Source organism: Balaenoptera acutorostrata, chromosome 7 (assembly GCF_949987535.1).
Source record: "Balaenoptera acutorostrata chromosome 7, mBalAcu1.1, whole genome shotgun sequence".
In the NCBI taxonomy this organism is placed as follows: Eukaryota; Metazoa; Chordata; class Mammalia; order Artiodactyla; family Balaenopteridae; genus Balaenoptera; species Balaenoptera acutorostrata.
The window spans coordinates 75,276,950-75,421,128 of record NC_080070.1 but is presented as its reverse complement, the minus strand read 5'-3'; the positions used below and the strand labels follow the sequence as shown (position 1 = coordinate 75,421,128).

The 144,179-nt window shown below is 37.0% G+C and overlaps 2 protein-coding genes across 3 annotated transcripts; one reads left to right on the top strand and one right to left on the bottom strand.

The window, feature by feature from the left end:
* Positions 1-1,195: 1,195 nt before the first annotated feature.
* Positions 1,196-3,714, top strand: SP8 (Sp8 transcription factor). 2 transcript variants are annotated; one of them, XM_057550428.1, is made up of 2 exons: positions 1,196-1,216; positions 2,218-3,714. In XM_057550428.1, the coding sequence occupies exons 1-2, from the start codon at positions 1,196-1,198 to the stop codon at positions 3,712-3,714; spliced, it is 1,518 nt and encodes a 505-aa protein (XP_057406411.1). The 2 variants fall into 2 exon arrangements, with proteins under 2 accessions (XP_057406411.1, XP_057406412.1); XM_057550429.1 differs by lacking the exon at positions 1,196-1,216 and adding an exon at positions 1,517-1,600.
* Positions 3,715-26,096: 22,382 nt separating this feature from the next.
* On the bottom strand, positions 26,097-133,971 carry ABCB5 (ATP binding cassette subfamily B member 5). The gene is given in 29 exon segments (XM_028166952.2): positions 26,097-26,294; positions 27,962-28,108; positions 33,509-33,715; positions 35,519-35,719; positions 38,829-38,985; positions 50,008-50,148; positions 51,413-51,455; positions 51,458-51,512; positions 54,756-54,959; positions 65,085-65,168; positions 69,390-69,467; positions 69,662-69,766; positions 70,723-70,866; positions 74,965-75,105; positions 79,010-79,115; positions 80,538-80,592; positions 93,861-94,035; positions 109,964-110,098; positions 111,387-111,512; positions 113,592-113,706; positions 114,018-114,128; positions 115,447-115,647; positions 115,728-115,852; positions 118,816-118,987; positions 119,073-119,264; positions 126,971-127,025; positions 129,496-129,646; positions 131,678-131,732; positions 133,919-133,971. Coding segments are annotated over 29 exon segments (3,732 nt in total).
* Between the last annotated feature and the right edge of the window lie 10,208 nt (positions 133,972-144,179).

Below are 144,179 nucleotides of genomic sequence, written 5' to 3'. Positions count from 1 at the left end.
CGAATCCCACCTCAGAAGAAAAAAAAAAAAAAAGCTACCGCAGCAAAGTAACAACTCTTTGACGTAGGCGCACACACGCCCTGACTCTCTGAAAAATACCCCTCAGCCTCCCTAAATTCCTACCCTTCGGCTGTAGAGCCAGGAAAGGAGAGGAAGGTATTAATACGATTTTCTTTTAAAATGTAGTGATAGTATCCATGAAATTAAGAAAAAAAAATCACTCAAGATTTGAGCTCCAGGAAACCAGAGGAAGTTGGCGACAGTGATAGCGTTTGTGAATATTTATTTATTCAGCCTCACTCAACTTCGCAGTTTCACTCTTCAAATCGCCATGTCTCTTTTACGTATGTGCACTTTACTGCACTGTTCCCGTTCTCCACCCCCAGTTCTGTGGCACAGACACACACAAGCACACACGATTCCCCCCTTCTCTCTCACACATTCACACAGCCTTCGTCTCTCCCACATCAAGCGGACACACACTCATCCGCCCTCCCCCCCTTTTCACACAAACACCCATATTCACACTCCTTCCTCTCCCCCCACACCAAACACACTCAGACACCACCTCCCCCGCCCACGCACACTTTACTGCACTGTCCCTCTTCTCTCCCGAGGTTTGTCACTCACAGTTACACTACACTCACACCCTTCTCCTCAACACTTTACTGGTCCGTCCCTCTTACCCCCCTTTGTCACACATGCAGCTAAACTGTCACTCACAACCCCCTCTCCCTCTCTGCACTGTCCCTCCCCTCCCCCCGTCACTGTTACACTGCCATACTCTTGCCCCCAACCTCCCCCCATCCCATCCCTCAGTCTGCACTGTCTTCTTCTCAGCTTGGTCACACTCGTACACAGTTACACTGTTATACACACACACAACCTCTTTGCAACACACACGCAGTCACCCGCGCCGCTCCCGCTCCAAACACCCCCCCACCCCCCCCCACCCCCCCCCCCCGAGGCGGCCGGCGGCGGCGCCGATGACCTCACGGCGCGCGCGCGGCGCGGCCCGGCGAGGCCGCAGATTGGCTGGCCGCGCCTCCGCGGCACTTCAAAGCCGGAGAGGGAGCTACAATTGTGGTGGAATGGGCGGAACTGATCATTGTATTGCACACCTCTAAAAAAAACACTGCCTCTGATTTATCAATATAAAAAAGATCCTCTGAGAGGAGGAGGGCACTTTTGTGTGATGGCAACTTCACTTCTAGGGGTGAGTCTCAGGATTTTCTCTTGCTGGTTTAATTAGTTTCCTTTTATTGCCGATCGGAGGGGGTTAAAGTCGCCCCGGCCAGGCCACGGGCTATCAGTCTCTATTGAGAGCTTTTTTTCCCCCCTTTAAATACAAGTGAGTTTGGAGAAAAGAAAGAGGGGGAGAGGGGGGCAGAGTCACTTTTTTCAGAGCAGGAAAAGGTTCGAAGGGCATTTAGACAAGCCACCTCGCAGCGCCCGGCCTCTCCCCGCCCGGGAGACGTGCGCCCAGCCCATTTTACGTGCGACGATTTCGGGGGTAAAGAGAGCAAGTTTTTCCTCCTGGGCAAACTGCAGATCTTCCCTCTTCCCCTTAGAAAATTCCGCAGCCCGCCTTGTCTTGCAGGTACGTTGAACCCGTCTCTCCCTCTCTTTCTCTTTTTTACTATTGTAGACTTTTTTTTTTTTTTTTTTTTTAAGAAAATCAGGAAGAGCGAGCCAGCCCTATAGTTTGACGTCTTTTGGCCTGGGAGAAACAACCCAGGATGGGTTTCTGGGGACCGGAACAGGATTTTCAAAGCTCTTCTGTGGATTACAGGGGTAGCGCTCTTAAAAGCAATCCAATGGTTTTTCCCCAGGCTTCTCCGCAAAGGAATCTTCCTTCCTCCCCAATCTGGACTTTTTGCTTGCTTGTTTGTTTCGAAGTGCCTGGGGCCTTGTGTGCACAAGAGTGTTGTTTTAGCTGAGAATACTTGTCAAACTCTTCTTTAGCATGGCGCTTTGCTCCCGAATCAGACGCCGGCAGCCAAACTTGTCCCCTCCCGTAGAGTAGGAAGCAGCCGGGCGCCGGGGCTGTTGGGGGAGCCAGGTGAGTTGGTGGCGCCGCGCCGCAGCGAGAAATGGGGTGCAGTGGGGCGTTTTGGAGGCTACCGGAGGACTGATGCACATTTCCTTCCTCCCTCCCCCACCGGCCCTTTGCCCACCTCCCCTCCCCCACCCCTTCTCCTCTCCTCCTTCTCTCAGGAAGAACCAAGGTTGGGATCGACTCCTTTGGCCATGCTTGCTGCTACCTGTAATAAGATCGGCAGCCCCAGCCCGTCTCCCTCCTCCCTCTCGGACAGCTCATCTTCCTTCGGCAAAGGCTTCCACCCCTGGAAACGTTCCTCGTCCTCCTCCTCCGGCAGCTGCAACGTAGTGGGCTCCAGTCTCTCGAGCTTCGGCGTGTCGGGCCCCTCCAGGAACGGCGGCTCTTCCTCGGCCGCGGCGGCTGCCGCGGCGGCTGCGGCTGCGGCTGCGGCCCTGGTGACCGACTCGTTCAGCTGCGGCGGCTCGCCGGGCTCTAGCGCCTTCTCCCTAACCTCCAGCAGCGCCGCCGCCGCCGCCGCGGCAGCCGCCGCCGCCGCCTCGAGCTCTCCCTTCGCAAACGACTACTCGGTGTTCCAGGCCCCTGGCGTGTCGGGGGGCGGCGGCGGCGGGGGCGGTGGCGGCGGCGGCGCCTCGGCGCACTCGCAGGACGGCTCCCACCAGCCAGTGTTCATCTCCAAGGTGCACACCTCTGTGGACGGACTGCAGGGCATCTACCCGCGCGTGGGCATGACGCACCCATACGAGTCGTGGTTCAAGCCCTCGCACCCCGGCCTGGGCGCCGCCGGCGACGTGGGCTCGGCCGGCGCCTCCAGCTGGTGGGACGTGGGCGCGGGCTGGATCGACGTGCAGAACCCGAACGGCGCGGCGGCGCTGCCCGGCTCGCTGCACCCCGCCGCCGGGGGGCTCCAAACCTCGCTGCACTCGCCGCTCGGAGGCTACAACTCGGATTACTCAGGCCTGAGCCACTCAGCCTTCAGCAGCGGCGCTTCTTCACACCTGCTCAGCCCCGCCGGGCAGCACCTCATGGACGGCTTCAAGCCGGTGCTGCCCGGCTCCTACCCGGACTCGGCCCCGTCGCCGCTGGCCGGAGCTGGGGGCTCCATGCTGAGCGCGGGGCCGTCTGCGCCCCTGGGGGGCTCCCCGCGCTCTTCCGCCCGCCGCTACTCCGGCCGTGCCACCTGCGACTGCCCCAACTGCCAGGAGGCGGAGCGGCTGGGCCCGGCCGGGGCGAGCCTGCGGCGCAAGGGCCTGCACAGCTGCCACATCCCGGGCTGCGGCAAGGTGTACGGCAAGACGTCGCACCTCAAGGCGCACCTGCGCTGGCACACGGGCGAGCGGCCCTTCGTGTGCAACTGGCTCTTCTGCGGCAAGCGCTTCACGCGCTCCGACGAGCTGCAGCGGCACCTGCGGACCCACACCGGCGAGAAGCGCTTCGCCTGTCCGGTCTGCAACAAGCGCTTCATGCGCAGCGACCACCTCAGCAAGCACGTGAAGACGCACAGCGGCGGCGGCGGCGGCTCGGCGGGGTCAGGCAGCGGCGGCAAGAAGGGCAGCGACACCGACAGCGAGCACAGCGCCGCGGGCAGCCCGCCCTGCCACTCCCCGGAGCTGCTGCAGCCCCCCGAGCCCGGGCACCGCAACGGCCTGGAGTGACGCGCACCCCGCCCCTGCCCCTCTCGCCTTCCCCCTCCCACCTTGGTCCGCTTGGGCCCTGTGGGTCCTGGCCTCAGTTCCAGCCTCTCTACACTGCACCCTGCTCACTCTCTCTGTCTCTTTCTGTCCGTGTCCCTCTCTCTTTTAACTCCCTCTGTGACAACTTTGTAAAGGGAATGTGGACATGTAAGTAACACGCGTTGCTTTCCTGGGCCCTGGCTGTCTCTCTCCACCGGGTGACACTGTCGAAGCCCAGTACAGCCCGAGCCAGCGCCTCGCCGGGCCTTTAATTCTGGTCCTCTCCTCCTCGTCCTCCCTCCGCCATCCCCAGCTTTGACGGGCACATCTTTTAGAGGAAAGCGGCCACTGGAGGTAGAGCTGGACCGATCCAGTGCCTGGGAGACCGGGGGCCTCCGCACGGGCGGTAACAACTAGGCTGAGCAAGGTTGAGCGGCGCCGTGGGGAGGGCGAGGCAGTAGGCCCACCCATGGCCGCCCCCCGCCCCCCCGGGCTAGCCGCCGACTTGGTACCAGAACCTCAGTCTCGGGCGTCTAGGCTGCGGAGCGCCCTGCCGCGCCGCTGCCTGTCCTGCGCAGAGCCGTCGGGAGCCCATCTGGCGGCACCGAGACCAGAGTTTCCTAGTTTAGCTCTCCGACGTCAGCTCTGCCTCCTTTTCTTTGTTCCCTGGGGTGGAACCGAAGCAAGTTTCAGCTAAGGGCAGTCTTGGTGAATCGATGCAGCAGCCTTCTTTTATCTTTATAACTTTTTTTTTAAACAAACAAACAAACAAAAAACTAAAGAAAAAAAAACAGCCTCCTTCCATTTGGTTTCCCTTCTAGATAGCTTTTCCTCTAGCAGTGAGCAAGTCTTTCTCTCGAAACTTTGCTAATATTGATCCCAAAGTTATTTTGATCGCATTAACTTAACTTATGGTTTGGGGGTGGGGGTGAGGGTAGGTGTCTTTTTCTTATGCAAAAATACCCCTTTCCGGTGAGACCAGATTAACTATCTCCGTGTTTGTCCTTTTCTACCTCGTTTTCACCACTCCCGAGCAGAATCTTTTTTTTTTTTTTTTTTGGTAGTCTAGCCGTCTAGCCGTCAATTTGTATAGTAACCATTTCTGTAAATTTTTGCAATTCGTTGAAGATTCTTAGTGTTAAACTTTTTTTGTGTGTGTGATTCAAACTTATAAAGAAGTGAAGAAGCTGTCGTTTATTTCAGACGAGGCTGTAGTTTAAATGCCAAAAGGGAAAATAGAAAAAAAGAAATTGTAAGATATATCTGAACCTAATGGTTTGTACAACTGGAGAATCGTTCTAGATTAGGTATCAATTAACTATAACTCCACCAGTGTATGGGTGTGAGGTGCAGTTGTCCAGGAGACGATTTTGTATAGTATTTTTCTTGTACATTACTTCCAGTAAATATTTGAAAATATATTGAAGTAAACTTTTTTTTTTTTTGTCACAAGAAAATATTAAGAGTTATTCTTGCAGTTCTGATGAGCTGCAGGTTTTTTGAACTCACTTCTGGAGGTGCAGAGCCACAAACGCACTTTCCGGGCCTAGTTTTGCTCGAGTATGAATTTAGATAGGTATCAAACTGTAACTAAGACAATATTTGATAAATGTGGGATGACACTTAATTTAATGGAGCATGTACTTATTTGCATTTGCTGGCAGTTCAGGCATAGTTAAAGTGAGAGTTCTCCTATATTTCATAAAATCTGGGTCTGCCAAAACCCATGTGTTAAATAAATTGTCCAAGTGAATCTCAACTAATTTTGGCCTTTGTGTATTTCCTGAAGGTAATATTGTTAACTGTTAATAAACACTTCTGACACTACATTTAAATGTTTGCAGATTCTGCAAACTAATTGCTCATTGTAATGTTGAAATAATTTGGATATTTCACATTGAAATGAAAAGCCTTTTTCTGGAACATTTTAGACTTGCATTTTAAATGCATGAAATGTAATTGATTTATTTGTAATATTTTAAATGGTATTAATAAACTCAGATAAAAGACTAGGTCAGTTAATTTGTATTTTTTTTCCTTTTTAAACTATGGACATTTGCATTTATCTTCAGTTAAATGTCTAATTTAAACAAAATATAATCCTGTTTGTGGTAATATTTAAATAATTGCCTTTAAGATATTACTTAGATGGAATGCTATATTTGGCAAAGCTGTGTTTTCTCTATTTACCAAGATAAAGACTGTAGTGTCTCAGAAATGTAATTAATTATTTACCAGTAGATATAGCTCCAAGCATCAGGATTTACTGACCTCTTAAAATTTGTACAAAGTCACCAAACAATTCAAAGAAATTTCTCTGTTCTGCTTTCTTCTCACTCTCCAGAAGGATTCAGGTTGTTGGCCATTGATTGCATTTGGTATTTAAAACGCCAAGTCTTACACTAGAAGATCAATACATCTAAAATAAAAACATGGGTTTGGGGATAACTTTTGTTGTTAGGGGGTGGAGGAGGTCAGGCTAACAAAAGCTGGTTTTTGGCATTCCATGTCTTAGCTAAAGATTATGTAGAGGTAAATATCAGTAGTAGATTCCTGTTGAAATGAGTTATCTGTTCTTTTAAAGTCTCTAAACAGCCACCAAAGAAAAGGAAGGTTAAACCTTAATCTATCTACTAGGCTATTGTTCATAGGTGTCAATGATGCCAATAAAAAAATATTGTCTTGTTATGTCTAAGTGCATTTAAGCAATGGGTGTTCCTTGAGCCATACTTTGAAACATAAAATACTTTAAATGTTGACTGCTGTTTTATCAAACTATTTCACTATTAGATTAATATTATTATTTTGAAACAAACTGAATAAAAAGTTAGAGTGTTCAGATTCTTATAAGTTTAGCTTCTTTCTTTCCGTTTGCATTCCCCCACCCTAAGTTCAGTCTTGGTGTGCATCTTGAACTGAAAATTTTCCAATGAAATTTATATAAAGTCTTTATGATCCATAGAAACGGAAGTGAAAATAGAATGCTATAAATACTGTAAATTCAGAAGAAAAAAACAATTAGGGATAAAATATTTTAGAATAATGCAGTTTGTGCCCAAGTAGCAGAGTGCCTTAATCCTGTTGCCTATGCTGATGTTTGAGACTTCCAATCCCTATGGTTTTAGGCAAGCAAGTTAGCTCTGATTCTTTGCTATACTATAGCTCTAAATAATGGTTTTAAAAAGTAAAATAGTCTCTTTCGTCACTTTCTTCCTAGGAATCACACACACAACACAATTTAAGTGTTGCTTTTTTATTGAAAGTTGCAGAGCTGAGGGATTCGGAGAAAACAGTTCTGAATGAGTTAAATGTAGTGGCAGGTAAGCAGAAAGCTTGGTACATTTATAATATCAGTTGTATTATACACAGAATCACATTTGATTTACGAAGTGGGTGATGACAAGGAGAGATATTGTCTGGAAGAAGATTTCTTTGGGGTGGATGAACGGGGACAGATTTTTCTGTAGCATAGATGTTCAAACTTTCACTTTCTTCCTTTGGCTCCTCCTCTCTGTTCTACCTTTGCTTTATTTTGTATTGTTGGTTATTGAGCAGTATTTCTAGATTCATTTCCTGCAGGGTGGGCAGGGTTCCCTTTTGGGGATGAACATCTTTTTGGAGGATAGAGGATGAAGTGCAAAATTGTGGTTTCTTCCTGCTTTATCTGTGCTAAAGCACCTCTTAGCAGTGCCTGCAGGCTCACTCAAATGAAGCCAAAGTCTTGGTCTCACTTTGAACCAAGGGACAAGCTTCCAGTCTTACAGATCAAGGTAGAGTTAAACTAGTTGTTGACCCAGAGGTCAGGCCAGCATATATCAGTCCACCCTCTGGAGACTAGAATAGGGCTGCAGCTCAGTCCCGCTTTTCTGTTAACCTGTCTCATTTCGTCCCCAAACTTGAGTGTTTCTTCCTTATCCTGCTTTTTCCTGTTCTGGTTCAACTTCTTTTTGGATGATGTCTTTTGCTTAGGGACGTGACTGTGATTTGTTAAGGTTGGGCTATCAACAAAAATATTTTAGGCTAAAACTTAATTTAAGCAAATGTGATGAGTTTTCCTCATCCCTCTCCTATAACAACTGATATTAGAAAAAGTTCCTGGATGGGTTTGCCCTTCTTCCACTGTCCTCTTAACTCCAATCTTGGTATAACTTTTCAACTGGGGTTCCCGTGGGGACAGAATGCTGAAATTAAAAATTAAAGACAAGCACGTGATGAGACTGGACTCCTGGGCGGACAGATCGATAATCCTGCCATCAACATTTTCATTTCCCCGTGGATCTTTTGGTTTGATTATTGAATGGAATGTTACAGAAGGCCACTGGAGGAATTTTTTAAACAAATATTTTATTTTAGAGGATTAGCTCAAAGGTCAGATGATCTTTTAGGCTGGTAAGGTAGGAACTTTAGAGAAAAAAAGTGGATTTGATTATTCTCTGATTGCCTAAAATGGTAGAGATGAATATTATAATGAAAGAAGTTCTACATTTTGCTCAATTTTTCATACAAATAGCCTCAAAGAGGGGTTAATTTGATGCAGGTATTTTGAATAAACTGGGGCTTTTAATTTCCTGCTGCCTTTTGCTCCTTCTGTCCAAACAGGCAGGAATTATTATTTCTCCCTACACCCCTAAGAAAAACTCAGGTATGATCAAGTCTCCTCTCTCTCTCTCTTTTAAAAATATGGTGTCTATAGTTGTTTGCTTCCCCCCAACCCCTTTCTTTAAAAAAATGCCCCAGCAGATTAATTCTATCACTGTCTTTAAAGAAAATCGTATTAAGGGATCAACAGGAGTGAAGTGTACTCATTTTTAAGTTAGGACTGTAGTTCTGGGTGGCATCCTTTGAAGACTTTGCTCGATATACAATTGTTGCTGTTGTTTAAAAAGTAAGATTCAGAATTTGCTTTCGCCCTATTTATTCCCTGCTTCCGGATTAAAGGAAAGCCGATAATTCCTTGCTGCCCTGGGCTCCAGCGGCTGAGGTTTAAGGGGATGCGCGTCAGTGGCCATCTCTTTAAGTTCGCTGTATTCCCTGCGCGCAGAAGTGTTGATTTGCTTGGGGGCGGGGGTGGGGTGGTGGAATCTATTTTTTTTTCGTCCCTGGGCGCGTGTTTAATTTAATTTAATTTTCTGCGGAGTCTCCTGGCGGAAGCAGCCTTATACATTTTACTTCGGTTCCTAATGACAGTCGGGGCTTCTAGAGCGCTAGAGACAGCGACGAGAGCTGGTGGGGCGTGGGGAGTGACTGAGAACAAGAAATAAAGCGCCCGCTCAAAACTGCCGCTTTTCATGGTGTTCTTTCAAGTCCATTTTATTGGGGCTTCTTTTAAGCCCACTCCTTAACTTTACTCCTCGGACAAGCATTTCTTGCTGCGCAGGAGGGAAAGGTGGAGGCGCCCTCTGCATCCCTTGTGGGGTTCGAGGCGGAGATCTGGGCTGCCCAAAGTTCCCCTCATTCTCTGTTTCAATGAGTTCAAGGGTAGGTTTTGAGCCCAGGAGAATTTCCCAGCCTTTCTAAACGCTACCCCCTTTCCTCTCCCTTCTCGACGTGCCGGCTGCTCTCAAAATGACCCTCCGAGACCCCCCGGAAGAGTTCGGAGGAGGCGAGGCGCGTCGTCCGCCCCAGGGTTGCAGTGAAGGGTGGGGCGGCAGTCGGGTCTACCCGCTAGCCGCTGTCCCCTCCCGCAGCCCCCCTCGTGCTGCTGGCCGAGCCGCGCCGCGCGGTGCCAGCGCACACAAAGGCGTCGCGGCCGCCTCCGCCCGCTGCGCGGACTGCGAGCGCCACCACGTGCCCCGCGCCCGCGCTGCAGCGCGCCCGCCGCAGGCGACACCAGCCCGAGCAGCCCGCGCTTCCCGGAGCCTCTCTGGCTGCACCAAACCCACCGTGGGAATCGCCGCGGTGAGCCTCCCCCGCGCTCACCTCCCAGCTCAAAAGACACTCGGACCGGATAGGGAGGGGGGGGAATTCCCTTCCCTTCTTTTTCTCTCCGTATCCCCAAGCATCCTTCCGGGGCCCTTGGCCATCCGAGCGCCTGGACCCTGGGGCCTCTGTCCCACCCTATCCTGGGGTGACAGGCCAAGTGCTGCGTCCTGCCGGTGCCACCCGGGCCTGCCGCGGCGTGGACGAGCCGAGGTGGTTCTTCCCGAACTTGTTGGGTATTTCTCTCTTGGCTTTAGCAGCGACTGTTCTCTTTTCTTGGCCAAATTACTTTGTTCACTCTCACCCGCCTCCTCCCCCTTTCCTCCCCCGTGGCGGTTCAACAAACTGCAGCGTCCTCCGTCGGCAGGAAGTGTTCTTGTCATTTTATTATGGGTTTGCCAGGAACTTGTGCACCTTTTCTCACACTGTTATCTTAAGGGAAGCAAAGTCAAGTCTGATTGGCTGTGATTTTTTATTTCAGGAATTAAAAGAACAGTTTAGCTACTTAAGGGACTATCTAGGGGAGAATCTTACCGATAGGTAGATATAGACAGATAATCTCTGTACCTGTTGAACAGAACTCAACTTGTCTTTACCAAGTTGTACCTAAAACCCAACAACCTCTCTTGGGCTTTCTTCCCTTCCCTTCTTGCCCCTCCACCCTTCGGGCAGCTGGATATTTGGGGAGCGCTAGCCACATTCTCCAGGCCCCGTATTTTGGTGACATCTGAAGGAAGGGGAGGATGGATCAATCTCTCGGAGAGAGTACCGTACTCCCTTTAAAGATCTTTACTTTGAGAATGTACCTGCCGCTCCCTGGGGGGGGGCCTGAGGAACAGGCCCCAGGAAACCTCTCCCTGCCCCTGACTCTCTTAGGCGCCTCTAGGACTTGGGCCTTCTAGTCTTGAAAGCTCATGGTGCAGGTTTGGATCTATTGGTTCCACTTTGTACTCTCTAGATATGCCAGGGATTCAACTTGGCATGTATTTTGGGTTATGCATGCGCCGTCTATACGCGTTTAAGGCACCCTGTGATGTGCTGCAGTATAAGCAGCTTCCTCAATACTCAAGAGTCCTCAGAGCTGCACACCTGCGTGTGATATGGCTCCAGCCATTCCCGCTTGTGGTTAAATCCACGGGCTCCACTGACCCCAATCCCAGTAACAGGGAAGAGAGGGGAATGGCCTATCTGGTCTGCAGTGAGGGCTTTGCGCGCCGAGCCCCTGGAGCCTCCCAGTAGAAGCAGTCTGGCCTCCTGGAGCTGCAGGATATATTTGACACATCCACCTCCGGAGCCTCCATCACCCTCCCCCCTCAAACCAGCCGGTGACGAGACCCCCACCTCCACCCCTCTCTCCAGGGTCCGGAAAGCCGGGAAGCGCTGGAATGTCGCGTTCTCTCACCCTATTGTGCCTAGGTGTTGCAAACCACTGGAGGACAGAGCTTCGGGCTTTGATCTCATGTCCCGGTCATTCTTTAGCACAGAGGGGTGAGTTTAAATTAAATTTCTTTCTCTGCTGATAAGTTCTAATGGGCCCCAGAAGGTGAATAATTATGCAGTAACATTTCATGGGTTGTTGGAGTGGGAATTCCCACTGCGCTGTCACCAGGAACAGCATTTCCCCTGTACCTCAATGCTAAATGAAGCTTCACAAGTAAGCTACAAGCGTCTTTCAAAATCTACGTGTGGATAATCCTTCCCTGCCCTCACCTTTCTTGCCCCCGCAAAGCAGTTTGGTGTCACTTTTTAAATTTAAGTTTTATTCGTGGCTTAAAAATACTTTAAAAATCTCTACTAAAGGATTTTATGTCTGAGGGTAAAAAATTTTTGCTTTGATGATTAAATATGCATTCCTATCAAGACAAAGTACACATTGATGAAAGCGGAGGCCGCATTTTCCTGGAAAAAGGCAGACAAGCCACCTGGGATTTGCCACCAAATACCTGGACTTAGTCTTGCTATCTCTCTTCACTTATTTTAGTGAATTAGTGCTTTTTTGCTTGCTTCCTGAGAAAAAGGGGCAAGACCTGGAACTGCTGCAATTAGTGTTCTGAACCTACCTGGTTTGCAGTTCAGAAACGTACTTTCTATGGGGGAGGGGGAGGCTAAAAACCATAATGCATTGCTGCTTCATTCAAAATAGCCATCTACCTATTTGAAAATGTGGGCTTCTTTAAGATTTTGATTTATATTTAGTTTCCCCCTAAGATAGATAAGAAACAGCATCAACAGTTTGAATATTTAAATGGATCACGACATTTTGACAGACATTTTAAAATCAGACTCTTAGCTTAAATCAAAGAAATCTAAATTTGTAATTTAAAAGCACAGGGGAACTCTTTATAGTTTTCTTCTTTAAAGAAAATCCTTTATACATCAGTGTTTCATTGCTTAGCATTTTCCTTGTTTACTTTTCTTCCCTTTAAATTTCTTCCTTTAAATGAACTGAGCTCCCACAAGTTTTAAGATTTCTAAATAAACACTTAGAAACTGGAGCCTGCTTATCAAGTTTTCACTCCTCTCTTGGCAACTAATTTGAAAGGGCCCAAACAATGAGTTGATTTACATTATGCTCATTTCACCCTGTACTCCATGCGAATGTTGGAAAAAAACCTCAATACTTTATCTAGGGTTATCTTTACATCTTTGAGGCGACCGATCCTCCCAGCTTTAAGTTTTTTAGCCACTCCATTTTAAGCACTGAAATAGAAGAAAGAAAGTAGATGTCGTGCCCTCTGCCTCCCCCAGAGTTCAGGTGATTGTCTAGTTCAACTGAAAATAAGGGATTTGTACTGCCCAATTTTGCACCCAATTTAATGTCCCTAATTATTCAGGTACCCTATCATCAGGTTTCCCATCGTTTCAGGAAGTTTTGTGCACATTCTTCTTCAATGCTTCTTTTCTCTCTTACATACCTGTCCCTTATTTGTTTGTTTGTTTGTTTGTTTTGTTGTTTTTATAAGCACTTTCCCCTTTCAATTAAACAAACAGTGGCCTTTGTAAGGGAGGGGGAACCTAGTAGGTAGAAATGAATTTAAGTTATTCACATTGATTTAGTGAATGAATATTATCAAGTTATACATACTCTAACAGAATTTGACTATAGATAATATGAAGTCTCAGTTTAAGAGAAAATAATCATTTTTATAACATTAAGTTCTATTTCTCCCAAACTTTAAGAAAATAAGGTTCTTGTAGGTGACAATTCAGTAGCCTCTGTACTATGAGGCAAACTAAGTTTTGCTCTTTTTCCCAGTAAATATTTGGTTTAAAACTGTAGTGGTTAAGTAGAGGACTGTACACATATATTTCCTATGCCCTCAATAATGACATATTTTAGTTTATTATCACAATTGAATGTTGTAATAGTAATGAATAGAAAGCAGTAAAACAATCTTGTAAATATTTTGGCAACAGAACATTATATATTCTTCAGTTGCATACACTTTGTAGAAAGCATATGATATAATTTATTTAGTATATGGTGTAATGATTAAATGTGAACATACTTTGCTTAGTGACATGTTCATTTGAATGTTTTAATACGTATACCAGGAAAATCAGAATCAGTGAAGTGTTCCATTCTTAAAATTCACCTGTTGTTTTGCAGAGAAAATTTTAGTTTCAAAAGAGGGGTATAATAGTGATCCCTGTTGTAGAGGAATGGCATTTATGTCTGTGAAGTGGTTTAGAATGACTTATTACTTTATACTCCAAAAGAAGTAGCATTTTTTACTTCATTTTTTTAAAGTAAAGTTTTCATTTTGGAATAATTTTAGATTTACAGAAAAGTTGTAAAAATAGTATAGTGAGCTCTAGTAGTTTTCTCTGTTATTAACATCTTACATTATGATGGTATATTTGTCAAACCCAGGAAATCAATACTGGTATATAATTTTTTAAAATAAAGAATTAAAGGCAACAAATGTTGCACTGCACATCAGTCAATGGTAGACTGCAGCTTAGGAAAATGCTGACTTCTTTTTGCTCAACTTCTTATAGCCAACTTGCCTATGCAGAGGCTATGTACTACATTAGCAAGTTATGTAGAAAGCTATTCCTCAGGAAGGTTTTTAAAATATAGTGTCTTAGAATAAAAAGTTTTTAATTTCTTTCATAGTTAATTAAAATCTAAGAAAACATATCTAGTTCAGTTTTCATTTTTTATTTTATGTATGGAAGCATCAGATTAAATTTTGAATGGTTGACAGTTTCACTTAAAATTATCAAAAATTTATTCTTAGCAATGTTCTACTTGTAGCCTAGACCTATTTTTTGTTCTACAATTTAAAATGACTTATTTCCTCATTATTATTGTACTACAAAATACAAATAATCTAATGATTCTATTTATTTCCTCCATATTTTTCAAGTTAAATTTTAGGATCATTTTTACTAAGGAACTGAGTTTGTCAGAATATAGAAAGCTTTAAAACTTAATGGTCGAGTCTTTTTTTTTTTTTTTTTAAGCACAAATAAATGTGTCTCTACACTCCATGGAGCAATACACTTGCATGGGTCTTTGTCTCGTTTAAGTGAGATTATAAAGAGTTTCAGAATAAAGGAAAGTATCCTTTATTTAAAATGTATTTTCACTCTACATAGAGTTGTTGGATAAAACACAGGATACGCAGTTACATTTGAATTTTAGATAAACAACAAATAATTTTTTTTTAGCATGAGTATGCCCCATGCAATATTTGGGATGTAATTACACTAAACGTGATTTGATGTTTTGTTTTTTTTTTAATTCAGATTTAACTGGACGTCCTGATTTTTCATTTTTTTTTCATTTTTTGAATGAAATTCATGCATCTATAAGGACAAATCTAAAAATAAAAGGCAATATACAAACAAAGTAACTCATGCCTGTTCATGAACATGCTAAGGATAGCATGCTGTACTATTTAAAAGGGAAATGCAAGACATAATGAAGTTAAAAGTTACTTGTTACCTGTAGGGTGAAAATATAAAATTGATTTTCCTATCACTCTTTTCTGTTTCTTATTTTTCAGCTTGTTTGGCTTCAATCTGGGCTTTACACTTTTAGAATGCTAGTACTACCCTGCCGTACTAAGAAACTACATTTTTCTAGCTTTCAAGAAAGTAATATTATACTGATGTGTGCACTCTTCTTTCTAATATTAATGCTATAAAAAAGGAGGTTTCTAAAAAATCACCCTAATTTCTATTCATTAGTTTCATGCAGTTAAGACCCTATACTGAAATTTTGCTCTTGCAAATTCCATTCCCTAGATACTTTACACTACCCCCGGTTTAATTGCTCTTACTTAAACTGCATAAATGTGGATTCCTATATTTCCAGAGGTCATGTATAAGTTGTAGTAGCAGTACTGCATATGAAATTCAGTTGCCAGGTATTCCATCGATTACAACTAAATAACCAGAAGTTAAAGTTCTCTATACCAGGAGAGTTTGTTTTTCCTTTTGTGCAAGTAGTGCTATATAAGACATAAAGGTAATAGCTATTTATTTATTCATGACATTTTCCCAAGAAGCAATCCATTATCCTAATGTAACAGTTTTCTTTCTTGTGATTCATTTATACTATTAATTTAATTTTTCTAACAATTTCCTACCTTTTGATAATTATTGTTTGTGATTATCCCCAGAAATAATGAGTAAAATTCTGTGTAGCTTAGACACAATACAGGCTAATAAGAAGTGAGGGGGAGAATGAACCTGGCACCTGAGGTTTATCCATCTTGCTTTCACACAGCTCAAAGGGTAAGTAAAAACAATATTAACAGGCCTTGTATGCCAATCAGATAAATCATTAAGAACAATACAGGCAGTCTTTTATCCATAAACAGGGAATTTATCAAAAACCCAGGCCTTAAAGGTAGCTGCTTTTACCAGGCAGTACACCTATTACTGTAAGGGTCCAGAAGAAACGGAAGTGTAGGAAAATTTATTTTGGAGGCTGCCTTGATGGTAGCACTCCCTGAAAATTAAATTGTAAACAAGTTTCCACAAACTGCCCTACTTTTTTTCCCACTTTACTTTGTTTTATAAAACTAATCAGATATTCATTTGGATTAATAAATATTTTAAAAAATGTAATTACCTCTGTAAATTTTAAGGGAGGCCTTCACATACAAATGCAAATTTGTCAACTCATAATACCTCCATCCTCATCCAAAGACTTTCCATTTCAACAGAAGTTTTAAACTTCATTTTTTTTGGAGACTATTAGATGCTCACTGAAGATATCCTAGAAAGTACAAGGAATTGTGAAGAAGCAGAGAAAACAGATAACCTTAAAGCCACTTCTGAGATACAACAATTATGTCTTATCTTTTTTCCAAGTGACTTTTTTCTTACACGTATGTACAAGAGTATAACCTACTTTTTTCTCATTAATATTAAAATAAATTCCCCCCACTATTAAAAATTATCTGCAAACACAATTTAAAATGGTTATGGACCTCATATATCAAAATTTTACTACTTCCCCAATACTGGGCATTTAGCTGTTTCCAAATGATTGAACATCCTTTTGCATGACTTTTTGTTCTAATTTCTGGTTATTTCCTTAGGATGCTAAAAGAGGAGGGAATTCTTGAGGGATAAGAACATTTTAAAGGCTCTAGATAGGGATGACCAGATTACTGTCCATTTAGCAGTTTATACTTCAGGAAACAGCAGTTGAAAGACCCAGCCTTAAGTGCACTGAATTCTTTGTTCACTTAATAAGGAAGAAATGAATCTCATTATTGCTTTAAGTTATATATTTTAGATTCCTAACCTTTTCTTCCACATCTTTATTTGCTATTTTTATTCCCTCTTTTGTGAATTGTCCTTCCATGGTTATGACCTTTTGAATGAGGGTCCACTTGGTTGCAAAATCAAGCAGATGATCTGGGCCAATGGAGAACATTGCGGGGAAAGAGAGTGCTGGCTCTGGAAGCAGAAACTCCTTTTAAGGCTTTGCACCATACAGTTCCAGTAAACTGAAACCTGCAGGTCAGTTTCCATTTGTTAGTACCAGATTAATTACAGTAAGTGGGCAAAATGGAACATAATATGTGCTATCATTTTACAAAAGAATTTTGGGAAACAATCTGTTGTATTTCCCAACTGAGAGTGGACACCACTGTCACATGGTACTAAATATAGATTCACTTGAACATGTTAGCTGTAACTGGTTGAAAAGTTAAAAAAAAAAAAAAAGATTCAATCAATGAGTCTATAGGATACCCCCCAAAAATGACTTATGATTTTTATAGTTTACTTTTTTAACTGAATTAGCCAGATGTTTTGGCCTCTGGCTGCATGAAGCCACAGAGTTGACCTTTAAAGAGGGTTAATTCATTCATGGCCACCATACATAATGAGTCTGATTTGAATCAGCTGTCTTAGCGGGACGAAAAGATCTGTTTTAAAATGTTGATATTTTATGACCGTTGGAGAAATAATGTCCAAGAGTAAAGTTAGGTCTACTTAATCACTAATTAATTCTAAGTTTTTAAAAAAGTTTTTACATAATTCTACATAATTAAGTTATTCTTTAACAAGCTTGAAGTAATACCTGCATGACATATTCATTAGCCCTTGAAAGGAATGCTGAAATACAGCCACTAAAGAGGCTCTCACTCTTGAATTGTTGGGAGAAGAGAAGGAAGAAGAGGGTAAGTAGACTGGACATATATCATATCTCTAATATAGCCTCAGGTTGTAGTAGAGTTAACTGTATCTCAGAGTGATATTTTAAATGATACATTTGCTGTTGTTCAAAAGTTTTTAAAAACAAGTCAACAGCCTACTTTGTGTTCAGTACTTTGGGTTAAAAATAAGCCTTAAGCATGATCATGAATCACAGTCATAATTTGAGAACTTACTTATAATTGTAAAACAGAAGTAAAGTATTTCTTGTGTTCTTTCTTTAAGGAAAAAATGACCATTTGAAAAAAATAAAAATCACCCCATCATTCTGACCTTATGACTCTAAAATTAACTATTTAAAAATTTATATGTAGGCATTATAGCATTATAATTTTAACATGCTCAAAGTGTGTTAAAATAACTTAAACCTTGGTCTGTGAGTATATATGTACTTACTCGGAATTAAGCCCCATCTATTTTGATCTAAAATTGTTACAAGGGGACAGAGGTTAATTTAGTTTGTCCTCCAAATAAAGTTACTTGATTATTAAGTAAATTTAAATATTCTATTGTGTATAACAAGCTAATAGAGCTCACTGATGTTGCTAAATAGACTTTTGTAAAAGTAACTGCTCTTTCTTCTTTTAACTATATATAGGAAATTCTGAATACACCAAAAAAAAAAAAAAAAAAAAAAGGATATAAGAGCCTATGCCTTTTTAAAACTATACTACAGCAAAGAAAATAAGTTAACACTTATTGGACTTCATTAATTATTCTATCCATGCTCAGGTTTACAACTTTTATTTATGAATCCTATATTTAAAGTGGCTGGTTTTGGAGATAGTTTTTTGGTTTTTGGTTTTTAATTCTGGTCTAGAACAATGGTTCTCAATTTTGTTGTTGTTGTTAATAAACCCCTTTGAGAATTTGATGCAGGCTATAGATCTTAATTTAAGAGTATGCTAATCTCAAATCAACACCTCTCTGACACCTATAAATAGACTTAAGATTTAGAGCTAGAGGTGTACTGTTGAGTCCTTAGTTTGTATGCTCTACTAAAATGTTACACATTTTAGATGAATTTTACCTGAGTAAATCAAAGAAAGTGTCTTTTATCTTTGGCTTTGTAATCTACCTTGGTAAAAATGAATGTGGAGAAAGGAGAAAGGTTAACTCTTTTCTGACGAGACTGGCGTTTCTGTGAAGATTCCAATATTTACTTAAGGAGCAACTTGAAATACATAACATCAGCGAAGAACCACGGGAGTGTTGTCCTTCACATTTCAGAAGTTAAAGATTAAAATTTTGTGATGTTTTGTACTTCTCTTGCTTATTCTGTGTATGCTGGGTTCCGAATGTTTTGTCTAGGTTAATGTCATAGGCCTTCCATCAATATGGAAATAGATGGAATTTTATAGTCCGTCATTAAATATCCCATTTTAAAATAATTTTATTACTGAAGCAGTATTTATTGTACAGTATTTGGAAAGTCATTCTTATGAACAGGAGACTCAGTATAGTTGAGCAAACCTGAACCACTTTTGATGGCTCCACCTTAGCCAATACATTACCCAATGCATATGTTACTACCTTTTTTTTTTTAGTTGCAACATTTGTAAATCTGTCTTAGTTTTTGCATAACATAGCTATCAAGATCTTTTTTATCTTAGGCAAAGAGAGGAATGATGCATCAGCAAGTGGGCTGCAAATGGAACAAAAGAGTTATGATAAACACCCTGAAAATAAGATAGCAGGGGTGATTCAACAGTGAGAGAAACAATCTATGTAGATCTCAAGGTCTAATCTTCCTCTACACTTGTGAGTGTGTGTGTCTGAAGGTAGAGAAAACGGAACACTTGTGGGGAAAATGTGCTATTGCCAGAGCAGCTATATTTCTAACCCTTCCAAATTGTAATTGGGCTGTGTACGAGAATTTTTTTCAGAGTGCGGGTAGGCAGAAAAAAAAATCCAGCTTCACATCAGAATGTTAACCAAAGAGGAACCGTGCACCTTTGTATTTTTGCAGTGTAAGGAGGAGGCACAGTGCAAGTTGTTTTCTATGTAAATAATTCAAAAGTACTACTTTACCATTTCCAGTTCCATCTTAGAGGGCTAATGGGTTAGTTGAGTGTAGGTTATAGAGTCAGATTTTCTGAGCTGAATCCTCATTCTGTCACTTCCTTGGTGTTTGACCTTGGGAAGATTCCTTAATTACTCTGTGCCTCAGTTTCCCCATTTGGTAAAATTTGAATAAAAGAATGAATCTTACTGTCAGTAAGTTAATGCCTATAAGGCTCAATCGTAGTGCCTGATAGATGAGTGCTCAGTGTGAACTTAATTTTATAAGTTCTATATAAAAACTATATATTGGATATAAAAAGTAGAACTTATAAATCTAGCTTATTTTATATTATTGATCTTTTTTTTTTTTTTTTTAAATGACATTGCCTGATTTATTTATTTTATTTATTTATTTATTTTATTTTTGACTGTGCTGGGTCTTCGGTTCGTGCGAGGGCTTTCTCTAGTTGCGGCAAGTGGGGGCCACTCTTCATCGCGGTGCGGGGACCGCTCTTCATCGCGGTGCGCGGGCCTTTCACTATCGCGGCCCCTCCTGCTGCGGGGCACAGGCTCCAGACGCGCAGGCTCAGCAGCTGTGGCTCACGGGCCCAGCCGCTCCGCGGCATGTGGGATCTTCCCAGACCAGGGCTCGAACCCGTGTCTCCTGCATTAGCAGGCAGATTCTCAACCACTGCGCCACCAGGGAAGCCCTATATTATTGATCTTATTATTGCTACTACTAATGACAGGAACATTTCATTTTATGATAGAAAGCATTCTCTTTGTTACTTTGGAGGTTTTTTTTTTTTTTTTCCCTGTCTCCATCCTTGGGAGCCCTGTTGACCTTGCTCTTATTTGGTGACCCCCTCTTGCTCCTGCTTTCCTTTGGTGTCCTGTACATACCATCCTGTGAGAGCCAGGCTTTTCCTTTTTGGCTTATATGTTGCTCTTAACCTATCTCTCTCAAGGGATTTAGCTCTAGGAAACTGAGGACTAAAGGAATTTATGAAACTAATGTAGGCAAAGGTGTAATTCTGCTTTACCTGGGGCCATGGAAGTAAGAATTTTACATTTAAATTTGTACACCTTTTTTAGGTTTTCTGAGGATTTGATGGTAGAATATTTTTTCCTTCCAATCCTAAACTGATTGCTTGAGTGTATTTCATTCTTTATTGTTTGAGTATTTTCAAATAGGTTTTTCTTCTTTCTCTAGTTCATTCTTTCTCTTGCTCTCTCTCTTTCTTTTTTGCTTTACAATTGTCCAGAATGTTCTGGTAATTTAACAACTTCAACTCTTTTTCTAGAATCTCTTCTTGACTTTCAACTGGGGAGAAAATATTTTAGCCATGTATTACATTACTGGATTGTAGTAAAGTTGATGATCAAACAAAATACCTCCATTCAATAGCAAATTTTACTTGGCTTATAAAGAATAGCATTCCATCATTTACTACATCTACAAAAACACAGATCAGTTTACAAGACCATTCTTTCTCTCAGTTTAATAATGCAGCAGTGATTGCATTCATTTATAGAATTTCACACCTAATTGTCTAACTTTTGCTTTTCTGAAATCTCAATAAACAGATCCTCAAGCAGTTTAAAAAGTAAAACATTTTAGTAGGATTAAATTGGACCTTGATAATTAAGTATAAATCATTAAGAAAACATGCCTAACAAACACAATTACATTGGTGATGCTTTTCAGCATATTTCCATAGACATTATAATCACAGATACTATGCTTTTGTCTAAGAAGTGTGACTCTTTCAAAAATTTTTTAGCTTGGAATTCTCATATTTCTACAATTTTACCTGGGTAAAAAGTGTCCAAATCCACAACACTTATACATGTAAGTAAGCACAAAAGGAAAAACATATCTTGTAACTTGGGCTGAATTCAATCTTGTTTCAGCAGTGTGGTTGTAGAGAATATTTTTAGGGTGTGGCTTGTTAATTTTATTAGACCACGTAACTGCTGCCAAAACTTTGCTTTGATCCTCACATTGATATACTCCTGTGAGCAATGACTGTACTCTCAGTTTGGCTAGCCATCTTCCTGAATAAATTGTGGACAGAAGTACTTGGTGCTATGATGGAGACTGTGGGCTCTGGAGTTAGATAATGCTGTGAATCCCAAAGCCCAGGCCTCAACAAATTACTTAATTCCTTTAAGCTTCAGTTTTCTTCTCTTTAAAGAAAGATAATGTTAATATTTGTCATTATAGGGTTGATATAAGGGCTAAAGAGACAATGTACATAAAGTGCTTATCCCATGCCTTTGTGAAAAATTTCACACAAAAAAATTAGCTCTGATTAGAAGCAGTAGTTTAAAATGGTTTTAGGAAAATTCAGAAGTATACTGAGTCAGAAGTATGTGAAAGCTCATATATTTACAGTATTAAGGATGCTATTTTTCCTTGCTAATGCATAAAGCATTTTAGTGGAAAGAGAAAAAGGTTAAGAAAGTAGAACTTAGTATAAACTTCTATTTAATAAATCTAGTCTCAGGATAAAAGCGAATACCAGCAACAGCAGAATCCAGTAGCAAAAGTGAAGGGAGAAAGACAAATGCATTCCAAATCTTTGCCTAGCAATGAGGATGGGTAACATGTTGCAATGGAAATAGCACAGGGCTTGGAGGCAAGATTTGTGAATTTTTGCTCTCTCATCAACATATAACGGTGATGTTCGATTGGATGTTTTCAGGGTTCTTTTTGAGCTTTTATTCAGTGGAAATCTAAGAAAAATTGTCTTTTCTTTTCAATGGAATAGAAGTTTGAATGCTTTGTAGTAGGCTGGGCCTCCCAAAGATGTCCACATGTCAAAAGGGTCTTTGCAGATGTGATTAAGAATCTTGAGATGGGAAAATTATCCTGGATTCCCTACGTGGGCCCAATGTAATCACAACGGTCCTTATAAGAGTAAGAGAGGAAGGACAAAAGCAGAGAGAGATGGAGGTATGATGAAGGAATCAGATATCCTCAGGATGCTTGCTGAGGAACATGGGAAAAGAACAAGGAATAGATTTTTCTCTAGAGCCCTCAGAGACTGATTTTAGACTTTTGTCCTCTAGAACTATAGGATAATAAATGTGTGTTGTTTTAATCCACTAAGTTTTTGGTAATCTGTTATAGCAGCAATAGAAAAGTAATACAGGCTTTATCAGTGTGGTTTTGCTAAAGGTGGCAAGCTGTGTTACTTGAGGTACTATGTAGACATTTGATGATCCATGCATTTTTTTTTATAATTATGGCTTTTAAATGAGCTTTTTAATTTCTGTTTTATTACTTCCAATTTTCCCAGTTTCTTCCCTTCACGAGTTCTTATGAGTGAACTTTCCAGTCAACCTATGATTCCACTTCAGTAGCCCTCTGGGAATAAGAGCTCAAATTAGAACAATGAATACACAGGTGGACGCTAACAGGAGATATTTTCATATAATAGGTCATATGCAAAGCACGCTATACATACAATGAAACTGACACATTGAGTAGGCTAAAAACCAGGTTGTTAGCTATGACCTAAATTGACTTAACATAAAAACACACCACAGCTTGTTTTAAGGAATGATAAGATATAAGGTAGGTTGGTTGGGTTAGTTATAAAAGAGGTGTGACATAGTGGTTTATTTCTTTTTGTTAATATCTGTGCCTTATCCTTGCTACATTGGTTCAGTTCCACTGGTACCCTTATTGGTGTTTCAATTATTTTAAGACTCAGTGAACAGCCCTCCTCCCAGGAAGGAAGGGTGGTGCAAAGGACAAGATGTGGGGATGACTGAGAGCTACTATAACATACTAACATTTAAAGGATGACTCTGATGGATCCTGACCTCCCTGGTCTGCTGCCTTTACTATATTTAGGACTTTCTAGGCCAGGTATTTAGAGGTTCTCCTGTACCCGCCCCACTGCCCACCTTCCCCTGCCCACACCACCCACCCCCCCGCAACTGGTGCTTCATTTTTGTCTCCTGTAACATATCCAAGCCCAAAGGTCAAGTAGAAGCAGAGGGCAAGAGTACTTGGACAAGTTTGGATTGAGGTCAGCCTAAATGAGTATTAGGCTATGAAACATGACGGCAGAAGTCAGTGTTTTCCTGAGACCAGGAGGTCCTCAAGACTAGTGAATGCCTAGTAATATAGATAGAAGCCTTGTGGGAAATTAGGCCCACAAGGATCTAAAAGGGATTTGGCAAGGTACACTCAAGTGCCAAATTATTTCAAAATTAAATAAATTAAACCAACTCAATCACTATGATAAAAGACTATAAATAATTAAATTAAAATTAAAGTTAGTTAAAGTAAAATTAAAATTGCGTGTGAGTGGAAAGAAAACATTTTTATGGACTTAGGCTAGTCTAGAATAAAAGCTAACCATACAGTGGGTCACCAGTGATGGATAATACCCGTGACAAAGGGATGGCAATATGCGACTGTTGAACCAAAAACAATTTGCAGCCCACCAGCTCATCTTTTCAGTAAAATATAAGCCTCATTTTTGTATCAATAAAGCGACCTGCTATGAGAGACGTCCTTCTGAGCTGAGTCACCTAGTATTTATTTAATATCTACAATATCTAAGGCACTATAAGAAGATAATGCTGAATCAGCTAAATGTGCTGATTTGGTGCCCTGAATAATGCAGCATTCATTACTTACAGCCCTTACGTAAATATCAAGTTGGGAACTATAAACCTAAACATATATTTTTTTTTCTAAACATATTATTATTTAATAATTAATTTATAAGAGCTTTAAGGAGTGATTTAAAATTTAAAACCTAGACTTAAATCTGCTAAAGTACATTTTCATTTCATTTTTTTTAAGATAAAAATCTCAGTTCCTAACTTAGCTTCTTTTCCAGTTATAGAATACCCTGATTTAAGAAAAAGTATACGGATTAAAAAGTCAGACTTACAAAACTGATAAGGTATGTGTAAATGGTAGTTCATTTTGAAAAAATCTCTACAAGTATTCCTAAAATCCTGACCTCACTGAAGTAATTCCATAGCTGGCTGGAATAATTTTGGGGATGGGGTGCCTTGGTTCTATTAATACTAGTGTTTTAAATAAAATGATATATTTTAAAACCATTTTAAGAACAGTACAGCAATTTTAAACTTTTAAACTGTGGCAGTCCCTAAAAGCAGCTGGCCTCTACTTATTTTCTGCCTTCATCAGCTGATAACCCCACAGATCCTTGTATACTATCTGGGACCCTAATTCTCAGCATGGTTGCTTGTTCCTGTGAAGGCAGTGACTTTAAGAGAATGCTGCTTGTGGAGCATCCTTTAAAATCTTTTGAAATAAAAATGCAAATAAAAAATTAGACAGGGCTATTAATTAGAGAGGAAAGTGTTTCTCTGACATCTGTAGGTATGACGGTAGGATTGCTATGGATAGGCTCAAGGGGAAAGTAGGCATTGCAGGTATTTGCTAATCTAGGAGGCATTACAGACTAGGAGCCTGGGCTGACTCCTGCTCTGAGGAATTAAGCATATCCATATCATATTGCCCTTTCCCTCCTTCCCACCCTACTCTGGAAAGAGAAAACACCAAGGGCTCTACAGCCACACATAGCAAAGGGGCCACAGGCTTTCAGTGCCAACGCTTTTAAACAATAATCTGGTTCTCAATCCCCCAAGCCTATTTTTATTTTGCATTTTCTAAAAAGTGGCATAAGACACAAATGGTTTTAATTTTTTTCACAAGATTTCAGATTACTGGCAGAGGGTACTTTAGAGAGGCTGATTGTAAATATCACTGTAAATGGAAGAAAATACAATTAAGAATGGAGATAAATCATTAGATGAAATTACATATTTAAGTAAATGGAAAACATGATTCAGTTTACCAATATTGTTATTTACATAGAATTTAAAAATCATACATATATTACATAAAATAAAGTACATATAAAGTTTAAACAAATTACTTGATTGAATAATAATAGAGAAAGGCATTTAAAATTTTTCATCCGTAATAAAAGTAGCTCTTATTTTAAGTAAATAAGTGTTCATATACAGGTAAGCTTGTTACTTATTCGGCCAAACCGAAAGCTTGGAATAATGGAATCTTCAGAATGGACCATGTAAGGCATTTCACTTACTGAAGTGGAAGATAACTACCTAATTCTGCCAGAAATTTTACATTGTAATTCTCCCTATCCCCCTGACAAAGGAATAGAATGGAATTTTGGGAAACAGTGGATATCCACTGAAAGAAGCATTGAGAGATATTATGAGAGAACGTCCTATGGTCTGGAGTAAAGGACTACCTAAAAGTACTCTAATTTGCTACAAAATTTGGGAAGTTCCAAATTAAAATCATTCTCCCTGCAATGCCACAGGCCCAACTACATCTTACTCCCTCTTTGCTAAAATCTTTTAATTTAGTTGACTGGGTAATTTTTCCCTCTGGGAATATATTCCCAATTTTATAGCGGAAGTTGAAAGGAAAATATTCACTTTGCAGCAAATTGCTTTATAAGCAAATGTGCTTTTTCTAAAGTGAGGGATACAGGGATTATCTCACTTAAATGAATTTAGTAATTTTTGTTTCCTTTTAAAAATCTGAAGGGAAGATGGTGTGTAAACAGAACATGTCTGTACTTGAATAGCATGATTCTATTGATACATGCAATAAAGGAGATCAAAGCATGCCAAATAATTACTAAGTAATTCCTAATTCCTACTAATTACTAATTATTCTTTGCATTACACAAAGATCAAAATATGTGTTAACTCCAACAGCTTCACTGCACTGACTGTGCATTTACTAATTTAAAATATATGTCTCAATTTCTCAGGAGCTCTTGATGAGCTCCTTGTTCCTTTATTTTTCCATTGTGCAGAACCACTATCAAATCTGCATTCTGTATCGTGGAGAGTCTGTGAGCTACCACTAGGCACGTCCTCCCCTTACTGGCCTTATCAAGGGCATGCTGAACCACCTGGAAGAGAGAAGAACCTGTGATTGCTACCTTGGGTTAAATGCTAATAAACTTGCACAAGTCTAATTAATTAAGGTAATCTAATAACATTCATTGTGTATTTGCTTATCTCCAAGGAAACTACCCTACTTTGTGAAATACCCTACTCAATAGAAATCTAGAAATAGTAATTATAGACACATTAAGTAAGAATTTTAATTGGAAGAGCTTTCATGACAATGAATAAAAATTTGATGGTTATTTATGTGTAAGTAAGTGGTTCCAAAGTCAAAGCCGGAAAGTAGTATTTCCATACCCAAGTGGAATTGTCTAATTTACTTACTTCATTTCTTCTCACAGATTTTTTTTTTATTTGTTTGTGTTGGTTTTTTTCTTCTTTTTTTTTAGTATTTAGTTGTAAAACTGTCCTGGCTAAAACAGCATCTCAGCTACAATGAGGTTATAATGCTGTATAAGAGAAATGAGGGAATTCCCTGGCGGTCCAGTGGTTAGGACTCTGCGATTCCACTGCAGGGGGCATGGGTTCAGTCCCTGGTTGGGGAACTAAGATCCTGCATGCCATGAAGCACGGCCAAAAACAAAACAACAACAACAAAAAAGAAATGAAAGTGGAGGGTGAAAACCAATATTGGCTGAGTATATAAAATATTCCAATGATGGATATTTCATTTAAATCCTTTCAGTAACTCTGTGAGGATTATTTTCATTTCCCTGATGAGTAAACCAAGATTTGAAAAGTCCAGGTCCCTTGACCTAGGTCACACTGCTAGTAACTGATGAATCCAGGATTATAGCCCAAATATGTCTGGTTCCAAAAGTCCCATTTTTTTCTTTCATAACACACTGGCTCCTTGGAAATCAAGAATGATAATCATCTACAAATAGCAATTGTGTGGTGATTAATCACATGGGATCTTAGGTCAGACACCGTCTATTAAAATTTAGGGAAGTTTCTTAACTTTTCTAAGCCTTAGTATGCTGATCTGTAAAATGAGCATAAAATAAGCTAATTCATCAAGTTGTTGTGAGGATTGAGATAGTAGTATATAATAAGCACTTGATAAATATGAAAGATTATAATTCATTCAACCAACATTCATTTAACAAATAAGAACATGCTATATGCAAGAACTATTAGGGGACAAGGACATAGTAAAATTAAACATCTGAAGGACCTTGCAGTGTCGGTTTATTGTTACATGTCGGTTTGCCCCCTTGTTTCCTTCTCAAACAGAGCTAATAGTCTATAGAAGGTAAAGTAACTAGCAGGCTCCGACATTGCAGTGTAGATCACTCTTTTATATATGTAGATTGCCTTATTATTTTGTTTGGTATCATTAAAATAATAATAAAACAGGAAAGTAATTTTCATTGGGCTTTTTCCTTGAGTGGAGAAACATTTCAAGAATTGGGTCCCTTTTGATAATGAGACCAATTCAAACGAGAAAACCCTTCTAAAACATGAGATGCCCTGTGTCCCAACTCTCTCCCACCTCCCCACCAGCCTCTAACCTTTTTATAAAGGCCAAAACCTTAATTAACAACTGGTGACCCTCTGACTACAATTCTCTCCAGGCCTTTCTTCCCCAAACTGACCTTGATTTCTTCCACAATACTCCACTCTCATGTTTAATATTACATTCTGAGATGAAAGAAGAGGATGTTACCTTTTCACTCTCATTATCAAGGGCTGAAGTGGCCTCATCCAACAATAAAATTTTTGGTTTTCGGAGAAGAGCCCTTGCAATAGCTAGTCTTTGTTTCTGGCCGCCAGAAAGCTGTGTTCCTTTCAGTCCAACTTGTGTGCTGTATTTCTATTACAGGAACATGCAATTAAGAAAGCAAGGCTTGGTTATTTAAATTAACATGGCAACTGTGGGCAAGAGCCATCTAAATATTTCAAATTTTGCTACTCTCTAAAATTTGTGTCCCAACAAGTACTAAAATCTATTCTTGGGCTTTGTTGCAAATAAATGCTAAACCAGCAGTAAACACTACCATCTCATTTACATATCTAATCTGATCACAAACAGTAGACCTTTGCCATTGTGCTTCTACAAAGGAATTGTTCAAGTTAAAGCATAAGAAAAAAAATTATTAGGGAAAAAAGTTCCCAGTAAGCACAAATCTTTCCCCATTAAGTTAAATTGTCTTCTGTTTTCAGATCAAAATGATTTAAAGTATCATTTTAAAGGAAATCATTGGGTTCCTTAACTTTGACTTTCACCAGCCCTCTATGGGCACATCTCTCCAGATGCCATGATGCCCTTCTCAGAGGTGCAGGTATCATCCTAGCAGTAAGTTAGGCTGACATCTTGAGACAGTCCATTCACCTTTTCAGGCCATGATAGTGACATTTAGCACTTCACAATGTTTCTACACTCTCCTACATACTAATGACCCCTTTTTCAGTATTATCCTCCATGGAAGGGTAAAGGAAGTTTTTCACTTATCCTGCAGCCATCCTAAATCACAATGGATCAGCAAGCAGGCTCCCACTTGCTTTCTAGATTGTCCTGTTAACTCTGCTTCCCTCCAAGGTTTCACACTGCTTTCTAGTAGCGCTTGCCAGTTGTCTGAGAAATACATGCCATTGGTACCCAGACAAGGATGTGTGGATGGATGAGCTCCACTGGGAAAGTGACTCCAAGTGTACAGCCTTCTAAAGGTGGATCCTGTAGCAGCATTATAGAAAAGATGCAGCACATGACTGATGTGCTATTTATCTTAGTGCCCTGGAGAAGCCTGATTCAATTGCTTTCCCTCCATACCTGGCTGCCTTCAGGAGGTGCCTTTCCAGCAGAGTGGGTTTTGAGAGAGCCTATGATATAACTTTATAACAAATATGTCTGCTTCATCTCAAAGTTCATTTTTCAACTTAAAATGCTCAGTTGCTTACTTTATATCAAACAATGGGTATCTGAATTACTAACGCCCAGTAAAAGCATCTTTTCTGAAGTGAATGCTCTATGAAGAAAACAGACTTTAGCTAGCTCCTCTGCGATTTTATCTGGGACTGCCAGCACGCTGGGTCTCTTCCTCCTAAAATGCATTTTATTAAAATTGGAATCATAGGCCTACAGATAATCAGGTAAAACTCTGTAGTTCCTTTCCACACACTGCAAAGTTCCCATCTAATTAGAGAATTCAATCTTAAGCCAAAAATTGAGAGAGGATTGGGTGGGGATGATAATGGGCTTGTAGCTCTTTCTGCCAGTCCAGCTTAAATTGTATGTGGATTCCTCTATTATAGCTGAAGAAGATACAATACTAGCTTAGAAATCACTTTGCATCTCTTGGCCTTCTCGGGTTGCAGGGAGATGTAAGTCTCAAGAATGAATTGGTTGAAAATACAGTTCAGATGTTTTTGCCCATCATTAGGCAGAACAGATTATAAATGTGACTATACACGTTGTCTCAATAGCAACCATTTTCAGGCACTTAAACTGAAGGTTTTTGTTTTTTTGTTTGTTTTTAATGAAGAACTATAGGATTTAATTCTTTCCTGTTTAAACCGAAAATCTAAATTTTCTGGCAAACACTGAGATAGTGAGTGCCCTGAAATCACCTGTTTTATGAGACACTCAAGGGGCAATGGCTGTTCAGTGTGAACCTGGGTCTAAATACCAGTTGGACCCTGGAGGGAACATCAGAAAGAGTCTAATCCTAAACCAACTGCATTCTGGAGATTCCCTGCAGGCCCTGGAAAGGAGTTTCAGGGTGGTTCCAGCGGCAGACATGATGTGGCTTGACTGAGAGCTGCCACCGTGTGAAATTGTGGCCACTAGGGGACATCTACATCTGTTGTGTTTCTCCGAGGATCCTCAAGACCAAGTCAGTGTTATGTCAACTCGTCTTCCAGGCTGATATTTCCAAATGCCTGCAGGTCATCTCCATGGCACATACCATAGATGTGTTACCCTTAGCACGCTCTGAGTTGACACTCTGCTATTCACCCTCCTGCCTTGATCTGCCAGATAGGTCCATAATCCTTTATCTGAAACCCACAGGGCTATATTTGTTTAAGAATTCTATTTTTTTTTTTTTACTTTAGAAGAAAATATACTGTAAATTGTACATACTATATATTATTTATATTTAATATGTGATATATATTATTTAACACCCCCAGAAAGGGCTGGGTAGCAACCAGTAATCAAATATATGAATATTTCTGTAGAAATATTTGACAATTCATTCTAAGTAGGACAAATAAAGATTTCATAAATCCTCACATCATTTTGGCCACCCAACAAATTGACATCAAACACGTGGTCTTTGTGTGTGGAGGGGAGAGGAGGGCATGGAGTTTAAGAACTTTTGGAAATTGGAACTGGAGGAAAGAAAATGTGGACCTGAATTTCTCTCATCTAGACTGTTGTAATGTACCAGGACTTGCCCCTTTCATGCAGTCTATGCCATTGCCACAGAGACCTCAGAGCCTCTTGAATGAGCAAACAAAAGGCTGAGCTTCAAATGCAATTATTTTCTTTAAAAATTTGATCATGTCATTTCTCTGCCTAAAAATGTCTAGCGGTTTCCTATTTCCAAACTTAGCCTGGTAAATCAGAACCTTCGCATTTAGTCCATGTGCATATTTTGTTTGGCTTCTTCTTCTCAATTCCCCAGTTTATGCTTTATGCTCAGAATTTTAAATTTATTTTCCCCCAAATACCTAAAACCCTTTCACATATATGTGTTTCTTCATGAGCTTATTCTGTCTCCTAAGAATGGTGTTGTCCCCTCTCTGCCTAGTGAAATACTCATTCTTCAAAACCCAGTTCAAAGCAACATCCTCTGTGTGGTTTTCTCTGAGCTCCAGTGACACCATCAAGAACATGAAGGCCAAGATTGAGGATAAAGAAGGCATCCCCCCTGATCAGCAGAGGCTCATCTTTGCAGGCAAACAGCTGGAAGACGGCCGCACTCTTTCTGATTACAGCATCCAGAAAGAGTCGACCCTGCACCTGGTCCTCCGTCTGAGGGGTGGCTGTTAATTATTGTCTTGCATTCATAATGCCCAATGATGGCATCACTCTGCACTCTAGCCATTTGCCCCAATTTAAGATTAGAAGTTACCAGTTTTAGTAATAGCTGAACCTGTTCAAAATGTTAATAAAGGTTTTGTTGCATGGTTAAAAAAAAAAAGGACACTTTGTCATTCCTTCTTCTGTACTCTCACCATATGCTCTGTGTGTTTTTATTCCAGCAAGCTGCCCAGTGTATTATGTACTTTCTTGCTCACTTTCTACAGACAACCTTAAGCTAAGTCCTGACAATCCACTTTTATGATATCTTTTACACCCTTTTCCTTGTTTTACTTCACTTTATAATTATTAATTCAGGCCTTCATAACTTAACCCTGGAAATAGCTCCTAAGTGATCTCCCAAATTCCCTATCTTCTCTTCACTCCAAATGGTCATTTTCATTGCTGCTAGACTAGTAGTTCCACTGTCCTATTCCAGAATGATATTTTGGCACCAGATTTCTCTATGGTTGTATACATTTTAGGGGTAACAGTGATATGAAGGTAAACTAAAGTTAAAAACACTGAGAAACAAGCTATTCTTTCTTTTGGAAATAACATCATCTTGATTCTCAAAGTTTATTGTAAAAAGCACACTGAATCTCTGCAGTATGTAGTTTTGGGTAAATCTGAGAAATAGTACAATGAAAAGAATGAAAGATAATAAGCAATTTAAGGACAAAAGTCAAATGGTGCAAATATAAAATGGATAGCATTTTACCATATATTAATTAAAGAAAAAAACCAATCAGGAGTATGTGGATAATAATCTGACCCTGAATCAATAATGCAGTGAATGCCTTAGTAAAAAAAGGGAAAGACATAGGGTCACAATATTGATAAAAATATGTCACTCCTTCTATTATAGGTAGTAATGAAGAACCTCACTGGAGTTAGGGAAATTGTATTAATGGCCCATTTATAGTTAGAGGCATCAATTAGTGTGGACAGGAGATGGTGAGGGAAGATCTAGTAGTATAAAAGAGAGTATGGTGACCAGAATCCTCCCCCAAAGAACAGGGCACTAGATTAGTTGTTTCATATAATGCTTACTAAACTTTGGCATTTCCTTTTAAAGTGAGCTAGAAAATCACATTATAAAAATTGTTTCCAATCAAAAGTAGGTATCTATATTTCTATTTTATCTATGTAGGTTTAAACAGATATTGCAAGAACTTTAAGCTGCAATTACAGTGTCTCTATGCACTACTTCTGGATTTGTATCAATGCTTGCTATGCTAAAGGCTTCTCTACAGTTAGCCAAGATTTTTAACTTTTCTGAGATTTTGTGTCAGCCATCACAGCCGATACAGAGAGGTGACAAAAATGGCAGGCATTTACTTAACACTTTAGTGGGAAAAGGAGGCCCTAAACAAGTCAATAAGCACCAGGGTAATTTTAGACTGTGATGAGCGCCCTGAAGACTATGTGATAGGCTATAAGTGCTGGGGGGTGGGGGGACTCTTTCAAATAAGGTGGCCAAGGAAGGCCTCTGCAAGAGTGACATCTGAAAGATCTTGAAAGTTAAGGAGCTGGCTCTTCAAAGAGCCAGAGGAAGGGAGGCCCCAGCTGAAGAAATTGCAAATGTAAATGTCCTGTGGTAGGGAAGAACTTGGCCAATTGATGAGACAGAAAGAAGCCAGTGTTGCTGGAGCAGAGGGAGCACGTGATGAGCAAGGAGCTGGAGAGGCAAGCAGGGCCAGATCATAGAAGGCCTTGCCAGCCGCATGAGGAGTTTTGACTTCATTCTTCGTGCAAAGGGATGCCATTAGGAGGCTTTAAGCAGGGAGGGGTATGATTTACTTTATGTTTTTAAAAGATCCTTCCAGTTGCTGTGAGGAAGAATTATAAAGGGGCAAGACTGGAAGCAGGAAAATAGATTAAGAGGCTACTAAGGTTGTCCAGAGGGGGATGATGGTGGTGTAGACATGGCAGAGTATAAATGCATAGAAGGTGTAGAATCAAAATATGAAAATTAATTCAGTGAATATTAATACAGTTTGGTCTTGGAAAAAATAGTCACACAAAAATCTCAAATTTTGCTTTTTATATCTAACTTTACATTAGATGCTAGCAATAACTAAATTGTATAATCCATGGAGCACATAAAAATAACCACTTAGGCCCAATAAAATACTTGGGCTTACCTGACAGCTTTGTAGTTCAAGATTTCAGACATTTTCTTACCTCAGGGAGACTCTCAATAAAAGAGTGGATATTCGCTGCATTTGCTACTTCTTTTATCTCATTCAATGGCACGACACGGCTGTTATCACCATAGGCAATGTTCTCAGCAATGCTACAGTTGAATAGCACAGGCTCTTGAGAAACGATTGCTATTTGGGAACGCAGCCACTGTACGTTCAATTCCTTTGCATCCACACCATCAAAGAGCTGCCAAAAGCAGAACGGAAAATGGTATGTGAAGATCCAACAACTGTATCATGTTACGGTTCACTGTATGCAAACATATACAAATCATAACAAGAAGGTTAGGAATTCAAGCTGTTTCATAGTATAATGTTACCCAAGGAAGATTCATAAATCATATGTTGTATAGAAGCAGACAGCATGTAACTGACTAAAGTACCGACTCCTAAACTTACTTGACATTTCTAAGAATGGCTATATATTCTAGAGACCTGCTCAGAGTCTAGAATAACGTCTGGTGCTCTGTACTGAAGTCAGATGAAAAAATACCAACCTCCACTGCAACAGGACCCCACTTTATTAAAGCCTGGTGAGAGAGTAGGTGCAGACTGATACAGTAGTCCACATGTAGAATTAAGTCATTTTGTACAAAGCCATGTTTATTCACGTATAACAAAATTCAAGTGACATTTGATAAGCATACCTATTATGTGATGGGGACTCTTCAGACACTGGGGAAACAGTCATAAATAAGACAAAGCTCTTACCCTCCTGTAGCTTATATTCTGGTGGAGAGAGGCAGGCAATGAGCACACAAACAACTCAATAACATCAGAAAAAGAAAGTGTCATGAAGACAAGATAATGGGATAGAGGGTGACTAAGGGTGTGGTGAGGATTTGGGAAGCGGGCGAGTGGATGCATTATATTCTATCTAAGGAAGTAGCATTTAGACTGAGACATGAATGATGAGAAGACATTGGCAAAGAATTAGAGTAAGAACATTCGAAGCAGGGGAATAGCAAGAACAAAGGTCCACAGTGTGTTTAAAGGACATAAAGAAGCCAGTGAGACTGACACACAGTGCACAACGAGGTAGGAGGGATAGGAGAGGAGTTTGGAGAGAGAGGCAGGGGGCAGATCATGAACGACCTTGATTTGATGGTATGGACTCTGGTTTATTTTAACTGTGGTGGGAACTCATTGGAGAGTTTAAAGGAGGGAGCGTGCTATGCTATGTGCAAATAGGTGAATGTCGCCTGATTTTCATACTCATTGTTAACTCATTGTTTTCTCTGGTAACAAGGCAGCCATTTTGGACTGTTCCATTTTGCAAAGAGTCTTTGAGATTTTGTGATGGGGAAAAGACTGTAAATTGCAGCAGAAGGATGACTAACGTAACAGTTTTTGACTTTTATGGGCTTATGGTTTTTTGTGGGGGTAGGAGAAGGCAGAACAGGAAATTGTCTTTGTGTGTGTGTAATTTGGTGGTGGTTATGGGGAGAGAATAATTGAAAATCTGAATACAAGTTAAAGTAAGAAAAGTGCCAGGTGAGAAAACAGTCCTTGGAGTTCAAAGGAGGGAGAGGTTGCATTTTTTTGAGATCAGGATGCAGAACTTAATGGAGCTGATTCAAAGAAGCTCTAATCATGCCTAAGGTTTTGAGAGTTGGGAGGTGGAGATGGCCAGAGTGAATAGCAGGAAGCCTGAACCAGGGAGGCAGAACAGAGTGACAAGAGAGCCCAGATGTTGATATTACACCCATCTTCCAACACCTGTATTCTAAGAGAATTCCATGGCTTATAAGATCAAAATTTCTGCTCTATAATGGTTGAAGAATCTTTGGAGCTTTGATCTTAGCCTCAAAGTCCTATCCATCATTTCTGTTATTGGTTTGCTTATCCTCTTAGTTAAGGCATAGAGATCTTTTTTTTAACTACTGCACTGTTTGCCCTCCCCAAATCAGCGAGGATGCTTAAGCCCAAGGGAATGTTTAAGAATAGCCCTACTAACCCCCAGATAAGTTGTATTTGAATTCAGTCTTACCACTTGCCCTTTCACTGGGTCATAAAATCTCTGCAGAAGTTGGACAGAAGTGCTTTTCCCACAGCCACTGCTCCCAACAAATGCTACTACAGTCTTCCCTTTCTCAATGCTGAGGGATAAACTGTGAAGGATTAGAACATCTGGGCGGCATGGATAGAAGAAAGAGACTTCTCGGAACTCTATATTCCCTTCACATATGTCCTGTGAAAGAGAGTTGGCAGTGTTTAGAGGATGACTTAGAAAGGCTGTAACAAATTATAGCACATTGGCTGAGTGCTTTCTGAAAATTGTGCATGTTTCCACAACCATTTTAATTTTATTATTTTAAAAATAAATTTGTTTATTTATTTATTTTTGGTTGCATTGGGTCTTTGTTGCTGCACGGGCTTTCTCTAGTTGCAGCGAGGGGGGGCTGCTCTTCGTTGCGGTGTGCAGGCTTCTCATTGTGGTGGCTTCTCTTGTTGCGGGCCCTAGAGTGCGCGGGCTTCAGTAGTTGTGGCACATGGACTCAGTAGTTGTGGCTCGCGGGGGTCTAGAGCACAGGCTCAGTAGTTGCTGCGCACGGGCTTAGTTGCTCTGCGGCATCTGGGATCTTCCCGGACCAGGGCTCGAACCCGTGTCTCCTCCATTGGCAGGCGGGTTCTTAACCACTGCACCACCAGGGAAGTCCAACCATTTTAGTTTTAAACATCGTATTCCTCTCTATAGAGTTGCTGACTGCACATTTGTTTCTGTCACTTCTGTTGAGATTTTTATATCTGTAGTTCTTGTCTTCACTACTGGACTTCACCAAGTTCCTAAAATCACTAGTTTCCTTTGGCTTCAGTACCCAGTCACAGTGCGATCTGTAAATTAGCTGTTTGACCAGCTGCTCTAAATAAATACATTTTAAAAAAATTAGTTTGTGGGCTTCCCTGGTGGCGCAGTGGTTGAGAATCTGCCTGCCAATGCAGGGGACATGGGTTCGAGCCCTGGTCTGGGAAGATCCCACATGCCACGGAGCAACAAGGCCCGTGAGCCACAACTACTGAGCCTGCGCGTCTGGAGCCTGTGCTCCGCAACAAGAGAGGCTGCGACAGTGAGAGGCCCATGCACCGCGATGAAGAGTGGCCCCCACTTGCCGCAACTAGAGAAAGCCCTCGCACAGAAACGACGACCCAACACAGCCAAAAATAAATAAATAAATAAATAAAATTAAAAACAACAACAACAACAACAAAACCCATCTGTATTATTCAGGAGTTAACAAAAAAAAAATTAGTTTGTGCTTTATAGACATTTATTGCTTAATTCAGCTTAGCTGGGGTCCTCATCAACTGTACATATAAATGTTATTTTTGTAGGTTGGACCATGTTTTACAGTTAATATACATTATATTTTGAATTCAGATTTATTGTTAATTGATCATTTTTTGGCAGTGACACTTGCCTAAAAGTTTATCTTTCTCTCTATGCTTCAATCTCTTTAGTGGTTGGTAATTTGTAAACCAATACTTACGTACACCAGGGATGTTTATAAAAGACTTTCCAGAATGATCACTAAATGATGATTAACTTTCCATTTATATATTTGGTTCATAAGATTTTAGGTTCTTTTGAACTTCATGTTTGCCCTCAATCAACTGCATTTTAAGTAGTCAGGTTTAATAGTCATGCTCAGCATATTCCAAGCCCAGTATATAGGTAGGAGGCGGGGGTAGGTGGAGGGGAGGAGTACCAAAAAATGTTTGACAATGAAATTATTCTGTTGTCAAAGGAAAGAAATGTTAACATGTGGTTAAGAGGTCTAGAATTAGAAAAAAATACCTGGAAGGACATATGCCAAAATATTAAGTTTAGTAGTAGCTTATTTTTAGTTTATTCAATGCTTTCTGTTTTGCCCACTACAACACATGAATATTATTTGTGAAAAAAAAAGTTTTTAAAAAAACCTCAGGATACTGCAGAATAATGAGAGTGCAATTATTTCTGTGTATGCTCTGGTGCCTTTTGGAAAGGCATAGAGAGATGTTCTAGATTTCTAGACTTAATACGTTTAAAAATGTATTCCTACTATTTTAAACATTTTGTTATGGAATATTTCAAACATCTATAAAAGTAGAGAGAATAATATGTAACAGACTGCTATATGCCTATCTGCCAGCTTCAATAATTATCAATATTTGCCAATTTTGTTTTACCGGACTTTAATTTTTTTAAAGCATAGGGACTGATATTTAGAAGTATTCATACATTAAATAAAATAAAGATTAAATAACAATTTTGTAGTCTTTATAAGGAACATTTCCACATTCTATGTCTTGTATACAGTTCTAGGAGGACATTTATCAATGAGATGCTCAATTCCTCTATTGTAATGTTTAGAAAGAAATGAGTAGTAATATTATTATATATCTAAATCCTAAGATTAAAAAAGTTTCCTACATACTTTACTTTCCAAAAGACAAGTATAAAATCTTATTTTGACAATAATGTATTTTAGAGTATTCTGAGAATTTCATGATCTTTTTGTTTCTAACAACCAGCATACCTTTTAAGAATTATGAAGTTCTAGTGATAATGTACTATTTTAAGCTATAATACATATAAATCTACTGTTAAAATTCTAGAGGGAAATACTTTTAAATGAAAATTTTCTTTTAAGTATATACCTAATAGCTATTCTTTTAAATTTAAAATGTCTAGAAAAATTGAATATATGTTTAATGTATAAGACTACTATTGAGAGGCTAATTTTGAAATTATACAATCTTCCTATTACTTCCCTTTTAATATTCACAGTCTTTTAGGGTTTGTGACTAAATATGTGCATGTGTTTTAATATTTAATAATTTAATAAATATAGTTCCCTTTTTCTCTCTTTTGTTTGCAGATATATTTCCCACGAAAAATGGCATCTGAAGTAGCAGGGCACTATTTACTTTGCATATGTTATCAGAGGAAAAAAATGAATAAATCCTAATGCAAATCTTTATCCAAGACTAAAACTTTTGCAGTCTAAGTAAAATCAAATATATAAATCAATCATTTGTTCCAGAATATTCTCATGGCATCAGGCAAATAAATAACTAGAAACACATATTTTTAAATATAAAATCTGTACATTTTAGTAATAGAGGTGAAAATTTGATTAAGACAAGACCCCCTTTCTCCCTTTGTAGCCATAACAATTATTTATACAAGCTTTTAATTCTTTATAGCACTCTCTTTTGCAGTTATCAGATAATGCCTTCATTTAAGTCTCTATTTAGAGAGGATGCATATAGACAATTAATAATAAGTGGACATTTAAAATCAGAGTTGTGCTTACAGGTTTTTTCCGTTCTTGACTATAGCTGTCTATAGTTGGTTTCTTTTCCAACAAAGCAAACAGATGTGCAGCCCCAGATTTGGCTCTCGAATATTCAGGTGCCAAAACAAGTGTTTCTCCAATGGCCATAGCTCCATATGCAATTGCAGTAAAAACTCTATCAAAATATAAAGTATATGAATCTCAGTTAGGTCTGTTTTCAAACAAGAGCTGTAAAAGTGAAGGAAAAATCAGGCACTGGAATATAATCTTTTGGCCCAGACAATACCATTAATGCTGAAGGCCCAACAATGATATCTCTTTTGTAATTTTCAACCACATAGTGATCATCCCTTGCCTTGTACACCAAAATAACCTTTGGAGCTCAGGTAATCTTAAAAATTTCTTTTCCAATTAGAAAGATAGCTCAAAGGCTCTAACTAATGAATATAAAACTTCTTAGCCTCCTTGATATAAGGCTCATTTGCTTGGAGATTTAACAGAGAATTCAACTAACAATAAGAAGAATGAGTCACCAGTAGTGAGATCTGAATTTACACAGTAGATATGAATGTTTTTTTTTTTTTTTGCATATAATGTAGTTAGAACAGATAACTGATGTCAGATGATTGGTTATCTGTCTGAAGTGCTACATGATTTAAAGAGAGCAAAGCATGGAGATTGTACTTTGTTAAGGTCCTCAAAACAATATCTGACTAAAATATACCTTAGCCAGGCTGGAAGAAGAGCTTTGATCTTTGGTCTGCTATAGATTATGATCTCAGTCTTAAAATATGTTAATTATAAAATGGTAAGTATGCAAATGGTGTTTGGAAGCACACAGATTGTTCACAGAAATGTGGCGTATCATGTGGCCATGGTTAAATATTTTCCTCTCATTTTCTTTTTCATTTTAGCCATGAAAACATATTACTAGAATGAAAAATAATGCATTTCAGTGGCAGAGTTAAAGGTACAATTCCGTTTCATTGGCAATATTTAAACATTAGGCAGTAAAAAGACATCACAGAACCCAGTTGTTTGTTTGCTGTGCTGGATCACAGCAAGGTAAACACGCTGGTCTCCTTGTGAATTTCTCCAGCGATAGGACCTACTAAGGGGTGGATTTTGATGCAATCTCTTCAGTGACACAGACCTCAGATCTTGAATCTTGTTGTCTTTACAAAGGTCAAACACAGTATAAAATATACAAACAACCAGTTTACTGGGATGTGAGACGCTAAAATTTTGTAGCCACTAGTTCTGTGATGTCAAGGCATTTTTAGTACTAATATTTACTAAAATTATGTAGAGCTCAAAATGCCATTCAAAATACTTAATACTCAGCTATAAATATCAGAAGTGGTTATTGAATTTAGGTTACACATCAGAGGTTTTTTTTTGTTTTGTTTTTTTTAATGCAAGGAAAAAAAACCAGGCTGAATCAGACTCCAGCCTCAGTCTGATCCAAGAGTCAGCAGGTAAGATGGGAAGAGAATTGGATTATGAGTCAGGAGACCTGGATTCTAGTCCCACAGGGATGGAGGCTTCTCAGAACAACTAAGAAAATACCATTTTCCTCTGATTTGAGATGTGCCAAAATATTTACCTGTTCTAAAATTTGCGTCATTAAAAGTCAATTTAATCATTTGGCATAAATGTACAAAGGCTAATGTCTTTGTTAGGTCTCCCATAAAATGAAATTTACTGAGAAGGGTAGAAGGGAGAACTTGCTTCTGTGAGAGGTAAATGATCCAAAGGATGCACAATAGAGCAAGAAGAAAAGTTTTAGTAGAGAAGGGAGAGTACCAACTAAAAGCCCTGATGCTGTCTTTATTGTGTATATGTTGAGGGGAGGCTAAGTGGGATGGCGGTTGACATTGATGAGGATTACATTGAGGAACCTAACTTTGTGGTGATGGGACTATCTGGGGGTTGAGTCAGGGACATTAATCTCCTTTATACTTTTTCCGCAGGTGGGTTCTGTATAAAGAGGCCAAAGCTGGTCTGCTATAGAATCTGTCCTAACCTAGTCTGGCCCAATTAGCTAGAGTGAACTAAGTTGCATTTCACTTCCACTTAAAAAGTATTTATTGCACAATAACCAGTGCTCTAACTCCATGAGAGAGTTAAACCAGATCCTTCAAATTGGTCCAGCCTCCTTGAGGCATCTGAACCAAGAGCTTACTCCAGAGAAATGTTCAGGCCGACTTCCCATGCCAGTGTTGGTCTTGGGAATTTCACCCATTTGGGATATACAAAGAGGAATGATTTGCTATAATGATGAATGTTTTAAAGTCACTAATAACACATTTGTCAAAGTATTAATCTATCATAAATGCTTATATAGCCCCTTCATGCCCAAATAAGATTACAAGAAACATTCCACCGTTCAGAAATGATTTTCATGTTGGAATAATTCTTGAACCATAAATATGTAAAGCAGGAATTCAAAAACCTAAAATTTAACTTCTATAACTTTCTTAATTTAAATTGTCCATGGAAGAAGAAATCTTATCTACAGTTTATCCTTGTATGGATTTACACTGAGTTTATACTGCTTTACTGAATTTATAGCAAAAACCTCCAGGTTGGAGGCTTCCCTGGTGGCACAGTGGTTGAGAATCTGCTTGTCAATGCAGGGGACACGGGTTCGAGCCCTGGTCTGGGAAGATCCCACATGCCGCGGAGCAACTAGGCCCGTGAGCCACAACTACTGAGCCTGCGCGTCTGGAGCCTGTGCTCCGCAACAAGAGAGGCTGTGACAGTGAGAGGCCCGCGCACCGCGATGAAGAGTGGCCCCCACTTGCCGCAACTAGAGAAAGCCCTCACTCAGAAACGAAGACCCGGGCTTCCCTGGTGGCGCAGTGGTTGAGAATCTGCCTGCTAATGCAGGGGACACGGGTTCGAGCCCTGGTCTGGGAAGATCCCACATGCCACGGAGCAGCTGGGCCCGTGAGCCACAGCTACTGAGCCTGCGCGTCTGGAGCCTGTGCCCCGCAGCAGGAGGGGCCGCGATAGTGAAAGGCCCGCGCACCGCGATGAAGAGCGGTCCCCGCGCCGCGATGAAGAGTGGCCCCCACTTGCCGTAACCAGAGAAAGCCCTCGCACGAACCGAAGACCCAACACAGCCAAAAATAAATAAATAAATAAATAAAGTAGCTATAAAATTAAAAAAAAAAAAAAAAAAAAAGAAACGAAGACCCAACACAGCCAAAAAAACCTAAATAAATAAATAAATTAATTAAAAAACAAAACAAAACAAAAAAACCCTCCAGGTTGGCTGGGGTTGAGGAAAGAGAATATTGAGCAGGAAGAGGTCTGGAGACGGTTTTCACGTGCTAGGCTTCTTCTTTCCTAGTTTTATGGATTCTTCATGGGTTCATGGGGCCGTTGTCACTGCACCCTCGCTACAGTGATCCTTCCAAGCATTTTCAAGCAATGGGGAAATCCCCTTGCCCATCATTGCTGCTGAGATAGAATTAGAATTTTGAAAGGATCTTTTGGCTGGGAACAACGTAAAAAAGCATAGAAATGAACAATCCTAATTTTAATACAATTGATCCAAATAGAAATACCCAGCATAGTTACTGGTTCAGGTCTATTTGTCTCCCCTTAACCCTGCTCCCATATCCAGTTTGTATACCTTTGGTGACTTATTCTAAGAGGAAGTATACTGGGCAGTTCAGAGACTAGACTCTGAAGCCAGATCACTGGGACTACATCCAAACTCCATCATTTATTTGCTAGTTCTGTGACCCTGTGCATGTTCTTTGTGCTTCTGCTTCCTTACTGACAATTGGAGATAACAAGACTATCTACATCTTATGGGGTTGTTGTGAGAATTAAATACATTAATAATATAAAGTGTTTAGTATAGTGCTCATTAAGTGTTTAAGTTATTGTTATTCCTCTCATAGAACTGAAAGTTAATGGGACACTTTCTGTTGGAAAGTAAGTTCTCACATTTCTATGGATGTAGATTAGCATAGCAGGTCAAACCACAACTTCTGAAGTCCCCACTCAGTAAGTTTCTTTTTTTTGATTGGAAGATAGAGTATCTTTCCTCACAGGGGTGGCCATTACAATTATTCCCATACTCATACTATTTTTCCCCTAACATCCATATAACAGTACAAAGATCCTTTTCTTTTCACCATAAATCCCTTTCTCAACAGAAGGGAGAGAGAAAATATACAACTTATATTTATTTGGTACTTTGGGTTTTATAGAATGTTTTCGTATACATGATACCATTTGATCACCTAGGAGTAAGGCACACACATCACTTTTTAGTAAATAAGGAGACTCTTTATCTCAGAGAAATAAGCAATTTGCCCAGAATCACATAGCTATGAAACTGTAGGACTGGAACTTGAACCTCCTTGTTTACTGTTTTCCCTTACACAGTGCTCCTTCTAGTGGAGAGCTGACCAGAACTGTCTCTCCCTGCATGTTGGGGTTTGTTACCACTTGTTTCCTATTTTAGAATCTTCAGAGGACCCTAGATAGCAAATCCCCCTTGATTTGTCTCCTTTAGATCCCTTCAATGGTTGATCCCTCTATCTGGTCTCCTTATCTTTTCCTCCTATCCTCTGGATAATCTCTGGGGAGGAGCCTGGCAGAAGCTGGGTGGCTGCCATGGCAATGAACACTGAAAGAAGACTTTCCTGTTTTCCTTGTTTTGGCTAACTAAGGTTGTTTCCCTAATTATGTTAACACAGTTCCATGGCTGCCTGGCCTACCAGAGCAAAGATGATGGTGGAGACCTAGCTTGCTTTCTATCCCTTTTTATTCCAAGCTGTTAACCTACTATTAATAGTCACTGAAAACCCACCTATTGTTCTTTTGGCCAATAACCACATTAAGTATTCAAAGTTCAATATGATTTTCTGTCAAGAACTGCATCTGGATTTTTGGAGGACTAGGCCACAACACATAAGCTGATTGGCTCTCTGCTTATCAGGCTGCTTTCAAAGCTGTGGCTTTTATAATTACTGTACTGAAGGCTGTCATGCCTTGATTCTTTCTTACCCATCTGCTCTACTTAGCTTCCTGCTAATATGCATAGCAAAGAAGGAAGAAACAGAAAGAGGAAAGTTCTGACGTGGGAGTATGGAGAATAACAGAAACCTCTGCTGGGCACTAATGGTTCCTGGACTATATTGCAAAAGGCAAGTTAGGTAGAAACTAACCTAAAGGCACTAAAATTCAGACGGGAGAAAATAAACGTATGTTGTACCTCTCAAAGTCTGTACATTTATACTGAAGTAAATCCAAAGTGTTGCCAGGGCTAACAGAAGCAGAAGGGGAGATTTTTACTACACGTATGTGTATGAGAACGTAAGTAAGAGATTTTCTGAATGCCTATGCATTGGCTGCAAGGCAGTAGAGGGAAAATGTTATCACCTTTAAAAAAATGCTCATTTCAGAGAAACTTCTACAATAATAGAGATGGATGGAGACAGTTTCTACCATAAGAAATGTATGTTGCCTATTTTTTTAGAAGAAGAAGCTAAGGTTGATAGTAGCCTTGCTGATAAAGTAACATTATGAGCACACCAAGGGATTCTGCTGTTAAAACTCCCTTTGTGCATCTCCTTCTATAAGGCACACTGTCATTTCTGAAAGAGAGACAGCTTATCCATCCTGGTAGCTATAAATCATGAAAATACATTCACATTTTATAGAGCGAATAAAGCATCTTTATTTTATACAATAAACTAAAATATGACTTCCCCAATTTTACAATAATTCTAGAAAAGTTTCTGGTAATGGCCAAAAGAAAACCCTGAGGTTTCAAGTAGCTATGGAGAGCAGCCTGGAATTCAGTCCCTATGCTCATATTTCTTAAAGAGTGATCTTCAGATTCTGTGCCTCAGAACAGTCTGGGATGTTTGGTAAAACGTAGTTTCCTGGCCCTACACCAGATCTACAGATCTCTGGGTTAGATCTGTAGGGTGAGCTCCAGGTATCTGCATTTTTAACCAGCTCTTCGATTGATGAGTTGGGAAACCATTTATTTAGAGAATGGCACAAAGTTCTTTTTATGTAAGGAGGGTTCTAGTAGGAGAGAGTTTTCTTTGTAAAATCTTCCATTCAATTAGCTGATTAGATAGAAAGCTGTCTGTATCCTTAGATTCTGGAAGGCACAGAGTCCTTTAGGCCAGGTGTAGTTTAGTGTGTCTAAAGGGACACTTGTGACATGTTTATGGTAGTTGGGGACCACTTTGGGTCTCTAAGAAAACTGAAGATTTTGCTATTGAAGACAAATCTCATCTGTTCACATTTTGCACAGCCCCATACCCATATTTCCCAGAGCCTCTCTTCTTTGTCCATACGATAAAAGTATGGGTATCCTTACTTTGTTTGTAGTCTGGTTGAATGAAACTCAAATCAAAAATGATACTCATGGTCCAAGCTCAGATAGCTCCTTGTTTCTTCCTTCCCTCAGGGCACTAGGAAATACCAGTGTGATTACTGTTCATTAATTGTTGCTCTCATGTTAATAGTACTACATGTGTTCTGACAGCTAAAATTCTTACGTCTCCAGAAATGACCCTTTTCAATGAATTTAATGAAAAAAAAATTCAGGAAGTATGGTAGTCCAGTAGGAGGAGGAATTTTTGTATGGGGGCCTTTTGATTCTTCTATATTTTTTTAGGGTCATAAACTAATACTAAGCAAGTTACTTGTTCCATTTATGGTAAGAATCAGCCCAGCTCTGGATATTTAAACGTTTGGAAAACTACACAAGAATTGAAAAAAAACAATAATTTTATAGAAAGATTCTATGAAAGTTTGTCACAGAATTAGTAATAATAATAATAATTAATAATAATAAATGTCAACTAAGCAAAGCCCCTAGCATCTTGAGTCATGAACTTGAATCTGTGCTCTGCCACTTGCTGATTAACTGACTTTGGGCAAGTTAGGTAACTTCCTTGAGTGTTAATTTTCCCCATCTGTAAAATGCGAATCATAGTATTTCACAGGGTAGTGGAGAAGATTAAGCAGAAAATTTATTACAAATCCTTAATACTAAGTAAGGACTCAATCAAGTTTGTTGTTATAGTGATTATCATATGAAACAGAATGGTTGGCAGCCTTGAGAGGCCCCATTCAAGAAATGTCCTGCCTGATGTCATTTGCAGGCATGATAGTGATTGCATGATTTTGAAGTTGTATCATTCTTTAACTAAGAAAATTCTTTGCTTAGTTTTAATCTAAACAAATCTCAGTATGGAGAAGTAGACTCCCAGCTACAAACATTCTACTTTTCTATAAATGGCTGTCTTTGACTTACACCCAGTCCTTATGCCAAAGCACTTGGATGTAGAAGGGAAGAAAAAGAGAAGAATCTGTAAAAAACAGGAGTGATGTGGAACAGTTGAATCTGGGAATACATTTCCAGGAATGACTGGACTGCTTAATTATGCACCGCTCCAAATCTCTCCCTTTATGTTTGGTTTAGTCATTTATTCAGTGAATTTTTATTGTGTGCCTATGATGTTCCAAGCTCTTGTTTTTGGCTCTAGGGAAACATCAGTGACCAAAACAGGCTAAGCTCTGCTCTGACTGAACTTACAGTCTATGTACTCAATAAATCTGGAAACAAAAAAGATAATTTCACATAGTGGTAAGTGCTATACACGAACTAAACCATGGTAATGGGATAGAGAGTGATGAGGAGAAGGGCTAAGAGGACAACTTTGAGCCATCAGCAAAAGTCCCTCTGAGGAGTGGACTTAGGAGCAGAGGCTTGGATGGTGAGAAAGAGGCAGCCCAGTAAAGAACTGAATGATTATTCCAGACAGAGGAAAAAGCAAGTGCAAAAACACTAAGAAGAGAGTTCCAGGGACAGAAATGCAAGTAGGGGGCTGATGTGCAGATCACAAAAAAAGATAATGGTAGATGAGGTTGGAAAGGAAGGCAGAGGTCCAAATGTGTAGAGCTTTCAGGTCAGAGTAAGGAATTTGGTTTTATTCAAATTTCAATGGGAATTCATTACAGTATTTTAGTAAATTGATGGAATTGGATTTGTGTTTTAGAAGATCAACCTAGCTACTGTGTGGAGAATGGATTACAGGGAAGCAAGAGAGTGAGCACAGGGACATCAGTGAGCAGGTAGTTAAAGTGGTCCAGTCAAGACAGGCAAAGAGGTAAAAAGGAAGGTAACATGGGTAGAGATGGTAAGAAGTATTTTGGAGTTACAGCTGTTAAGACTTGGTGCTGTATGTGGTGGGTGAAGGTAAGAGAAGCAATAAGGTTGACTCTTAGATTTTTGGGCCGAGCAACTGCATAGATAGTGGTGCTGTTTATTAAGACGGAGAAGTCTTGGAAAAGAGACACTTTGGGAAGGAAAAACTTCAAATTCTGTTTTGGACACATTAAGATATGATTAGACACCTAAATGGAGATGTCCAGTAGGTAGTTGGATAAGCATGTGGTATTTAGGAGTGGGGTCAGAGTTGGAAATACACAGAAGGGAGTCATCAGGATACAGGTAATATTTAAAAAACCATCAGATTGGATGAAATTACCAATTAGAGTGTGTGGATGAAAAGCACTGAGAGCCCTAAAGCCCCCCAACACGTGGAGGCCCAGCAGAAAATCAGGAAATAGAGGAGGAGGGGCCAATAACAAAGGAGAAAAAGCCTAGAGAAGAAAATGTTTCAGGAAGGAGAGTATAAAATGCTGCTGAGAGGTCAAGTTAAATGAGATGGGAAAACCAGACACCAGGGGCTTCCCTGATGGTGCAGTGGTTGAGAATCTGCCTGCCAATGCAGGAGACACGGGTTCGAGCCCTGGTCTGGGAAGATCCCACATGCCGCGGAGCGACTAGGCCTGTGAGCCACAATTGCTGAGCCTGCGCGTCTGGAGCCTGTGCTCTGCAGCAAGAGAGGCCGCGAGAGTGACAGGCCCGCGCATCGCGATGAAGAGTGGCCCCCACTTGCCGCAACTAGAGAAAGCCCTCGCACAGAAACGAAGACCCAACACAGCCATAAATAAATAAATAAATAAATAAAATTTAAAAAAATACCAAAAACCGGACACTGGATGGGTCTATACGTGGGCAAGATGGAGGTCAGTGGTGACCTTGATGATGAGTCTTTCCAGTGGAATGGTGGGAATCAAGGCTTGACCGGAATGAGTTTAGGAGAGGTCGGAGATGAAAAGGTGTAGATAACAAGAATAGGCAATTCTAGAATTTGTTTGGCTGCAAAGGAGAACAGAGACATTGAAAGTAGGCAGAAGGGGACTTAAGATCATGGGAGAGATTTCTTTCTTTTTTTTATGACAGATGATTATAAAGCAAAGAGATAGTAGTGACAGAAACTGATGTGAAGAGATGATTGCAGGAACCTATTGCAGACAAGGACCTTAGTTCTTCCATGGAGATGGCAGGCATGGTGGATCAGTGGTACCCTAGTGAGTTTGGTGATGGGAAAATGAGGTGGTTCTCTCTTGATTGCTTTGTTACACTATCTTCAAGTAAATCCACTAGAAAGTAACTGGGATTATAATTGCTTTTATAAATGAAAATTCTTCTGTGAGAATTGATAAAATCATCAGACATCCTACATTAGTATGAATATATTTAATTGGCTTGCTCTCAACTAATACCAAGGAACAGTTATATGAAGGAATGGGACACTGGGGATTTAAAGATGGCTGCAGAAAGTTTAGAGCAATGTAAGGAAGACATGTTCTGAGTTTCAAACAATTGGCTTGCAAGCAAACTTTTGGAATACAATCAACTTTTAAGCTTGTGATTGCGTGCATTTCATAAGAACCAAGGAAACAACTTGCTAATTTAGTGCCGGCTGGTGAGCTGAATGAAGTAATTTAGGTGATTCTACATTTGGTTTCTTGTTAATTTATCTCTGTAAACTAGTCTGTGTAATCAGAATGAAGACCAAGGGTAAATGTCATAACTGTGATTTATATGTTCACAAAGACAATACTGCACACTGTTTTAGAGGGTAGGAAAACATGGTAGAACAGGGAGCCTAAAATTCCTGTTGACATTTTAAATACAGATATTCCACTTTATAAGAAAATCTGCTTCATGAAACCTCTAAGTGGCCTCATAGATTCAAAAATATTAGGTTGGTGAACTGTGGATGCTTTCCTTCTGAGTGCCTAGCAAAGAAACTTCCTGGGAACTCAGTTAATGTTTGATAGATAAACAAACAAACAAACAAATAAACACATGAAGAGGAACTGAAAATTATTCCAAGTTATTCTGAAATTATTTGGCTTCAAATGACTTTTGGTCATTTCTTCAAATTGAATATATCCTCAAAGTACAAATATGTGCCACCAATAAGGATATTCAAAAGAATATGTCTGAGTCTTGAGAGGTAAATCCCAAAGAGGAATTCCCTACATTTTTTGCCAAATGGCAGTATCCTTGAAACAGGTGTAATCTCCCAAGTCATTATTTTGAAGAGGCTGATCCTTGCTTTGATGTGTATGTTTTGGTGGGCTTCTTAAAAAAAAATAACGTTACTTTCTGGAGTCAAATATTGTATGGATTTCTCTAGCTCTAAACGTTTAGCAGTGACATTTATGATATAGATTAGTAATAATCTGACATTTTAGGGAGACTTAAGAAGCTCAGAATTAATACCCAAAATAAATTTTTCTTATTTCAGAAGTTGAATTTAGGTGTTTCTATGAAGTAAAGAAATTCATAACTATGTGAACAGAGTTCCAAATAGAAGCACCAACAAATGCTTTGGGAAGAGGCAGCCTCATTGGGATGCCATGATCAATTCTCAACGTGACTTTTCTGAAGAGAAGTACTCATTTACATGTGTTTCTCCTGGAGTATTTGCTTAGCAAGGAACTTACCTCACTGATTTACAGTCACACTTGATAAAGCCATCTCCACCTTGGGAGATAATGGATAACAAGAAGGCATATTTTACCCCCACATTCCCACGTCTAGTAAACTGAAGTAGGAAGCAATTCATCTGGGAGTTTAACTCAGAGTACCTGTGTTATATCAGTATTTTACCAGCTTGACTGCACTTATATCAATAGATATTAAATAACAAAAAATTTTTTAATTTCCCCAACATGTCTTTTGCACATATATGATTTAAATGATAATACACTCTAAACTAGACATCTTTCTGGTTAATTTAAGTACATAACCCATTTACAGGGTTTATATATTTGTACAGCTTACATGAACATGCCCTCTGGGGTCATTTGTCCTGCTTGAATTAAATAAGTTCCAAATCGAAAACACGCTGCATAGGCAAAATATACAAAGGCATGGCTGAATGCATAACAGATTCCAATGATCTGTGCTTTCTTCAAGGTATTTCTGAAATGCACAAAATTTACTAGATAATGGGGCATGAGGTATAGTAAGGTCCTTTAAATAAATGTAGAGTAATAAATACAGAAGGTAAGACATATTAGCATTTAGGGGGTATACACTTTTTCTAATTATTAAAGAGAAAATGACTTTTTTTTTGTTTGTTTATTTATTTATTTATTTTTGGCTAAGTTGGGTCTTCATTGCTGCGCGCGGGCTTTCTCTAGTTGCGGCGAGCGGGGGCTACTCTTTGTTGTGGTGCACGGGCTTCTCATTGCGGTGGCTTCTCTTGTTGCGGAGCACGGGCTCTAGGCACACCGGCTTCAGTAGTTGAGGCTCACGGGCTCTAGAGCTCAGGCTCAGTAGTTGTGGCTCACGGGCTTAGTTGCTCCGCGGCATGTGGGATCTTCCCAGACCAGGGCTCGAACCTGTGTCCCCTGCATTGGCAGGCAGATTCTTAACCGCTGCGCCACCAGGGAAGCCCGAGAAAATGACTTTTTAACTACTGAGAATTATTATAGAGAAAACAATAAATATAATGATTTTCTCTATAGCTATATGCTCTATAGTTCAATGTAACAAAGCTGCCTCTATGTATTTTCAAATGAATGGACAAGGTCTGTGAAAGGATAGCTACTGAAAGAGTTAAAGAGATTTGGTTTAAAAATATTTTCTATCCTAATGTTGCACTAATAGAATAAAGAGTGGGAATTAAATGGTGGTACCAACCACAAGCATGAGTGTAAAAGAGTATAAAGCTATCTCTCTGATAAAGTAATACAAAGAGTATCACTAAGTAAATGTGGTAAGGAGGACTAAAAAAATTAAAAGAATTTTAATTTTAATTTTTTTAAATTTAAATTTAAATTTTGTTTAAAATTAAAAGAATTGATCACATTTGTTGTGCATATATTTGTTTTAAAATGTGAACTCTTTTAGAGATTCAATATAAAGGGCTAAGCAATATTATTTTCTTTCTTAAATATGTTATTTCCTCAATCTTGTTTCATGGAAAAAAGAAAAATATGCACACTTTGTTATAGTTCATGGCAATGTGGGAGGACCTAAAACATATGTTCTAAATGTGCTTGCTCTCAACTCCTCTTTCTAGTTTCCTCTTGGTGGAGTCATATAAGGAATTAAGATATACCATTACTAGGAAAGATTCCAGAGCAAATGAGTTGGCAGGCAAACCACTGGAGTCACCCAGGAGTACTGCCTTTATAGGAACAAACTATAGTTAATACAGTCAGTATGAATTTACAATCACCTGTGCTGAGTCTGAAGCATCTCCTCATACATTTGCTCGAAGGTTTTTCTCTTGTGAATGACACTGTAGTGCATATATTCTCCACAGCTTTGGTTGCTATCTTATAAAACAAGATAATAAAATAGAGAAATAAAATTAGTAGTGGTTAAACCTCTGGTTGTGAGTTACAGTCACAACGGGGACATATTAAGTACATTAAGTCAATAAGTTTTTCTGATGAGTTTTCTTAGCTTCTTTTTTTTCCTTCCCCAAAATAAGACAGGAAAATAATATATTAGGATAATAAGCTCAAGGAAAATTCCTTTTGAAAAGATTTAGTCCACTGGTCTAAATTTAGCCCTCTTTAAGTCTTTTTTTTTTTTTTTTTTTAAATATTTTATTTATTTATTTATTTATGGCTGTGTTGGGTCTTCGTTTCTGTGTGAGGGCTTTCTCCAGTTGCGGAGAGCGGGGGCCACTCTTCATCGCGGTGCGCAGGCCTCTCACCATCGCGGCCTCTCTTGTTGCGGAGCACAGGCTCCAGACGCGCAGGCTCAGTAATTGTGGCTCACGGGCCCAGTCGCTCCGCGGCATGTGGGATCTTCCCAGACAAGGGCTGGAACCCGTGTCCCCTGCATTGGCAGGCAGATTCTCAACCACTGCGCCACCAGGGAAGCCCTAAGTCTTCTTTGAGTTTCTATTTAAACTAGTTCCATAAGCAGAGGGATCAAACATTAGTGAGCATTATGTCTGTATGTAATTATGCAAAGGAGCTGTCCTATGAATTATGAGCTGATTCAAGAAGAAGACAGCAGAGAGAATCAAATAAATAATTATTTTATTCTAGCACAGAAATGCAAATAGCAACCAAAGTTCTCAGGAACACTGCTGTAAAGTAACATGGAGTGTGGCTTTTGAATTCTGTATAAGATATTGTACAGCCATTTTTCACTTTGATGTCTGTGAACTTAAAAAGATATTTAGTTCAAATGTAATGATTCTTCATAGTTATATAGTTTTCAAAAAGAAGGGGGATCAAAAATGGAGGAGACTTTTGGCTCAGAATAACTTCTTGGACATGAGAACACATGTTGACTTGAAAGAGAAACTTCCTGCTTTCACATTCTCTTTTCAGGCTGGCAGAGTAGACTGTGGGACAGATGAAGACCTAGGTGGACACCCAAGGTTATTTGAAGGAGAACTTGGGTTACGGGAGAGAAATGGATATGTAGACCATGGTCAGGACACCTGGATTCTGCTCTAAATTCTCATAATTGCAAAATGAACTCAAAGAAATCTCCACCTGTAACATTTTGTAGTGCATGAGGAAAATGGATGAGAATGCTGAAATCTTGAGGAAAACAAAAAGAAATGAACGAAAAAGTCTTGTGATCATTTTTCACAATAGAGAAAGGACTGAAAACAGAACCTTAGAAAATAGTCCTTTTTTAAAAACTAATATGGTCATTTTATTTATTTATTTTTTACTAATATGGTCATTTAAAATCTGAAAAATAAAACATTTGATGATTTTTCCAAATCTACACATGCAACCAAAGAAGGACCAATATGTTTTTTTTTGTTTTGTTTTGTTTTGTTTTGTTTGTTTTTTTTAAACATCTTTATTGAAGTATAATTGCTTCACAGTGGTGTGTTAGACCAATATGTTTTATTGGTCCATATTCTAAGTTTTGGTGTTTGGTAAAGTGACTGATTGAAAAGCTAGTGGGAAAGTGCCTATTTGATTGCAGTTATTGATTGTATAGTCTGAGGTTACTCTAATAATACAAAAAGGAAAAAAATCAAATGGCACATATACAACTAAAGCTCATGACATAAAAATTAAGATGAATAAAATATAATTAATTAGGGCCAGATTAACTTGGAAATTATGATAATTTGTTCACACGGAGGGCTGAACAACTTTTCTGTGTTTCTGAAGCAAATATATGCTAAGTAGTTCAGTCTGTACTGCTCAAGCAGACATTCCAAGGGTCCTTATCTAGTGCAGGAAAGGTGGAAAAGTCCAAGGGTCATGAAAACCAGATTTCTATGAGTCCTGTGCTTGGTTGGATCCCTATTCATGAATATTCATGCTATTTATAATATGATACAGTCACTGTGATACAGACCATAATGATATTAAAATCATTTTTATATTCAGGCCTTTCACCAATGTGATATAGATCTTTGAAACTATATCATGAGAGGAGTTGGGGCTGGGTGACCAAGAGAAGACTTGGCATTTACATGATGCATCTTCATAACGTCACAAGAAACAGGTTTTGGACCTCTATCAAGATGAAAGCCAAGAAGAGAAGGATAGAAGGCCACCAAAAAAAAAAAAAAAAAGAACTCCCTACCATCTAAGGGGTAGGCAGCAGCCTGGGAAAGTAATGCACTGCCTGCCACTAGAGAAAAGCGTGGATAAAAGATGGATAGACACTCAGCAGGGATGTTGTACAAGAGATTTCTACTTTGGGTGAGTGGCTGGATCAAATGACATCTCTTCAACTTTTAGATATTATGGTACTACATTACTAATGTTTCTCTAAATCGCTACTACAATGATTATTTTTATTATTATTTTATTTAATAAATGATTTTATTAATAAATGATTATATTTAATAAATGATTTTATTTATTTATTTAATAAATGATTTTATTTTTACGAATATGATTGATCCTGAGAAACTTATATATGTCAAAAAAATTTCCAAGTAAATACATTGTTCATTTTGATCATTTTAAAAATGGCCCTTGTCTCTAAAGCTTTGTTTTAGGCACTACCAATATCAGTACCTTGCCTTGAATTTAGTAACTATTATATTTCCTCTTCATTTTGAAAAATAAAATACCCAGAATTGTTCAAGACATTCAATTATTCAATAATCAGAGAATGTGGAATCACAATGTTAACAAATTCCCCCACGATTTGGTAACAGTAATAATGGCTGATATTACTGAGTGCTTACTGTTTTCCAGATACTATTGCATATACTAATAAGACTGTTTTCTGTAATAGTCATAAAGATCTGTAAGGGGATACTATTTTATTTCCACTTTACAGAGAAAGAAACTGAAGTCCAGAAATGTTGATGTAACTTGCTCAGATCACACATTTATTTGTGGTATAATCTGGATTCTAATTCAGCCAATTTGACTCCAGAGCCTATGCTCTGAATTATGCACCCTATTGCTATGACATTATCTACACCCTATCTTAAACTGATCTGTATGAATTTCAATACATATACATCACTTTACAGATTCCTAAGAAAGGAAGTTATGTATTGTAAGGTTAGGAGCTCTTATTGATTTTCTCTTAAAATGTTATGATGGGAACAACAGTCTTTATTTTACCTTTCCAGCATGCTTAAGTTCTTGCTTATCCTTGTTGGCAAATCCAGTCATTGCTGCCATTTCAATCATTCCTGTCAGAGCAAGTACCGGAGCAATACTCAGAATCAAGAGTGTCATCTCCCATCCATATATGAAAGAAATGATAACTGAAAGTCCCATGTTAGTTGCATTTTGTGTTAAGACACCAACCCTTGATCCTGTTGCCTATAATCAGACATATTTTGGAAAAAAGTCAGTTAATTTTAAATTTACAAGAATTGCTATTATAGTTTCTTGCAAAATAAGATAAGCTTTCTTTTTTAGGATTTATACATAGATTTTAATTTTGAATTTATACTTAGAGATTAAATAATAGTTATAGTTTAAAAATGTCCACTACTAAGGAGTCATTATGTTTTATTTGTCTATATTATGTCTGATATTGTCCTTTGACATGTTCCTGTTATTTTTGAATATGTTCTTACTTTCTGACACAAAAAGATTTTCCAGGCCCTACACCTGAAATCTGTCATTTCTCCAAGGAGTCCCAGTTCCTGTTAGTGGAGAATGTTATTTAGGAGTTATTATATGAAGAAAAAAATTTTTTTAACTAAATAAAAATCAATATATGGTGCTAGTTGTGCTCATTATCAGTGGAATGTTAGTAGACAGAACTGGGGAGTGTGTGTGTGTGTGTGTGCATGTAGATGCATGCACTTATTGAAATCTATATTTATTTCTCTATTTACATTTCTTGAAATCCATGAGTTCACACCAATACCTCCAGTTCCAATCCAAAAACACAAGGTTATTTCCAGCTTTCTCCCTTTTAATATTTGTTATCCCCTTCTTCAACAGTGAGAAACCTGGTTCCCATTTTCTTTAACAGAGTTCCGTGATCAATCTCTCTGCTATCATGCAGATCATGACCAATCTGCTATCATGACCCCTGTGTCTCCCCTGCATGCATACCCTCCTCACTTTTCTCTGGCTTGGCTTTCCTACCTGAGGCTGCTGCCTCACATGGAAGCCCAACTTACCATATGTGGGCTCCAAAACCAACCCTGCCCCTTCCCCTTACACTGAAAAATGGCTGGTACTTTTTAGCCACTACACTGTAGTAGTGCTGAATGGAATGATTGAGGATATTCATTGAAGTATATACTTTGGATATGATATCTTGCATTCCCTTTTCTGCACTTTATAACTTGGTTTCACTCAGCAAAGGTCTAAAGAGGCAATATCAAGATAGAAAAGGAGTTGGAAACATCATGGTATGAGGTAACTTAAAGGAAATTTGGAAAAAAATCTTAAATTAGGTAGAAATATCTTCATAACTGTTTTACGAGAACTGCATGTCTTATGAATTAACTTTCAGTGGGACACATGTTAAGTAATAAACTGAAATGTTAAATTCCTTTATGCTGTGATGAAAAAATGAAACACCTATTTACCTAGAAACACAGCTATAATCAACAAAGATATCAATTCACATTTTCAAACATATGTTTTGCTCTGATCATGAAAACATGGCCATTGGAAAAGGTCTAAATAATGTTAAAAATTACATCCTTCCAGACATAAATACATACATTCAGATTAGGATTATTGTGTGTATTCAGCTTTGTATCCTGCTTTTATCCCTTTACATTATACAGCAAGCTTTTTCCTGGGTCACTAAATAATCTTCAAAAAATATCTAGTAGATTGCTTCCAATTTTTCACTATTAAAAGCAAAGATGTAATGAACATCTTTGTGCAAAATATTTGTGCTCATCTTTTATTTCCTAATGTTAAATTCCTAGCCTGGAGTTAAAGGGTATATACTCTTACATTCTTCACAGACGTTGTCAAATGCTTCTCTAAAAGATGATATCAATATTCACTGAAGTATCCCCCAAATTAGTATCATCACTAAAATAACAATAAAAAGCCCTCTTTCTCCACAGGGCTCTGACTTATTCCTAAAAAACTTTTGTGGTTTTAGTTTGAAGACTACATCTGATAATGATCCACTATTTTCCCATTTTTTCACTGAACTATCAAAGAAAACTCCAAAAAAGTAAAAACAAATAACAATAGCAAACACCAAACAAACCACTAAATACTGAAAACTCAGACAGGTAACCCATTTTACATGCTTTAGGGCGTTATACACTAACTCTAAGCTATGAGGCTGAAATAAAAATGTCATTTGGTACTAATGCTTGCTTACACTCTGCCTCTTGAGAGTTTAAGGATGATGCAGAGATAAATGATGCTGTATATTATGGACTGAATGGTCCTACACCCCCCACCCAAATTCATATGTTGAGGTCCTGACTCCCAGTTCCTCAGAATGTGACAGTATTTGGAGATAAGGTCTTTAAAGAGGTAATTAGATTAAAGTGAGGTTTTGAGGGTGAGCCCTACTCCAATATGACTGGTGTCCTTATAAGAAAAGGAAATTTGGTTGCAGACATGCTTGCATAGAGAAAGACCATATGAGTACACAACAAGAAGAAAACTATAAGTCAAGGTGAGAGGACTCAGAATGAAACCAACCATGCCAACACCTTGATCTTGGACTTCTAAGCTCTAGAACCATGAGGAAATAAATTCCTGTTGTTTAAGCCACTCAGTCTGTGGTACTTCGTTATGGCAGCCCTTGCAAACCAATATACTGTACTTGCTCCTCTCCTCCCACCCTCACCATGAGTTTCAAAGTTATATAGATCAGATAGCTGGATGAAGAGGCTGTGGAACTTAAGTACTTGTACTGTTGAAGGTCCCACCCCACATCAGATTAACTATGGAATGCTCCTACAGCCACATAAACATACATAGTTTTTGCTATAAAATATTTAGAAGTATTTTAAAAAATTACAATCAAGTTTTGTTAAGAATAAGATAGTCACTGTTCTTTTAATGTAAAATTTATCTAAATATTACTAAGAAATTACTTGCCATCAGTTACTTGATAGCTATGTTTTTAGGCCTTTATACATTCATTAATTTCCACTTTGTACTTTCTTATTTTGAGGTCAATGACTTTTCCTTTTTCAGATCTCAGTTTTTGGCACGATATCTATATTAACAAAAGTGTAAAACATATCCAGTGAACAGTTATTCGTTTCTGTTTGGGTATTTCCTATTAGGTGGCCATAATATAGTTCCTTTTTTCACCACCTTCCTCTGTTTTTATCCTATTTACTTTAAGATTACAGCTCTTTACAGGAAATCAAAAAGAAAATGAAGCAAAAAGGTGAAAAACAGGAAAAGTAAAGACAGAAAGCATGCTGGAGATTGTAGTTTTTGTGTATAAAATTATGCTGTGTGTTGGAAAAAGAGATAGAGGTACTTATCAGAGGCACACTAGATGAATATTTGAGAGTCACTTAAAATTAGTCTAATGAGTATGCACACCAACCTCATGTCTAAAAACATCCAAGTGTAAACTTGCCAAATTTTTGATGGAACGGTCTTGTATTTGAGATTTTTGTTTGGGACATAAGAACTTTCTATAAAGTGACTTGCACTTGCATAACCTTGCTTATTCAATAATCTTGAGTTATCCACTCTTGTACTAATCTGCTTCTTTTTTTTTTTTTTTAATTTAATTAATTTATTTATTTATGGCTGTGTTGGGTCTTCGTTTCTGTGCGAGGGCTTTCTCTAGTTGTGGTAAGTGGGGACCACTCTTCATCGCGGTGCGCGGGCCTCTCACTAACGCGGCCTCTCTTGTTGCAGAGCACAGGCTCCAGATGCGCAGGCTCAGTAATTGTGGCCACGGGCCCAGCTGCTCCGCGGCATGTGGGATCTTCCCAGACCAGGGCTCGAACCCGTGTCCCCTGCATTGGCAGGCGGATTCCCAATCACTGCGCCACCAGGGAAGCCCTAATCTGCTTCTTGAAAGTAAGATCATATACCCCTCTAAATGGCATTTTAGTTTAAGCTACCAGAAACTTACTGAAATATTCAGTCAACGCAGCCATGGACAGGTCACAAACCCTGCCTTTTGGTGATGGTAGTAGGATAAGAAGGATCTGAATATATCTTTCCTGTTCCAGGAAGAATTAACAGAAAACAACGGACATTTGGCCTTGAACAATACTACAAGAACTAAAAGAAAATTAAAAATTGCCTTAAAGACCTAGAGGAATAGTGTAGCTCTGGAAAGAATTTAGAACTGGAATCAGAGGAAATTTAATTAAACTTCTTTAGATTCTTTATCAACATGCATGAAGATAGAATTTTTCCTTGGAAATCAAGAGCAGAAAGTCATAATTAAATAGTTCTGCAGATAACAATTATTTATGGAGTATCTACTATATCCAAATGCTATGCTAAATGTGGGTAATACAACTTTGATAAGAAAGTTCCAGCAGAATGGCTGCCATAAGAAAATAAATGGAAAGATACTCAGTAAGCAACTGTAGACATAAAATTCTATATGGCAGGATTTCTGCTTCTGGCTAACATGAAGAGAGGGAGTGGATTTGTCCTCCCATCCGAAACAAATAAAAAATAGACAAATATATGAACCAATAGTTTTCAAGATATTAGACCTAAGGCAACCAAGGGTAGAAATGGGAAACAAATGAGGTGAGCCCTATGTTTGCCATAGTTTACCCCTTAAAAGAGCTTCCAGGCTTCAGAATAGGAAGGGTAAACTGAGATAGAGCCCAACAGACTCTGTAAGTGGAGTAGACAAAGCTGAGTCTGGAGAGACCAAGGAAACTAGAGTTTGCAGCACAGAACACTGAAGAAGAGAGAGGTATACAAAAAGAGAAATCTGGATATCTGCAGAGGGTCCTCCTTGAGTATTCAACTGAACAATGCTTGGTCATACCAGCCTGACTGAAAAACCTCATGATTCACTGGTCATTGGGTAGAGTATATTGAAGGGTCTTGCCTCAGTAGTTGGCTCCAGTCCTGCTTAATAAATCTTAAAATCAAGACCCCCCCCAAAGATCAAACTGTTCCCAAGTAATTTAACTGCATCCCAGAACAAAACAAGAATATTTCTAGAAATACAAAAATATTCAGCACCCCAAAATGTTAAATTCACAATGTGTGGCATCTACTCAAAAATTAGCAGGTATGCCAAAAAGCAGCAAAAAAGGACCCATAATGAGCATAAAAATCAATCAGTTGAAACTGACCCAGAACTGACACAAATGTTAGATTTAGCAGACAATGACATTAAAAGTTTTATCATTGTATAACATACATTCAAAAAGTTAAGAGATAAGGAAAATAAATAAAAACGATCCACATCAAAATTCTACAAATTCAAATGTCAGTATCCATAAATAAAGTTTTATTGTAACACAGCCATGCCTCTTTGTTTACCTATTGTCTATGGCTGTCTTACGACTATAACGATGGAGTTGAGGGGTTGCTAGAGAAACCGTATGTGCCGCTCTCCTCACTTTGTACTGCTGCTCAGTGTGATGAGATTGTATATAATTTGGCAGCAGGTTGAGTGCCCTGTGTGTTGCTGTACTGTAATATTTCATCCTAGTTTTAAAAATTACCACTGTATGCCCATCATCTAAAGACAAGAAAGGAAGAGAAAAGTGGGCTTTGGATGTCCTGCTTTTAAGGAAGGCACAATGGACGGTGGATCACTTTGTGTTCTAATTAGATGTCACAGTGCTGTCTTTATTATGCCATGAGACTATATAGTCTTAAAAATATACAAAACAGGTCGACATTAGCAGACTAAGCATGCATCACAAAATTCCTAATTCACAGGAAAGTAACATTTATAAAAATTAGAAATGGGAAACAAATGGAATGGAAATAACACAAAATGGAATAACACATCTTAGCAGAATTTCTTCATAAAACTAAAAAGTGAAAACAAGGCTGAATCTAAAGTAAGTTTCTGAGTGGCTCATTTATTAGCTAAGCAAAGAAAGTCACTCACAGATAGTGAGTTAATTAAATCATGCTTGATTGCAGCAGTGGAAGAAATGTGTTCAGAAAGCATAAACTAATATCAGATGATTAGCGTCTTTTTTTTTTTTTTTTTTAATTAATTTATTTATTTATATTTATTTTTTTTGGCTGTGTTGGGTCTTCGTTTCTGCGCGAGGGCTTTCTCTAGTTGCGGCGAGCGGGGGCCACTCTTCATCGCGGTGCGTGGGCCTCTCACTGTCGCGGCCTCTCTTGTTGCGGAGCACAGGCTCCAGACGCGCAGGCTCAGTGGTTGTGGCTCACGGGCTTAGTCGCTCCGCGGCATGTGGGATCTTCCCAGACCAGGGCTCGAACCCGTGTCCCCTGCATTGGCAGGCAGATTCTTAACCACTGCGCCACCAGGGAAGCCCTGATTAGCGTCTTGATGAGAACAACTGCTCAAAAAGTTGAGAAAAACGACAGCAATATCAATTGTCAGTTGAAAACCAAGGTAGGTCGTTTTGAGTAGTTTTCCCTGGCTCTTGATGGGTCGACATATGTTACTGATACCGCTCAACTTTTGGTTTTTTTGAGGAGTCGATACTGAGTTTGAAGTGACTTTAAAATTAGCTGCTATGAATAGTCTGTGTGGAACAACTGAAGGTGAGAATATTTTCAAAGAAGTTGAGAGATAAACTAGATGAGTATAACCTAAAATGTAATCTGCTAAGATGTATTACAACTGATGGTGGCAAAAATATTTGTAGAGCAGAAAAAAAAAAGGCTTAGTTGGACAAATTTACAAAGTTTGTGAAAATGTAAGGTGTTTAAGGCCTATTGTTATTCATTGTATTATTCATTAGCAAGTATTTTGTGGAAAATAAATGAATTTATCACACATAACTGGACCAGTAGCGAAGTTCATTTGCTCCTACAGACTTTACTATCTTTATTTCTTTTTTTGTCAAAAGTGGAAGCTGAATTTCTTGACTTGTCTTTCCAGACAACAGTTTGAGGGCTTAGCAGTGGTAGTTTCAGTGCAAAGTTTTGAGTTCAGGGCTGAGATTGAAATTTTTTTTTTATAGGAAGGACCACCTTTACCACTATGGTTTTGGATATTAGCTTTTGCTGTAGACTTGATAATGTCTCAATGAATTCAACCTAAAATTGTAATGCAAAACAGCAATTATATGCCAACCGTATACTGTGGTAAAGTGATTTCAATGACTACTCACATTGTTTGAATTATAAGTAATGTTAAGCTGTTTTATACACTTTCCATGTCAAAAAGTTAAACCAAAAAGTGAGGTCACCATTGTCCACGTAATGATACCCTAGCTCTACCTAATCAATTCACTGGGCTCTAGGAATTAATAAAGGAATTTTTTATTCCTTGGGACAATGTAACTGTAGTTCTGATGAGAATTCTTGGAACTAACACTGTGTCTGTCGGTATATCAAGTATACACTGTGGCGTCAATTACACACTTTCATGTGGACAAAAGTGAGGTAAGACTTCTGGTTGATGAAAAGGGTTTGCTAAAATATACAGAAATAATACTTTGTAATTTTGTGAAATTCAGTCTCCCAAAGAATTTAAAATGGCTTTATACCTTTAATAAAACTACATACTACACAGAAAACAGTCTGTTGACAGATGTACTGGCACTAAGCCATTACCTTGGGCTGAAATAATACCAGTTAAATTGGTTGTATTCAATCAACTATTTCAGGAATCATTTTGTCCTATAACCTTATTTCACTAACACGTTCTTCTCATGACTCTCAAAGTATCAGAACATCTAAAAATAGCCAGGAGCTTATATTTTTGGTGATTAGTAAGGGTTTCAAAATAATATTTACTGTTATTAAAGGGCTAGTTTATAAACATTCACCCTAATACATTTGATAAAATAACATGTAACTGAAATTACATGATGAAGAAACTGAGATGGAAATATCTTAAGTTGATATGATAGGATATATGACCCCAAATTATTGTATCCTGATTCATCCCTAGTGTGGTGTGTCTTTGTGAGAAAAGAAATAGTGGACAAATAGGATTAGTAAATAATCTTCCTTCGATAGAAAGAGAATCCATTCAAGTTAGATATGAATCTACCTATATATGGCAAAGCAAGGGTTTATGTGAATTATATGCCAGTAGACACAGTCTTATTCTTGGAATTCTTCTTTGGTTGCTATGCTTTCCAAATTCTGCAACTTTAAATGTGCCATCAGTATTCCAGCCATCTAGTGTTTAGCTACTACTTCTTATTTAATGAAAATGATTTGACTTGCCCAGAAGTTATCATGAGACCAACATTTACTAACTGAAACAGGAAAGTTTCAAATGATTCAAATAGTATTAGTCAAAGGCTTATAAGGAATCACACTGACAAATATTCTCATTAATTTTTCTTGATGAGAGACAACATTATGTATTAGAAAAAACTAATGGGTATTAGGAGAGTAATGTTGGTCTTTAGTATTAATTTGTTCTTTTCATTGAAGTAAATACTAAAAGAGATGTCTCACATATAAAGTATAGCTTATAGTAAGAATACCTATTTCACTGGATTCTTAAAAGATCTGAATGATGATAGGTAGTAAGAGAAAAACATGCACACAGCAAAGGAAAAAAACCCAAGTTTTGTAGAATGGGGATTCAAAGGGAATTATAGGGATTGATACTTCTGCCAAAAGTAGTGAACCATTGAATTTCTAAACACAGATGTTGTCATTTATCTGATTCTATTGTGCTATGGAAGATTAATGCTATGCTCATTAGTTAACTATTAAGTGAAATTTTATCCATCATTTTCTTCCCACTTATACAAGTAAAATCCAGCTCCTCAGCCTTACTTTAAAATTTAAATACTATCTAGTGAAATTTAGAGTCTTGTTTTCAAAATTATCAAAAAGAATTTCAGGAAGAGATGAAGATGATGCCCCCTTTCCTCTTGAGCTCTCTCTACATCATAAAATTAGTTTTCCAAACCAATACAGAAGCATGTGAATATTCATAATTGTACCCAACTTGTTTTATTCTCTAGTAATATAAATCTATCCTTGTATGTATATATTGAACAAAGAAGTCTTGCAAAAGTTACAAAAATTAGAATAGTGGCCATGTCCTGTGGAAATAGCTTCCAAAAGAAAATACAATTTTGAAGAGCCGTTTTAGTTGACAATTTGTTGCTCTGGTAGCAATACTGTAATCAACATTTCAGTATTTCTAAACAACAAAGAAAATACTTTTAAGATATTTCTGTCATTCGGAGGTGCATCATTGACTTTCCTTTTCTCTCACGTGAATGATAAGGAAAAAGGAAAGTCTATAATTCTGCTAGAGTTCTTATTTTAACAGAGATCAAAAACTTTATCTCACTTAAATTAAAAGTGGGAAATCATGTTTTGCATTCCTTTTCTCAATTATAGTTGAAATCCTGCTTGTAATATAAAGGTTAATTTTATTAAAATAATTGGAAGAAAACTAATAAATTACTCTTCATCTCTTCCACACTACTCTACTCCCCATAAATATTTAAGCGTCACTTTGACGTACATTATGCTGGTCATTCTGTCATTGATTTTGAATATGGTTCATAAACATGAATTTTATTTATACATATTGTGACCAGTCATGATCACACATATCTCTTTAACTTGATCTGTATAACAACTAGCACAGAACCATTTCCAGATACATATGAATTTAACGTTACATATTATGCTAAATAAGGTATTATTTTCTGGGGGGAAGGAAAAACTAAACTTCATTCTTTTATTAAAACTTCTAAGTTACGTGTGTGTGTTTTCATGTTGTTACTTTTTCTTATCTTACTATTTAATTCTGAGCTCTCTTCTCTAACTCATTCTTGGTATCTTCTTTCGTCCTCTGGTTTTCCTATTACATGTCCTAAATCTCCTTTATTTTTGGTTAAAAATGTCCAGAACTGAAAGGTTTCTTTATATCTTTCACTGAGAGCTCCCTGTTAGCCCTGAGACTTACCTGGTCTCCTTAATGATGTGGGTCATCTCAGCATAGCTCACATATATGCATAGACACATGTGTGTACACGCATGCATGCATACCATATACATATACCATTTAAAAATAAAAGCAGGGACTTCCCTGGTGGCACAGTGGTTAAGAATCTGCTGGCCAATTCAGGGGACATGGGTTCGAACCCTGATCCCGGAATATCCCACATGCTGTGGAGCAACTAAGCCCCTGAGCCACGACTACTGAGCCTGCGCTCTGGAGCCCGCGCCCCACAGCTACTGAAGCCCGCGAGCCTAAAGCCCATGCTCCGCAATAAGAGAAGGCACCGAAATTAGAAGCCCACGCACCCCAACGAAGAGTAGCCCCCGCTCGCCACAACTAGAGAAAGCCCGCACACAGCAACGAAGACCCAACGCAGCCAAAAATAAATAAATTAAAAATAAAAGCAATATACATACTCCTTGAATTTGTGCTATATCTATGGCTAATATTGTTGTCAAGGCTCCTGTGCTGTTTTCCTTATCATCAAACCAGGAGATACCCTAGAGAAAAAAGGGAATTAACATATGGTCATCAAAAAGATTCTTTTCTGACTTGCGATTTTGCTATATTAACTTAGAAGCCATTTGCCTGCCTCCTTATTCACAGGCCCTTAATTCTTGTAAGAACTATGGATCAAATAACTTGTTTCTTACTTCACAAAGATCTATATTTAGATACAAACTGAAGAACTTAAGCCCAACAGCTTGGACTCATTATGATGCTGCAATATTGTATAATAATCAATGTTTAAAATGGTCATTTCGAACCACAAAATAATTTGTAATTTTACTCCACAAGTAATTTGTGGAGAGCAGATTTTACTTAAAAAGTAAGGTAATGCACAACACAATTTAGAAATATTTCCAAACCTTTCTGTCTAAACATATAAATGATAAAAAATTAAAAAAAAATCTGTCTCCTTCTCTTCAGGACCCAGATCGGTGAGATTTTCCCTGACACTTCATATTCCCCCTTAGACCTTATAAGTACTGGGCCTTGTGGGAAGCTAAAGAGGCAGAAAGGCTGCTGTAAAAACCCTGCAGCCATAAAGCATGCAATTTGAAGGAGACAGGTCAAAAATACAAGCAATAAAAGCCTAATGTTATAACCAATTTCATTTTCAACAGCAAATAGAGATAGCACTTCTCAGCACCTCTCAACTTGAGGAATGCTGATTTCCTTTTATTAGTTATTGACTGTTTCCTCCCATGCACTCAAACCACTTATATCTCTTGTGGATTAAACTACATGCAGACTGTCTCTAAAAAATGACTAAGTTTTAGTGAGTGAAGAGCAAAAGAACTGTTGGCTTACTACAACCCAGCCAGGGCCCTGATGCCCAGGTTACACATTTTTGCCAACAAAGAAAACAAAAGCAAGAGAGATAGAAGGCTGTGCATTAATCATGCTGTTGTGTGAGAAGAAAGCCCCTGTAGAGGAATGTGGCAGCGGCCAGGGGGATTACAACCCCGGCATGACATCACTACTCTTTAAACCCCTGGATTGGGAAGGCGTCCCAAAGAGTTTAGGATCCTAGACACCCAAAGGGCATCTTATAGAGATCATGATATGCACTACACAGTAGCCACTTTGAGAATACAACCCGAGTCAAGAGCCTAACATATCGTGAACACACATCAGCAATGATAGTAACTACAGCACTCTTGATCTAGAAGACATTACCTGTTTTTTATCGTATACTAAAATATATAATTCTTTCTATATTCTTTCTATATTTCAACATGACATGGAATACACAAAGAATTTTTAGATACAATATAAAGTAAAAATATAGAAAAAGAATTTATCATTTACTATTACATTCCTGATTCTATAGTATAGTCATTGCTATAATACACAAGGCAAAGGATACATATATGACTAGTCTTAGTCTTTCTCTGATGTTCAATCAGCAAGATATCCAAAACTGCTTTTCAACAAGTCAGCAATTATGCACTCTAGGGACTGTTTTCCAGCATAGGCATTATATGCTAAAACGCTTAGCAGAGTTTCTCGAACACAGCTGGTACTGAGTAAAAATTAGCTTGCTTCTTCTCTTCCAGGTGGTAAAATGATTATAAGCTAGGCTAGCAGGTTTTCTGATACTAGTAAATCCATTTTTTTCCTGCCAATAATTCTATTAGAAATAAAAAATTACAGTAGCACTATCATAAGTGCGTGGTATGTCTTTTCTCATTTAATCATCACAACTCTATGAGATAGATACTACGAGTATCCATATTTTATATACGAGGAAACAGAGGTACTGAGAGATTAAGTAACTTGCCCAAGGCCACATAGCTGGAAAGAACTGAGGCCAGGATTTAAACCTAGGCAACCAGATGCCAGAGTTTTTAATTAACTATCCTGTTCTGCCTCCCATCTAACTGAAACGTTACAGGTGAGTTTCATGACATGTTTTTCCTGCTTCAGGATTTGTTACCTCAAATCCTTTTGGAAGTAGCTTTTTGAGAGTCCTTAGTGATCTCCACTAATGCCATCATCTTATGATTTAGTGACCCTCCACAGAAGCCCTAGCCAATCCAATTTAGAGAGAAATAGGCAAAAATAAACTTCATATCTTTTAAAAAACCTGATAGATCTATAGGTCAATATTTATCATTAAGAAATATAAATTTAGCTTTAAACGCAATAAGCAATGGATTATTTATAATCACTGAAGTCAGCAACAATTAGAACATTCTTTTCACCTGGAAGGATCTCAAGTCATCAAATAAAATAGAGATTTTATACCTACAAAAAGACCACACCTGATTCCATAAATACCTCTACTTCAACTGAGGTTTCAAAATGGTTATAAAAAGCACTGCAAGTCTCAGCATGATTTCTAAGACTTAAAATATCTTATCTTAGGGAAAAAAAAAAACCGGTAATAGGAGTTAGGGCAAAACTGTACATTAGGAACTTCCCTTACTACAGACAAAAGTGAAATTCGTTAAGACATTTATTGAGAAAAAGCCAAATACATTACTCTTTTCTTTCAATTTAAGAAAGCAAATAAGCAAAACGAGTGCTAAAGAATGAAGAGGGAAAACAAATGGTAAGCTGAAAGGGGCTCAGGTGAATTTATGGGAGAATTTAATAACATCTGCTGGATAGCACAGAGTTTCTGTCTGTTTGTCTTTTTATGTGTTTTGAAGAATAAGAGTTTATGGCTTACAGATTGCTGTATTCTTATGGGCAGAAGCTACTTTATCCAAGAATGTTACTGTCCTCCTGTTCACATGGCTAATGCTAGGCAAAAGAGTAAGGTCCAGTATCAGCCATCAGGATATTGGATTAACAATATCCACCGGTTTAACTGGCTTGTGGCCTTGGGACTCCTCCACCAAAAGCATCCTGTATTCCTCTAGAAAGAAAGTTCAAAGTAATGATTGGAAAAGTTAAAGTTTATACTCTTTTATTTAAAACATTCAGACATTCAGGGAACATTTTCAAAAGTTCCTGAAAATTGAAAATAAATGTCCTTGAATGTGTAAAAACATAAATACACAAAGAAAAACAAAAATGAGCAAAAATTGTCAACAAGTGTGAAACATAGTATTAGTTAATTAAAAATCCCACCTAATTTCATCAAAGATTTGAGGTAAAGACATAAATTGTTCATAAAAAAAAAAAACCAAAAGTACAAGCTTAATGTGAGCGAGACGAGATGTGCAGTCATTAAATCATTTTATGACCCTTCAAGTAGATTTTTGTTTTTCTGGATTAAGGAGTGTCTGCAGTTGTCTCTGACAGGACCTTTTTGAGAGAAGACATTAGGCACCAACTGCTTCAGAGCATTAAGTTGCTATGGGAAACCTCCCACTCGCTTCATTTTGTATCTTGCTGTCCTCTAAGAGCACACAAAGGCGGAGGAGTTTTGTTACTCAGCAGTCCTTTGAGCACTACTGCTAAAAGTCACAAGATGTAAAAACTGGTTTTGACGACTCGGCTGGAGTGACAGTAACTCTGCTTTTGAAAAGAAATGACCCTGGCAGGAAGCTATTTGCCCCTACACGGTGAGCTCTGGTGACAGAAAGTGTGGCAAAGGGCTTCGAATGATTACTGGCTTTCAGGGTAACCCAATATACCTTGGCCTTCTGAAAGAATTTTAGAGGTGCCAGTCTGAGACATTCCTGCCATTTGCCCCCAAGACTCACTTTTCAAGATTACTATTTGATACACCTAGTTTTAGTTATTTCACAGGAATGATCATCTGTGGCAAGCCGACCTGCCAGCTAGACTGATGTTATCTGAATTCAGAGAATGGCTGCCTTAAGAAGTCAGCAATGAAAAAACTTAAACTGTGCATATGGATGAGAACTATAGAAATTAACTCCTTTTTAAACATGTTCCCCAAGATATTGTAGTTCTTAACACCCCTTTTCAGTTTTAATTTAGCCTCCATTCTGATTCTAGAACAACTACATTATACATTAAAAAAGATTTGTCAAGATAAATGCAAGGAACAGGGAGTGGACTCTAAATCTTGTTTTCTATAAACTGCGTTTTTGAACATAACAATTTTGGACTTGCTTCTGTTAGAAAATACATTACAATAATTCTAATACAGTTGCTGCTTGGTACACAAAAATGATGCTTTTAAATGATCAAAGGAAAGGTTATGTCAAGAAATTGATGTGAAGAAAAACTAAAAGCTAGAATATTTTAAAACACATTTAAAATAAAATAAGAAAAAAACCCAGCTAAACACTGACCTGATATAACATGGCTTTAAATGCCAAGTGTCTTAATCTCATGGTTAAAATTTCCCCTGCTCTGACATAAAATAATCCCTGGAAAAGAAACAAACAAACAAAAATCTACATTTATTCTTCACTGTCTTATCTATTTCTTTGGAACATTTAGTTACTATATTTACTTATTTGCATTTTATTTAGTTATTATATTTAGTTACTATTTTTAACTCAAATAGGATGACATAAAACAGTAATCACGTACATATTTGTTTAATTCATTAAAAGTTTACCTGAATGAAATAACTGACAAAGCAAATAATACCCAAAATTACAAATATCATGGAATAAATTTCTGCATCATGCTTTAATGTGGTTTTATCATCATTTTCAAACATCTGAAAAGGAATAGATTTTTTTAATCAGGTGATTGGAGGAGAATATATTATAAAAGAAAGAAAAAACTAAAATGTCTATTCATCAGGATTTTAAAAATGAATTCCAACATAATAATTTCCACACATTTCTGGGGAAAAATTGCACCATTATTCTATCCTTTACATTCATTAAATAAAAAAAAAATTCACTACTTCAATAAAAAAAAATTCACTCTTAATTCTCTCACTTAAGCTATGTAAATATAGGATCAGACAAATGAGTCCTCTATCTGCTATTAATATCACCACATATTTTCGAAGAAACTATTGAAATTAGTTTTCTGATTGAGTTATTATTTCTAATAACTTCTCATAACTCAGGTTTCTTAATAGTCCTCTATTCAGAGTACTACCTGCAATATGAGACCTTTATAAATTTCTCTAGAAATTGTTCCTAAAATTAGTAGTTATACATATACTGGCATCTATGTTGACACAGTGTAGGAACAGTCCAAGAGACTGAAAACTTAAGGTGGCTCTAATAAGATCCGTGAATTCATCAGCTCTCCTGGGTTCCCCAGCACAATCCCAAACTCTCATTATTTTCTCTCTCTGAGCTGGCTGGTAATAAAAAATGGCCATTGTTCAGACCAGTTGAAAGAAAGAGTGGTCGCATTTGTCTCTTTTATTACTTCAGTGCTTTGGAATGCTGATACAGCACTGGAGTCAGAATTAGAAAACAAAGCAATTTCTTTACTGATTGCCCAGTCAACAAGGTCCAGCCAAACACTTCACAATAGAGGCTGGCTTATCCCCTGAGAACATTAGTTAACCTTTCTATCATGGATTCCACACTAGGGGTGACCTACTACACGTCCCAATTTTCCCCTTGCTGGGTCAAAGTATACCAGGTCTGTCCTCTCAGGTTACACTTTGTTTAAAATTTTTAAAAACATTAGCAAATAAATTTTACTTACAGTTACAATTTTTGCAAAGATGATGGAAAATACTGGATGAACAGTTCCATTTAGAACAGAAGCCAATATCCCCAGAACCACAGAAGGCCATTCAGACTTGTTTAATTTAAAAATTTTTAATAGAGTAACTTCAGGAAGACTTATCTATAAATAAAATACCTTAGTTATAACCCCAGTTTGAGAGCATAATGGAACGTAGAGAAGTTAGCCAATCGTGAATAAATCTATAATGTAAAATATCAAAAGTAATAGGTAACAGAGTAGAAAGTAGAATTTTTATTAGAAAAATTTTACTGCCCATATTACTGATAAAGATCTCAAAACATAAAATAAATTTTACACAAAAGTGACTATCTGTGCAACTTAACACCTTTTGGCATTTCACTCAGTCACTATCATTAAAAAAGTACAAATTAACCCACATGTTCTGAGAGCTAAGACTCACAGAAGAAATGACAGGCATATTTTCCTTTACACCTGTTAAACTGGATTGAATATCATGCTCTAGCATAGCACAAGATCTAGATAGGAACTAAGCAGAGACAAAAGATAAAAGTTTTCCTAGCATTTTAAGCTTGAAAGTTTTCTAGTTTTGTGACTTATTTATGGAAACATTTTTCTAATATCTTGGTTAAAAGCTTGTTTTGGGGTTCCCATTTATAAGTTAAGTGCTGCAATATCTGAACATATTACTTACAGTCACCAAGCCTCAGTTTCCTTACCTTTCTGAGGAAGGTATCAGTTCCTATCTTACAGGATTTAAAAAAAAATTATTTTATATTGGAGGATAGTTGATCTACAATGTTGTGTTAGTTTCAGGTGTACAGCAAAGTGATTCAGTTATGCATATACCCATTCTTTTTCAGATTCTTTTCCCATACAGGTTATTACAGAATATTGAGTAGAGTTCCCTGTGCTATACAGTAGGTCCTTGTTGATTATCTATTTTATGTATAGCAGTGAGATCCCAAACTCCTAATTTATCCCTCACCGCCCACCTTTCCCCTTTGGTAACTGTAAGTTTGTTTTCTAAGTTTGTGAGTCTGTTTCTATTTTGTAAATAAGTTCATTTGTATCATTCTTTTAGATTCTACATATAAGTGATATCCTATGATATTTGTCTTTCTCTGTGTGATTTACTTCACTTAGTAAAATAATCTCTAGGTCCATCCATGTTGCTGCAAATGGCATTATTTCATTCCTTTTTACGGCTGAATAGAGGATTGTTTTTATTTTTTTATTTTATTTTATTAAATTTATTTATTTTATTTATTTATTTTTGGCTGCGTTGGGTCTTCGTTGCTGCGCGTGGGCTTTCCCTAGTTGCGGTGAGCGGGGCCTACTCTTCGTTGTGGTGCGCAGGCTTCTCATTGCTGTGGCTTCTCTCGTTGCAGAGCAATGGCTCTAGGTGCGTGGGCTTCAGTAATTGTGGCTCGTGGGCTCTAGAGCGCAGGCTAAGCAGTTGTGGCACACGGGCTTAGTTGCTCCACAGCATGTGGGATCTTCCCGGACCAGGGTTTGAACCCCTGTCCCCTGCATTGGCAGGTGGATTCTTAACCACTGAGCCACCAGGGAAGCCCGAGGATTGTTTTTAGAATTAAGCTTAACTCAGTATTTGCAAACAGTAAGTACCCAATAAATGGTAGCTGTTGCTGATGTTATTATGAAAAGAAGGATAATGTTATGCAAAATCCCAGATCGTATACAGAGAAAGAACACTGCAAGTAGCTCTGGTATCTGCCAGTCTTTCCTGGGATCCATGGAGGGTGCTATGGGGAGGTAGTGGTCACAATGATCAGAGGATAAATAACACAATGGTGAATTCCCCTTACTCTTGTCTGGAATATGTAGGGGATTTATTTCAGAAACTTAAAAAATCTTATGAATAATTTTGTAGTGAGTAATTATTTTGAATAGGAAAGTAGACAGCAAACTACGAGGCATTTCACATGTTAAAACTTCCTCACGGCATTCACTCTTGAAGTAATGGCGTTTATGAACCTAATAACCAGAGAAAGACGTCAGGAAAGACTATAAAATAGTTTATAATTCTTGCTTTAATTTTAGTCTGGCAACTATATTAGAAACTCCATTGTTTGAATAAAAGAACATTTAAAATTCTAAAGCCTTTAAAGTCTATTTTCAGGATGGCTAAACCTGGGGTTACTTAATAATTTGATTACCAATTATCTTTCTTTCTGAAGTTTTCTGAAGATTATCATCATAAAGAGCCTTACTTTTCAGTTAGGTCACTGTCCAACAGAATATACAGAAATTTAAAAAGTTCCATTCCAACTCTTTGTGGAGCACTAAATACAGATTTTCTTTTTTGTTAAATTCTTTATAAAATTACGTCATTTTGTAAGGAAACTAAGGCTTAGCATGTCCTAGGAACAACACCAGTAAATTACAGAGCCAGTAAATGTAGGAGGGCTGTCTTGCTCCTACAGAATAATCTACCCTTTTGCCTCTAAAAATATAAAACAGATGGAAAAAAATGGGTATTACTTAAATAAAGTTATAAGATAGAAAAGAATAAAATGAAATAAGGTAAAAACAAAATGAAAATTTTTAGTAAAATCATGAAGGACTCTGTGCTACCTAACTGTGTTACAGGTTATAGCATGTTTTAACAGAATTTGATATAAAAATATATGAAATTAGAGGCATTTTGTAAAGAGATATGAAAAGGTTTAAAAAAGCTAAACAAATCTCTTAAAGATTTTAAAATTTAATCTGATATGTTTTAGAGCTTTATTGCATTATAATTTTCATGCAATAAGCTGCACATATTTAAAATGTACAATTTGAAAAGTTTAGACATAAGTACACACCCATGAAACCTTCACCACAGTCAACATAGTGAACATATCCATTACCCCTGTAAGTTTTCTCCTGCTTTTGTATTCCATTTCTTCCATACTTCTCAGCTGCCAGTGCTCTTCCACTAAAACCACTGATGTGTTTTCTGTCACTATAGATTGTTTTGCAATTTCTAGAGTTTTCTTTTAATAAATGGAATCACATAGTATGTGCTCTTTTCATCTGGATTCTTTTGCTCAACATAATTACTTTGAGATTTATTCATTCTGTTGCATGAATTCATATTTCATTCATTTTCATTGCTGAGCAGTATTCCATTGTATGGATATACCACAATTTATCTGTTGACATAAGTTTGGGTCATTCCAACTTTTGGGCTATTACAAATAAAGCTGCTATAAATACCCACATACAAGACTTTGTGTGGACATATGCTTTCATTTCTCTTGGGTAAAAACCTAGAAAAGGAGTGGCTGGATCATAGTAGGTGTATGTTTAACTTTTTAAGAAACTGCTAAATGATTTTCTGAAGTGGGATTACTAATTTTTTATTCCCACCAACAAAATGTGGAGTTCTAGATGCTCCTCCTCATCACCAATACTTGGTACAGTCTTTTTAGATTTAACCATTCTAATAGGTGTATCATGACATCTTGCTTATGATTTAATTTGTATTTCTCTAATGCCTAATGATTTTAGGCATCTTTTTGTGTGCTCATTTCCCATATGCACATCTTCTTTGGCAACATGTCTATTAAAATCTTCTGCCCATTTTTCAATTGGGTTATTGGTATTTTTATTACTGTGCTTTGGGAGTTCTTTGTATATTCTGGACACAGTCCTTTATCACATATGTGACTTACAAATATTTTCTTCCAGTTTATGGCCTATGTTTTCATTTCTTAAAAAGTTTTTCAAGGAATTCCCTGGCGGTCCAGTGGTTAGGAGTGGGGAAGCAAGCATGGAAACAAGTGCTCCTTGCCCAACTGAACAAAGCTATTAGGGTCATACCCTGGGATTGGAAGATTGGATCCCGTACATGCTAGTGCTTATCTGCATCCGGTGAGTGGAGATAAGCATGACTCAAATATATGACTCAAATTGATCTTGAGCATCACTCTTTGTGATCTGTACCACACCTCCTGAGCCAATGTTTTTACCCATGTTTTGCCACATAGGAAAGGATTTTCATGAGATTTCTTGCCCCAACAATTTCCTCTGACATAAATGCAGTCTTATTTGAGGGCCTGTTTCTTATAGTGTCACAGTGATGTTAGATTGAAGTTAGGGAAAGAATTTGGTTTGGTAAACTTAGTGCTATAATAACATTTTATTGTAAATAAGTTCTAAATGTTATAATGATTGTATGAAAATTCATTGGAGAACATGTTGGTAACTTGTGGATAGTTGAACCATTACCTCTTTATTTTGGATGGATTCCTCAGACTTGTCAGTAAAGTCTGACTTGATGCTATTCATAGAGCACAGAGGAATTGAGCTGATATCTTTTTCAGTAGAATATGCCATTGAGTTCATCTGTTCATCAGCTTTTTTAATATCCTAAATGGAGAATATACATGTTACCACTAGAAGAATGCCTTAAAAATTCAAAGCAAGTTTATTAAGCATCCCTCTAAAATTGTACTGCCTCTGTTATTGAAAGTGGTGTATCCCTGAGCAGTTCTTGCTAAAGTTTTCAGACTCGTTACAGAGACAGTAAGCCCAACTCATACGAAAATGTTAGTGAGTAACAATAGTTTTTATTGTGCCTTTTCCCCCAAAGACCTGTACAATTAACTAGAGAAAACAATGTCTTAATTCAAAACAATTATTCCACTAGCAAGGATGGATCTTAGTAAAAGGAGTTTGTGAGGGAGATGACTCAAATATACCCTCTCTCTGATCCCTTCTTGCCAGCCTTCTCTGGAGCTTACAGATTGATAACATATAGCAAGGCAGTTAAATGTGAGGCTGGTCCTGGGCCTGAGATAGATCTCAGGAGACAATAACATTTTCCAGGCTTGCCACTGCTGCCCATTCCAATCTGACCAAAAAGCAAAATTGGTGGGGCCAGCTCCAAAAGAATGAGAAATTCCGAAGCCATCAAGTTAACCTTAAAGCTGCTTAAATCATAGAATAGGATAAAGTTCTAAACCAGATTGCTCTAAGTCTAGTTTTTGTTTTTCTTGCTACTCCAAGAAATAAGACCAGTTTCAGTGGAATAAAGGAGTTACATATTCTCTGCTTATCTGAATGTGGTGCGAGTAAATTTGTGACTTCCTCGTGAAGAGATGGGAGGAGGGGTGAAGACAGAAATGAAGAGGCCAGTTAGGGTGATGGTGGCCCTGACCGTGGTGGGGAGTAGAGATGGAAAGACTTAGACAATTTTAGGTGCAAGGGAGATGTACACGGAAGGCTTCCCAGGGACACTGTGATTCTTTAACAAGATTAACAACTGTTAATCAGCCATTTCAAACTACCATGAACTTTAACCAGCTCTCCTAATATCTTTAATCAGACATTCCTTTATGCTATCACTTTCTTTTTTTCAGTAAATTTCTCTACTAAGAAAGAAATTTTTTATTTGGCATTTTTTCAGGAGCTATTTACTTTGTGGCAAGTTTAAAATAAAATTTTTACTTCTCATAATAAAATTTTCTAAAGAGGTGCTTTAACAGATCAAAGACAATTCCTCTTCCTGAGAAGGCTGCTAGGCAAAATAACAATGACAAGAAGTTTTGGTATGTATGTATCTCTACCTGTTTTTATTTCATTTTTGTGTGAAAACTCACTAAAGGAAGCTCACAGACTCACTATGTCTGTAAATAATTATGTACATCCTAGATAAATAACTACAGCATTAAATCTGTACCTGATTACAGCAATAACCATGGTTTGAACTTTCCTTAAAAGTTTGACTGGATAACAAACGCTAATGCTAAGAATGGTGATATAATAAAATTTATTATGCTAACAATAATTCTAGGTACTTTACATAATTGAACTCATTTAATACTCAATGTAATTAATGAATATGTTATTATTATTTTCCTCACTTTAGAGTTTAGAAAACTGAGGCACAGAGAATTTAAACAACTTACCCACAGTCCAAAAACTATTAAGTGGCAGAGTAAGGATTTCAACTTGCTGTGTCTCCAAAGCTTGTGACTGTAACCATTTTCCTATGCTGCTTTTTGGGATTGATTTTCTTAGCAGCATTAACTTTGTAATACTTATGAAAATCATGAATTGTCATAAATTGATTCATTTGGACACTATAGGCAATAGTGGCAAATAAATGCATCCAGAGTTTCAGAAATGTGTTACTGTTTATGTAGATACCATGTATGTTATGTTTACTATACATTTCCCAGAATATTAGAGATGTTCATTGAGTATTAATATTTAAAATTGTATTATTATATCAGAATGAACATTATTTTAGGTAATCAGAGAGTACTAATCCATTTTGAATAAGGTATTTTAAATTTTCATACACTTATACCACAAACATTCCATTTTTGTTTTCCTTATGTTGTGGAACTCTTTCACCTAACACCTAAAAATGGAGTTTTAGTTTAGTTATAATGAAAAATAAAGAAGTGTTCCTTCAAAGAAAGATCTGAGTGTAGTAGTTTTTTAAAATCTCAAAATAGAGTTAATTTGACTACAGTTATTTCCTTTTATTGTTACAATTATTAGTTTGAAAATATTGAACTTTATAACTTCATAAATTGTTAAGTCTACTATGGAATGAAAATCATGCAAATTCAACTGGCAAATAACATGTACATTTTATTTTTAAAGAAAAATATAGCCTAATATAAAATAAAATTGGAATTAAGCAGTTTTTAAATCAAGCAGTTTTTAAATCAATATAAGATTACATTTTCAAACTTTTAATTTTTTTTTATTATCATTGCTTTAGAGGATGTGTTTAAAAATCCTTCATTCTAGAATTGTGGAGAAAGCTGGGGTTTGAAATTCTAAGTTTGATGAGATGGAGACTCATAACTTTCTAAATTTCCTAATTTGTGAAATAATAATGTTGATATCAAAAATATAATCAGAAAGTTGAAGAAGTAAAATAAACCAAAAAAGGCTGATATTAGTTGTCTGCAGAAGACCACTTGGAAAGAAGGCTGCCTTCCAGACCAGGAGATGAAGGCAGAATGAAGAAGAGACCTAGAGCCTAGTCACTATCACTTATGTTAATGTGCCCTAATGAAAGAACCATGTGAAATTCAGTAGGGTAGATCATATGCATGCAGACATGTGGATCCTCAAAAACAGGAGTTTGTCAGTGTGCCTCCAGGATTATTGTGCCTCCTCTTCATTGCCTAATATGAGCTTTCTGGTCTACCTGTGAGAATTTGGTGTGTACACGGTATGGATATATGTGTGCATCCTTTCATTCAGCAGATAGATTTTGAGTGTGCCAAGCACTGGGGTAGGTGCTTCCGACACAGGAAGTCTCAGCCTTTTCATAATCTGACCTTCATTATCCAAATTTTCCATTATTCCTCCAACACTCATTACTCATGGAAGGCTGGTCTCCTTTCTGTTTAGTTACAAACCAAGTTCCTTATTACTTCCACATTACCTAGATTTCTCCTCCTTTTCCACCTCCTACCTTTATTTTTTAAAAAATTTTATTTATCTATTTTTGGCTGCATTGGGTCTTCATTGCTGCGCACGGGCTTTCTCTAATTGTGGCGAGTGGGGGCTACTCTTTGTTACGGTGCGCGGGCTTCTCATTGTGGTGGCTTCTCTTGTTGTGGAGCATGGGCTCTAGGTGCACAAGCCTCAGTAATTGCAGCATGCGGGCTCAGTAGTTGTGGCGCACAGGCTTAGTTGCTCCATGGCGTGTGGGATCTTCCCAGACCAGGGATTGAACCCGCGTCCCCTGCATTGGCAGGCGGATTCTTAACCACTGCGCCACCAGGGAAGTCCGCCTCCTACCTTCTTGCCTTCAAGATTTCTTCATGAATACTTCCATGGTTAATCTAGTTCCCTATATCCCCATCAATCTTGCTTCCTATTTCTACAACTTGTAACATCTGTATGCATGATTCTGCATTTTGCCTCTGTAGCTAAGTTTTAAGTCTTTAAGTAGGGATTGTGTGTTATATTTCTTTGTGTTCTAACAAAAAGATCACGGAATATAGAGTTAGATTGTTCTGGATCTGCCACATACAAGATTTGAAGCCTATTTGTAGTGTGCCTGGCAAATATTAGGTACTATGTAACAATTATTTCTTTAACTTTCATCATTATCTAGCACAATGCTGAGGATATTAGACTCACTGAATTTCTTCACTAAGGAACTATAAATAAACCTTGGTTGCCTTGTGAAACCTAAGATTATAATTCAAGACTTCTATTTTCTAGCATGGCGTGATTTCTGAAAAGTCAAAAAAAAAAAAAACCCTGCAAACATAACATTATGTCATGTAAACATTACCTGTGACATTGCAAGTGAATAATATAGACCTTGTTTTGCCATTAGTTCAGCATGTGTTCCTTTTTCCACCACCATCCCATCTTTTATAGATGATTTTGAGTAGGGTCTTAATGAAAGAATAGAAGTTTTCCAGGGAGAAAAAGATGCGGGGTAATCATGATAGAGGCTACAGCAAATCAGGCAGTTGGGCTTAAAAGGGCATGCATTCAACAGGTGAATGGATAGGTGCACATATACAATGGAATATTACTCAGCCATAAAAAGAATGAAATAATGCTATTTGCAGCAACATGGATGGACCTAAAGATTATCAAAGTACGTGAAATAAGTCAGACAGAGAAAGATAAATATCATATGATATCACTTACATGTGGAATCTAAAACTTGATACAAATGAACTTATTTACAAAACAGAAATAGACTCACAGACATAGAAACAAACTTATGGTTACCAAAAGGGAAAGGGTTGGGGGAAGGGATAAATTAGGAGTTTGGGATTAGCAGATACAAACTATTATATATAAAATAGATAAACAACCAGATCCTACTGTATAGCACAGGAAACAATATTCAATACCTTGTAATAAACTATAATGGAAAAGAATCTGAAAAAGAATATATATATATACACACATATACATATATCTGAATCACTTTGCTGTACACCAGAAACTAACACAACATTGTAAATCAACTATACTTCAATTAAAAAAAGGGCATGGATTTGTGAAGAATATTGAGGTTTACATGTAGCAGAGTTGTTTGAAGAATGGAAGGTCTGGGGCTAGGAATAGAATTTAGGGCTAGTTAATGTAAAGCAATTCTAAAGAGTGTTTCTTCTGTACGGAACAGAATTTATGGGAAGTTTATGAATAGGGGAATGGTGTATATAAATGAAATTTGTTCTTTACAAATTATCCATCACTCTGTATTTACATATGGTTTCAGGACTTTTAAGGTCTTTCTAAACCCTTAGATTCTATTTTTTCCATACAAGCTATTTTATCATGTTTTTGAGATTTAAGGGGTTACAAAATAATCAAGGTAAAAATGTTGATGCTGTGGTAAATAGCTACAGACATAATAGTTTGAACTGTTTTTATTGCTTTTTTTTCTCTTTTTACTCCTTAAGACAACTTAATTTATATATACATATGATTAATTATTAACTACACATGGCAAAAATAATTATTACTTTTGAAAATATCTTACATTTTAAAGAATGTTAGAGTTTAAAAGGTTCTATAACTAACAGTTCTCTGGTTTTGCTCACACTGTCCCATGAGCTGATTTGGAAAGTATGCTTATTTTCCTCTAAGAAATAGAGAAACTGAGGCTCAGGAAGTTATGTAATGGATGTCAGTCCACATAGCAGGCAGGTGGTAATGCTGAAACGCACACTCAGGTCCTTTGAATGCTTTAAGTCCACAAACCCCACTGCATCTCTGTGAGATGTCTTCCTGTTAATGTGACTAAAGCTCTTTGCATTGACTGCTTCTTAAACCCTGCAAGTTTTCTTTTCCTGTACCTTACACCAGCACTAAGTGTAGGCTTTTCATTAGGCCTACTCTTTTTGTACACTTCTGTAAACAGTTTTACACATGAACAAAGTAGAACTATTTAAACTCCTTGTGTTGAAATGCAGGTAATGATGAGAATTACTGATCCTTAAGAGTGATCTTACAATACTGAGCATGCATACCGAAGAGCTATTTTCAATTCTATAATATATACTTCATTTAAATAATATTTATAAACCCTACTCTCTAATAGTTTATACAGTATGATTTTAAAAATGGGTGATTTCTGAATTTTGTAAAATATAAAAAATAAATATATTGGGAAAGGAGAATACCAAGGCAGTGCCTCAAAAACTGAAGAGTCAATTGTATAAAATAAAAGACCGAATTTTCCTTTGAACCAAGATGGAGTATCAAGGATAAGATTTATTCTCCCACCTGAAACCAAGAAAACAATTGGAAAAATGGTTTTCAAAACACTGAATATTTATTAGGCAATGAAGCACAGTGATCCCTTGAAACACAGAAGGTGAGAACTACAATTGCCCCAGCTTATTTCCTTGAAAGAGTTTTCAGGGTGCAGTGTGTGGAGGAGGAATGCAAGTGGAGCTGGTTGACTTGCTGAGTTAAGGAGGTGGGGTTAAGGGTCTGGGAAGACCAAGACAGCAAGAGTTCACAGAGAAGAGTGCTAGAGAGGAAAAAAATGCAAAGAGAACTTGGGAAACCTTTAGAGGATCCCTCTCAAGTATTCAATGGAGAACTGACTGTAGAAGAATGTGGAAACTACTCAAGGCTAGAGAAGGAGGCACCTGAAAGGATTAGAGGGTATCATACCTGTTCCAACCAGCATGACTGTGAAACTTTATAATTCACAGGGGCATTGGGTAGAGTACTCAAAAGAGTCCTGCCTCCATAGTGGAGAATAACTTGCTTTAGACTAAAAATAGCTCTGGTCTAGCCTAACAAAAATTAAAAGCAAAGAAAAAAATGTCAACTTGTTTCTAAGTAACAGTTGCATCTCTCAGCAAAAGTCAAGAATATTTCTAAGAATATAAAAATTACCAGGATCCTACAAGGTAAAATTCACAATTTTTGACACCCAATAAAAAATGGCCAGGCATGCAAAAAAGCTAGAAAATACAACTATTAACAAGGAGAAAAATCAATTAATCGGGACTGCTCCAGAACTAACACAGATGTAAAATTTAGCAGACAAGGACATTAAGGAAATAAATAGCACTGGAAATGGTAAATACATGGGAAATTATATAATTTTTTCCTTATTATTTAAATCTCTTTAAAAATAATTGATGATTTAAGCAAAAAAAAAAAAAAGACAACAACAACAGTGAAAACAATGTAGCATTGGGTTTATAATACATGTATAAGCTTATAACACATGTATATTACTATTAGATAATTAGATAATTATAATAATAATAGCTTGAAGGCCAGAAATGGAGGAATGGAAGTGTACTAATGTAAGTTTTTTTACTATATGAGAGGTGATGTAATATCATTTGAAGGTAGATGGTGATAAGTTAAAGGTATATACTATAAACCCTAAACCCATCAATGAAATAACAAAGAGTTACAGCTAATAAACTTACAAAAGAGATGAAAAGAAATCATAAAAAGTACTCAGGTAATCCAAGTGAAGGGAGAACATGAGGAAAACAGGAACAAGAGCAGAAAAATAGCAAAGATGATATATTTAAATTAATTCATATCAATAATCACATTAAATGTAAATGGTCTAAATACTCCAATTAAGTCAAGGATTGTCAGACTGAATACAAAGCCAAGCACCAACTGTATGCCACCTACAAGAAACACATTTTTAAAATAAAGACACAAATAGGTCTACATTAAAAGGATGGAAAAAGACATACCATGATAACTCTAAGTAAAAGAAAGCTGGGGTGGGCTATATGAGTATCAGAAAAAGAAGACTGAGGAGCAAAGGACATAACCAGCGTAGAGAAGTTTACTTCATAATGATAGAGGGATCAATTCATCAAGAGGACCTGACAATCCTGAATGTTTATGCCCATCATAACAGAGATCCAAAATACATGACACCAAAACAGATACAACTGCAAGGACAAATCCAATCCACAATAATAGTTGGAGAATTCAATATCCCTCTCTCAATAATTTATAGAACAAGTACACAGAGAATCTACAAGGATAAACAAGACTTGAATAACACTATTAACCGACTTCACATAATCGATATTCATAGAACACTTCACCCAACAACAGCAAATGCACATTATTTCCAAGTCTACATAGAATATTTACCAAGATAGACCATATTCTGTGTCATAAAGGAAGTCTTAATAAATTTTTAAAAATTCAAGTCATACAAAGTATGTTCTCTGACCACAAAATCATTAAATTAGAATTCAGTATAGAAACATCTCTGGAAAATCCCAAAATGCTTGGAAACCAAATAACACTTCTCAAGTAAATGACCTCAGATTCAACCTAAGAAAACAAAGAGGGAAGAGCAAGTTAAACTTAAAGTAAGCAGAAGAAAGGAAATAATAAAGATCCAAGCAGAAATCAATTAAATATAAAGAAGGAAAATAAGCCATAGAGACATCAGTATAACAGAGAGTCCAAAGATAGACCCATACATATGTGGACAAACTGATTTTCTACAAAGGTGTAAAGGCAGTTCCGTGCAGAAAAACAGTCTTTTCAACAAATATTGCTGGAACAACTGCAATGTGCAAACAAAATAAAACAAAACAACAACAAAACAAACTTCTAACCATACAAAACACCATGAACAGAAATCAACTAAAAATTTATCATAAACCTAAATGTCAAACTAAAACTATAATACTTCTAGAAGAAAATATAGGGGAAAATATTTGTGATCTTGTATTTGGCAAAGATTTCTCAAGTAGAACACTAAAAGCTTGATTTATAAAAGAAAAAATGATAAATTGAACTTCTTCAAAATCAAAGACTTCTGTTCTTTGGAAGATCCTCGTAAGAGGATGGAAAGACAAGTCCCAGATGAGAAGAAATATTTTCCAATCAGTTATCTGATAAAATCCTTATATCCAGAATGTAAAGAATATATAAAGAACTCTCAAAACTCAAAGACAAGAAAACAAATGACCAATCAAAAAATGGTATGAGCATAACATGTGAACAGACACTTTAACAAAGAAGAGATATGGATGGTCAACAAGCACATAAAAATGCTCATCATTAGTCATCGGGATAACTCAGATTAAAAGAAAAATAAGACACCACTACACATTTCTAAAATCAAAATTCCTGGATATATCAAGTATTGACAAGTATGTGGAGTAGCTGGTATTCTCATATATTATAGGAACATAAAAGGAAAATAGTTTGGCACTTAATTAAAAAGTTAAACATACTCCTATCATAAGATTCACCCATTCAAATCCTAGGTATTTACCCAAGAGAAATAAAAGCTCATGTCCACAGAAAGACTTACACATGAATGTTCAGAGCAGCCTTACCTATAATATTTAAAACCTGCAAACAAACCAAATAACTCAAGTGGGCATCAATACCAATAGCTCAAACTGTGGTATATCCATATAATGGAATACTATTCACCAACAAAAAAGGAAGGAACTACTAATACATTCCACAACATGCATGAGTCTCAAAACAATTATGCTTAGTGAAAGAAGCCAGACAGAACAGGATACATACCGTCCGATTCCATTTACATAAAGGTCTAGAAAATACACACTAGTCTATAGTGGCAGTAAACAAATCAGTGGCTGTTAAGAGCCAGGGAAGAAGCGTTGGGAAGGTTGGGATGGAGTGATTACAAAAAGCATGTAAAAATTTTTGGGAGTGATTGGTTGACAAGCTTGACTGTGATGATGGCTTCACAGGTATACATATATGCCCAAACTTTTCCAATTGTATACTTTAGTATGTGCAGTTTATTGTAAGTCAATTAAACCTCAAAAAAACTGTTAAGAAAAAGAAAGTCAAACAAAAGAAACATCGGTATACAGCACCCCAGCTGGCCATTCTTGAAGTTCTGTAAGAATCACCAATGAGACTGAGACATTTTAATGAATGTTATGTAAATATAATGAAAAAGCAGATTGAGGAGCAACTAATTGCATTGTAGGTAGGAAGATTTCTTTTTCTTAACTTCAGCAAGGTCTGATAATGGACATATGTGAGTTTCTATAGATGATATTTATGTGTAACGTACTCTGCCGTAGAAGAGAGGTCTAAGTACTGCAATGCTTAGTGCTTCCTTTATTTTTCATATTGCCAAATATCAAACTGATGAGTGGATAATACTTGGGGAATGAGTTTTTATTCTTTGCTTTTTGTTTTCCTCAGTCTCTTATTTACTTTTATGTGGTAATTCTAAGCCTTGCTTATATAGAAGCATTCTTATGAATGGCATGAAAAATTAGTAAAAAATGTAATTAGCTTTTTCATTTTAGTTTTTTTAAATAAAATTTTTATTTTAGAATAATTTTAGACTTATGGAAAATTTGCAAAGGTAGTACAATATCCATGTACCCTGCACATAGTATACTCCAGTGTCAACATCTGAGATTTCTATAGTGCTTTTGTCACAGTTAACAAAACAATATAAAACTAATTATTAACTAGACTCCAAACTTTATTCAGATATCCTTAATTTGTATCTATTATCCTTTTTCTGTTCCAGGATCCTCTCCAGAATATCACATTGCATTTAGTCATCATGTTTCCTTAGGCTCATCTTGGCTGGGACAATTTTTCAGATAGTTCTTATTTTTGAGGTACTTGACAGTTTTGAGGAATACCTGTCACATACTTGATAGAAGGTCCCTCAGTTTGGGTTTGTCTGATGTGCCTAGTTGTTAGGGGTAAGACATTCAGCCTATACTGATTCCCCTTCTCTCATTCAAACTTGAAGTTTGAGTTCGATTTTTGGTCTTGGAGACCCTAGGACTTAATTACAGTGCCTTAAAAGAGAACGTTAAGAACACTGTTGTTGAGTGGGAATGCATTAAAAGAACTATCACTGCTGAAGTGAGAACACCCAGACACCCAGGCTCCTGGCCCATATCTCTCCCATTGATTCAGTTACATTTCCTTGAGGTTACAAATATTATTTCCTAAAAGCAAACAGAGCTCAAACCTTATTGATGAAGCTATGTTACCAATTAGCTCAATGGTTTTCACAGTACTATCAAACATTTCTTAAAACAAATTAATGTATATGAAGTTTAATTTAAAAATATAAAAGGGCACATACAACACATCATACGCAAAGGAGAATGTGGGGAGAGAGAATGCTGTAAAATCAAACAATTAGGAGATTGCAACTAGAAAGGGTCGAGAGTGGTGTGCAGCCTCTTGTGACAGAATCAGAATCACAAGGTTTCCTGGTGCAGGTTTGTACTATTCTAGCCCTTCTTGTCTTCAAAGAGGGGCTCACAGGCATTTTTGTACACATATATTCTCATATTTCTTCACTTATTAGGCATTACACATGGTGCAGGTTTACTTATTTTGGGAAAGTTCATACTGTTGTCTGACACCTGAAAACTGACAATAAGTGATGACCATTTCCACATTTGTGCCTTAGTGTGCATTGATGTTCCCCAGACGGGAACAGCCTGAGCTTACCCATTTGTATCATCTTTATGCTGCCAGGCTCCTGGTCTAAACTACAAACATTTGAATAAATTCTATATTATGTTACAATTTAATTTGTTATATCATGAATTAGTGTTTGAGTATATGAAATAAATTACAGAAATACCTAATACTTTAAAAGGGAAAAACTGCTCCAAAGGCCTATCAAATGAGCCTACAAGTACCATACACACTTAAGGTACTATAAAGTACACTACAAGAATACAACTTCACTACATCATATATGTGACCTAAAACTGATATACTAGCCATAGGGAAAAAAAAAATTTCCAAACTAGTCATTTCAGACTTAAAACAGAGAAGAGATTTTGGGAGCCAAGGCCTCTTAGAAAACTGATCAAAGAAATTAGAGCATATGCTTTGTCTTTTAGCAAGAATTACTGTAAAGATAAGGAAGGTAGTGCAATCCATTCCACTGTTTTTCTCAGATGCCTAGGTGTGATAGATTTTCAATATGTCTTTGTTGCTATTATTTCTTCTAGAAAGTACCAATTTTAAAGGATTTCCTAGCATCTCCTCTCCTCCTTCACAGTTTATACAAAGCTAAAAGCCAAGCAATCAGTTACATAACCAAAGAAAGGTCAACAGGAAGATCTCTACTTGACACTGCTGGCATTTTCAGATTACTTCACAATTTCATGCACAACCATAAGTCATCAGGTAATTAGTTTGGAGTTTGAAATAGAGGGTGCTTTAAAACATTCCTCCCAGAATTGCTAGGGCAGAGATAAGGGCCTGAGGAGACCAGCTAGCTTCTCACCATTGGTGGCCATGGGCCTTGAATAAGGGTGGGCAACAGGAAAAGAAAGGAGAACAACGCAAAGCTGTGAGCATTTGAGAGAGCCTGCATTTGACTAGTGAGTCAGTTAACAGGGGTAATATACTCTCTGGAGAAGCCTGGAAACACAGAGTTCTAGTGTCTCACAGAAAGCATGAGGTGGGAAACCTATGGGACCACAAGTTCCCACTGACTGCCTCCTGGAAGTTTGCCTCAGGTGGACTTGGGGCCCACTGATAACATTTGCTCCATGATGCAGTCCTATGGTCTTCAAACTTTTTTTTTAAGGTGAAAAATCCTTTCATCAAATGAAAGCACATGTGGAAACTTGATATATGTAAATAAACCATACAGATTAATGAGTAACTCCTCTATATGAATTGTCCATGGTGGGGGTAGGGGGAGGTGCAGCCCTACCTGCTCATCTACCTCACCTCCCCACCTTCTTTCATACCTCAAGAGGCTCCTGGAAAACCCTAGTACCCAATACTTCAAAAATACAGTCTGACAAACCTCTCACTACTCTTTAACAAATTTCCACATCTTTTAGCTACCAAATTTTAACTGATCATCTGCTATAAGAAAGTCTCTGTGGTAGTTATATGGGAAATACAGGATTTTTGGTGTCTTAACTACAACATTATGATGTTGAAATCCAATTGGCTTGGCATTCTTCTGGGTCAATATTGGTACCGTAGCTGAACAATATGGAATTACTGTCATATCACTACGGCTGTCCCAGAATGCTTTCTCTTTTGTAAAACGTGGTGACAAAAAGAAAAATTTCAGGCACTTAGAAGCTATATTTAATAAGGGACTCACTTCCTCACCGATCTCTTCCTTTCAACTTGCATGTGAATATCTATGCATGCTTAGGTTAAGACCCTTTAGAAAAGAAAACACATTCAAAATCTAAACTCTTTGCTGAGTTGAAGCCGTGTGTACTACCTAATTAGGAACTTGGAATAGTACACTATAGCACAATGTTTTCTTTTTATAGCCTGGAATCTCTTCATTCTCACTTCTAAGTAACTTAACAAACAACTGAAGATAATAAAATTATTTATAGTCACTTAATACCATTTTCCTTCACTTAACTTTATTAACAAGCTACTATTTGTGGAGAAATTTACAACAAAAAGTAAACGATGAAGTAAACAGTGAATAAGAAAACACTACAATAATTAGCTCATCTTTCTTCTAGGAGGCAATACTGTCTTACTTAGCTCAGAGTGCTGACCAATAAACAATACAGTAAAGATGTCTTACTTGGTAAGAGTTAGGAAAATCAATATTTTATATAGGACTTTTCCTTATTTGTGGGGGAGGACAAAGCTTAGGAATAATTTAAATTCACAGAAATCACTAAGATAAGTATCTATATCATGGAAAAATACCTTGCTGTATATTTTTTAGTTTTTTTCCTATGTTTTTTAAAGACTTTGAAATGTCCTACTAAGTAATAATGATTTAAATTCATTTGTGGAAGAAAAATTTACTAGCTATATATACAATAGGGTCAAAATAAGCAGGTTAAGGGGACAAAAACAAGTTTATTACAGTCCTACATAGCAGCTTCAATCTGGGGTACAGTTTGAGTTTCTTTTCTAAGAAGGCAGTGTGGTTTTGTATAGAAAATAGTTTTTTAAAAAAATGCTGGTAAAGTATAGATAACATGAAATTTACCATTCTAACCATTAAAACTATTTTTTATTGCCATATACCTGACTTACAATATTATATTAGTTTCAGTTGTACAACATAGTGATTCAATATTTTTATAGATTATACCCCATATAAAGTTATTATAAAATATTGGCTATATTTGCTGTGCTGTCATTCTAACCATTTTTAAGGGTAGGGTCCTCCTGGATCTGAGAGGTCAATTCCTTCTGTGTCACTATCCTTTTATGCTCAGGCTTAGTTCATTCTTCTTTTGTGTGGTAAAATAACATAACATAAAAATTTAAAGCAATTTTAACATTTTTAAGTGTACTTTAGTGATTTCAAGTATATTTACATTGTTGTGTAACCATTACCGCTTTCCATCTCCAGAACTTTTTCTTCATCCTATACTGAAACTCTGTACCCTTTAAACCATAACTCCTGATTCTCCCTTCCCTTAGCCCCTGGTAACCTCTATTCTACTTTCTGTCTATGAATTTTACTATTTTAGGTATCTCATATAAGTGTAATCATACAATATTTGTCTTTTTGTGTCTGTGTTATTTCAGTTAGCGTATGTCTTCTAGGGACCTCCATGTTGTAGCATGTGTCAGAACTTCCTTCCGTTTAAGACTGACTACTATTCCATTGTATGTACATACCACGTTTTGTTCACCCATTCATCTGTCAATGGACATTTGCGTTGTTTCTACCTTTCAGCTATTGTGAATGATGCTACTGTGAACATTGGTATACACATATCTGTTTGAGTCCCTCCTTTCAATTTTTTTGGTTACATATCCAGAAGTGGAATTGCTGGATCTATAAGAGGCTAGTTTAAGAACGATCTGGTTTCAAATTTAGCTTCAAACCCTAGCAGGTGTATAATCTTGAGGCAATATACCATGGTGGTTATATGAATGAGCTAGAGGGCCGACTGTCTGGGTCCAGGTTCTGACTTCATTGCTTCCTAGCTACTACTCAATCTCCCTGTGCTTCAGTTTGCACATCTGTAAAATAGGAGAATAAATGTACGAATCACATTGGGTTCTTGTAAGGATTAGTTATTATTGTTCATTTGTTCCTTTATTACACCTAAAATAATGACTTATGAATGGCTTCAGGGGGTCTATGAACCCCTCAATATTATATATAAATCTTTCTGTACAAGTGCACTTTTAGATTTTTCAGAAGAGTTACAGTGGTTTATTTTTCCCTTTCTTAGTCAGATTCTCAATGGGACCGTGATCTATCCTAAAAGAAGTTAGTGGCCTATAATTTAACACGAAGCCTTATAAATGTGAGCTTGATTAAGCAAGCTTGTAAAATGTCCCATGATGCTTTTGGGATGAGGTATTCTCTGCGTTACCTTTGTTCTCCTGGCTAAATTCCAGCCAAGGAAGTCCCCTTGCAGCAATCCCCTTTCTGTTCCCAACTATTATAGTATTGCTGCAAATGGTAAAAAAAAAAAAAAAAAAAAAAGGAAAAGAAAAAGGAAAAATCTAAAAAATTCCCAATTCCATAGGTAAAGAGAAAGTAAGATATCTGACAAAGACACACCAAAACATGTGTGAGTGTGTGTGTGTGTATGTGTAATAATTAACCTAACTTCAGCTTTGGATAACCACTTCTTGGGCTTAATATAATAAGGTAGCCCACAGCTTAATGTAATATTTCAATTTACTTATTAATTCTCCAAGTAGTATAAACATAATGTAAGGCACCCCAGAGGAAGACAAACAGAATGCATCACATGAGAGAGAGAAGTGATGATAAAGAAAAGCCTATGAGGGCTGCAACAAAGCAGCTCAGTCTCTTCAAAGAATAAAGCTGTGATGGAAACCCATCTTTCATAATTAGCAAAGGGTCTTTTTAAAGGTTCTCCATTAATGTGGTGTAGCTGAATCTCCCTTAATAATAATTATTCCTTAGATGTGCATACTACTTTTAACATTTCAAAGAGCTTTCACAGGCTTTATCCTAAAATCAGTGTGGGCTTCCTCTGCTTCCCCAGGGGCCTGCAGGTGTTCACTGCCATGACTCCTCATGGTAGGCTAACCTGGAAGCCTGCTGCATTGGCATGCTGGGTCCAAACAAGTAGCAGAGTGGAACTCCATAGCCTGCAGTATAGATCTTTATCCACTGATCCTAAGTCCTCCTCTTGAACAAGATTAGTGAAGCAAAACTAGATTGCCGCAAGCCTAAACTAAGAAGTCCAGAAAAGAGCACTTCAGGCCTTGGAACTATTCTGTATCACACTCATCCAGATACTATTCAACAAATATTTATTGGCTGTCAAATAGCGGCCAGGCATTGTTCTAACTCTGGGTATGCTGCAGTTAACCAATTAATGCCTTTGACAACAAAGAGTAGATATTCCAGTGGAGGAAGAGAGATAACAAAATAAACAAATACATACATAGTATGTTAGCTGATGAAAAGTGTTATGGTCTGTTTAAGGGGCAGCCAATGTGGGGTAGAGTGGTAGGGTGTCAGGTTCCAGAAGGAGCTTGGTGCCCAACTCCACAGAACCTTGTAGCTACTGTAAGGAATTTGGTTTTTACTTAGAGTAAGAAGTGAGATAAGGAGCCATTGAAGGATTTGAAGCAGAAGCACGACATGATCAAATTTACATTTTAATAACGTCGTCTGGCTGCGGTGTTGAGAACAGATTGAAGTGGGCATGAGAGACAGCTATTGCAATAATCCAAGTGAGAACAAGAGTGATATTTCCCTCATGCCCCTTTTCAATCAAAATCCACCCCCTGCCCCAGTAAACTATTGATCTGATTTTTTTTTATCACTATAGATTAGTTCTACTGGTTCTAGAGTTTCATATAAAAGGAAGACAATGAGGTAATGGAGAGGAGGGGCTGGGAGGATATCTGAAGGCTGGCTGTGGAGGGAGGTGGATGCAGCATTCACCAGTAAGAAATAATACATTTTATTGTTCCCTCTTTGTTGGTTAGTGGTTTACATGGTATTTTGAGCTATAAAAAATCTGTTAACTGCTGTGGGTTAGGCCATGTCATGCCACAGGGTCTGAGAGTTCTTAGACAGATGAACAGAAACAAGACCTGTTGAATGCCCTACCCTCCTTAGGTGGGGACCTCTTTAAAGACTTGGTTTTGCAATCACCATCTGTGTAGTGGGTGTACAGGACTCTCACGGCACTAGAGTGTTCATTTCCTTGCCTGTATTTTAACTCTCCGCTTCACCACAAGTCAATTATATACTGAAGCATATGTATTTCATGAGTTTACTGTACTACCTGTCACCTCATTTGCTACCATTTACCCTCACTCCATAAAAGATAAGCAAAGTCTATTTAAAGCAGTTTCACACCCATACATCTCTACAATGTTGATTTAATTACCCCCTTTAAAAACTGGAAAACAATAACAGTAATTGAATTTTAAAAATATATACTTGGGGGCTTCCCTGGTGGCGCAGTGGTTGAGAATCTGCCTGCCAATGCAGGGAACACGGGTTCGAGCCCTGGTCTGGGAGGATCCCACATGCCGCGGAGCAGCTGGGCCCGTGAGCCACAATTACTGAGCCTGCGTGTCTGGAGCCTGTGCTCCGCAACAAGAGAGGCCGCGATAGTGAGAGGCCCGCGCACCGCGATGAAGAGTGGCCCCCACTTGCCACAACTGGAGAAAGCCCTCGCACAGAAACGAAGACCCAACACAGCCAAAAATAAATAAATAAATAAATAAATAAATAAATAAATATATAAGTTCTGTTTAAAAAATATATATATATATATACTTGGAATAATAGTTTACAAACATTTTGTATTCTTCTCTTTTCACTTATGATATAGATTTCATTTCAACCAGTAGGAAAAAAATATTTATTAGTTTATCATGTCACTAAACAACTGTTTATTTTAAAAGTCTGAACAAGTTTTGATTGCCTGAAGTGATTAACAAATTGGATGAAAAGACAATGGGTACAACATTTAACCTCTAAACAACTTCACAGCCTATTACAGTATTTAAAAAAAATCTTATATATGTATATCAATTATATCTCAATAAAACTAGAAAAACTGTGATTTGAGATGCTTAAGTTTAATCATTTTCCAGTACATTCAAGCCCTAAGTAATAACTAAACATCACCATTAATAAACACAATTTGAGTGTATTCTATAAATAGAGCCCTGTCTTAGTTACTAAGTATAAAAAAAATGAATAAAGTATGAGACATGCTTTTGAGGGAATCATCGTTTCTTCTTCACCAAAATGAACCAAATTGGCAAAGTGTCCACAATGAACATGGATTTTCATATCACTTGCTTATTTTATGAAAATAAGAAATATCATGAGCAACATGTGGCACTCTCATCATGTGAGATGGAAACAACAGTAAAAACTTATAAAATCTGATCTGCAAGTTGATAACAGTAACTAACAGATTTTTAAATAAGCAGTGGGCACTCTGGCTGCCAGTATCCATTTCTGGTCACACAAAATCAGTGTTTAAAAAGAAAAGCCTGTAATTTTCTTAGAGAGAAAAACACAACCCATTTTCATACAAGCACAAAGTAAAAAGTTCCATTAAGCCTTCTGAAGAGCTTGAAGGTTATGATTTGAAAGAGTGTTTGGCCACTGAAAAAAAGTATTCTGTGGTTTTTCATATCACCACCACTAACTACCCTCCCTGATGCAGTGCAATGTGGTAAAGGGCCAATTCTGCATTGTGGCCATGAAGCATGTGCAACAGCTTGCAAAGAGCAGGAAGCCAGTGTGAGGGCCCCAGGGCTGTTGAAGGAGGATGGTTCAAGGTCAAGGCAAACCACAGTGTATGCTTCTCCACTTGAAGTGAAATTAAGTTAAAATGAGTACTCTGGGGTTGCCCAAAGAGGAAAAAATGGCCAGAGAAGAAAATCCCACGGGTGTATATGGAAGAGACAAAGGGTGGATGCGATTATAATTGTGATAGTGGTAGGGGTGTGGAATTACTCTGGGGAGGTGGAAAGTGCAGACCTGTTGGAATGGAGGTATATATGGGATGATTGCTTGGATATGAGCCTCATATATATTTTTAACACTAAGTATAGCATCTTCTTCTTTCCTCCAAATCACTGCATCTGTACCTTAAGGAGGGCTCTGAAATTAATAAATAATCTGCTATGGAGCCACACTTTCTTGTATTTAAAAATAATGCTGAACCAGGAACATGAAAATAATAAATGAATCTTCTCACTTACCTTCTCCAGTGCAGCTTGAACCACTGATTCGCTTTCTGTATCTAGGGCAGAAGTAGCCTCATCTAAGATCAGAATCTTCGGGTTTCGAACTAAAGCTCGAGCAATCACAATCCTCTGTTTCTGTCCTCCACTCATTTGAGCTCCTTTTCCCCCTACCATGGTATTAAATTTCTAATGAAAAATAGGAAAGAAAACAGAAACAGAAGGCAGCATGGTCAGATGATTAGAACAGTAAATGGCAATCACAGTTGTGTTTTAATGCCAGCTTAATCTCTACTTCAGCCTGGCTGGTATTGACTTATGATTTGTTCTTTGTAAAAACAAACAACTATTTTAAAAGAGTGTAGTGAAGAGAAGCCCTAAGAAAAATTTGGCTAGGACTAAAAGACATGAGAACATAGGATAATCAAGGATTTTAAGGAAGATTAATAATAATTTGAACCGATTTTCAAAGTTTTAAAGACATTTTTAGAATGCACTGGTATCTTTAAAAGAAACACTGTAGTACAAATACTTAACTATTATTTGAAATGTTTATTAGTGATTTAATATATTGTCCATAATTTCCTTCCTTTATATTCTGAAAAAAAGTATGAAAAGATTACTGCAAAAACAAACTTCTTCCTCAAAACTTTTTTCAATCTTGGGAGACCTTTTAGGCCTTCTTTACTTTTTGGTATATGCATCTTTAACAAAGTAGATATTGTTAGATATCTGAGGTTGGAGGTAATTTCTAGAACTAATGAAGCATAATTAGTAATATTCTATTGGGTTAAGTCCCCAGTCCAAAGTTCATTTCTTTGAGGATTTACATTTAAATACTATTTCTAAACTTTTAATTTCTAGAGTCTGACCTTCACATTAAATATATATATATAAACCTTATTGAGGAATAATTTATTCACAATAAAATGCACACATTTTAAAAGAACAGTTCTATGAGTTCTGACAAATGAGTGTACCCATGTTATTACCACCTGAAAAAAGATATAGAACATTTCCATCACCCTAGAAAGGTTCCGGATGACCCTTTCCACTCAAAACCCACACCTTGCCTCAGGATACCACTGATTTGATTTTTATCACTATAAATTGATTTCACTAGTTCTAGAACTGCATATAAATAGAATCATACAGTGTGTATTTTTTAAGACACTTTTTTAGAGCAGTTTTAAAGGTTCACAGCAAAATTGAGAGGAAGGTACAGAGATTTCCCATAAACCATCCTGCCCCCAAACATGCATAGCCTCCTCCGTTATCAACATCCCTCACCAGAGTGGTGCATTTGTTACAAGTGATGAACCTACACTGACACATCATAATCATCCAGAGTCCATAGTTTACATTATGATTCACTCTTGGTGTTGTACATTCTAAGTTAGACAAACATAAAATGACATGTATTCATCATTATAGTATCATACAGTATTTTCACTGTCCTAAAAACCCTCTGTGCTCTCCCTATTCATCTTTCCATCTCCCTTGCCAGCCCCTGGCAACCACTAACCTTTCAACTGTCTCCTCAGTTTTGCCTTTTCAAGAATGTTAATATAGTTGGAGTCAAACAGTATGTAGCCTTTTCAGACTGGTTTCTTTCACTTAGTAATATGCATTTAAGGTTTTTCCATATCTTTTCATGGCTTGATATCTCATTTCTTTTTAGTGCTGAATAATATTCCACTGCCTGGATATATCAAAACTTATTTATCTGTTCACATACTGAAGGACATTTTTGTTGCTTCCAAGCTTTGGCAATTATGAATAAAGCTGCTATAAACATCTTTGTGCAGGTTTTTGTGTGGACATAAGTTTTCAACTCCTTTCAGTAAATACCAAGGAGGATGATTGCTGGATAATATGGGAAGAACATGTTTAGTTTTGTAAGAAACTGCCAAACCATCTTCCAAAATGGCTGTGCCCACCAGCAATGAATAAGAGTTCCTTCTGCTCTACACCCTCGCCAGCATTTGGTGTTGTCAGTGTTCTGGATTTTGGCCATTCTAATAGGAGTGTAATACTTTCTCACTGTTGTTTTAATTTGCATTTCCCTGATGATATATGATGTGAAGCATCTTTTTACATGCTTATTTGCCATCTGTATATCTTCTTTGGTGAGGTGTTTTTTAAAGTCTTTGGCCTGTTTTTAAATTGGGTTGCTTATTTGCTTATTGTTGAATTTTAGGAGTTCTTTATATACTTTTTGGATAACAATCCTTTACTAGATGTGTCTTTTGCAAATGTTTTCTCCCAGTCTGTGGCTTATCTTCTCATTCTTTAGGCATTGTCTTCTGTAGAGCAGAAGTTTTCCATTTTAATGAAGTCCAGCTTATCAATAACCTCCTTCATGGTTTGTGCCTTTGGTGTTGTATCTAAAAAACCATTGCCATACCCAAATCATTCTAGATTTTCTCCTATGTTAAATTCTAGGATTTTTATAGTTTTTCATTTCATATTAAGGTCTATGATCCAGTTTGAGTTAATTTTTGTGAAAGCTGTAAGGTCTGTGTCTAGATTAATTTTTTTACTTGTGGATGTCCAGTTGTTCCCACACCATTTGTTTGTTAAAAAGACTATCATTTCTCTATTGTATTGCTATTGGTCCTTTGTCATAGATTAGTTGACTATATTTATATGGGTCTATATCTGGACTCTGTTGAATTGATCTATTTGTTTTTCTTTCACCAGTACTGTACTGCCTTGATTACTGTAGCTTTATAATAAGTCTTGGGAAGTTGGATAGTGTAGTGTTTTAACTTTGTTCTTCTTCAACATCGTGTTGGCTATTCTTGGTCTTTTACCTCTCCACGTAAACTTTAGAATCAGTTTGTTGATATCCACACAATAACTTGCTGGGATTTCGATTGAGATTGCATAGAATCTATAGATCAAGTTGGAAGAACTGACGTCTTGACAATATTGAGTCTTCCTTTCCATGAATATAGACTACCTCTCCATTTATTTAATTCTTTGATTTTATTTATCAGAGTTTTGTAGTTTTCTTTATATAAATCTTGTACGTATCTTGTTAGATTTATACCTAAGTATTTCATTTCTTGGAGTCCTAATATAAATAGTATTGTGTTTTTAATGTCCAATTCTACTTGTTCACTGTTGTTATATAGAAAAGTGACTTTTGTATATTAATCTTGTATCCTGCAGCCTTGATATAATTGCATTGTGTACTTTTTTGGTCTGTTTTCTTTTATCTAGCATAATATTTTTGAGATTCATCCATGTTGTGTGTATCAGTAATTCACTCCTATTTATTCACAATGTGCATCTATCTTGGGTTGCCAGGTTTAGCAAAAACAAAAACACACCAAGAACCATGGAGCTCAGTTAATTTTGATTTTCAGGTAAACAATGGAATACTTTTTTAGTATATTTCATACAATACTTGGGATATACTCATACTAAAAATTATTGTTTATCTGAGATTCAAATTTTACTGAAAATTCTGTATTTCATCTGGCAACCCTATATAAATCACAATTTGTTTATACATTCAGCTGCTGATGAACATTTGGGTTATTTCCAATTTTTGAATATTATGAATAAAGCTGTTATGAACATTCATGTACATGATATTCTTGTAGTCATATTTTCATTTCTTTTGGAAAAATATGTAGGAATAGAATGCTGAGTCATAAGTGTTATGTTTAACATTATAGTAAACTGTCAAATTTCTTTCTAAAATGATTGTACCAATTTCACTTTATTCAGAAAGAAAGAGAGATCCAATTGCTTTATATCCTAACGAGAAGTTATAATTGCTATTTCTTTTAATTCTGGCCATTCTATTGAATGTGAAATGGTATCTCTTTGTGGTTTTACTTAGGATTTCCCTGGTGACTAGTAATGTTGAATATTTTTCATGTATATTTTCTCATTTGATTATTTTTTGGGGAAATGTCTGTTCAAGTTTTTGTCCATTTTTTATTTTATTTTATTTTTTGGTCTAATTACCATTTTGCAAAGTTCTTTATATATTCTGGGTGCACATCCTTTGTCAGATCTGTGTATTGAGTATTTTCTTTCACTCTGTCTTGCCTTTTTATTTTCTAAATGGTGTCTTTTAAAACGTTTTAATTTCAATAAAGCCCAGATTATCATTTTTTTAAATAGTAAGTGCTTTTCCCAGAAATTTTTGCCTACCTCAAGGTCACAAAGATTTTTTCCTAAGTTTTTATTTCTGAAGTTTTATGGCTTAAGTTTTTACATTTGGTTTAAGATTCATGGCAAATTATATGTGTATATAGTATGAGGTAAGGCCACATTTCTTTTTTTTTTTTTTTCCCATATGGATATCCAATTTTTCCAACACCATTTTTTGAAAAGACTTTCCTTTCTCCCATTGAATTACACTGACCTTGTCAAAAATCAATTGACTAGGTATGTGTGGGTCTATTTCTAGACTCTCTATTGTGTTCCACTGACCTACAAGTCCATTATTATGTCATTACCATTGTCTTAATTGCTGTCTTAAAATTAGCTATTGTAGGTCTTCCAGCTTTGTTGTTCTTTTATCAAAATTGTTTTGGCTATTCTTGGTCCTTTAAATTTCCAAATAAATTTTGTAATCAGCATGTTGATTTCTGCACATGAAAAAAGACTGCTGGGATTTTGATTGAAATAGCATTAAATTTATAGATTGATTTGGGGAGAATCCATACCTTTAAAAATATTCAATCTCTAAATCAACGAATAAGGTACATCCTATTTATTTAGGTATTCTTTTTTTTTATTTTTTATTTTTTTAACATCTTTATTGGAGTATAATTGCTTTACAATGGTGTGTTAGTTTCTGCTATATAACAAAGTGAATCAGTTATACATATACATATGTTCCCATATCTCTTCCCTCTTGCGTCTCCCTCCCTCCCACCCTCCCTATCCCACTCCTCTAGGTGGTCACAAAGCACCCAGCTGCTCTCCCTGTGCTATGCGGCTGCTTCCCACTAGCTATCTATTTTACGTTTGGTAGCGTATATGTGTCCATGCCACTCTCTCACTTTGTCACAACTTACCCTTCCCCCTCCCCATATCCTCAAGTCCATTCCCTAGTAGGTCTGTGTCTTTATTCCCGTCTTGCCCCTAGTTTCTTCATGATCTTTTTTTTTCTTCTTCTTAGATTCCATATATATGTGTTAGCATATGGTATTTGTTTTTCTCTTTCTGACTTACTTCACTCTGTATGACAGACTCTAGGTCCATTCACCTCACTACAAATAACTCAATTTCGTTTCTTTTTATGGCAGAGTAATATTGCATTGTATATATGTGCCACATTCGTCTGTTGATGGACACTTAGGTTGCTTCCATGTCCTGGCTATTGTAAATAGGGCTTCAATGAACATTTTGGTACATGACTCTTTTTGAATTATGGTTTTCTCAGGATAGATGCCCCATAGTGGGATTGCTGGGTCGTATGGTAGTTCTATTTTTAGTTTGTTAAGGAACCTCCATCCTGTTGTCCATAGTGGCTGTGTCAATTTACATTCCCACCAACAGTGAAAGAGGGTTCCTTTTAATCCACACCCTCTCCAGCATTTACTGTTTGTAGATTTTTTGATGATGGCCATTCTGACCGGTGTGAGATGATATCTCATTGTAGGTTTGATTTGCATTTCTCTAATGATTAATGATGTTGAGCATTCTTTCATGTGTTTGTTGGCAATCTGTATATCTTCTTTGGAGAAATGTCTATTTAGGCCTTCTGCCCATTTTTGGATTGGGTTTTATTTTTTTTTTGATATTGAGCTGCATGAGCTGCTTGTAAATTTTGGAGATTAATCCTTTGTCAGTTGCTTCATTTGCAAATATTTTCTCCCATTCTGAGGGTTGTCTTTTCATCTTGTTTATGGTTTCCTTGCTGTGCAAAAGCTTTTAAGTTTCATTAGGTCCCATTTGTTTATTTGTGTTTTTATTTCCATTTCTCTAGGAGCTGGGTCAAAAAGGATCTTGCTGTGATTTATGTCATAGAGTGTTCTGCCTATGTTTTCCTCTAAGAGTTTGATAGTGTCTGGCCTTACATTTAGGTCTTTAATCCATTTTGAGTTTATTTTTGTGTATGGTGTTAGGGAGTGTTCTAATTTCATACTTTTACATGTACCTGTCCAGTTTTCCCAGCACCACTTATTGAAGAGGCTGTCTTTTCTCCACTGTATATTCTTGCCTCCTTTATCAAAGATAAGGTGACCATATGTGCATGGATTTATCTCTGGGCTTTCTATCCTGTTCCATTGATCTATATTTCTGTTTTTGTGCCAGTACCATACTGTCTTGATTACTGTAGCTTTGTAGTTTAGTTTGAAGTCAGGAAGTCTGATTCCTCCAGCTCCATTTTTCTTTCTCAAGATTGCTTTGGCTATTCACAGTCTTTTGTGTTTCCATACAAATTGTGAAATTTTTTGTTCTAGTTCTGTGAAAAATGCCAGTGGTAGTTTGATAGGGATTGCATTGAATCTGTAGATTGTTTTAGGTAGTAGAGTCATTTTCACAGTGTTGATTCTTCCAATCCAAGAATATGGCATATCTCTCCATCTATTTGTATCAGCTTTAATTTCTTTCATCAGTGTCTTATAATTTTCTGCATACAGGTCTTTTGTCTCCTTAGGTAGGTTTACTCCTAGATATTTTATTCTTTTTGTTGCAATGGTAAACGGGAGTGTTTTCTTAATTTCACTTTCAGATTTTTCATCATTAGTGTATAGGAACACTAGAGATTTCTGTGCATTAATTTTGTATTCTGCTACTTTACCAAATTCATTGATTAGCTCTAGTAGTTTTCTGGTAGCATCTTTAGGATTCTCTATGTATAGTATCATGTCATCTGCAAACAGTGACAGCTTTACTTCTTCTTTTCCGATTTGGATTCCTTTTATTTCTTTTTCTTCTCTGATTGCTGTGGCTAACACTTCCAAAATAGTGGTGAGAGTGGGCAACCTTGTCGTGTTCCTGATCTTAGTGGAAATGGTTTCAGTTTTTCACCATTGAGTACGATGTTGGCTGTGGGTTTGTCATATATGGCCTTTATTATGTTGAGGAAAGTTCCCTCTATGCATACCTTCTGCAGGGTTTTCATCATACATGGTTGTTGAATATTGTCGAAAGCTTTCTCTGCATCTATTGAGATGATCATATGGTTTTTCTCCTTCAGTTTGTTAATATGCTGTATCACATTGATTGATTTGCATATATTGAAGAATCCTTGCTTTCCTGGGATAAACCCCACTTGATCATGGTGTATGATCCTTTTAATGTGCTGTTGCATTCTGTTTGCTAGTATTCTGTTGAGGATTTTTGCATCTATGTTCATCAGTGATATTGGCCTGTAGTTTTCTTTCTTTGTGACATCTTTGTCTGGTTTTGGTATCAGGGTGATGGTGGCCTCGTAGAATGAGTTTGGCATTGTTCCTCCCTCTGCTATATTTTGGAAGAGTTTGAGAAGGATAGAAGTTAGCTCTTCTCTAAATGTTTGATAGAATTCGCCTGTGAAGCCATCTGGTCCTGGGCTTTTGTTTGTTGGAAGATTTTTAATCACAATTTCAATTTCAGTGCTTGTGATTGGTCTGCTCCTGTTTTCTATTTCTTCCTGGTTCAGTCTTGGGAGGTTTTGCATTTCTAAGAATTTGTCCATTTCTTCCAGGTTGTCCATTTTATTGGCATACAGTTGCTTGTAGTAATCTCTCATGATCCTTTATATTTCTGCAGTGTCAGTTGTTACTTCTCCTTTTTCATTTCTAATTCTACTGATTTGAGTCTTCTCCCTTTTTTTCTTCATGAGTCTGGCTAATGGTTTATCAATTTTGTTTATCTTCTCAAAGAACCAGCTTTTAGTTTTATTGATGTTTGCCATCATTTCCTTCATTTCTTTTTCATTTATTGCTGATCTGATCTTTATGATTTCTTTCCTTCTGCTAACTTTCGGGTTTTTTTGTTCTTCTTTCTCTAATTGCTTTAGGTGTAAGGTTAGGTTGTTTATTTGAGATGTTTCTTGTTTCTTGAGGTAGGATCATAATGCTATAAACTTCCCTCTTAGAACTGCTTTTGCTGCATCCCATAGGTTTTGGGTCATCATGTTTTCATTGTCTTTTGTTTCTAGGTATTTTTTGATTTCCTCTTTGATTTCTTCTGTGATCTCTTGGTTATTAACTAGTGTATTGTTTAGCCTCCATGTGTTTGTATTTTTGTTTTTTTAAAAAATAAATGTATTTATTTATTTATTTATTTTTGGTTGCATTGGGTCTTTGTTGCTGCACATGGGCTTTCTCTAGTTGCAGCGAGCGGGGGCTACTCTTCATTGCTGAGCACGGGCTCTAGGCACGCGGGCTCCATAGTTATGGCTTGCGGGCTCTAGAGCGCAGGCTCAGTCATTGTGGTGCACAGGCTTAGTTGCTCCATGGCATGTGGGATCTTCCCGGACCAGGGATAGAACCCGTGTCCTCTGCATTGGCAGGCGGATTCTCAACCACTGTGCCACCAGGGAAGTCCTGTGTTTGTATTTTTTACAGATTTTTTCCTGTAATTGATATCTAGTCTCATAGTGTTGTGGTCAGAAAAGGTACTTGATACGATTTCAATTTTCCTTAATTTACCAAGGTTTGATTTGTGACCCAAGATATGATCTATCCTGGACGATGTTCCATGAGCACTTGAGAACAATGTGTATTCTGTTATTTTTGGATGGAATGTCCTATAAATATCAATTAAGTCCATCTTGTTTAATGTATCATTTAAAGCTTGTGTTTCCTTATTTATTTTCATTTTGGTTGATCTGTCCATTGGTGAAAGTGGGGTGTTAAAGTCCCCTACTATGATTGTGTTACTGTCGATTTCCCCTTTTATGGCTGTTAGTACTTGCCTTATGTATTGAGGGGTTCCTATGCTGGGTGCATAAGTATTTACAATTGTTATATCTTCTTCTTGGATTGATCCCTTGATCATTATATAGTGTCCTTCTTTGTCTCTTGTAATAGTCTTTATTTTAAAGTCTATTTTGTCTGATATGATAATTGCTACTCCAGCTTTCTTTTCATTTCCATTTGCATGGACTATCTTTTTCCATCTTGTAATAGTCTTGTAATAGTCTTTATTTTAAAATCTATTTTGTCTGATATGATAATTGCTACTCCAGCTTTCTTTTCATTTCCATTTGCATGGACTATCTTTTTCCATCCCCTCACTTTCAGTCTGTAAGTGTCCTTAGGTCTGAAGTGGGTCTCTTGTAGACAGCATATATACGGGTCTTGTTTTTGTATCCGTTCAGCCAGTCTATGTGTTTTGGTTGGAGCATTGAATCCATTTACATTTAAGGGAATTATCGATATGTATCTTCCTATTACCATTTTCTTAATTGTTTTGGGTTTGTTATTGTAGGTTTTTTCCTTCTCTTGTGTTTCCTGCCTAGAGAAGTTCCTTTAGCATTTGTTGTAAAGCTGGTTTGGTGGTGCTGAATTCTCTTAGCTTTTGCGTGTCTGTAAAGGTTTTAATTTCTCCATCAAATCTAAATGAGATCCTTGCTGGGTAGAGTAATCTTGGTTGTAGGTTTTTCTTCTTCATCAGTTTAAATATGTCCTGCCACTCCCTTGTGGTCTGCGGAGTTTCTGCTGAAAGATCAGCTGTTAACCTTATGGGGATTCCCTTGTGTGTTATTTGTTGTTTTTCCCTTGCTGCTTTTAATATTTTTTCTTTGTCTTTAATTTTTGATAGTTTGATTAATATGTGTTTTGGCATGTTTCTCCTTGGATTTATCCTGTATGGGACTCTCTGTGCTTCCTGGACTTGACTATTTCCTTTCCCATATTAGGGAAGTTTTCAACTATAATCTCTTCAAATATTTTCTCAGTCCCTTTCCTTTTCTCTTCTTCTTCTGGGACCCCTATAATTCGAATGTTGGTGTGCTTAATGTTGTCCCAGAGGTCTCTGAGACTGTCCTCAGTTCTTTCCATTCTTTTTTCTTTATTCTGCTCTGCAGTAGTTATTTCCACTATTTTATCTTCCAGGTCACTTATCCGTTCTTCTGCCTCAGTTATTCTGCTATTGATCCCTTCTATTGAATTTTAAATTTCATTTATTGTGCTGTTCATCATTGTTTGTGTGCTCTTTAGTTCTTCTAGGTCCTTGTGAAACGTTTCTTGTATTTTCTCTATTCTATTTCCAAGATTTTGGATCATCTTTACTATCATTACTCTGAATTCTTTTTCAGGTAGACTGCCTATTTCCTCTTCATTTGTTAGGTCTGGTGGGTTTTTGCCTTGCTCCTTCATCTGCAGTGTGTTTTTCTGTCTTCTCATTTTGCTTAACTTACTGTGTTTGGGGTCTCCTTTTCGCAGGCTGCAGGTTCGTAGTTCCCATTGCTTTTGGTGTCTGTCCCCAGTGGCTAAGGTTGGTTCAGTGGGTTGTGTAGGCTTCCTGGTGGAGGGGACTAGTGCCTGTGTTCTGGTGGAGGAGGCTGGATCTTGTCTTTCTGGTAGGCAGGTCCACGTCTGGTGGTGTGTTTTGGGGTGTCTGTGGCCTTATTATGATTTTAGGCAGCCTCTCTACTAATGGATGGGGTGTGTTCCTGTCTTGCTAGTTGTTTGGCATAGGGTGTCCTGCACTGTAGCTTGCTGGTCGTTGAGTGGAGCTGGGTATTGACATTGAGATGGAGATCTCTGGGAGATTTTCACTGTTTGATATTACGTGGAGCTGGGAGGTCTGTTGCAGAGCAGTGTCCTGAACTTGGCTCTCCCACCTCAGAGGCACAGCCCTGACGCCTGGTTGGAGCACCAAGAGCCTTTCATCCACACGGATCAGAATAAAAGGGAGAAAAAATAGAAAGAAAGAAGGAAAGAAGATAAAATAAAATAAAGTAAAATAAAATAAAGTTATTAAAATAAAAAATAATTATTGAGGAAAAAATTTTAAAAAGTAAAAAAAAAAACCACAAAATCGGACAGGCAGAACTCTAGGAGCAATGTTAAAAGCAAAGCTGTACAGACAAAATCACACACAGAAGCATACATTTACACACTCACAAAAAGAGCAAAAGGGAAAAATATATATATATTTGCTCCCAAAGTCCCCCTCCTCAATTTGGGATGATTCATTTTCTATTCAGGTATTCCACAGATGCAGGGTACATCAAGTTGATTGTGGAGATTTAATCCGCTGCTCCTGAGGCTGCTGGGAGAGATTTCCCTTTCTCTTCTTTGTTCACACAGCTCCCGGGGTTCAGCTTTGGATTTGGACCCGCTTCTGCGTGTAGGTCACCTGAGGGCGTCTGTTCTTCGGTCAGACAGGACAGGGTTAAAGGAGCAGCTGCTTTGGGGGCTCTGGCTCACTCAGGCCGGGGGGAGGGAGGGTTACTTTGTGCAGGGTGAGCCTGCAGCGGCAGAGGCCGGCGTGACGTTGCAGCAGCCTGAGGCGCGCCGTGCGTTCCCTGGAGAAGTTGTCCCTGGGTCACGGGACCCTGGCAGTGGCGGGCTGCACAGGCTCCCAGGAGGGGAGGTGTGGAGAGTGACCTGTGCTTGCACACAAGCTTCTTGGTGGCGGCAGCAGCAGCCTTAGTGTCTCATGCCCATCTCTGGGGTCCGCGCTGATAGCCGCGGCTTGCGCCCGTCTCTGGAGCTCCTTTAAGCGGCGCTCTGAAGCCCCTCTCCTCGCGCACCACGAAACAAAGAGGCAAGAAAAAGTCTCTTGTCTCTTGGGCAGCTCCGGACGTTTTTCCGGACTCCCTCCCGGCTAGCCGTGGCGCACTAGCCCCCTTCAGGCTGTGTTCACCCCGCCAACCCCAGGCCTCTCCCTGCAATCCGACCGAAGCCCGAGCCTCAGCTCCCAGCCCCCGCCCGCCCCGGCGGCTGAGCAGACAAGCCTCTCGGGCTGGTGAGTGCTGGTCGGCACTGATCGTCTGTGCGGGAACCTCTCCGCTTTGCCCTCTGCACCCCTGTTGCTGCGCTCTCCTCCGTGGCTCTGAAGCTTCCCCCCTCCGCCTCCCACAGTTTCCACCCACGAAGGGGCTTCCTAGTGTGTGGAAACCTTTCCTCCTTCACAGCTCCCTCCCACTGGTGCAGGTTCCGTCCCTGTTCTTTTGTCTCTGTTTTTTCTTTTGCCCTACCCAGGTATGTGGGGAGTTTCTTGCCTTTTGGGAAGTCTGAGGTCTTCTGCCAGCATTCAGTAGGTGTTCTGTAGGAGCTGTTCCACATGTAGATGTATTTCTGATGTATTTGTGGAGAGGAAGGTGATCTCCGCATCTTACTCTTCCGCCATCTTGAAACTCCTCTCTATTTAGGTATTCTCTAATTTCTCTCAGCAGTGTTCTATCTTTTTTACATAGAAGATTTACAGATCTTTCATTATTCTACTTTATATTTTTTGATGCTATTGTGAATGCCACTTTTAATTTTAATTTTATTTGTAGTTGTTGCTACTGTTTAGAGATCTAGTTTATTTTTTTCATAGTTATACGTCTCACTAAAGTTATTTATCTACTTCTCTTTGAGTGAGTCTTGGTAGTTTGTGTCTTTCAAGGAATAGAACTTCATATAAGTTAGCAAATTTACAGGCATATCTTTGTTCATAGTATTCCTGTATTAACCTTTTAATGTCTTTGGGATTAATAGTGAGGTACCTTCTTTGATCCCCGATATTGGTAATTTCTGCTCTCTTTTTTGTTTCTTCATCAGGCTTCCTACAGTTTTACTGATTTTATTGATCTTTTAAGGAAACGGCTTTTGGTTTAATGACTGACTGTTTCTAATGTTTTTCTGTTTTTGATTTCACTGATTTCTGCTCTAGTCTTTATTATTTCTCTTCTACTTGCTTTGGGTTTGATTTGCTCTTCTTACTCTAGTTTCTCAAGGTGGAAACTTAGTTTACAGATTTTAGATCTTTTTCTTTTCTAAAGTAAGCACATAATGCTGTAAGTTTCTCTTAAAGCAGTGCTTTAACTGTACGTTGGCACTTGAACAATGTAGGTGTTAGGGGCACCAACCCCTGTGCAGTCAAAAACCAAGTATAACTTTACAGTTGGTCCTTTGTGTCCACATCCTTGAATTCAACCAGCTGTGGGTCGTGTAATACTACAGTATGTATTTATTGAAAAAAGAATCCATATAAAAGGGAACACATACAGTTCAAACTCATGTTGTTCAAGGATCAACTGTATTCCACAAATACTGATCTCTTGCATTTTCATTTTTATTTACTTCAAAATAGTTTTTAATTTTCCTCGAAACTTCCTCTTTGAGCCATAGGTTATTTAGAAGTAGGTTCTTTAATTTTCAAATATTTGTGGATTTTCCAGATATATTTCTGTTATCGATTTCTACATTTTAATTCTATTATGGCCCAAGAACATACTTTACATGTTTCCTTTGAAATTATAAGTTTTTTCTTCCAATGGTAAAATCGATAGCTAGTGGGAAGCAGCCGCATAGCACAGGGAGATCAGCTCAGTGCTTTGTGTCTACCTAGAGGGATGGGATAGGGAGGGTGGGAGGGAGACGCAAGAGGGAGGAGATATGGGGATATATGTATATGTATAGTTGATTCACTTTGTTATAAAGCAGAAACTAACACACCATTGTAAAGCAATTATACTCCAATAAAGATGTTAAAAAAAAAAGAATATTGTTTAGCTCAGTGAACAGTCCATGTGCACTTGAGAGAAATGTTTTCTGCTGTTATTGGGTGGAGTGTTCTATAAATATCAGTTAGATCTAGTTGGTTGATAGTATTGTTCCGGTCATCTATATCCTTAGTGATTTTTTGCCTGCTTGTTCTATCAAGTACTAAAGCCTTCAGCTAAAAATGTGGAGTTGTCTCTTTCTCCTTTCAGATGTACCAGTTTTTCTTCTTGCGTTTTGAAGTTTTTCTTAAGTGCATAAACATTTAGTTTTTTTGTTTGTTTGTTTGTTTTTTGCCTATGGATCATAGTTTCCTGTTTCTTTGCACACTAGGTATTGTAGAATATATACTGAATTCTGTGCATGATATTTTGAAGAGACTCTGAAACCTGTTTTCTTCTGAAGAAAATTTTGATTTTTATCCTCATAGGCAATTCAAATATTGACTGATCATCTTGAGCTAGGTAATCTTGATTTTATGCTTTGTTGGGGTGAATCTATAGAAAGTCTCAAAACTTGGCAGGACCCAACATCCAAGTTCTATCTCCTTTAGGGATCTTGTCATGGCTTGGTTTTAGGATTTGTTAGAGCAGGTCTAGAGTCAGCCTTACTCTAAGGTGTGGTCTTTACCCCTAAGGTGTGACTTTTTTTGGTGTCTCAGCTATATGCCTGAGGTATTAAAAATGGTGTTAATGTGACCTCTCCACTCTGGCTGGGTTGTGTTTTCAACATCTCCACTATACTGCTTGACTTCTAGTATCTCTGTTCTACCCTCGGCTTTGTAGCAGCTGCTCTCTGGTAAGCCACGGGTAATCTTATCCTAAGAGAAGGATTCCCAAGGGTTGCCTACATGGACTTCTGCCTCCTACCTCACGTCCACAGCTCTCTCATTTTGCCTCTCCAGTTGCTTAAGCTGCCCTGAAATTCTATCTCTGCCTTTAGCTCAGTAGGACTGCCATGTTCTCTCTGGATTCCATTTTACAGAGATATGGTCAGAAATTTGTTCCCAGGAAGCATGCTGAAAATTCATGGACTGTCTTAATGAGTTTCCTTTCTCTCAGGAATCACAGTTTTGTGCTACCTCTTATCCAGTGCTTGGAAACAATTGTCCTATGTCTCATATATTTTGGCCAGTTTTATGGCTGTTTATGGGAAAAGGCTAGCAAGTATCAGTTAATCCTAATATATTAATTCAAAAATATATGTATATCATAGAAGGTGTAATGGTATTTATTTCTGAGTATAGCTTTCCCTAAATTTTCACCTATACGAATTAACCACTTCTGTAACATTTATTTATTATTATGCTTATTCTTATTTCCCTGGTTAACCATGGCTGGGGAATTTAGTTTCTATCAAAATAACCCAGCATCTTTAATTTGTTCTTTGGATTATATCTTTAGGATTTACTATTAGATTTATAGCAAGGACATTTTTGTGTAAATATTGGACTTTTAGTAAAAGCAAGTCATAACTTATAGGGAATGACTTAAGAGGCACCAGAAAACTTTCTAATTCCAGGTGGGAAACTGAAGATCGTTGGTGTTTTGAGGAAAGGAAGTCACTAAAAGTCAAAAGGTCAAAGAAAGGAAGTCTGTGTTTTCCCAAACCACACGGCAAAGAATGACCTCCAGCCTTTAATGTTTTCTGTCCTAATTATGACCCTAAATAACGGGGATAGGTGGTAATGAATGGCAAACACAAGTTTTTATGAAATAAACAAAAGAAAGAACAAAATTATTATGACCTATGGAGTGTAGTTTGTAAAATATATCCATTAAAACAAACTGTTTTTGTTATGGTTGCCTTCTGGGATGTTGGAATTTTATTTGTGTTTTTAATTTCAAATCTAATCCTTTCATATTTCACGAGGTGCTCCCCACAACAATTTCAGAAGATGCCAATGAACAAATACTTTGAGAAATAGAAATATTTTTAGAGCTCTCTATCAATTTTAAATACCCATTAGGATCCTATATGTCCTAATACCCAAAATTATAGTTTACTGTATCTCTTTCCAACTATCATTTCACATGTCTTGTCCAATATTAGTTCCATGTACTTCTAAAGTCAAGGGTATTTTTCCTTTGCCTTATCACAGAACCGATCTGAACACTGTGTGTGACATTCCCACTCTTAGCCACAAGATGGCGTTGCAAACCAACAGTTTTGCAGATACATGCTATCCCTCAGCTTGTACTGATGATTTTCTTTCATATTTCTTCGTTATATTTTAACATATCCCTTATTTTTTTCTTTTCCATTTGAAGTGTGAACCAGTAAGAACTAAACAGGTTAAAAATTGGACCTTTCAAGGATGTATTTATTTTGGTTGTTACCACGCTCTCTCATTTTCAGATGTGTCACCTAGGACAATGCAAAAATTAATCACACTCCCCCTACTCTGTAGATGTTATTGTTATTTAACTTATTTTGGAATATTTCAGTGCTTTACACTTAAGCTAAGGATATAGGTTACATAGTGTACTTACCATGGGGAACTCCATTATAAAATCATAAGCATTTGCTTCCTTTGCAGCTTTTTCAATGTCTTCATTGACCACTCCAAAATGTTCTCGATAATGCTGCACATTTAAAGTTCTGATGTCGTTACCATCCACCGTGATCTGTGAATCCAAAGGAATGAATCACGTTGTGATGCCTTTCACTGCACTGGGTTAGAGCCCTTTTTACTGCTCCAGAACATAAGCTGAGAAGTAGGTTATTTCAGGAAACAATGACTGACTATATTTTGATAAAATATTTATAGCATGCATAATGCCCATAGACTTTTTCTGGTAGTTGGGAATTAATAAAACCTAAAAAAAATGACTTAAAATTTGGCCAAACTACCTGAATATCTTTACTCTACGATCCACAAATTAGGTATTATGAGGATATATACTCCAGGAGCCACAAATATTACCATGTAAACACATGTAAAAAACTGAAGTTTTGTTATTTTAAGACTGATGTGAACTTTGCATTTTTTTTCTAGGAAACGTCCTTCCTTCCCTTCAACAGCCCACTCCTCTGCAAAAGGTAAAAGTGCATTCTATTCACTGCTATAAATAATATTAAATGAACATTGTCTTCTCCATAGATAGTGCCATTACCTATTATCCCAACATATTCCAATGACAGAAGCCAAGGTATGATAATTATAACTCTGGTATTTCACACCAACTGGTATTCTGTCTGGGCATGGGTATTCTATGCAACTGCTTTATGTAAGGAATGCTAATCCAGTAATTTATTTATTCAATATTAGCATGGATACATGAGTCTAGTATACTCCAAATGAAGACTTAAGAAGTCAAATTTAAGTTTTAGAGGAGTAGATTTTCTTTTAAAAACAACAGTTGAAAAACTGAATAGAAGCATTAAGAATTATGCTTCTGTGACTATCATAGTCTTGTTCTCTATGCTGTTTACAAGGGTGAGAAAGTTAAGTGCAACATATGGATGACAGAAAAAAATGAGAGAGTATTTTCTACAGATATTATTCTTTTGGGATGTTTTGAGAAACTGAAATTCTTGATAAGTTCTGCATGCTACAAATTACTATTTTATTTTTCTCTATAGCATTTATTATCTTCTAACATATTATATAATTTACTTATTTTATTTATTGTCTGTCTCTACTTATTAGAATGTAAACTTGATGAGGGAAGAGAGGTTTTTATGCTTTGTTCACCAATGTATTCCCAGCACCTAGAAGAACGTCTGGCACTTTGTAGGTGCTCAATAAATATTTGTTGAATGAATGAATATGCAGGAAAGAAAACAATATGGTTTCTCTCCCAGTTCCACTGTTAAAAATTAAAAGTTGACACAGCTGTAAGCTGTCTGTAATAGGTGGAATTTCCAAATCTCATCGTGTGGAATGCGTGTGATCTTGCTAGGTGCACTTACAAAGCCGTCATCAGGATCATATAACCTCTGCAGCAGTTGGACTGCTGTACTCTTCCCACTGCCGTTGGGGCCAACCAAGGCTACTGTCTCTCCAGACTTAATTCTGAGATTCAGACCTTTCAGAATCTATTGGAAAGTATGGGGAAACAATTCCATAAAACTAGGATAAGAATATGATTTACCTATCTTCAGAAATTTAATGTATAATTATAAACAGGAAAAAATTCTTTGGCACTTAAAAACAAATTTAGATCTTATTACGTTTGTTTCATGTATGTGTATAATAACCTACATAATTTTGGAGAAAAACACTAATCATCTCTCTATATAAAGAGGAGATCTAAATTGAGTACTCATAGATTATTAACTAGCCACAGGAAATTTTTTTTCATATTTTCAACCAAAATAATTTATATGAATTTCATGACTACCAAGTTAGTGAAAGTTATATCTTCTAACTTGCAACAATTGAATGAAATCTTGCCAGATATCCCTGTGAGCTCTTTAAGGAAGTTCTTTCTTAGAATATATGTAACATTGTTGCAAAATAGACTCCGAACTAAAACAATTGGCAGACTTCTTAGGGACTCCCACAAATAGGATTTCACCACTAGAAAGCCTCTTTTTCTAGCGGTGGATCTCACAGGGACATTTCAACTTAGGGGGAGTACTTTTACATTTTTCTCAATAACTGGGGGTTGCAACCAGCATTTAGTGTCCCAGGAACCTGCAATATGAGAGAAACCTCACAAAAAATTACCTTCCCAAAATGACAACAGTAATCCTGTTGAGAAACTCTCACTTATCTTTGCTTACATTTTCCCAAAACATGGGAATATCCCCTTGGATTCTTTCACTTTGATCTCCTCATTTGTAAAGAAAGAGACTCTGTAAACAAACCAAATGCAAAACCTTCAAAGGGCCAAGCAAAGAAAAATTCTCTAAAGGAGGTGACAAATCAGGGACCCCCAGTGAGAGTACCTCCTCTCCCACCTGCACTTTTACTCTAGAATTCGCATCTGTTCTTTCTTTGGAAGAATCTGTGTTTTGTTTATTTAAAGTGGGTGGACTTTTGGGGGGGTAATTATTTATTTTTCAATTTAACAAAAAAGGCTATGTTTCAAATGTTCATTTAAAAAATACTTATTTAAAACCCATACAATGTAATGACAAAATCAGTGCTTAAGTCTTCGGGAAGCCAACCCAAATATAGTTGCAAAATGGAATTAAAATGTTCTATTTATGTTAAGAAAAATGATAGAAGACAACACTATTCCAATAATGGTAATTAAATAACAAAAATTTAAAAAAATAAAGAGCTTTGAAAGAAAGAATTTCAATCAAAGACTTAGAGAAAAATAAGGAAGTAAGAGTAGGTATATTTTTTTTGATGCAAATTATGCAGGTGATATTTGGACACTTTAAAAGACATTGAAGGTTGATGACATCAGTATTTTTACCAATTTCACTTAAAATCATGTCATCCTTTTTCTATAAAGCAGGTGTTTTATTAGGAATTACTCTTTGCAATCTTTAACAGTAACTACCTTTTTAGATAAATACACTAATAAGATGAAAGGATGAAGACAATAGAAGAGACAGACACATTTTTACAAGAATTTGTCAAAGGCTGAATGATAGAGGGAGAAGGATGCACTTTATGCTGAGTGTGTGTGTGCCTGTGTAAAAGTGAGAGAGAAAGAAACTGAGGCAAAAATGCTGGTATAGTAAAAGCCCTAGAAAACGGGATAATGGAAAGACACAATATGTGCACAATTCCCCCAGGTTAGAAACTTTAGCAAGTTCAAATGAGTGATCTATGCTGAGTGGGAAAATATCCAGGGACCACCAATAGGTGGCAACATCAATCCAAGACATTTTTGCTGTGCTCCCAAATCCAGGGTGAAGGAATTCCAGGAAGTCAAAAATGCTTTAGTCAGTTCAATGTAGAGAAGAGGCTGCAAAATGTAACTAGCTCTTCCAGAGTTATTTGTCCATTACTAATCTATCCTTCCTTCTTTCCTTCCTCTCTCTCTTCCTCCCTCCCTCTCTCTCTTTCTGTCTCTCTCTCTCTCCCCTCAAGTCTCTAAACAAAGTAGCCAAATCTTGGTCAAAGTGATCCTAAACAATCTCATATGAGGAGATCCTAGCCAGTGGAAGGTAGTCTTAGAAAACTGTACATTTCCATAATTAAATTTTACTTACTTTGATAGATGGTCTTGATGGATAACTGAAAGAAACATTTTTAAATTCCACACTTCCTTCTATGCATTCCAATTTAGAGCTTGTTGTTGAAAACTTATCTATAGCAGGTTTCTTGGAAAAACAAAGAGGACATTATACATCTTAGAGAAACTAGGCTGACACTCTCTATATCCTAAAAGTAGTTTAAAGATGGGTTTTCTTTTACAGTGCTCTCCTTTCTGCTTTAGAAGTGCATTGAGTTACACATGAAGGTTTCAATAAAACACTATCTCCTTGTTGAAGAGTTAAAATAATCTTTCCGTAGCTAACTGGGCAACATGGATTTTGCCCATCTTTTTGTTTAAGTGAAATGAAAGCGACCGTTTTTTGGTTTCCTTCTTGCAGTAATGATAGTTATCTTTCAAGGCAGTTAGGAGTCTTATCTTATCAATAATGTGGAAAATATTAAAGGCGGCTCCTCTGGCTATGGTGAAGGTTTCAAAGCTAGGGGCTGCTGCTCCAATGCAATAAATACTATGGATTACACTAAAAAAACCCCTATAGGAACAAAAAATAATATTTATCCTTCACAGTTATATAAGAGGGACAACAGAATGAAGTGTATACTTGGTTGAGACTCAGAGGTATATTAGAGAAATTAGGTAGGAAAGAATGGAAGATGCTGCCAAATATAAAGGAAATATTAGTTAATCCAAGTGCAGTTGGCCTTTTCCTAATGTTGAACGACTTCTAATTGTGCCATAATCTTGTCGTTATTACCTGTTGGGAAGCCGAGCAGAAAAATCTGCTTACTGAGGAGTGCTGAACATACATGAACCTGGGGGGGTAAGGAGGTGAGCTCTACTGCCCTGCATGCTGGTTAACTCCTTAACTTTAAAGAAAAGGATATTATAGATTTCATTGTCTTAGAGATGCTGTACTATTTTTTCCCAAACTTTTCTGAATTCTTATATTAGTGGACACCTGTTCATTTTCAGACAGACACATCTCTGCCAAAAGTCAAATAAGCAAAGAACCCCACAAGCTAAGTGCTATTTTCCCTGTCTTACAGATGAAGAAGCTAAAGCTTAGCAAGTCATACACCTATAGTCACACATAAATTGAGGAGGAAAGATGTGCTAAAAATTCCTCACGCTCAAGTTTCATTTATCAGCAATATATGAATAGCTTAAAGACTTAAAAATGAAAGTCTCAAGTTCAGAAGATGACTTTAGTTGACAGAAAAGAAATCTACATACAATGGGAAGGCCAAATGAGAACTAAAGTATACAGACCAGATCAATTTAGTTCAGCAGGACAAATGGTTCTTAATCCTGAGCTGATCTGTTTATTATTGAAACTTGGGAGCATAACTGAAAAAATTACAATTTAATGTATAACCATTAAGAGTTTAAAAAACTCTAAATTGTGATGTTGGACAGAGCTGTATATAGTCTGTTTTTAACATTATTATATGCTGAAAGGACAGAGGAAGAGCAGGAGATTCCAGTCTACAGAATATTTCCAGAAGAAAACATTTAGCAAGGTGAATGTAGAGCGCTCTCTTATCTCAGCAAGATGGAAAGGAAGCAGTCTCCCTAGAGGATGGTCTTTTTGACTTCTGGATTAAGACAACTCTATCTCCCAGTGGAGAATTCAATTATGATTCTTTTAAAAACATCATGCTTTTAGAAGACACTGAACATGCAGGATGAGTAAATCCTGCCAATGTATAACTATAATTTAAAGCTGTATACAAATCATTTGAAGGAAACAAATATTTGTTTATTAAAAACACTCATCTTCAAACATTCAGTCATTCAAAGAGAAATTTTTAATAAATTCTAGGTAAGAAAAGATTATCTAGGCCAGTTACCTTTGTTCTCAAATAAGACTTACAGCAAGAACAGTTCCGATGGTATACTCAGGTTCTCCACTAAGAATCAAGGAGGTTCCATACCAAAAAGCAAGTCCGTAGGTTCCATTCATAAAGAAGTACACAGCACCAAAAGAGAGTTTCGAAGCTACAGCTTTTTTCATGCCAACATTCTTTGCATCTTTTAGATTCTGTGTATACCTTAAAAAGCCAAAACACAATATAATAGCCTTGGGGGAAAATAAAACCAAGCAGATATTATCATAATTAAAGGAACAGACCTTTGAATTTCTTTTTCCTGGGCCCGAAAGGCTACGACTCTTCGGATTGATGACAAGACTTCTTCTGCTACAGCCCCAGCTTTGGAATAAGCATTTAATTCCTTACTGGACAATGAGATAACTACCTGTAATAAACAAAGACCACAGTTAACCAAAGAATAACCTGGGATGGACAAATATCACATGATATTGCATATATGTGGAATCTAAAAAAAGGCAACATATGAACTTATCTCCAAAACAGAAATAGAGTTACAGATAAAAAATAAACTTATGGTGACCAAGGGGGAAGGAGAGGGGAGGGATAAATTGGAAGATTGGGAATGACACATACACACTACTATATATAAAATAGATAACTAATGAGGACCTGCTGTATAGCACAGGGAACTCTACTCAATACTCTGTAATGGCCTATATGGGAAAAGAAGCTAAAAAAGAGTGGCTATATGTATATGTATAACAGATTCACATTGCTGTACACCTGAAACTAACACAACATTGTAAATTATACCCCAGTAAAAAATTAAAGTGTGATTGATTATCAGAAAAGAAAAAAAAAAGAATAACCTGGGGTAGTAACAAGGCGCAGAGAATTTAATTCAGGTAGAATCTAGAATAACAAAATTTTACTATTGAAGAGGTACTTATCACTTATTCTAACCCCATCAGTTTGCAAATGAGGAAACCAATGGTCACAGATATTGACTTTTTAAAGTCTCACTGCAGTGAACAAGCTTAGCTTAACGTAACCTAGAGTCTAAATCTCTATTTTTCCTTCTAAAAGAGCTTCACTGTTTTTTCTCTGTGTTTTTAAAAGCTTAGAAAATGAGTATCTATATTAATACAATTTGGAAAAATTTGATTTGGAGAAGGATATTAGGGACAGAGTTCTTCTTACGTGCACCCTGGAAATCAGTGTGCCTGATGTGACTTGATTTGATTTGTTATTATGGAAAAAACAACACTTCCAGAGGGTATGAGTCACAGAGCTGTGGCAGGAAGAGGAATATGACTCCTGAAACTAATACTGCATAATGCAGCCTGTCTAGTAAACAGTGTATTGCCACATAGTAAAATGTGAGATTTTAGAGAGAGAGAGAGAGAGAGGGAGATAGAGAGAGAGAGGGAGATAGAGAGAGAGAGGAGACTATCATTCCTGGTGATATTATTCAGGTTTACCAGATTTATCAAAAACTTTAATCAGAATGTGCCTTTTTCTTTATTATACACCCCACTTACTATTCCTTTAATTGGTAAAGGATTTAATCTAGTAATTAGCATAAGAGTTCAATGAAAGGAAGAAAGGAAATTGTCTTCAGAGTTGTGAGTCTGTAACTACGGCTTGCTCATATAACAAATCTATCCATTTTCAAAATACATTCCACATAATTGGAACTAATTTTATGTAAGACATGCACAGGTGTTTGTTAAAGCAGAAGGTAGTATAAACTGAGTAATACTTATTATTTACTGGATTCACTTAATAAAACAGCTGTCACTGGAGGGGAAGCTGCACATAGCAAAAAACCTTGTACATAGCCAGTATTCAATATGTATTTGCCCAATTAAATTGAATTAAAGGATGCTAGAAACCATCAGCCTGGCTTCTTTAGTCATTTAGGTAATTTTGACTTTACTTGCTTCCTACTTGCAATTAGTTAACAGCAATAGCAGACCTTAGTTTCCCCACTGCTGTTCTTTTAAAACTCATTGTCCACTTCACTTCTTGGGCAGTTAAGGCTCTGATTTTAGTAACATACTGTGGGTAATCTTCCTACTGAGGGGTCCTCATTTCAAATAAGCTGGGGATGAAGATTTTGACAAGGGTTACAAGGTCAACACTAGAAGTCACACTAAATAAAGATCTGTTGTCTATACACCCAAGTCTATTGTGAAGGAATTATTCAAACACAGGATATATTTTTTTTTTAATTAATTAATTATTTATTTATTTATAGCTGTGGTGGGTCTTCGTTTCTGTGCGAGGGCTTTCTCCAGTTGCGGCAAGTGGGGGCCACTCTTCATCGCCGTGCACGGGGCTCTCACCATCGCGGCCTCTCTTGTTGCGAAGCACAGGCTCCAGACGCGCAGGCTCAGCAATTGTGGCTCACGGGCCCAGTCGCTCCGCGGCATGTGGGATCTTCCCAGACCAGGGCTCGAACCCGCGTCCCCTGCATTGGCAGGCAGATTCTCAACCACTGCGCCACCAGGGAAGCCCCACAGGATATTTTTATTGCTGAAAATTCTTGTTTGGTTGAATTTGTATGTTGCTAGCAAATAAACTCAGCGAATTTTATGGCTTCGACTTCCATAAAGAGCAACTGGCTTTGAAAAATTTTAAACTCCAAAAAAACCCCAAAACAAAACAAAACTCCATCTCTTAAGAGTACACTGTGCCTCCAATCTAGGAAATGGGTATACACGTTGGTAGAACTATACTGGCAGAGATATATATATTTTGCCTTGCATAAATAGCATTGGTTTCAAAACCAGGCTGTAAATAGATTAATATCTTGTAAAGAGATTAAGATTAATACAGTATAACAGTGCTAAAAATATAATTTAAATGTAAATACAAAGTTTGTTTTAAAAAATTGAAACAGATTTACATACTACATAAAAATATACATTAGCAGACGTTTTAAATGGTAATTCAGAGCCTTATAAAAATATAAACTTGAAATGGCTGACATAAAATAGTCACATAATAGCTCAGGTGTTTACTGTTTTAGGATTTTCTCATTCTGTTCTAGTGAAATGAATTGAAACACATTTATCTGGGAATTTAGACAACACAAGGCTTTCCCAGCATTCAATGTATAAGAGCATAAAGCTTTATCCATGCTATTATTTGAAACTGCATTAGGTTCTAAATGAAGAGGAATGTTTTAAAATGTTAGTAAGGTATTAAAACCAAACCTCATTGTAGCCAAATAACTTGAAGATAGAAAGGTAGTTAATATTCCTTCCTATTTTGGGACACAGAAAAAAAAATAGAAATGCCTTTTTTTAAAATACAAACTCAGTAAAATATCTAGTTCACATTCCTGCTTCCAGTTAACACTACATTAGTCATCTTGCCTACCCTAGAAAACATGGCTGCTGAAGCAATTATAAGAGGTGATGTGGACAGAGTCACCAGGGTGAGTTTCCAGCCCTTCACCAAACCAATCGCCAGGCCAACAGAAAAAGTAGACATGTTTTGAAACAACAGAGCAATCTTGTCTCCGATACCATCATTGATTTTGTTGATGTCACTGAAACAAGAAAATAAATGCAGTTAAGTCATTTATACATCATATATGAGAACAAAGTTGATAAACTGCACATCCATCCTCTTACTCAGTCATGCGAGTATTAAGTTCACCGATGTCACAACTGTCAAACCAGCTGATGTCCTGAGACAAAATTGAATGAAAAAACTGTTTTCAAATTCTCGTGGTCTGTCGAGCTGCAGTCATAACCCAAAAGGAAATCTGTATGTAGCCAAAAACCATGGTAGTAACTCCTATTCCAACATAATACAGGATCAACCTGAAAAAAAGATTATTGGAAATTTTAGTGAGACTGAAGCACAACTTTTTTCCCTTGTTACCAAAAAAATGAAATCTGTCATAATATTTGATTAAGAGAATTTGGGCTAAAGCCTATAAGATAACTAAAAATAAACCACCATGAGAAAGACTGAAGTATGCTGATGTAGGAATCTCGGTTACCCTTGTAAGACGTTTAGAGTATGTCTCTCTTATATTATTAGCAAAGATTAGCATTTCAAAACATATTTGCTACTTATAGCTTCTGTCCATATTTTTAATACTTTCATTTGAAAATGTTACATTGATGTAATTATGATAGCTGTATGTAGAAAAGGAGGGTAAAGAAATGATAGTAGTCAAAAGCTTTTTATAAAATTCTTTAAATACATATACTTAAATCCAAAATTCAACTTAAGGAATTTACCCTAAGGAAATATGTTCAAAGATTAATCTAAATGATTGTTCATTATAGCATTAATTATAATACATAAAACTGAAAACATTCTAAATAGCTACCAGTAGGAGACCAGATAAGAAATGTAGTCATTTCATACCAAAATCTATGGGATGCAGCAAATGCGATACTAAGGGGTACTAAGGGGAAGTTTATAGCAGGCCTATAAACAAGAAAAATCTCAAATAAACAATCTAGCTTAACACCTAAAGGAACTAGAAAAAGAAAACAAATGAAGCCCAAAGTCAGTAGAAGGAAGGAAATAATAAAAATCAGAGCAGAAATAAATGAAATAGAGACTAAAAAGACAATGGAAAAGATCAATGAAACTAAGAGCTGGTTCTTTGAAAAGATAAACAAAATTGACAGGCCTTTAGCTAGACTCACTAAGAAAAAAGAAAAGGCTCAGATAAACAAAATCAGAAACAAAAGAGGAGAAATCACGAGATACCACAGAAATACAAAGGATTATAAGAGAATATAATGAACAGCTGTTTGCCAACAAATTGGACAACCTAGAAGAAATGGATACATTCTTAGAATCAGACAACCTTTCAAATAAACAAATGGGACTACACTGAACTAAAAAGTTTTGCACAACAAAGGAAATTATCAACAAAATGAAAAGATGACCTACTGAACGGAGGAAGATATCTGTAAGTCATATATCCAATAAAGGGTTAACATCCAAAATATATAAAGAATTCATAAAAATCAACAACGAAAAAACAAACAACCCAACTGAAAAATGGGCAGAGGATCTGAGTAGACATTTTTCCAAAGAATGCATACAAATGGCCAAGAGACACATGAAAAGATGTTCAACGTCGCTAATCATCAGGGAAATGTAAATCAAAACCACAATGAGATATCACCTCACTTCCATCAGAATGGCTATTATACAAAGACAAGAAATAACAAGTGTTGGTGAGGATGTGGAGAAAAGGGAACCCTTGTGCACTGTCGGTGGGAATTTAAATTGGCGAAACCACTATGCAAAACAGTATGGAGATTCCTCAAATAATTAAGAATAAAACTATCATATGATCCAGCTATTCCAATCTGGGTATTTATCTGAAGAAGTCAAAACCACTAATTTGAAAAGACATATGCACTTCTGCATTCATCACAGCATTATTTACAATAGCCAAGATATGAAACCAATCTAAGTGCCCACCGATGGATGAATGGCTAAAGAAGATGTAGTATACACACACACACACACACACACACACACACACACACACACACACACACACACACACAGTGGAATACTACTCAGCCATAAAAAAGAAAAAATCTTTCCATCTGCAGCAACATGGGTGGACCTTGAGGATATTATGCTAAGTGAAATAAGTCAGATGGAGATAGACAAATACTGCATGATTTCACTCATATGTGGAATATTTTTAAAAAGCAAAATAAATGAACAAACAAAGCAAAACAACACATAGATACAGAGAACAGAGTAGTGATTACCAGAGGTGAAGGGAATGGGAAGAGGGTGAAATGGGTGAAGGGAGTCAACTGTGTGGTGATGAATGGAAACTAAACTTTTGGTGGTGAGTATGCTGTAGTATATACAGAAGTTGAATTATAATGTTTCATTATAATTATAATGAAACTTATATAATGTTATAAACCAATGTTACTTCAGTTAAAAAGAAAGAGAAATGTAATCATTTAATAAACCTATACTGGGTGCCCACTAGTATGAAGTTCTAGAAATAAATACCTTAAAGAGCAAGATAAGAAGTCCCTATTCGTGAAGAGTTTACATTCCTGTGGGAGGAGACAGACAACACACAAAGAAAAAGAATTTCAAGTTGTTCTATGAGGAAAGTAAACAGGGTGATAGGTCATGGAATAACTGGTGGGTAAAGGTGAGTTGGGAGAGCTAGTGAAGATAAAAAGAGTGATTAAGAAAAATTTCTTTGAGGAAATGATATTATGGCTGGGATCCAAAAGGAGAAATGGAGCCAGCCATAAAAAAGCAAGAAGAAGAGCATTCCAGGGACAGAGAAAAGCAAGTAATAAGGTCAGAAGCAGGAAAGAGCTTAGCATGTTCCCAGAAGAAAAGAAGTCCAAAGAGTTATGAAATTATGAGGCTGGAGAATTTGGCATATCATAGGGCTCTTAGCTATGGTGCATTGTACAGGTTTTCTTCCAAGAGAAACAGAAGACCATTTAAGCGTAGAATGTTCTTATCTATTCAAATTTTAAAAATATTACTCTGGGTCCTCTGTGGAGAATGGATGGAGGTTACAACAAAGCAAAACAGACAGTTTAGTTAGGAGGTTATTGCAGTGGTCAAGGTGAGAAGAATGGAGGCTTGGATGTAGATGGTAGAAGCTGATTGCAAAGAAGTAGACAGATTCTAGATATATTTTGGAAATACAACAACAAACAAGAATTGCCAATGTACTGGATGTGAGGAATGCAGGAAGGGAAGAAAGTAAGGATAACTCCTTAGATTTTGTCTTCAGCAACTAAGTGAATGGGGTGCCATTTACAGATGTGGGAGACTGAGACAGGAACAGATTTGCAGGAGATCTCAAGTGTTTTGATTTAGACATAAGTCTGACATGCATATTAAACGTCAAAGTGGATATCAAGTAAGTTGAAAATGAGAGTCTGAAGTGCTGGAGAGGGGTATAGGCTGGAGATGGAAATTTGAAAGTCACCAGCTTATAGGTGGCAATTAAAACAAAGTATTGGCTGAGATCATCCACAGAGACAGAGAATAAAGTATAGATAAAAAAGAGGACAAAAGACTGAGCTCAGGGACTCTCCAAACATGGTAGAGTTTAAGGTGAAGGCAAAGAGCCAGTAAAGAAAGCTGAGAAGTGGCCAATGAGGTAGTTGGAAATCCAGGAGGCTAAAGTATCAAGAAAAGCACAGAGGACCATACACTTGAGTCTCATTATTCCCAGATTCTGTGTTGGCAAATGTGCCTGCTCAATGAAATTTATTTGTAATCCAAAAATCAATGTTTGTTGTTTTCATTGTTATTTATGGACATGTGTAGGGTGGCAAAAATTTTGAGTCACCCAACACAGGTACTCCCAGCTCAGGCTGAACAAGGCAACACTCTGCTTTTTTGTTTGTGCCCTCATACTGTAAACAAGTGTCATTTTTGTGATCTAGGTAGTGGCAAGTTTTTCTAATTTTTGTGCTTTTTGTTGATGTTTTCACTGTTTAAAACGACTCTCAAGAAGCATGCTGAAGTGCTGTCTAGTGTTCCTAAGTGCAAGGAAGCTGCGATGTGCCCTATGGCACGTGAAAATACGTGTGTTAGATAAGCGTCGTTCAGACATGAGTTACAGTGCTGTTGACCGTGAGTTCAGTGATAATCGATTGATGAAGATGTTGTGACTGGAGGTTCACAGAAACCAGGAAGCAATGGTTCCGTATTTGCTAATTCAGTGTTCATGATGACTTTAATAGAACATAATTATTACAATAACGAGAACTGACTGTTTTCTAATAAGAGGGACTGTTCAAGGGCAGCATAGAACACTATAGGTTTAATAGAAATCTTATTGAACTTTTTTTTAATGTTGTGGGGAAAATGTTTGCAATATTATAAGAGAAAACTGGGCTAAAAGATCAAATGCAAAGGAGAAAATAAAGACTTGTACACCGAAAACTACAAAATATTGTTGGGAGAAATTAAAGAAGATCTGAATAAATGGATTGGAAGACGCAATGTTGTTAAGATGACAATCTGCCCAACTTAATCTATAGATTCAATTAATCCCTGTCAAAATCCCAGCAGGCTATTTTGCAGAATTTGAAGAGTAATCCCAAAATATATGTAGAAATATATGTGGAAATGAAATGTCTAAAAAGAAGATCGAAGTTGGAGGACTTTCATTTCCTGATTTTTTAAAATTTATTTATTTATTTAAACTCTAAAACTATAGTACTCAAGGCAGTGTGATACCAGCATAAGGACAGACTGTCAATAAATGCAACAAAAATGAGAGAACAGAAGCTAGCCCTTATACTTATGGGCATTTTATTTTTAGCAAAGGTGTCAAGGCAATTCAATGTAGAAAAAAAATAGTTTTTTCAAGAAACAGTCTTGGGACAAATGAAAAAAAGAAGTGCAAAAAAGAAGTGAGACCCTTACCTCACAACAGTCGCAAAAATGAACTCAAAATGGATCATAGACCTAAGTGTCTGAGCTAAAATGTTGAAATTTCTAGAAGAAAATGTAGAAGAGACTCTTCACGATCCTATGCAAAGAATTCTTAAATCCAAAAGGAAAATCCATAAAAGAAAAACCTGATAAACTGTACCTAATCAAATTTAAAACTTTTCTGTTTCAAAAGGAATCTTTAAGAAAATGAAAAGACTAGCCACACATTAGGAGAAAATATATGCCAATCATATATCTGACAAAGAACTTGTATCTAGAATTTACAAAGAACTTTCAGAATTCAACGTTAAGACAAACAACACTATAAAATAGGCAAAATATTTGAATATGCGCTTCACCATAGAAATATATGAATGCTTAAAGAGTAAATAAATGCTCATTCGGGAAATAAAATTAAAGTCACAATACGATACCACGTCATACCTACAAAATGGCTATAATAAAAAAGACAATGACAAGTGTTGGTGAAGATGTGGAGAAACTGGAACAGTTACACATTGTTGGTGGGAAAGTAAAATGATATATCCACTTTGGAAAACAGTTTGGCAGCTTCTTAAAAAGATAAACATAAACTTACCATATGACCCAGCAATTCTACTCCTAGGTATCTACCCAAGAGAAATAAAAACATATGTCCACACAAAGATTTATATATCAGTGTTCATAGATTCCTTATTTTTAAATAGCAAAAAAAATGGAAACACTCCAGAAGTCCATCATCTGGTGAACAGATAAACAAAACATGATCTATCCTTGCAATGGATTACTATTAAGCAATGAAAAGGAACCAACTACTGATACACATCATAGCATGGGTGAACTTCAAAATCATTGCACTTAATAAAAGAAGCCAGGTGCAAAACCCTACATGTATGTTTCCAAGCACATGTAATGTCTAAAAAATGCAAATCTTTAAAGATAGCAGATAAGAAGTTGCTTGGGGCTGGGGGTGGAAATGGGGATTGATTGCAAAGGAGGAATCTTATTTTCAGAATAATTGTCTGATAAGTAAGACAAAGGCACAGACAACATTAAAACATTAAAATTACATAAAACCATGAGTCATTGTCTTTGGAAAATAGGTAAAATAACATTTTTCAGTTCTTGATTATTATAGATGTAAGAGGTATTATCTTATCCCCACCAAAAAAGTTATATAAAACAAGGTTTCCCAGAAATGTGTTCATCAAAACATTGGCTCAGCAGGATGTTTAGTTTCCATAGTCAAACAGGTTTGGAAAACTTTGATTAAATTGAGCCTTAAGTATGCTTATCTGTCCTAAGTGTATCCAAGGAGGCTGTCATATACAGTGTTTTCTGAACCATTTTGACTATGGAACCCTTCTTCACCATATACCTCAAATATTTCCAAAGCAGTACACTGGTTTGAGAAACAATAGCATAACAAATACAACATTATAAATGTTAAGAATGTTTCCTTATAAGTTTAGTAATCTCTTAATAACCATACATAGATTACATCGACATATCTTATTCTCCCTTTTATTATGTTTTTAAGATAGATGCTCCTATTTTTAAAAGTTCCAAACTTTTTTGTAAGGAACTCATACTTAATGATTGTAACATCAGAACCCTGCTTTAATATCGTAAGACCAGAATTCAGTAGAAGGCAGTTCCTGGATCCTAATCAGGAATTTTTAAAAGATGGAACATAAATAAACTTTATGTAAAATGTGCTAGGGGCTTCCCTGGTGGCGCAGTGGTTGAGAATCTGCCTGTCAATGCAGGGGACACGGGTTCGAGCCCTGGTCTGGGAAGATCCCACATGCCACGGAGCGGCTGGGCCCGTGAGCCACAATTACTGAGCCTGAGTGTCTGGAGCCTGTGCTCCGCAACAAGAGAGGCCACGATAATGAGAGGCCCACGCACCGCGGTAAAGAGTGGACCCCACTTGCCACAACTAGAGAAAGCCCTCGCACAGAAATGAAGATCCAACACAGCCATAAATAAATAAATAAATAAATAATTAAAAAAAAAAAAAGTGCTAAAAATAGAAACTTTCCCTCAAAGAAAGTCGAGACTGCAGCAAAGCACAACTTGAGGCAGCATTATTCACACTGTAGTCCAGAGCAGCACTGTCCAATAGAACGTTCTGTGATGAAGAAAATGTTCCATATTTGTGCTGTACAATATGGCAGCCAGCCATATGTGACTTGAACACTTGGCAAGTGACTGAGAATGAGAAACTGAATTTTAAATTTTATCTAATTTTAATTAATTGATGATTAAGTAGTCACATGAGGCTGTGGCTAACTGTGGAAGGTCAAGAATTATGGCCCAGAGGGTGTCACTACAATGTGATGGATGTCTCTTGGGGTTGTGTAGGATGGAGGCTTCATTTTTGGGGGAAAAGAATAAGAGATCACTTAGGTCTGATAAGACTCTGTTAGTTTCAGTGAGGCACTACTGAAATCCAGTGAATATACTCAGTAAGGTTGCATTTCTCTAACAAACTCAACACATGTGACAGAGGAAAGCATACTGCTTAATACACAAGCTTACAAAAACAAAATGATAATAAATTATCTATTTCAGACTTTATAATTTTTAGTCTGAATACAACTTTACTATAATAGTCTGAATAATTAGTCTCCAAAATTAGTCTGAATAAAACTTTACTCTGTTTTTTTATTTTACTATTTGTTGCACACATCTTCTTGGCTTTTAAAGTTTACAGAAGTGGCATTTTTCTGTAAGTTTTGTAAGAAAAAAATTTTAAAAAGGAAAAACTAGTCATTTAACCTCTAGGTTATGTACCTTCAGTTCTAGGAAACAAAATTTATGTAAAAATGCAAATCCCAAAACAACATTTCTATTGATGACAATTTTGTCAAAACTGAAAGCATATGAACTTATATACCTTTCAAGTAGGAGAAGAAATTATAATTACACAATTATAATGTGTAATTATATTTTCTATACCAAATGAAAGATGAGGACATGTTTGCTTTACTCATTTATATGTAATATTAATGATCAGACAAACATTTCAGTTTTCTTCCTTATAAGTATTGAATAAAGCAGCATGCAATGAATATGATATTAACATTTCATTTGGACTTACACAATCATATCTTCATTCACCTTATCTTGAGACTGAGTACAGTTCCGATAATTTGCTGTAAAAAAGTTTTTTAAATTATAAAGGAAATTAATAAATTTATAATTGGCCATGACGTCTTTTATACATAGCCCTCCAAACCAAATATAGTCCCTTCTCAAGAAAATGGACTTAATGACTACACACTGGTTAATGATCATCTTATTTTCTATTCTTTAACCTAAAATTTGCAATTATTATCTCTGGTTTCAGGAAGCACACATGCAACATGAAAAATTACAAGGAAATATTAACCATGTAGCTCATATGTGGAAAGAATTCTTTAGGACATCTCTGATTTCAGGTAACAGGTACGTAAGTAACAGAATTTTCCTTTCCTGTCAAAATTATGCATTTAGAATTCAGTTTGAGATACCCCAGGGAGTAATTTAGAAAATCCAAGAAAAGCAAGAACACAAATGAAAGTTGTAGAGGTAGGAGTCACAGGAAAAATTTAAAAGAAGCTCATTGAAATTTGTTGGGTATAACAAGGATAGCAACATCATAAAATGGTATTTAAATAATCCTTGGTTTACCAGTTTGCCATGTAAACTTTTCTATATATATTCTAGGAAAAACTACATCATACATTAATTAGTATACCAAGGTTGTAATTTTACCAACAGCACAAAACAGTGGTTGATATCAACTATCATAATTTTCTTTCTTAAATGGCCATAATAAACATTTGTAATAAATTGCAGACAACATGCTCTTCATATCTTACATAACCACAGTAGCCTCACATATGATGATGTCTATGATCTTTATTTATGTGCAAACAATCATTTTTCCTTTATTCCATTTTTGGAATTGTGGTAGAAAGCATTTTAAAGCAGCTTATTACAAATATCAGAATTGACATAGAAGTATTAAAACTCAGTAGAAAGTTTTAATGAAATTTAACTGAGTTAATAAAGAGAATACATATTGTTTCTAAAAGTGGTTCCTACAGTCACATAAAAATGGCATAATGTCATTTTGGAGATTTTATATATATATATATTTAAATTTTATTTATTTATTTACTTTTGGTTGTGTTGGGTCTTCGTTTCCGTGCGAGGGCTTTCTCTAGTTGCGGCGAGCGGGGGCCACTCTTCATCGCGGTGCGTGGGCCTCTCACTGTCACGGCCTCTCTTGTTGCGGAGCACAGGCTCCAGACGCGCAGGCTCAGTAGTTGTGGCTCACGGGCCTAGTTGCTCTGCGGCATGTGGGATCTTCCCAAACCAGGGCTTGAACCCGTGTCCCCTGCATTGGCAGGCAGATTCTCAACCACTGCGCCACCAGGGAAGCCGGAGATTATATTAATAGACGTAGAATGTGCAAAAGTTCGGTGCTGGCATAAAAATGGGCCTCTGATCAATATGATAGTTATTATTCATATTTTCAATTGTAGGAGCAAAAAAAATCCTCCTCTATTATTCTTTAGAAAACAAATGTTAGAAGGTTGAGGACATATGCCTTAATATCTCCACTTCTCTTTAATAATATGTTATACCAATAATATCCATGTATTTATCTAAATCTTTATCAACCTCTTTATGTGTTCATTACATTTGAAAAAACACACAATGAAACTCGAGAAACATGGAGAAGCCTTAAACAAAAACAAAATTAAAATTCAGTAATGTCAGTCAGGTATGTATTGACTATCCTATCTAAAGCTGACTAAGCAATCAATTATAGAGCAGATCTAACCAAAGGAGTACTCCTAAACAGACTGCCTTAGGTTGCTAGGCTTATTCTTTCTCCCTCCTGCCCTGCTTCCCTCCCTCCCTCCTTCCTTTTCTTCACTCACTCATTCAGAGAGAGAGGGAGAGAGAGAGAGAGACATATTTGGCAATCAATAAATATCTGCTCAATGAATTGGCAGTTCCATTTGTTTTACAAAGTGACATCTTCACCTTCTATCATTAAAATATCAAAAAATTAATAACTGTGTAGACAGGATATCCTCACATGGAAGATGGAAGCTATGGATTTATTCACTTAAACAAGACTGGGGCATTTGAAAAATTAGGCTTTGGATGGAAAATAAGAGGGTATGAATTAGTATTTAAAGTCAAATAGGGCACAGATGGTCTCCAGCCTGTCAACTCACCTTACAGATTTTGGACTTGCCAGCTTCCATAATTGTGTGAACCAATTTCTTAAAACAAATCTCTCTCTCTCTCCCTCTCCCTCTCTCTCTACATAAACACACACACAGACACACACACACACATTGTATTGGTTCTGTTTCTTTGAAGAATTTTGACAAATATAGATTTTGGTTCTTTGGTCTCTGGCAATACAGAAGAATAAATGACTTAAATATTATATAGATATTGTTTGACAAGAAAATAATCTGTATTATGAGTTTAATGTTTGTTTTATTTAATGCTTTTGAGTCCCCAGCAATATAGAAAAGTAAATATTGTACTCACTTGTGTTGGTTTTGACTAGACATCCACTGATAAGACTGTCACTCATTTCTCACTTGTACTCACTTGTGTTGGTTTTGACTAGACATCCACTGATAAGGCTGTCACTCATTTCTCCTAAAATCAGTGACATTACAGGAAGACAGGCCCCATTTACTAGTGATGCTAGTAATCCTAGGATCATGAGTGTGATGTCCAGTCCATCAGCAATGAGAAACTGAGGAAAACAAATAAAACATGGTAGCATGATAGCTGTTAAAAACAAACACCAAGGGCTTCCCTGGTGGCGCAGTGGTTGAGAATCTGCCTGCTAATGCAGGGGACACGGGTTCGAGCCCTGGTCTGGGAAGATCCCACATGCCACGGAGCAGCTGGGCCCGTGAGCCACAATTGCTGAGCCTGCGCGTCTGGAGCCTGTGCCCCGCAACGGGAGGGGCCGCGATGGAGAGAGGCCCGCGCACTGCGATGAAGAGCGGTCCCCACACCGCAGTGAGGAGTGGTCCCCGCTTGCCGCAACTGGAGAAAGCCCTCGCACGAACCGAAGACCCAACACAGCAAAAATAAATAAATAAATAAAGGATAGTCTTCTAATTAAAAAAAATAAAAAAAAAAAAACAAACACCAAAAACCAACCTACAGTTTTTGCCATCAAGTACATGTTATTTTACAAATTAAGAGGCCAAATAAATGTATAAAATCATGGATAAGTATTTATATATGAAGTAAAAAAAAGCCCTTGATCTTAAGTGTTTACAATGTACTTTGGAGAAACTATTGAAAAATAAGGTAGAAAAATCAGTACAAATTGTAGATCTGTGACACAAGCCAGGTCAGATGTGCATATAAACCAGAAACTTCCTTCCATTTGGTTGATTCTGAAATAAATTATGATATTTGAAAAGTCTGTAAGGACAATATCTTGGCTTAATGAAATATCTTGCCTTATGAAAGTTGATCTTCAAATTTTCAGTTCCCTAGGTGTATCAACGCAACAGCAATGACACAACTAAGTGCAGAGAACAGTAACTATCTAGTAAAAATTAGTTCACCAAATGTAATGAATCATATTTTTCATTCTTATTTTAAATTCCTCAAATTTTTTGTATCCAGGACAACATCTATGCTGTAAATAAGGGTCTATGATAATTTTAAGGCTGTTTGGAATGAGAAAGGAATACCTGAAAGTCAAATAGTGAACACTTTGTAGTCTATGCTATAATGGGTCCCTACAGCACTATTCCAAAACCAAAACATGAACAAAACTTGAAAAAGTGGATTATTTATCTTACTGAGAGGGGTCAAGATAAAACGTATAAGGTATTGAAATAAAATTAGATTTGAATAGCAGCAAAAGGAATTTAGTACGTATTTTATGAATGGATATTGAGAAAATTTCATGTTTTTCCATTCACTCGTGCAATAGCTAATAAATATTTATGGAGTAACTGCCATAGCATTGTACTCAGTACTACAGATGATAAGAAGGTATCTGCTTCTCCACCTTCCCCTAGAATAGTGTGTTATCTCCTTGATAAAGCTTGTCACGTTCTGCTACTTTCCAGGTTTTTAAATTTTTGACTTTTGAAAAAACAGGCACTGCTGCCTATGTATTTCTAATGACAATGACAACCAGGCTGACATAGAGGTTAGGTCGGTGGAGGTGATGTTTTAGGAACACGTCTGAAAATGTTCCTTGAACATAGCCCCAAAGAATTGTGCTGCCACACTTTTTGATGCATAGGATTTATAAAATATTTATGTAATTTTTTTTTATTTAAAAAGGATTTATAACATTTTAAAAATAATAAAAGCAACTCATTTCAATGTATTTTCATTGGAAAATACTGAAATGTAAACATACAATAGCAAGAGTCACTCATAATTCCCCACTACTGAGAAATAACCTCTGATAACATTTATGCAGCACACACACACACACACACACACACACACACACACACTTGTCTGCACATACATACACACATATACACGCTTTTTTGGGCAAAATTGGATCATTGTATGGATATTGTGTTATTTTTCTTATCTCTTATTGTGGAACTTATGGGTTATTTATATATATTGATATTTTTCCTATTGGAAATAATAGCTTAATGAATTCTTTTCTTAAAATTCCCCTTTTCCCCAAATAGATGTAAATTATCAAACAAAAACAATCATTCTATGCACTCCTGACAATTCTCTAAAATTTTCTGATACATAGACATACTTTCTAACTAATTTCACTTACTATCTCAGTAGGTCCAACAACTTGCTGTCTTACTTTGGGCAGTTCTTGCAGTTTTCTGGAAAACAAATGTTTACAATGGAAAGATTACCATGTGAATATAATTTGCAAAATTTTCTAATTAAAATTGTGTTGAAGTGTCAAATTTCACTCATTGGTAACAAGTCTATATCAACGTTGACATTTTAAAAACAAACTTAATGATAGACAGTACAAAGATTTTTAGTATAATCACTGGGAAAGTTTAAGTCACCACTGGTTGTCTCTACATTATTTAGGTAACAACTGAAGACACACATCTGGAGTAGAATTTTTTTTTATTGTGATAAAAGACACATAACATAGAACTTACTATCTTAACTATTTTTAAGTGTGTAGCTCAGTGGTATTAAGCACAATCACACCGTTGTGCTACCATCACCATCACCCATAGAACTCTCATCTTGCCAAACTGAAACTCTATAACCATTAAATAACTCCTCCCCCGTAGCCACTGGCAATCACCATTGTACTTTCTGTCTCTAGGAATCTGACTACTATAGGTACTCCATTTTAGTGGAATCATACAGTATTTTGTTTTTTTCTGAAGGGCTTATCTCGCTTAGCATAATGTCTTCAAGTTTTATCCATGTTGTAGCACATGTCAGAATTTTCCTCCTTTTTAAGGCTGAATACTATTCCATTGTGTGTGTGTGTGTGTGTGTGTGTATATATATATATATATATATATATATATATATATATATATCCCACACTTTGTTCATTCATTCACCAGCAATGAACACTTAGGTTTCTTCTACTTTTTGGGCTATTGTGAATAACACTGCTATGAATATGGGTATACAAATATCTTTCTAAGTCCTTGTTTTCAATTCTTTTGTATCCAAGAGTAGAAAAGCTGGATCATGTGGTAATTCTATTTTTAATTTCTTGAGGAATCACCATACTGTTTTCCATAGTAACTGCATCATTTTACATTCCCACCAACCATGCGCAAGTGTTCGAATTTCTCTATATCCTCAACAAAACTTCATATTTTCTGTTTTATTTTATTATTACTATTTTTTTAATAGTAGCCTTCCTAATGGGTATGAGGTGGTAGATTTGAATTTTCAAACCCTTTGTAACAAATTACTCAAGAGCAACTGAGAGCTTTAAATGAAAGTTCTATTGAATACACATTAAACAAATGTACTGAGAATTTTGTCCCCCATTGAAAATTTCATTTCTTAGCTCACATTTCAAGGAATTCCAGAAGAAGAATGTTAATTTTTGCCCATTGATTTCAGAGAAATCTGTAATCTGTCAATTACACACACACACACACACACACACACACACACACACACACACACATACATATAAGATTATGAAACTTTAAAAGAAGGGTGGAGGGGATCAGATTAAATTTTCTAAGAAAGACGTCACAGAAGGATGAACTTCCAAGTCTTTTCTTCAGCTTTATAACATATTGTTCTGGCGGCTTTGATAAATGACAAGTCACTTAATTTTATTCCATCTGAAGTTAATAATTTACTTGTATATTGGGCCAGCTTTCTCTGAGATGATTCATAGATGACAACAAAATATTTCTTCAAGATTATAAAGGCTACAACCCCTTCTCCCTACCCAAATGTGGATTTTAAAGCTTAAGACCTAGTAAGTTATCTTGTTTTGATAAATTTTGTTTCAGGAATATTAAATAAATAGTGATCTAGAGGGGTTCACTACCGTTTTACAGTTTATACATCAAAATGTAACACAATTATTATGGTAAAAGTGGAAATTAAAGATTTTAAATCATTTCCATTTTAAATCTCTAAATTAATGAATTATAGGTGTAGGAAATTTTATAACACACATATGAACACACACATAGACACCTACTTACTGAAAAAATAATCAGAATCCAATATTTTGTTATGTACCACATGGAATGAAGGACTCATGGAGAATTAAAACATAAATATTCAAGTATTTTCTCTCTATATGCTGGTAAACTATAAGAAATTCAGAAGAATAAATATCTGAAGTAAATACTAAATCAGTAAATCCTGTAGCTATTACACTTCCTAAATTTACTATTAAACCACTTATAACACTGATTATGTTGAAGTCCAGCAAAATGCAAACAGCCCTGCTATTTTTGGAAAAAGACTATAAACATTTTTGCTACAGCTGAGAAAAGGGTAAGGTATATTTGATGTTGCAGAACAGTTTTTGTAGAATTTCGGCAAAGCTTACCTATTTCTCTGATAATTTTCTTGCATTTCTTCAACACTTTCAGAATTTGCCATCTTATTTACAATGTAACTCTTCTGAAATAAAATATTAACAAGTATATCATGATGATGTGAATTTTTATCACTTAGTCGATATAAAGCATTCTTTACATCCCTAACAGCTTCTAAGAAAGCATGCGTCTGAGATTCACCCTGCCTCCACCACCCCCCACTCCAAATGAAGTTTCTGGTTACCTAACTCACCAACTCAGAGTTTTTTTGTTTTATTGTTTTTTAAACATCTTTATTGGAGTATAATTGCTTTACAATGGTGTGTTAGTTTCTGCTTTATAACAAAGTGAATCAGTTATACATATACATATGTTCCCATATCTCTTCCCTCTTGCATCTCCCTCCCTCCCACCCTCCCTATCCCACCCCTCTAGGTGGTCACAAAGCACCGAGCTGGTCTCCCTGTGCTATGCAACTCAGAGTTTTTTATGAATTTATAACTTCTTTGCTTCATTCTGGGCTTAGATTTGGAGCTAATAAAATTCTAGAAATGGAATAAAAGGAGGAAAGCCAGACTCCATGAACAATGCATGTCTTCCCAGAACGTTAGATTTTATTCCTACTCTGACCCTGATTTTATTGTTAATGATGAAAATCTTTAAATTAACTATTGCTTAGTTTTCTCTGTAAAGAAACTGATGCAGTAGTTTCTGTTAGCCAGCAGCTTGAAGGACTAGGGTTTTTAGTTCACCAAATATAAGGAAGTTAGAGCTCCTACCATATATGAATTAACAGCTCTTAAAAATTAGAATAGTAAAAAAACCTCATTTATTATTAAAATTATATTAAGCATAATGTATTATTCCTTTAGATGATACTTTAGGATCTTAGCTTGTCTTAAGCTGCAGTTATCAATATAAACTATCATTTCATTGCAAATATGCAGAGATGTTTTGGCCTCAATCTGATTTGTTAGACCATGTAACGTATTACCTATATTAGGATTAATATTAATATATAATTAATATATTACTATATATTATATTTATAATATAATATATTATATTATTAATATATATTATAATATAATATTAATATTAATATATAATTAATATATTAATTAATATAATTAGGATTATAACAAATATAAATTTAAACTCTAGAGTGAAATTAGTAATTAATTAAATACTACCTAAGCCTCTGTAAAAACCTGTAAAATACACTTTCAAATAGTATGCTTCTCCATGAAGAAATGATCACAATGAGTCAGAAATGGTTTTAGCACTTGAGAAGGAAGACATGATACAAATACATTGGCATATGCTTCCTGTTTTAGAAACCAATGGTCATAACTTCATATAAGAAATCTTCATAATTGCTGTACTGATGTTATACCATCTCCAGTTATTTAACGTATATGTAAGTAATTAAACTCTATCAATCATTACACTTTAGAAATTAACAGTTATATAATAAAACTCATAAATTCATAAAAAGAAACCAAAACAATTTAGGCCTACCTTGGTAAGTGCATGATCTCTTCATTTACACCAAAATTATGTGTAATTTCCCCCCTCAACCAATAACTAACTGCTCTCTCAGAACTGTGCTTTGCTAAGCTTATTTTCTGATCACGCCTTAATATCTGATTACAACAATGGTGAATTTCCGGGTAAAGCACACTGGGTTCTTCTTGTCATACTGTACTTGGGAAACAAAGTGAGCAAAGAAAATTCACTGAGCCAAATAAACACTCTTTTTATTTTTTTTAAGTTTAAATTTATTTTTTAGTTCGCTACAATTTAGATTTATTTATTTATTTTTAGTTCTCAGATGACTTTTCTTTTTTTAAATTTTTTTATCTTTTTTTTTTGTATCTTTATTGGAGTATAATTGCTTTACAATGCTGTGTTAGTTTCTGTTGTACAACAAAGTGATTAACCTATAAGTATACATATATTCCCATATCCCCTCTCTCTTGAGCCTCCCTCCCGTCCTCCCTATCCCACCCTTTTAGGTTGTCACAAAGCATCTAGCTGATCTCTCTGTGCTATGCAGCAGCTTCCCACCAGCCAATCATTTTACATTTGGTAGTGTATATATGTCAATGCTACTCTCTCACTTTGTCCCAGCTTCTCCTTCCCCTTGTCCTCAAGCCTGTTCTCTATGTCTGCGTCTTTATTCCTGCCCTGCCACTAGGTTCATCAGTACTGTATTTTTTAGATCTTTTTTGACCTACCTCCTAGAGTAATGGAAATAAAATAAAAAATAAACAAATGGGACCTAATGAAACTTAAAAGCTTTTGCACAGCAAAGGAAACCATAAACAAGACAAAAATACAACCCTCAGAATGGGAGAAAATATTTGCAAATGAAGCAACTGACAAAGGATTAATCTGCAAAATATACAAGCAGCTCACGCAGCTCAATATCAAAAAAACAAATAACCCCATCCAAAAATGGGCAGAAGACCTAAATAGACATTTCTCCAGAGAAGACATACAGATTGCCAACAAACACATGAAAAGATGCTCAACATCACTAATCATTAGAGAAATGCAAATCAAAACCACAATGAGATATCACCTCACACTGGTCAGAATGACCATCATTAAAAAATCTACAAACAATAAATGCTGCAGAAGGTGTGGAGAAAAGGGAACCCTCCTGCACTGTTGGTGGGAATGTAAATTGATATAGCCACCTTGGAGAACAGTATGGAGGTTCCTTAAAAAACTAAAAATAGAACTACCATATGACCCAGCAATCCCACTACTGGGCATATACCCTGAGAAAACCATAATTCAAAAAGATACATGTGCCACTGTGTTCATTGCAGCACTATTTACAATTGCCAGGACATGGAAGCAACCTAAGTGTCCATCGAGAGATGAATGGATAAAGAAGATGGGGCACATATATACAATGGAATATTACTCAGCCATAAAAAGGGATGAAATTGAGTTATTTGTAATGAGGTGGATGGACCTAGAGTCTGTCATACAGAGTGAAGTAAGTCAGAAAGAGAAAAACAAATACCATGTGCTAATGCATATATATGGAATCCAAAAAAACACTCTTTTTAAAGATGTGTAGTGTCTATATACCCAATTTTCTATTGTTTAGTCCCATAATATTTTTTAGTTAGCTGGGTTAGTAATTATAATAAGTAAAATAAATCTTTTCAATGTCAATGGCACATTTGCACAGCAAATATTCATTGACTAATCCTATATGAAAAGCATTCATTTAATTATCTCATTGTCGTTACCTGTAAATAATCACCTCCTTCTCTGATTTCCTTCTGAACTTTGCTCAAAGCTGTATTATGTTCATTGAAGCATTCTGATTTGTATTACAATTCATAGTTACCCTATTAGATTATATTTATTTACCTATTCCTTCATGAATTCATTGAAACAAATTTTGAGCTTATATGATGTGGCTGTTAGTTTATAAAAATAAAAAGATATTTTCCCATCTCCTAAGGAACTCACACACGGTTTTTCTCTGTACTACAGCCTCACTACTCAGTGTGGTCCCAAGACCAGCAGAACCAGCAACACCTGGGACCTTGTATAATTTAAATTAAAAAAAAATTGTGGTAAATCCTGTTCCATTGATTTAAATATCTGTTTTTATGCCAGTACCATAATGTTTTGATTACTGTAGCTTTGTAGTATAGTCTGAAGTCATGGAGCATGATTCCTCCGGCTCCATTCTTCTTTCTTAAGATTATTTTGGCTATTCAAGGTCTTTTGTGTTTCCATAGAAATTAAAAAAACTTTTTTTCTGATACTGTGAAAAATGCCATTGGTAATTTGATAGGGGTTGCATTGCATCTGTAGATTGCTTTCAGTAGTATGGTCATTTTCACAATGTTGATTCTTTTAATCCAAGAATACGGAATATCTTTCCACCTGTTTGTGTCATCTTTGATTTCTTTCATCAGCATCTATAGTTTTCAGGTCTTTTGCTTCCTTAGGTAGGTTTATTCCTAGATATTTTATTTTTTTTTATGTGGTGGCAAATGGGATTGTCTTCTTAATTTCTTTCTTTTTTTAAATTTAAGTATAGTTGATTTACAGTGCTGTGTTAGTTTCAGGTGTACAGCAAAGTGACTCAGTTACACATACATATATATTAGACTCTTTTCCCTTGTAGGTTATTACAAAATATTGAGTAGAGTTCCCTGTGCTATACAGTAGGTCCTTGTTGGTTAACTATTTTATATATAGTAGTGTGTATATGTTAATCCCCAGCTCCTAATTTATCCCTCCCCACCCTTTCCCTTTGGTAACCATAAGTTTGTTTTCTGTCTGTGGGTCTATTTCTGTTTTGTATATAAGTTCATTTGTATCATTTTTTTTAAGATTCCACATATAAATTATATATTTCCCTGTCTGACTTACTTCATTTACTATGATAACCCCTAGGTCCATCCATGTTGCTGCAAATTGCATTATTTCTTTCTTCTTTTATGGCTGAGTAATATTCCAGTGTATAAGATGTGATATACTTACTTTTTCTTTCTGATCTTTTGTTGTTTGTGTATAAAAATGCAACAGATTTCTGTGTATTAATTTTGTATCCTGAAACTTTACCAAATTCGTTGATGACTGTAGTATCAATAGTTTTCTGGTAGTATTTTAGGATTTTCTATGTATGGTGTCATATCATCTGCAAACAGGGACAGTTTTACTTCTTCTTTTCCAATTTTTGATTCCTTTTATTTCTTTTTCTTCTCTGATTGCTGTGGCTAGGACTTCCAAACCTATGTTGAATAAAAGTGGCCAGAATGGGCATGCTTATAGAAAGCCCAGAAATAAACCCACACACTTATGGTCAATTAATCTATGACAAAGGAGGCAAGAATATACAATGGAGAAAAGACAGTATGTTCAATAAGTGGTGCTGGGAAAACTGGCAGCTACAAGTAAAGGAATGAAATTAGAACATTCTCTAACACCACATACAAAAACAAACTCAAAATGGATTGAAGACCTAAATGTTAAAACCAGATACTCTAACACTCCTAGAGGAAAACATAGGCAGAACACTCTGACATAAATTGCAGCAATATTTTTTTTGGATCCCTCCCCTAGAGTAATGGAAATAAAAACAAAAATAAACAAATGGGGCCTAATTAAATGGAAAAGCTTTCGCACAGCAAAGGAAACCATAAACAAAACAGACAACCTGTGGTCTGGGAGAAAATATTTGCAAACAATGCTACTGGCAAGGGATTAATTTCCAAAATATACAAACATACAGTTCATACAGTTTAACATAAAAAAACAAACAAACAACCCAATCAAAAAATGGGCAGGAGACATAAATAGACATTTCTCCAAAGAAGACATACAGATGGCCAATAGGCACACAAAAAGATGCTCAATATTGCTAATTATTAGAGAAATGCAAATGAACACTACAATGAGGCATCACCTCACACCAGTCAGAATAGCCATCATTAAAAAGTCTACAAATAATAAATGCTGGAGAGGTTGTGGAGAAAAAGAAACCCTCCTTCACTGTTGGTGGGAATATAAATTGGTACAGCCACTATGGAGGACAGTATGGCGGTTTCTGAAAAAACTAAAAACAGAGCTACCATATGATCCATCAATCCCTTGCCTGGGTATGTATCCAGAGAAAACCATAATTCAAAAAGATAATGCACTCCAATGTTCATTGCAGCACTATTTACAATAGCCAGGACATGGAAGCAACCTAAATGTCCATCGACAGAGCAATGATAAAGAAGATGTGGTAGATATATACAATGGAATATTACTCAGCCATAAAAAGCAATGAAATTGGGTCATTTGTAGAGACATGGATGGACCTAGAGATTGTCATTACAGACTGAAGTAAGTCAGAAAGAGAAAAACAAATATCATATATTAATGCATATATGTGGAATCTTGAAAAATGGTATAGATGATCTTATTTGCAAAGCAGAAGTAGAGATACAGGCGGAGAGAACAAATATATGGATATCAAGGTGGAAAGGGGGGTGTGAGGAATTGGGAGATTGGGATTGACATATATACACTATTGATACTATGTATAAAATAGGTAACTAATGAGAACCTACTGTATAGCACAGGGAACTGTACTCGATGCTCTGTAGTGACCTAAATGGGAAGGAAATCCAAAAAAGAGGGGATACGTGTATATGTATAGCTGATTCACTTTGCTGCAGTAGAAAGTAACACAACATTGTAAAGCAATTATACTCCAATAAAAATTTAAAAAAAAAGAAGATCCAATTGTTTACATATCCTCTAATATTTATACTTTGTCTTACTGCATTTCCTCAAATGCTGTTATCCTCTTCCCTCCACATGTCTACCTAGATTGCAGAGTTGAGAATTATATATAAGAGCTCCAAAATTATATATATCTGATGTGATGGTTTATTTTATGTGTCAGTTTGGCTAGGCAATGGCACCCAGTTTTTTGATTAAACACCAATCTAAAGGATGTTGTGAAGGTAATTTTTTAGTTGTGATTGACATTTAGGTTAGTAGATTTTGAGTACAGCAGATTACCCTTCATAACGTGGGTGGGCATCATCTAATCTGTTAACGCCCTAAGAGAGAAGACTGAGGTCCTCTAAAAAGGAAATAATTCTGTTTCAAGGACTGTCTTCAGACTCAAAATATCAACTTCTTGCTAGAATTTCTAGCCTCCTAGCTTGCCCTGAGGATTTGGGGCTTGCCAGCCACCACATTCATGTGAGCCAATTTTTAAAAATCAATGCTCCCCATTTCCAATCTCTCTCTCTCTAGATAGACAGATACAGATAGATATAGATATAGACAAAACAAATAGGTTTTTCTGGAGAATCCTGACTATTACACCCAGCAAGACAGGAAGTTATGTGATGAATAGTACATAGAGTGGCTATTCCAGCATCTACAAAGAACATTATGACCTAAATGGTTTTAACACACAGATGAGAAGGGCCCTGAGGTTAGTCTTTGGAGGATGGTTAAGATGTCAATAAATGGAGATTTGTGGAGGAGGAACAAGAACATAATTTCAGGAATGCAAAGGTGAATTATTTCACAATAGAGGCATGAGACCGTTCTGGTTAGAATGAACAGTTCATGCCAAAATCAAGGAAGAGATAAGGTAGATAAGATTGTAGAAGGCACTGCCCAATTTTTCAGGCAACTATTATAATTTTCTGAGAATGAGAGTGACAGGGCCATTGATATTTGATACATTTAATCTGATGTCAAGGGTTGACTGTAAGGACTTGGGAAAAGACAAGATTCAGGTAGACCCATTATGGTCTAGTTTGATAGCAGTAAGAAAGTCATATTTGAGAGATATTTTTAAGGAGAGGTTGACAAGATACAGATTCAGAGGACAAGAAAGAAGGAATCAAAAATAAAAGTTCAATGACTAAACTTCAGAAACTGGGAATAAAAGAGTAGGAAAGATGGAAATGGGGAAGTGAGGAGAGGAAGCTGGTTTGGGGGAAAAAGTGACATTCTGTTTAAAAATGAAAGTTTGGGTTTATATTAGAGTGTCCAAGTGAACAAATCTGCCATACAGATGGAAATGTGGAACTGATAATTAGGAAAATTGCCAAGCTAGATATATACTTGTAATAGTCATCTGCAGAGAAGGAATAATTAAAATTTTGAGAATAAACTTGCTTTAATAATCTGACAATGTTATATAAAAGCACAGGTGAAGTGGTGTAGTAGAGATGTCAAGAGTTTTGCTTCTAGGGCAGTGTTGTCCAATAAAAGTTTCTGCAAAAATGTAGATATTCTCTACATTGTCCAAGATGATACTCACTAGGCATGTGTAGCTATTGAGCACTTGTAATGTGGCTGTCAAGGGAACTGAATTTCTAGTTTTATATAATTTAATTAATTTAAATTTAAAAAGCCACACATGGCTAGTCGCTATCATATTGGAAAGCACATTGCTAGAGTCAAACTACCTAAAGTCAAATTCTGGATTCCCCACACATATAACTTTGGGCAAGCTATTTAATTCTTACTATAGCACTAAGCACAATGTCTACAACTCAATAATACCTCTCTTCCTTTTTGAATTATGTCACTACTTGCTTAATTTTGTCAGTTTAGGACACACAAACCATATCAATTACCACAAGATGTCAGTGTAACATCATGATTTAAAAAAAAGAGGTGAAGGCAGAGTTAGATATCAAAATGGTGAAGTAGGAGATTTCTACCATCTTCCATCCAAAAAACACTGATTTAGACAATCACTCACAGACAAGAGTGCCTTTGGAGATGTCTGGGGGTAGTCCAGTGGAAAAGTTCCAGCACACTGTTGGAGCAAAACTCTGAGATTGAATGGATTGAAGAGGGTAAGAGGAATAGTTTAACTTTCTCAGCTATGCAGGAGACCGTTAAAGATACCAATTCCTTTCTTGCCCCATCTAGAACACTGAGGTGTGCTGCATGACTAAGGGACAGGGAGTGGCTGGGATAATAGCAGTCAGAGCTCAGAATGGAACATATCAAAGGGATGCAGATCCTACCAGCCATATGGCAGACTCCATCAAGAAGCCAGCTCTTAAGCTGCTTGAGATGCCTTGCCTACAGAGCTCCCCAATTGGCCCATGGGTACCCCCAACATTCTGCATGCCTCACCCACACTCTACTACCTCCCAACCCTGTGGCTGGCTCCCTGTGTACACCCCTGAGGATGGTGGAAGCAAAGCTTTGCAAATAGCTAGTGAGCATGTATGCACATGTGTAGAAAGCTGACCCAAGTTTACAGAACTGGGAAAAAGCACACAAAAGTGAGAAATGCCCTAGGAAAATAAAGAAAATGAGAAGCTGTCAGAACCTGGTCTGGCTTTGCAGGATCAAGAGAAGGCATACAGTCTTAAGAATTTCCCTCCAAGAGGGAGTAAGAAGTGTGGAGTAGACATACCCACAGAAAAGGTCTAAGAAAACTTCAGAATCCCTAACAGGGCTGATGGAGTATATTTCTCTCCTGAAGTCAGTCAGTAAAGACTAGAAGAGGTGGCTGCTTCTTCAAATGCAAAGACAGCAATGTAAGACTTCAAGAAATATAAAAAATCAAGGAAACTGGACACTACCAAAGGAACACAATAATTTTCCAGTAAGTGATCCCAAAGAAATGGAGATCTGAGATTTGCCTGATAAAGAATTCAAGATAACTGTTTTAAGGAAGCTCAGTGAGCTACTAGAAAACAGAAAGACAATTCAACAATATCAGGGATACAATACATGAACAAAATGAGAAGTATAAAAGAAACAAAAATCATAAAAAGAGAACCAAACTAATTCTGGAGATGAAGAATGCAATGAATGGAAAAAAATGAAATAGAAACTGTCAACAGCCTATCAATGAAGCAGAAGGAAGAATCTATGAAGTAGAAGACAGGTCATTTGAAATTACCAGCCAGAGGATAACAAGAAAAAATGAAAATAAAATGATAAATGAATGAATGAAAAAGAGTGAAGAAGGTGAAGAAGGCTTACATGAACTATAGGATACTATAAAGAGAAATAATCTATGTGTTATTAGAGTCATAGAAGGAGAAGAGAGGGAGAAAGGGGTAGAAAGCTTATTTTAAGAAATAATGACTGTGAACTCCCCAAATCTGGGGAGAGATTGGACATTCTAGTTCATGAGGCACATAAGTTTACAAACAATTTCAACTCAAAATGATCTTCTCCGAGACATATTATGATAAAATTGTCTAAAATCAAAGACAAAGAGAGAATTTTAAAAGCAGCAAGACAAAAGAAATTCCTCACGTATAAGGGAACCCTCTCATAAGGCTAACAGCAGATTTTTCAGCAGAAACCTTGCAGGCCAGAAGAAAGTGGGATGATATATTCAAAGCACTGAAAGAAGAAAACTGCCAACCAAGAATACCTTGGCAAAGCTGTCATTCATAAATGAAGGAGAGATAAAGATTTTCCCAGACAAACAAAAGCTGAGGGAATTCATCGTCACAAGACCTGCCTATGCTGACAGGAGTTCTTAAAGCTGAAATAAAAGGACATTAATTAGTAACATGTAAATATATAAAAATATAAAAAACACAGGTAAAGTTAAGTATATAGTCAAATTCAGAATAGTCCAACACTGTAATATGGTGGCACTACTTAACTCTAAGTATAAAGGTTAAAGGACAAAAGTATTAAAATAACCATAGCTACAATAATTAGTTAATGGATATGCAATATAATAAAAAGAGTTAAATTATTACATTAAAACATAAAAGGGGGGAA

Coding starts and splice junctions, on each gene's coding strand:
- SP8 (XM_057550428.1), top strand. CDS start 1,196: ATGGCAACTTCACTTCTAGGG. Junction 1,217..2,217: donor TGGCAACTTCACTTCTAGGG/GTGAGTCTCAGG, acceptor TCCTTCTCTCAG/GAAGAACCAAGGTTGGGATC.